Consider the following 144,179-nt stretch of genomic DNA (forward strand, 5'->3'; position numbering starts at 1 on the left):
TAGACAGTTGTTAACTTGGTGTCCTTGTATAAAGGATGATTGATGGGGTTTTCTATTCTTCATTCTTACCATCTTGCTCTGCCTCCCAATCTGTAACCTTTATTTTTTTAACAGACCATTGCAATAGTTTTCTTATTGGCTTTCTAGTTTTTATTTATTTGTCTTACCTATTTCTGTATTGATTATGGGACTCTCTTGTTCAACATTCTTCTGTAGATCTCCCATTGCATCCTAAATTAAGTGTAGATACCGGTCACTCAAATTCACATCTTTGCATGATATTGGTCCATTCTAATTCCTCTACCTTGCCTTTTTCTACCCTCATAACTTGCTAACAATCCAGCCAAAATAGAATATATATTACTACTCACTTATACTGCGTACATTTTCACTTCTGAAACTCTCATCACTCTTGTTCTTCCTACCTGGAAATGGCCATAAACCTTTTCATTGCCACCTCTCAGACTTCTCTACATCCCTAAATTCTTATACAAAATTGAACTATACATTTTATATAAGAAATATAAAAAATATTTTTTCTCAAATCTTACAAATGGGCACAACTATTTTTCCTCAAATCTCCTAGACCTTTGTATATTTTTAACAGCACTTATCACATTTTACCTTGTAATGTGTTTGTATTACTTCACTACATAGAATAACAACAATAATAGGTAACATTTATTGAGCAATTAGTGTGTGCCAAGAAGTGGATTGAGAACTTTACATGGATTATTTTACTTATTCTTACCAAATTTCTGTTAGGTAGGCCCTATTATTATTACCAGTTTAAAAATAATGAAATACCAAGAAGTAAAATTGTAAATTAGATCCTGGTGAGGCTGTTTGTGTTCCTCTAGATGAGCACTGCATATTTGACTTATTTCTTGTGGAAATGTGACTACATTGAAAAGACGTATTCTTTGTTATATATTCATGTGTAATCCATTCAAGTGAATTGGAGCCGCATACCTCTGAATTAAAGTTTCTTCATTACGTACTTTGCATTTTATTTTTAATATTTCTTTTATAATTGGCCTTTATGTCATTCTTGTTAATTGATAAAGCAAACTACCTCTGTTTTTTATATGTGAACATTCTTTTCAATAGGGATATATTCTGAAATTTGATGATTTCTCCATAGATTATTTAATTGACTCTATATAGTGTAAAATACATTTCAAAGCATTGCAGTTTTGGTAAGGCCTAATTAAGTGGGATGCTTGACCTTAGGTAGTGACATAAATAACTAATTCTTTTATGAGTACATCTTTTGTCTTTATTTTGTCAAACACTGGATACTAAATCAATGGCATTCAAATAAAATTATGAAAATAAGTACAAAAGTGTGTATTGTCATTGTTGAATATTCCTCAATGAAAAAGCATCATCCTTGGTAATTACATTCCTGTAATAAAAAAATTGCAGCTATATTTACAGCTAAATAAAATAGGATATTTTATTAGTATTCTTTAGAAGTCATATGTTATTTTCCATATCAACATGTTACATATTCAACAGCATGAGAAATAAGCCGATAGTAGATTTTTTTATGAATATCAAAAAAGTTACAAGCTAGAAGCTGGAATGGAAAAATTTGAGAGCATAATTTTCTTTATTGTTTGCTGAATACTTCTGAAAGCACATTTTACAAATGGGAGAATAGGCACCTTCAGAGGTATAATGAGAGGTCCAGTGTGGTGGGGGTGATCAGGAGTAGACGTGCTTTGAGGAAACTTTTAAAAGTTTCAAGTATTCACTGTAGATGAGGGAAATTTCACGCCCATAAGTGAAGCCAACCTAATCTGTCTTCTGAGCCTGTATTTGATTTATCTTCCTCTCTGCTTTTAGGATCACTTTGACATTTTCAGTTGTTTTAGAGGCTTTGATGCTTTCAAAACAATTATTGAGCAGTAGAAAGAGAAGTCTGGATTCACAGATATCCTCAGTGCCCTTGCAGCACACAAACATTTAAGAAAGATACTTCTTATGGTGAGTTAATCAATTTACTTAATTTAAATAAATGCTTCACTAAGGGTAAATTTCTTTTTATACTAAAAACAAATAATCATTTCCATTTTCTCTGTTTTATCTCTGTGTGCTTACATTTTATCAGTAAAATGGGATTACTCAATCCTTTGAGTACCTACCTCACAGGATTGTTTCAAGGACTGATTCAGGCAAAGCTTTATTGAAGTGCCTGGCACACAGCAAGTCCTCATTATTGTGCCTTTTATAACAATAATAATTTGGGTGGATAGTTTGCTTAGTGCCTCTTTGACAATGCAATATTATTTACCTTATTCCTTTTTAACATGAACTTTGCTTTTACTCAAATCCTGCGATGCCTCAGACCAATGTACTATCCTTCTACACTCATCCCCAAATGATAGAGCATGCTCTAAGTTCATACATACCATACGATATTAGCTTAAAATTTCTTACTCTTTGTCTCCCTGGATTTTGCTTTTTCCCCAAAGCCTTCCATTTCTCAATTGCCTCTGTTTGGGAGCATTTGGCTGTGGATATATGCAGTTAACTGCCCTTGGTTCAGGATGTAGTTTAGTCATTTTCTGACCAGATTTCTAACCTCTTAAACTCCTTTGAGATTCTCTTTTGGCTGATTCAGAACAGCTTTGATTTAAGCTCATCTGCGGATTTCATATGTAGACTGCTGGCATTTTCTGAATTTAAAATGAATTTGTTCATTGAGACTGAACGTTTTGTAGGGCTTAGTTCACTTGGTTTGAGTTTTGTTTCAATGAAATACAAGTGGAGGATTCATTCCCCGGGAGGGCTAGTTAGCTTCGTTGTACTCCTAGCAGAAGCCTGAGTTTCCAGACCCTAGAGGCAAACGGTGTCATAAACTTTGTTGCAGACTGAGCCCCAGAGCCTGGTCATTGACAGAGCTCCTAAATATTTGGTATTAAGCTGTTTCTTTCATTATATAGCATATATACACTTGAGCCATGAAGTGGTGAAGACCAAAGATCAATCTGAACTGGGTGAGACCGTGTCTGCCAACTAGAATCAAGAACACACGCACTGTATCAATATGGAAAATGTAAATTTTTGATGACATATTCTGTTTAACTAAAGAAAACTCCATGTTAAAACATGGATGCATGTAACTGCATATACTTGTCAATTTTTTCTCAATACTTGTTTTACTCTTGTGAAGATAGCACTTTAATCCTAAATGAGCATGTAACGTGTGACAGATCCTATATCAGTTTTAATAATTGAAGCAGATAGTAATAACTAGATTATTGACATTTTTGAGTCATGTGTTCAGCTATTGCTTCAAACTTGCTCAAATTATACTTGGAATTTTATAGTGTTTTATTTATTATATACTCTTCTTGTAATAATGTGGTAATCTAGTTTCCAGAATCATGCAAATAGTTACAGATTTTGATTTTTCAAAATAACAGTTTTAAAGAATTGAGAATTTAAGCTTTTTTTGAGGAACTATTTTTTCAAAATTCTCCATGTATTTTTGTTTCAAATAATATTAACTCATTTTTAAAAGCCAAAATTAGTGTACCACAGACTCCCTATATCTGTTTATAATCTTACTAGAAATAGTGATGTGACTTTTTGCTTTTTAAATATAAAGTGAAGACATTATCTATGAAATATTTAAAATAAATATTAGCCCGTCATTATAAATTTTATCATTTCAATATTCAAATTGAGTTTGTTTAACCGGAAGATTATATAGATTACCTATGTGTGTAATTCTGTCTACTTGATTACTGAACTCCTAAAATGTATGATCTCTTCAGAAAAAAGTCAGCAGCAAAGCATCCATTGTTCTTTCCTTACTATTCATGAATAAAAATCTTTCCTACTGTATTTGCCTGGTGATCTGGTTGAAAGTACCTAGAGGAAAACCTAAATGTCACAACTTATTTCTCTGCACTATGCTGACAGCCTAAAAAAAGTGGTAACTAAGCAACTTCCTGTTTTCTCTTTATACCCCAACCGATCTCCTCTAGGACCTAGCATCTAGGTTATTTGAGTTAAAGGTCTTTAATCTCTTATTTCCCCACAGCAATCTACCAAGCCGCTCTTGTTTTTTTATGACACTACTTTCATTATCCTTTCTTTTTTCTGTCAAAAGTTTCAGCCCCACTTTACCACCCTCCCAACTTGTGATATGGGAACTTGGGACAAGGTTAAAGTTGATGGAACCTGGCAGTGAAGAATAAGGTGAGCCTCAGATCTTTTTCACACTGAGAAAATCATGTTGATTTTTTTCCTTACAAACCAGGGGTAGCCAAAATAGGTAGCATTTTGTTGAGCATTTTTGGTAATATTTGGTGGTATATTTAAGACAATTATTTTCTTAATTTTAGTGTTTTATTTGCTTTATTTTGACTTCATTTTCATATGTTACAGTGCCTGCAAGTAAAACAAATAAAAAGACCTGGTATCTCTAAGAAAGAAAAGACTACAATGTCCTTTTGTAATACCAGCTCATAATGATCCTCAGTCAAGGAAGATGGAGTGATCACCTTCATTGCTTGGAGAGTCCCTGCTGTTCATAGTATGAAAGTATATGAATGTTTAGTGTGGGGAATCTTTGATGGCTTGGGTTTCTTTAAGATTGGTTTTGTAATGATTAAAATGATATACTAAGTATTCTCTTTACAACTTATGAAGATGAAAATCAAAATGTATAAACTATAGAAGCAATAATTAAAAGCATGGTGTTAGGAAATTTAAGCCCACATATGACTTAGCTATGATGTGCTCTAGTTTCTTCAATATTGTGAACAGACAGAACCAGTTTTTACCTTGCATCCATTACCCTTTACCTTGTGTCTGTTATCCTGCCTTCCCCTGAAAGCCAGTAAGCTAGAAAGAATACTATACAACCTGCTGTCTATACTTTTTTTTTTTACCAGCCATTATTTAACCCAATGCAGTCTAGCTCTTGCTCCTGTGAAACTGCTCTCACTATAAAGCTATAAAGGTCACCAGTGACCACTTAATTGATAGCTGAAATGACATCTGGTTTTAAGCGCTGCTCCATCATGCATTAGGTTTATGATCTTTGGCAATTTAGCTTTTTGTGCCTTAGTTTTATTTTCTGTAAAATGGGAATAATAATGGTACGTACTCATAGTTGTTTTTGTTGTTGTTGTTGTTTGTTTGTTTTTAGATACAGGGTCTCACTTTGTTGCCCAGGCTGGCATGTGCAATAATAGTGGTGCAATTATTCAAGGCACTGTTAGTGGTGTAATCATAGCTCACTGCTGCCTCAAATTCCTGGGCTCAAGAGATGCATCCACATCAGCTTCCCAAGCAGCGAAGACTACAGGCACATGCCACCTTGCCCAGCTAACTTTTAAATTTTTTGTAGAGGTAGGGTCTCATTGCCATCTTGCCCAGGCTGGTCTCAAACTCCTGGGCTCAAGCGAACCACCTGTCTCAGTCTCCCAAAGTACAAGTGTGATCACAGTCTTAATGTAAGATTAAATATGATAATGTATGTCTAGGACTTCACACAGTTTCTGGCATAATTTATGTTAGCTATTATTGTTCCTCCCCTTTCTTGACATTGCTCTGATGCTCCAAACTATTAATCCCTTTTCTTTTTGAAACTCCTCTAGTTCTCTTTTCTTGGTTTATGTTAAACTACTCTTTTCTGACACATTTTCTGTTGTGCTGGTTATTATCCATTTTTCTTGAAGGCTTCTGTTTCTCCAACCGTTTTGACATTAATATCAAGATAAATCTGCATTAATATCTTGGCTCTACCACTTAAAAGTTTGATAAACTTAGGCAAGTTACTTGACCTGCCTGAACCTTAGTTTCTGCAACTGTAAAATTGGAATTTAATGGTGCCCTCCTTCAAAATTTGTTAGATAGATTATTAATCTATTAATAAATTTAACAAGTATTTATTGAGGGCTTACTCTGCAGCATACATTGCTCCGGGTACAGTGGATACAATCAAGTAGAATTGACCTTTTTGTTTCTTTAAGGAACTTATATTCTAGTGTAGGGAAGATAATATAAGCAAATGTGTAAGATAAATTAAGCTTGACATAAGGACTAAAAAGAAAGGAAACTGGTAATATGCTAGAGAGTTGCTGGCACTCAATGCCAGCTGGTGAAAGCAGCCACAGGGTCTGTACCCTGCAGAATCACAGAAGTGGAGCTGCCCAAGACCTTGGGAGCCCACCCTTTTCATCACCATGCCCTGGATATGAGACATGGAGTCAAAAATGATTCTTTTGGAGATTTATGATTTAATGAGTGCCCTGTCAAGTTTCAGACTTGCATGGGGCCTGTGGCCCCTTCGTTTTGTCCAATTTCTCCAGGTTGGAATGGGAACATTTACCCAATGCCTGTACCCCCTTTGTATCTTGAAAGTAACTAACTTTTTTTTTTTTTTTTAAACAGACTCGTAGGTGGAAGGGTTTTGACCTTGTATCAAATGAGACTTCAGGCTTAAACTTCTGAGTTAGTGCTGGAATGAGTTAAGACTTTGGAGGACTTTTGGGAAGGCATGATTGTTTTTGAAATGTCAGAAGGACATGAGATTTGGGACGGGCCAAGGGTGGAATGATATGGTTAGATTCCGTGTTCCCACACAAATCTCATCTCAAGTTGTAATCCCCATGCGTCAAGGGAGGGAACTGGTGGGAGGTGATTGCATCTTGGGGGCTGTTTCCCCCATGCTATGCTTATGATAGTGAGGGATTTCTCACAATATCTGATTGTTTAAAAGTGGCACTTCCCCCTTCACTCTTTCTCTCTTCTGCCACCAAGTAAAAACATGCCTTGTTTCTTCTTTGCCTTCTGCCATGATTGTAAGTTTCCAGAGGCCTCCCAAGCCATATGGAACTATGAGTTAATTAAACCTCTTTTCTTTGTAAATTATCCAGTATTGGGTAGTACTTTATAGCAGTGTGAAACATACTAATACACTCCACTATCTGTTTTTGTTTCCTTTGTCAAAGATCAGCTGGCTGTAAGTATTTGGCTTTATTTTTGGAATATCTATTCTATTCCGTTGGACTACATGCCTATTTTTATACCAGCACCATGCTGTTTTGGTAACTATAGCCTTGTAGTATAGTTTTAAGTTGGGTAATGTGATGCTTTCAGGTTTGTTCTTTTTGCTTAGTCTTGCTTTGGCTATGTAGGCTCTTTTTTGTTTCTATATAAATTTTAGAATTTCTTTTCTAGCTCTGTGAGGAATAATGATAGTATTTTGATGGAAATTGCATAGAATTTATAGACTGCTTTTGGCAGTATGGTCATTTTCACACTATTGAATCTACCCATCAGTGAGTGTAGGATGTGTTTCTATTTGTTTATGTCATCTATTATTTCTTTCAGCAGTGTTTTGCAGTTTTTCCTGTAGGGATCTTTTACCTCCTTAGTTAGGTATATTCTTAAGTATTTTTTTGCAGCCTTTGTAAAAGAAATTGAGTTATTGATTTGATTCTCAGCTTGGTCACTGCTGATGTATAGAAGTGCTACTGATTTGTGTACATTGATTTTGTAACCTGAGACATTACTAAATTTATTTTTCAGATCTAGGAGCTTTTTGAACATGTCTTTAGGGTTTTCTAGGTGTACAATCATATCTTTGGCAAACAGCAACAGTTTGACTGCCTTTTTAACTATTTGGATGTCCTTTATTTATTTCTTTTGTCTGATTGCTGTAACTAGAGCTTCCAGTACTATTTTGAATAGAAGTGGTGAGAATGGGCCTCTTGTCTTGTTGTAGTTTTCAGGAGGAATGCTTTCAACTTTTCCCTGTTCAATATAATGTTGACTTTGGATTCATCAAAGATGACATACCTTAAGGTATGTCACGTCTATGCTGATTTGCTGAGGGCTTTAATAATAAAGGGATGGTGGATTTTGTCAAATGCTTTTTCTGCATCTATTGAGATGATCACATGATATTTGTTTTTAATTTTGTTTATGTGATGTATCACAACAATTGACTCATGTATGTTAAATCAATCCTGCATCCCTGGTATAAAACCCACTTGATCATGGTCGATTATCCTTTTGATATGCTGTTGGACTTGGTTAGGTTGTATTTTGTTGAGAATTTTTGCATCTGTGTTCATTAGGAATATTGGTTTGTATTTTTTTGTTGTTTTTGTTATGTTTTTTCCTGGTTTCAGTATTAGGGTGATCCTGGCTTCACAGAATAATTTAGGGATAATTCTGTATTTCCCTGTCTTTTGCAATAATTTCAGTAGAACTGCTACTTAGTACCAATTATTTAAATGTCTGATATAATTCAGCTGTGAGTCCATCTAGTCCTGGACTTTTTTTTTGTTGGCAAGTTCTTTTTTATTACTGTTTCAGTATTACAGCTTGTTATTTGTCTGTTCAGAGTTTCTATTTCTTCCTGGTTTAATTTAGGAAGGTTGTACATTTCCAGGAATTTATTAATCTCTTTTAGGTTTTCTAGTTTGTGCACATAAATGTCTTCATAGTAGTCTTGAATAATCTATTGTATTTCTGTGGTATTGGCTGTAATATCACCCTTTTTATTTCTAATTGAGCTTATTTGGATCTTCTCTCTTCTCTTCATGGTTTATCTTGCTAATGGTCTATTGATTTTGTTTATTCTTTCAAAGAACCAATATTTTGTTTTATTTATTTTGTGTATTTTTGTTTTAATTTTATTTAGTTCTGCTCTGATCTTTGTTATTTCCCATTTTTTTCTGCAGTGTTTGGGTTTGGTTTGTTCTTCTTTCTCTAGTTCATTGATGTGTGAGCTTAGATTGTCTATTTGTGCTCTCTCAGACTTTTTGATGTAAACATTTAATGCTATGAACTCTCCTTTTAGCACCACTTTTGCTGTATCTCAGAAGTTTTGATAGGTTGTGTCACTATTATCATTCAATTCAAAGAATTTTTTAATGCCCATCTTGATTTTATTGTTGACTCAAAGATCATTCTGGAGCAGGTTATTTAATTTCCATGTATTTGCATAGTTTTGAGGGTTCCTTTTTGAGTTAATTTCCAGTTTTATTCCAACATGGTCTGAGAGAGTACTTGATATAATTTATATTTTCTTACATTTATTGAGACTTGTTTTGTGGCCTATTATATGGTCTATCTTGGAGAATGTTCCATGTACAGATGAAGATAATGTATATTCTGCAGTTGTTGGGTAGAATGTTCTGCAAATGTATGTCAAGTCTATTTGTTCTAGGGTATAGTTTAAGTCTATTGTTTCTTTATTGATTTTTGGTCTTAATGATCTATCTAGTATTGTCAGTGGAGTACTGAAGTTCCTCACTATTATTGTGTCATTGTCTATCTGATTCCTTAGGTCTAGTAGTAATTGCTTTATAAATTTGTGAGCTACAGTGTTAAGTGCATATATATTTAGCATTGTGACATTTTCCTATTGAACTAATCCTTTTATCATTATATAATGTTACTCCTTTGTTAAGTGTTGTTGCTTTAAAGTCTGTTTTTTCTGATACAAGAATAGCTACTCCTACCAGGTTTTGTTTTATATTTGCATGGATTATCTCTTTCTACCCCTTAACCTTGTTTATGTGAGTTCTGATATATTAGTTGAGTCTCTTGAAGACAGAAGATACTTGGTTTGTGGGTTTTTATCCATTCTGCTATTCTGTGTTTTATAAATGGAGATTTAGGCCATTTACATTCAAAGTTAGTATTGAGATGTGAGGTACTGATCTATTCACCATGCTAGTTTCTACCTGAATTCTTTTTGTTGTTGTTGTTGTGTTTTTAGGTCTTGTGCTATTCATGCTTTAAGGAGGTTCTATTCTGAGGTTTTGTTTCAAGATTTAAAACTCGTTTCAGCATTTCTTGCAGTGCTGGCTTGGTAGTGGTAAGTTGTCTCAACATTTATTTGTCTGAAAAAGACTTAATCTCTTCTTTATTTACGAAGCTTAGTTCCAATGGATACAAAATTCTTGGCTAATAATTATTTTGTTTAAGGAGACTAAAGATGGGACCCTAATTCCTTCTGGCTTGTAAGTTTTCTGCTGAAACATCTGCTGTTAATCTGATAGGTTTTCCTTTATAGCTTACCTGATGCTTTTGCCCCACAGCTCTTAAAATTCTTTTTTTCATCTTGACTTTAGATAACCTGATGAGTACATGCCTAGGTGATGATCTTTTTATGATGAATTTCCCGGGTATTATTTGAGCTTCTTGTATTTGGATGTCTAGATCCCCAGCAATGCCAGGGTAGCTTTCCTTGATTTTTCCCTAAAATAAGTTTTTCAAACTTTTAGATTTCTCTTCTTTTTCAGGAACACCAGTTATTCTTAGGTTTGGTCATATAATCCCAAACTTCTTGGAGGCTTTGTTAATTTTTAAATTATTTTTTCTATGTCTTTGTTGATTGGATTGATTTGGAAGCCTTGTCTTTAAGCTCTGAAGTTTTATCTTCTACTGGTTAGATTCTATTGCTAAAACTCTTCAGTGTATTTTGCATTTTTCTAAGTGTGTCTTTTGTTTCCAGAAGTTGTGATGGTCTTTTCTTGATGATATATACTTCTCTGGATACTTTTTATCCATATCCTATAATTAAAAGAAATTATTTCATTTGGTTTTCACCTTTTTCAGGAACCTCCTTCAGTAGCTTAATAATCAACATTCTGATAATTTTTTATCTGGCAATTCAGAAATATTTTTGGTTTGGATCCATCACTGAAGAGCTAGTGTAATATTTTGGGGGTGCTATAAAAACTTGTCTTGTCATATTACCAGAATTACTTTAGTTCTAATTTAGGTAGACTATTTCAGTGGAAAGATCTGAAACTCAAGAGCTGCTGTTCAGAATTTTGTCCCTTGATTTGGTGCTACCCAACTCACCCTAGGGATGGGGCTTCTTGACAGCCAGAATGCCAGTGATTTTTAGTGCCCTTCTGGGTCCAGCCACCCAGCGAGGCTACAAGGCTCTGGGCAGGTACCAAAGAATGTCTTCAAAGAGTCCTTTGATGTAATCCATCTTCACATCTCCCAGCTGTGGATACCAGCACCTGATCTGGTGGAGGTGGCAGGGGAGTGAAGTGGACTCTGTGGGACTCCTTGGTTATAGTTTTGTTCAGTGTGCTGGTTTTCTTGAATACTGGTTATACTAGCAGTGAAGTTGTCCTGTGGACAGACTCAGGACCTCTGTTGCAGGAGGCGGAATTAGTTGTTGTTGTTTTTTTTCTTTGGAGCAGGTCGTTCTATTATGTATTGCTGTAATCACTTGAATGGGTTGGCTTCCAGCCAGGAGGTGGTGCTTTCAAGGGGGATTAAAATTATTTTATTTTTTCTTTCCAATTTTGATGCCATTTATTTCTTTCTCTTGTCTGATTGCTCTAGCTTGGACTCCAGTACTATGTTGAATAGCAGTAGTAAAAGTGGGCATCCTTGTCTTGTTCCAGATCTTAAAGTCTTTAAGTTTTTCCATACTTAGTATGAAAGTAGCTGCCAGTCTGTCATTTATGGCTTTTATTGTGTTGAGGTATGTTCATTCTATACCCAATTTTTTGAATAGTTTGTCCGTGAATGGATGTTGAATTATATCAAATGCTTTTTTTTTTTTAAACATCAGTTGAAATGATCATATAGTTTTGTCCTTCTTTCTGTTTACATAATGTATCACATTGACTGAACCATACTTTTATCCCTGGGATAAATCCAACTTGGTCAAGATGAATAATCTTTTTAATATGTTGTTGAATTCACATTACTAGCATTTTGGTGAGGATTTTTGCATCAATGTTCATTAGGGATATTGGCCTGTAGTTTCCTTTTTTGATTTGTCTTTTTCTGATTTTGGTATCAGGGTAATACTGGTCTCAGAATGAGTTTTGAAGTATTCCCTCTCCACCTATTTTTTAGAATAGTTTGAGTAAGATTTGTATTGGTTCTTCTTTAAAAGTTTGGTAAAATGCAGCAGTGAAGCCATAGAGTCTTCAGCTTTTCTTTACTGGGATACTTTTTATTCTGGTTTTTCTCTCATTGCTTGTTATTAGTCTCTTCAGGTTTTGAATTTCTTCATGGTTCAATCTTGATAGGTTGTATGTTCCCAGGAATTTATTTCTTCTAGGTTTTCTAATTTATTGGCATATAATTGTTTATATTAGTCTCAAATAATCTTTTGAATTTGTGGAGTATTAGTTGTAATGTATCCTTTTAATCTCTGACTTTGAGTTTTCTATTTTTTTTCTTAGTCTAGATAAAGGTTTGTCATTTTGGTTATCTTTTCAAAAAGTGAACTTTTTGTCTCAATAATTTTTTGTACTATTGTTTTGTTTTAATATCAATAATTTTTTATATGATAGTTATTAGTTGTTTTCTTCTACTTATATTGATTTGGCTTGCTCGTTCTTTTCTAGTTCTTTAAGATGAATCAGTAGGTTGTTTATTTGAAGTATTTCTACTTTTTAAATGTAGTCACTTATTGCTATAAACTTTTATCTTAGTACTGCTTTTACTGTATCCCTTTCGCTTTAGTATGTTTTGTTCTAACTTTTATTTGTTTCAAGAAATTATTCTCTTTTCTCCCTTGGCCCACTGATCATTCAAGAACATATTGTTCAACTTCCTTGTGTTTGTATACTTTGCAAAGTTTCTGTTATTATTGATTTCCAGTTTTATTTCATTGTGGTCAGAGAAGATGCTTGATATTATTTCAATTTTTTGAACGTTTTAAGACTTGTTTTGTGACCTAACATGTGGTCTCTTTTTGAGAATGATTCATGTGCTGTGGAAAATAATGTGTATTTTGCAGCTAATGGATAAAATGTTCTGTAAATATCTATTAGGTCCATTTGGTCTATAGTGCAGATTAAATCCCATGTTTCTTTATTGATTTCCTGTCCGGATGTTCTGTGTAATGCTGAAAGTGGGATGTCTCTAGCTATTATTGTGTTGAGGTCTATCTCTCTCTTTAGCTCTAGTAAGTGCTTTATATATCAGGATGCTTTCTTATTGAGTGTGTACATATTTACATTTGTTATATTCTTGTGCTGAATTGACTGCTTTATCATTATATACAGACATTCTTTGTCTCTTTTTATAGCTTTTGTCTTGAAATTTATTTTGTCTGACATAAGTATAGCTAATCCTGCTTTTTTTTGGTTTCCATTAGCATGGGATGTCTTTTCCATCCCTTAATTTTCAGCCTGTGTGTGTCTTTACAGGTAACGTGTATTTCTTGTAGGCAACAGATCAATGAGTCTTGCTTTTTTTTTTTAATCCATTCAGCCATTCTATGCCATTTCATTGCAGAGTTTAGTCCATTTACATTCAATGCTATTATTGATAAATAAGGACTTGTTCCTGCCATTATTTTATTTGCCTTCTGGTTGTTTTGTAGTATTCTCTTCCTTCTTTCCTTCCTTCCTGTCTTCTTTTTAATGAAGGTGATATTCTTTATGGTAGTATGTTTTAATTTCTTGCTTTTTATTTTTTCTGCATCCATTGAATGTTTTTTTTTGATATGAAGTTACCATGAGGCTTGCAAATAACATCTTATGACTCATTATTTTAAACTGATCACAATTTAATACTGATTGCAAAAATGAAAAAACTATAATAACTACCCAGGAAGCATAGAGAAAACTAATAAAAACTATACACTTTAACTTCATCCTCTCTGCTTTTTAACTTTTTGTTGTTTTTATTTATGTCTTGTTATACTGTCTATGTCTTGAAAAGTTGTTGTAGTTATTTTTGATAGGCTCATCTTTTTTCTTCCTACTCAAGACACAAGTAGTTTACACACCTCAATTACAGTGTCATAATGTTCTATACTTACCATTACCAGTGAATTTTTTTACCTTTAGACAATTTCTTATTGCTCATTAATATCCTTTTCTTTTATGGTGAAGAACTCTCTTTAGCATTTCTTGTAGTATAATTTTGGTGTTGGTGAAATCCTTTGGCTTTTATTTGTCTGGAAAATTCTTTTTCTCTCCTTAATATTTGAAGGATATATTCACTGAATATACTATTCTGGGATAAAAGATTTTTCTTCAGTACTTTAAATATGTCATGCCACTTTCTCTTGGCTTGTAAGGTTTTCACTGAGAAGTCTGCTGCCAGATATATTGAAGCTCCTTTGTATGTTATTTGTTTCTTTTCTCTTGCTTCTTTAAGGATCCATTTTAAATCTTTGACCTTTGGTAGTTTGATTATTATATATCTTGAGGTAGTCTTATTTGGGTTAAATCTGCTTGGTAGAAAAGTCTCTTATTTTGGAGATGAGGAAACCCAAGCTCATGGAGATCAGTACTTTCTTAACATCATATAGCTTGTTATTATGATTTGAACAGAATCTCTAGATTTTAATTTTTATATCCATTTTGCTCTACTCTACCCTTTATAAATACTGATTGGCTACTTTTTAAAATGTTTTGTGTTTACATAAAAATTAATTTAAAACTACAGAGAGTTGGCTGGACATGGTGGCTCACGCCTGTAATCCCAGCATTTTGGGAGGCCGAGGCAGGCGGATCATGAGGTCAGGAGATCGAGACCATTCTGGCTAACACGGTGAAACCCCATCTCTACTAAAAAAAAAAAAAAAAAAAAAATACAAAAAATTAGCCAGGCCTGGTGGCGGGCACCTGTAGTCCCACCTACTCAGGAGGCTGAGGCAGGAGAATGGCGTGAACCCGGGAGGCAGAGCTTGCAGTGACCGGAGATCACGCCACTGCACTCCAGCCTGGGTGACAGAGCGAGACTCCACCTCAAAAAAAAAAAAAAAAATTACAGAGAGTTGCCACTTACTCCGTTTTTCCTGTGGTTTTCCCTGTGATACACTGTTAGAAAAAGATTGGCATTATTTACATTTTCATTAGTGTGGAATAATTGTTACAATATATGAATCAATATTTATTCATTATTATTAAAGTCCATAATCTACATCAGAGCTCACTCTTTGTTTTGTATATCCTGTGTGTATTGACAAATAAATATGTGTCCACCATTACTGTGACATACAGAATAGTACCACTGCCCTAAAACTCTTCTATGTTCCATCTATTTATTCCTCCCTTTCTCCCCACATATCCCTGCCAACCACTGATCTCCATGGTTTTACCTTTTTGAGACTATTATATGAATATTATGCGGTTGGAATCATATAGTATATAGCTTTTTCGGATTGACTTTTTTTCACTTGGCTATATGCTTTTAAGGTTATTCTAAGTGTTTTCTTGTCTTACTAGTGCATATTTTATCACTAAATAATAGGCCACTGTATGGATATGCCATACCTTGTTTATCAACAAGGTGTGATCTATGGAAGGACATCTTGGTTGCTTCCAAGTTCTGCCAATTATAAATAAAGCTGCTGTAAACATTTGTGTGTGTATTTTTTTCTTGTGTGTGCGGACATAACATTCATTGCAACTCATTTGGGAAAATACCAAGGAGTGTGATTGCTAAATCCGAACTGTCTTCCAAAGTGGCTGTACTGTTCTGTATTCCCACCAACAATGAATGCACATTTCCGTTGTCCCACATCTTAAACAATATTTGGTGTTGCCAGTGATTTGTATTTTAGCCATTCTGATCAGTCTTTAGTTGTATCAAGTTGTTGTTTTAATGTTTAATTCCCTAATAACACATGATTTTGATCACTTTTATATGTTCTTATTTGTTATCCGTATATCTTTAGTAAAGTGTCCAGATCTTTTAAACATTTCTTATTGGGGTTGTTTTCTTATTATTAAATTTTTTTAAAAGTATAGCTTTTACATATAAGTTCATTGTGGTTTTCATATGAATTTCCCTAATGACTTAATTAGGTTTTGAATTTTAGTCTTTTACCTCATTCTCTTTATGTCTATACCCTTTATATACTCTAACAAATGAAAAATCGGCATCAGTTGCTTAAGAAAACATTCTTGAATATCACCATCTTTAAGAACAAACATCAACATAGAACAACCATTTTATGAGTCATAAGTCAAGTGCTATACTAAAGACTCCTATTTTTCCCCCTGTAGTTTGATATAGCCTTAACTATTTAAAAGTTTTCACACGTGAGATATCTTTATTAATAATGTCAAATGGACACATCTAGGGGAACAACACACACTGGAGCCTCTCAAGGTGGGGGAGGAAGAACATCAGAAAGAATACCTAATAGATTTCGGGTTTAATACCTAGATGATCAGTTGATCTGTTCAATGAACCACCATGGCACACATTTACCTTTTGTAACAAACCTGCACCATCCTGCACATGTACCCAGGAACTTAAAATAAAGGTTGAAAAAAAATGTCAATTGGAAATGCTTGGAGTAAAGGTCATGTTATCAGATGGTTATGATGTTTTTACTGTTGCAAGTCACTGAAATTGAATCATGAAGTACTATATTTTGAAAGACTAACAAAGGACTCAAGGGTGGCACCACAAAAAAAAAAAAACTATAACAAATGATTTTGATCACAGCATAGTATTTAAGAACTAGGTACATTTGTGTGGCTTTGGAATAATGTATCTGAAAAAACATATTTAAAAGGTTTTGAGTGACAAAAATCATAACCACTGACATTTGGAAAGCTGCTATTTTATGCCCTTTATTCTTCATAGAATAAAGCTGAGTTGAGAATATGTGTTTATCACCATAGCCATTCTACCATTCATAAAAAATGGACTTATAAAGTACAACACATTGATTATCTTCCAAAGCAAAAGCATCTCTTTTCTGTGGTAGCCTATTATGTTTGTATTCAGGAAAAACAAATCCAAACAATAAAAGAACAGTTTCTCAAGAACAGCGCTATATGAAACTGTCCTTGATGGATCCTCTTTTTCTCTGTGCCCTCTAAAGGAGCACAGAACTACCCCAGATGATACAAATGGAACTTGTCTGCATGGACACAGAGGAAGGCTCTGAAAGCATAAGCATCTCCAGAAGAGGATAAAAAAACGACATATTTTAAAACACATATTTAATGCTATTTCTCAAAGTTGCTTTTTTTTGACTCTTTACATCAGATTTTATTGAGCTAAACTAAGATCAGTTTATATATTTCAGATTGGCCAGAGAAAGTCATATTACTTTTATTAACATTAAATATCAAGAACACACACACAAACACAAGTGGCTTAAATTTATATAAGGTTTGAGTCATAGGGCTCAATTTACGGAGGAAATTGTAGAAATATCCTACATAGTTTCTGAAAAATATTGCATTGAAAAGATAGTTCAGGACATATTTTTCATTGTGGTTCTTAAATCTAAAACTGTAAAACCATTAAAATAGTTTAGATTACTTTAAAATAAGAAGACAAAAACATAAGAAAGTTAGCAAATGTGGCAAAATTTGTCAAAGTATATATAAATAAATATACATTTCAGGAAATGGAATGCATTTAAAAGAACTTAGTAAGTTAAATTATTTTTCTTTTTAAGCTTTTCTTTCCTAACTTTAATGATCTTATTCTGTACATTTCCATATTTTGTAATATAGTTGCAGTGCTGGATATCACTTTACAGTTTTTACGGTATTACGAAAGCTTTTATTCTTGCTTTTTATGGTCAATATTTTGAGGAAGCACATTTCAGACTCTGTTTTCTTCAGTAATGTGTGCCCTGTTAGATTTGAAAAAGTACCAATATTATCTTTGATTTTATGATGTCATATTCTGTTAGAAAAAGATTGGCATTGCAGTTTCTGGCTCATAGTAAGTGATACAGATATTTTGGAATGCATAAAGGAATGCATTCTAAAGTGAATGCATGCATGAATAAATCACTGCAGGTAAGGTCATAAGAGAAACTTAAATGCTATTTTCAGAAATGATTCTTGGGAAAACAATTTAAGCATATGAGATAGTATTGAAGTGAGGCAAAAGCAATATTTTTATTCCAATATGAGTATAAAGTACACCAGTACAAAGTAAATGGTTGTACGAGTCAAATGAATAGTAGAAAAAATTAATCATATTTGAGTCAAACAGCTACTTGAAGCAGTGCTGTTTCATTCTCTCATTACATCTTCTGAATATATTATTATTGTTTTCTTCATTTAAGTGAACTTGACCACTGATTAAGTGCACAAAGTTTTTAGCCAGAAAGGCCTGATTTCAAATTCCAGTTTTTTCTGGTGTTGTGATCTTGGGCAAGTTAGAGAACCTTTGTGAGCCTCTGTTTCTCCACTTGTAAATTAAGGATACTATTAGTCACCACATAGGATTGTCATAAGGAATAAAATGAGATAACATGTGCACTTGTAGTAGGCACTCAAGACATTGTAGCTACTGTTATTTTTGAAGAACTTGATTATTATCCTATAATTTTCCACGTTTTCCTTCTTTACTCACAACATCATTCTGTCCCACACTCCAGTCTGTCTCTATGTAATTGATGTTTCCCTTTTCATCACCACTTAGGCCCTGGCCCTCTTCTCATCTGAGAATCAAATCCTAAATCCTCAACCTGTCTTTCCCTTCCACTTCTCTGGAAACTTTTGAGAAATAAACTGTTTAGGTATCTCTTATTCTTAGCTTTCCATCTTGGAAGACTTCTTGGGCTGGAGTGAAAGCAGTATGGATGCAGATATAAACCCTTCCTAAGTAGTTAGCATTTTGAAATGACCTGTTGCAACTCTTCTCAAATGGAGGTGCAGAGAGGGCTGCATCAAGATCAACTAAAACTTATAAGTACATTCATGGGCTCCACACTCACATATTTTAATTTGGTGGATCTATAGTTGAATCAGGGAACATTGTTTTAAAAGAAAGAGAAATGTACTTAGTGTAATGGTGTGCGCCCGTAGTCCCAGCTACTTGGGAGGCTAAGATAGAAGGATTGCTTGAGCTCAGGAGTTTGAGTACAGCCTGGACAAGTAAAAAGAGAGAGAGAAAGAGACAAATAAAAATCCACTTCAGGTGATTTTCATGTATAGCAAAGTTTGGGAACCAATTGTCTATTCTATTTATTCAGCCTAGAAAAACACATCTAATAAATACCCTTCAATACAAGTGTCCATGCACCTAATAACACTTCCAAGCAATTGAATTCACGTGTTTAGTACTATTACTGTGTTGGGTATTACAAAAGCAGCGTGGTAGAGAAGAACTTGTGTGGGTTTTGGCGCCAGACAGACCTGGATTCAACTCCCAATATAAAATAGATATAATAATATCTATCCTGCATGTTCTTGTGAAAGGAGCTGAACATTTAGTATTAGTGTAAAGTGTTAAAAATTAATAGTTACCCCAGAACTGGTAGCTATTATGTATTATTATTTGTTTCTAAATCATTTTTTGGCTTGTCAGATATGAGATGCTGCAGTTGAATTGAAATATTGGGTCCAGGAAGTCTTAGCCAGAGCAATCAGGAAAGAGAAATAAATAAAAGGCATCCAAATAAAACAAGAAGTCCCACTACTTCTCTTTGCTGATGATAATATTCTATACCTACAAAATCTTAAAACCTCAGCCAAACAACTACTGGAACTGATAAACAATTTTAGGAAAGTTTTAGGATAAAAAAGCAATGTACAAATATCAGTAGATTCCTATACACCAATAACTTCCAGGCTGAGAGTCAAATCAAGAACACAAATCCATTTACAATAGCCACAAAGAAAATGAATTACCTAGGAATACAGAAAACCAAGGAGGTGAAAGACCTCTCCAAGGAGAACTACAAAACACTGCTGAAAGACATCAGAGACAACACAAATAAATGGAAAAATATTCCCTGTTCGTGGATTGGAATAATCAATATCATTAAAATTGCCTTACTGCTCAAAGAAATTTATAGACTCAACCCTATATCTATCAAACTATCAATGCCATTCTTCACAGAATTAGAAAAAAAAAGCTATTGTAAAATTCACATGAATCCAACAAAAAACCTCAAATAGCCAAAGCAATCCCAAGCAAAAAGAGCAAAAGTGGAGGCATCACACTTCCTGACTTCAGACTATACTAAGGCTATAATAACCAAAACAGCATGATACTGGTACAAAACCAGACATGTAGACCAATAGAACATAATAGAAAACTCAGAAATAAAGCCACACACTTAACAATCATCTGATCTTCAACAAGGCTGACAAAAAGAAGCAACAAGGAAGAACTTTGTATTCAATAAATGGTGCTGAGCTAACTGGCTAGTCATAGGCAGAAGAATGAAACTGGACCCTTTACCATATACAAAAAGTAACTCAAGATGAAATATAGATTTAAATGTAAAACATCAAACTATAAAAACCTTAGAAGGAAACATAAGAAATAATCTTCTCAACATCAGCTTTGACAAAGAATTTTTGCCTAAGTCCCCAAAAGCAATTGCAGCAAAAACACAGTTTAACAAGTGAGACCTAAATAAAAAGGTTCTGCACAGAAAAAAAAAAAAGTCCACAGAGTAAACAGACAGCCTACAGAATGGGAGAAAATATTTGCAACCTATGCATCTAACAAAGGTCTAATATGAAGATTCTGTAAGAAACTGAAAGAAATCAACAAGAGAAAAACAAATAACCCAATTAAAAAATGAGCAAAGGACATGAACAGACATTTTTCAAAAGAAGACATACAAGCCGCCAACAAACATATGAAACAGTTCGCAGCATCACTAATCATCAGAGAAATGCAAATCAAAACCACAAAGTGATACTATCTCACAACACTTAGAAAGAATGGACTTAGAAAGAATTGATATTATTGTTAAATTAAAAAAAAAAAAACAGATGCTGGCAAGGCTGTGGAGAAAAGGGAAAGTTTATACACTGTTGATGGGAATGTAAATTAGTTCAGCCCCTAATCTCAAAGATCTTCATAGAGGGCTACCATTCAACGCAGCAATCCCATTACTTGATATATACCTCAAAGAAAAGAGGTTATTCTACTGAAAAGACACATTCACTTATATGCTCATTTCTATGTTGTTTATAATAACAAAGACACGGAATCAACTTAGGTATCAATCTATTGTGGATTGGATACAGCAAATGTGGTACATACACATAATGGAACACTATGTAGCCATAAAAAAGAATAAAATAATGTCCTTTCTAGCAACATGGATGCAGATGGAGGCCATTATCCTAAGAGAATTTACACAGGAACTGAAAACCAAGAACCACATGTTCTCACTTATAAGTAAGAGCTAAACATTGAACACATATGAACATAAACATAGGAACAATATACACTGCAGACTCCTGGGGGAGGGAGGGATGGGTGTGCAGGTTGACAAACTCCTATTGGGTACTCTTGCTCACTATCTAGGTGCAATATAACCATGCAAATAATGTGCACATGTACCCCCTAGATCTAAAATAATAGTTGAAAATTTTAAAAAAAGGAATACAAATAAAAAAGAAATATTTGGTCCAAGTCTTCACGTGCTTCTGCATCTTCAACTTGGCTATCATTTTATTGTATTTCCCCAACCCCGGATTGGAGCTTGGCTTTGTAACTTGCTTTGACCAATAGGGTGCTATAAGGCACAATGCAAAACAAGGGCTTGGAATTGCTTGCATGATTCAGCATACATTCTTATATCTGTTAACACCATGAAGAGAACATTCCTCACTTAATCTATTTATCCAAGGAAGATGAGGGACACTTGGATTAGAGTTTCCCAAGGGACTTGGTAAACTGCAGCTTGAAGAACAGCCACATAGCTTCAACAGCCAATCCAAGCCTAGTAACTCCCAGCTGAACCCCAGCCACGTGTAAGTCTATCTGAGATCAGCAGAACTGTCTCAGTCATTGCAGCCTGAAGCAAAGCCACCTATGATGACTTGCAGAACCATAGAAATAATATTTTTTTCTAAAATACTGAGTTTGGAGATGGTTTTTAAAGCAACTTTATTGTGGTAAATAGCCAGCCTGTGCAGATGATTTTGTCTCTTTCCAGTGATAATCTGAGTTTAGCAATCTGTCAAAAACAACAACAAAAATACACACACACACACACACACACACACGAAAGAGAGAGAGAGAGAGAGAGAAACAAGCAAAAAACAAAGTTCTTACTTTTTAGCAAGAGTACCTGCCATTTCTGTTGATTTAGTAAGAGTGGTAATTGTGTATTAGTATAGAGTTATGCTGTTGTAAAGCACTCTTTGAACACTGCATAGGCATAATTTTATGCCTATGTCTGAGTACATTTTTTAGTTTTGAAGTGTATAGATATTGCAGAAAATACTGGGGCTGTGCCTCAAGCTGCCTGATTCCATTGTGTATTTTTGTCCAAGACATGGACAAATAAAGGAGACTGCTCATGAAAATAGTGTACAGAAAAAAGAGGGCCCAGAGAGCCAAAAGGATATTATTTAGAATTGATTGTGAGAAATGAGCAGTAAAAGAAAAAGGAAAATATAACTGAAGGCCATAAATCAGGAGAAATTGTATCAAACGTGTTCCACATTTTATTGTCAGTTGATAAGCAATTCAGTTGTTTCAAACTCTTTGTTATTGTAAGTATAGCTATGATAAACATTCTCATTGTTGCCTCTCTCTACATGTAAGAGTTTTTCTTGGCTATATATGCAAAAATGATATGTTCATGCTTAGTTTTTCTAAATGCTTACAAATTGCTCCCAAGAATGGCTTTATCAATATATACTTCCACCATGAGTTGGTAAAAGATTCCCACCACTCACATATTCACCAACACTAAATACTACCCGAATTTTTATTTTTTATATGATGGTTAGAGAGTGATGTCTCATTGTTTTAGGTTGCATTTCTTTGATTACCTCTGAAGTTTAGCAACTCTTCTTTTACTTTCAATTTTTATTTTAGATATGAGAGTACACGTGCCTGTTTGTTACATTGGAATATTGTGTGATATTGAGGATTGGGGTATGGATCCCATCACACAGGTAGGGAGCATAGTACCTGATAGGTAGTTTTTAAATCTTTGTCTCCCTCCTTCCCTCCCCATTCTACTAAACTAGTGTCTATTGTTTCCATGTTTATGACAATGTGTGCTCAATGTTTAGCAATCTCAATCAAAATCCCAGGAAATTCTGAAGTTTAAATGGAGAGGCAGAAGACCCATAATAGCCAACACAATATTGAAGGACAGCACAACAAAGTTGGTGGACTGACATTATCTGACGTCAAGACATACTGTAAAGCTATAGTAATTAAAACAGTGTAGTATTAGTAAAAGAACAGACTTAGATCAATGGACCAGAATAGAGAGCCCAGAAACTGACCTCTTTGACAAAGGAAGAAACGCAATACAATGGAGAAAATATAGTCTTTCCAAAAAATCATGCTGGAACAACTGGAAATTTACATGTAAAATAGTGGATCTAAACATAGTCCTAGGCTAGGCGCAGTGGCTCACACCTGTAATCCCAGCACTTTGGGAGGCTGAGGCGGGCAGATCACGAGGTCAGGAGATCGAGACCACGGTGAAACCTCATCTCTACTAAAAATACAAAAAATTAGCCGGGCATGGTGGCGGGTGCCTGTAGTCCCAGCTACTCAGAGAGGCTGAGGCAGGAGAATGGCGTGAACCCAGGAGGTGGAGCTTGCAGTGAGCCAAGATCACGCCATTGCACTCCAGCCTGGGTGACAGAGAGAGACTCCGTCTCAAAAAATAAATAAATAAATAAATAAATAAATAAATAAACATAGTCCTAACATCCTTTACAAAATTGACTCAAAATGGATCACAGACCTAACGTAAAACAGAAAACTACAAAAATCCTAGAAGATAACATATGAGAAATATCTACCTGACCTTGGATATGGCAATGACTTTAGATATATCACCAAAGACAGAACCCATGAAAGAAAAAAAATCATCAACTAGACTTTATTAAAATTAAACATCCAGTTTTGTGAAGACACTGTCAACAGTTTAAAAAGGCAAGTCAAAGAATGGGAGAAAGCATTTGCAAAAGATATAACTGAATAAAGGATTGTTATCCAAAGTATAAGAAGATCTCTTAAAAATCTCAACAATAAAAAAACCAAACAAACTGATTTAAAAATGTGCCAAATTATTAACAGACACTTCACCAAGAAGATGACAAATAAGCATACAAATAGATGTTTTACATCATATGTCATTAGGGAAATGCAAATTAAAACAGCAATGAGATACCGCTACACACCTATTAGAATGGCCAAAAACCAGAACACTGACAACATCCAAAGCTGGTGAGGATGTGGAGTAACAGAAACTCTCATTTTTTGCTGGAGAGAATGCAAAATGGTATAGCCACTTCGTAAGACAGTATGACAGTTTCTCACAAAGCTAAACATACTCTTAACATATGACCTAGCAATTATGGTCCTTGGTATTTACCCAAAAAAAGATGAAATGTTGTACGTTTCAATGTAGCTAGAAGAGAGGGCATGAAATGTTACACATAGAAATTATCAAATCTCAAGTTGATGGGTACCCCAACACCCTAACTTTATTATTACACATTCCATGCATGTAACAAAAGCTCACATGCACTTCATAAATATGCAAAATATTTTGTGTAAATATAAAAATAAAAACTCCTGCACATGAATGTTTATAGAAGCTTTATTCACAACGAATAGACCTTGGGAAAATATGGCCTATGATAAGTAGGATACTAAATATGTGAATGAATAATGGAATATTATTCAGTGCTAAAAGGAAGTTAGTTAATAAGTCATGAAAAGACATAATAGGAAATTTAAATGCATATTGTTAAATAAAAGAAGCCAGTTAGAGAAAGGCTACATACTGTGTGATTCCAACTATACGACATACTGGAAAAAGCAAAACTATGGAGATAATAAGAAGATTATTGGCTGCCAAGGGTTGAGGAATGGAAGAGATAAAGACACAGAACAGGGGATTTTTAAGGCGGTGAAAATACTCTCTATGATACTATAATGGTGGATGCATGTCATTATTTGTCCAAACCCATAGAATACCGTTTTGAATGAAGCTCTTCAAGTTTTTTTCTATTAACTTAGCTTGTAGGTACTGTTCCTAGTAGCCATCAGAGGTTCACACAGAAGAGAACGGTAAGGGATCCACCAGCAAGGGTCCCTTTGGGGTGGCCTCACCATCAGGGGTTGAATTCCAGATGCAGCTTCAATTACATACCCATAACGTGAAAGTTTGAGTGGGTTTCTTTGTTTTAATTACTTACCAATCATCAAACTCAGCCCAGCAGGACGACCAGATAGGGACAAACAGTAGCTCTCCATTTCAGGTCTTGTGTAGCCAAAGCAACCTCACAGATGTAGGATGGAGTTTCTCTTATTTACGGGTCATCTGTGGTGAGGTGTACTTATTTCACAGGGTGACATTTTACTGGTGGAAAGGGCAGTTGAACAGTTTGGCACAAAGCTGGAGTTAAAAGAGGGCTCTGCAGAGGGATTTCTTATCGCTCTTGGTCATCCTGGTCCAGGCCTAGGCAGCAATTACCTATGGTTTCTCCGTTATTCCTAAGACAAATGTTCAACGCCAAGACTGAACCCAAATGTAAACTATGAACTTTGAGTGATAATTGTTTGTCAATGTAGGTTCATTAACTGTAACAAATGTATCACTTTGGTGGGGGATTTGATAATTGGGGCGCTTATTGATGCATGGGGGCATGTGGTATATGGGATGTCTATGTACCTTCCTCTCAATTTTTCTGTGAAACTAAAACTGCTTTAAAAAATAAAATATTTTGGCCAGGTATGGGGGCTCACACCTGTAATCCCAGCACTTTGGGACACCGAGGCAGGTGGATCACCTGAGGTCAGGAGTTTGAGACTAGCCTGGCCAACACTGTGAAACCGTCTCTACTAAAAATACAAAATTAGCCAGGTGTGGTGGCGTGTGCCTGTAGTCCCAGCTACTCAGGAGGCTGAGACAGGAGAATTGCTTGAACCCGGAAGGTGGAGGTTGTAGTGAACTGGGATCGTGCCATTGCACTCCAGCCTGGGCAACAAAAGTGAAACTCCATCTCAAAAATAAATAAATAAATAAATAAATAAATAAATAAATAAATAAAATATAATTAAAAAAATAAAAATGAGAAAAGCCCAGTGCCATAGAGGTCAAGTGAATGACTTTAAGGAGGAAGAGGTTGTTAAACACTGTCAAATACTGTAATTAAGTCAAAGAGAATAAAATCTGAGACAGACCCAGTGCAAAACTGTAGAAGTACAAAAATAATAAAGATCACTTGAACTCAAAAAATACCATTTCCAAAGTATCTACTGTGTTGTGTAATCCTATGAGAGATATACATTGCATTATATATATATAAAGGAGGTTTTCCTTCTTCACACTGCTTCTCTATGTCACTATAAAAATGTGGCCTGTGTTCTGGTTCCTGAGAGTATTAAGAGTGACCATCTTATGTCTTTTTTTCTCAACTATAGGAATAAAAATCTTACTCCTTATTCTTCTCTATTGTAGGATGAAAAATGAATACATAGATTATCTCTTCCTTATAAAAGACATCACTGGTCCACAAGTTACAACAGCCCAAACTGGGGACTAATCACTTTGCATTTAGCATCAACATGTTGCTTCTGTGGAGTATTTAAAAAGCAAACATTGAATTAATTTCCTAAAGGATATCTAATCTCTTAGTTTTTGCCTCAATTGGCTTCTAAATTATATGACTAGTTTGTAACAGTACAAAATTAAGTTGTTTGGTTCTGAAGATAGACTGTCTAATAAGTTTGCCAGTAGTCACAGGTGAATATTTAAATTTAAATTAATTAAAATTTAGCTGGACACAGTGGATCATGCCTGTAATCCCAGAACTTTGGGAGGCTAAGGCAGGTGGATTGCTTGAACCTAGGAGTTTGAGAACAACCTGGGCAACATGGCAAAAACCTGTCTCTGAAAAAAAAAAAAAAAGTTAGCCAGGAATCTTGGAGTGCCCCTATGGTCCCAGCTACTTGGGAGGCTAAGATGGGAAGTTCGCTTGAGCCTGAGAGGCGGAGATCGCAATGAGCTGAGATCATCCCACAGTACTCCAGCCTGGACAGCAGAGAGACCCTGTCTCAAAATAATAATAAGAAAAAAAATTAAATAAAATTTAAATATTTTTTTCTTAATAACATTATCTACATTTCAAATGCTCAATAAACACATGTATCTGTTGATTACTTAAACAGCACATATACAATATCAATCAATGCAAACATTTTTATTGTACAGCACTGCCAGGAATATTTGTCTTTGTTCTTTACAAGGATGAGTGATGAATGCTATCTTAGTGCACAAGAGTCTAGAAAATTCAGTATGCATGGGAATATCTAAACTGGGAATTATTTAATTATTTGCCAAAGATGTCCAAAGATTGCAAATTTTTATATTTTTATAAGTTGAAATTTGAGCAAAAACTTAAGTATCAGAATGTTTTATTTTTATTGTACATACATTACCAGAAACTGTAAGCAGGCTTTCATAATTTACAGCCATTTTCATTAAAATCTGTTCATCAATTTCAACAAATTTTCTGTTAATTTTCCAATAATTAAAAAAAACTGTGGCACCTAAAATAATCTCAGCTACTTGTATGATCTTGATGATAGTAATGCCCAATTTATTCATTATTTATTTTCAAGGCAATTAAAAGTGTCCTACAAATACATCTAGTTGGAAAGTGAGATCATTTCAAATGTCCAAATGAAATATGAACAATTTTGGTGACTGAGGATCATCAGAGGCATGCAATTTGACAAGGTCAAATATCTTTGAACTTTCATAGTTCACAGCAGCTTTACTCATAGCTCTATTTATTATGTGATCATGTGCATGTGCCAAACTTATGTAACAATTTCTTCTCCTAAAGATATTGTAATACTTTTCTTTGGAATCAGTTTTTTGGGTATTTTAACAGATGAGTTTGTTCTGGAGGCACTAATTAAGTAATCAGATTGGCTGAGTAAGGATTTGATAATTGGATATAACCATGTAAATTTCAAATCTCAGAATTTCTATTTTAAATTGCAGAAATTTAGTAGACATGGATATACAGTCATATGTCACTTCACAACAGGGATACATTCTGAGAAACGCATTGTTAGGCGATTTTGATATTGTGCAACCATCATAGAGTGTATTAGGTTGGTACAAAAGTCATCAAGGTTTTTGCCGTTATTGCACTAACCTAAATTCTTACATAAACCTAAAAGCTATAGCCTACTGCACACCTAGGCTATATGGTATAACCTTTATTCCTACCCTATAAGCCTGTAAAGCATGTGACCGTACTGAATACTATAGGCAATTGTAACACAACGTATCTGTGTATCTAAATATATCTAAACCTAGAGAGGGTGCAGCAAAAGTATGGTATAAGAGGTAAAAATATGGTACGTCTGTATAAGGTATGAATGGATTTTTCAGGACAGGAAGTCACTCTGGGTGAATAAGTGAGTGGGTGAGTGAATGTGAAAACCGAGGACATTATTCTAAACTACTGTGGGCTTAAACATTGTACACATAGGCTGCTGTGAATTTATTTTAAAAATCTTGCTTCAATAATAAATTCACCTTTGATTAGTGTAAGTTTTATACTTTATAAAGTTTTTAATTTTAAGAAACCTTTTGACAGTTTTGTAATAACACTCAGCTTAAAACACAAACACATTGTACAACTGAACAAAAATATTTTCTTTATGTCCTTATTTAATATTTTTTCAGTTTAAAAAAATTGTTTTACTTACTTTAAAAACTTTTTTCTTAAAAACTAAGTCACAAACACAAACATTAGCCTAAGCCTACCCAGCGTCTGGATCATCAGTATCACTGTCACCCACCTCCACATCTTGTCCCATTGGAAGGTCTCTAGGGGCAGTAACATTCATGGAGCTGTCATCTCCTATAATAACAATTCCTTCTTAGGAAATGTCTCCTGAAGGACAGGCAAAGGCTGTTTTACAGTTAACTTTCTGTGAGTAGAAGGAGGATACTCTAAAATAATGATGAAAATATAGTATAGTAAATACATAAACCAGGAACATTGTTACTTATTATCAAGTATTATGTACTGTACATAATCATATGTCCTATACTTGTGTATGACTGGCAGCACAGAAGTTTTGTTTACACCAACATCACCACCAACATGTGAGTAATGTGTTGTACTATGAAGTTAGGACAACTATGATGTCACTAGGTGATTCAGAGTTTCATTTCCATTATAATCTCATGGGACAATAATTTATATGCAGTCTTTCCTTGACCAAAATGTCTTTATGCATCACATGACTGTATCTGAAATGATAGTTATTTTAAATATTTATAAATGATATCTTGGACTGGACGTGGTGGCTCACGCCTGTAATCCCAGCACTTTGGGAGGCCGAGGCGGGCGGATCACGAGGTCAGGAGATCGAGACCATCCTGTCTAACACAGTGAAACCCCGTCTCTACTAAAAATACACATAAAAAAAAATTAGCCGGGCATGGTGGTGGGCACCTGTAGTCCCAGCTACTCTGGAGGCTGAGGCTGGAGAATGGCGTGAACCCGGGAGGCGGAGCTTGCAGTGAGCTGAGATCGTGCCACTGCACTCCAGCTTGGGCGACAGAGTGGGACTACGTCTCAAAAAAAAAAAAAAAAAAAAAAAAAAAGATATCCTAAGATTATACAGTGAATTATTTTCTAGTGATGATTCACTGGAAAGCAGATATGTTATTTTCAAGATTTCCAGAGAAAGCAATGCATATTAATGTTTCTCAAAGTATAGTTTGTGGAACAGTCGTTTCTTTCCAGGTTAGTTAGTAGGTGAGATACGTTTAGTTAGATTTAGAAAAAGAAAGGGGGTTAAAGGTCCGTGACCAAATTTATTTGAGAGAAGCTGGGTTAGATAGTTTTTTTGATTTTTTCTTTTTTTAACTGTAGGGCATTCTAGAGCTTTTCAAGTGCTCATGTGCATTGTGAATCTCCAAAAAGGGTAGGGTAGCATTGCTCAGGAGCATCTCACAGAACTAATATGTCACCGAATACATTTTGAGAAATTTTAGTACACGTGCTAAAATTATCTGAAAATAAAAAAAGCAATCATATGTATTAATTGTGTCTAAATTTAATGCTATAGTTTGAATTTTTAAAATTGTATTTAAAAATAAAAAGAACAACAAAATATCATCTAAGAAATTGCTAGTACTCTCTCACAGAAGAAAGGAAGGAAGGATGGAGGAAAAGAGAGAGTGAAAAAAGGAGTTGTATTATCTACCAGTGAAAGAAGGAGTTGTACTATCTACTAATTTAGCAGATTATTTTCTACTTTGGTTTTAGAATGTGTACAGCAAGTTCTTCTTATAATAATTCATTTTTTGAATTAACCATTTTATTAAAACCTCACAGTTTTGTGGGTCAGGAATTTGGACAGGGCTCGGCTGGGTGATTCTTTTATTGCACATGGTGTTAATGGGAATCACTTAGTGCCATTCAGCAGGTAGATGAACTGAAATGGAGGGTTTGAGATGGCTTCACTCACATGTCTGGTGTTTGGTGAGGGTGGCTGGAATCTAGGACTGTTGACCAGAGCACCCACACATGGATTCTCTGGCAAGAATACAAATTCTTGTACATACTTATTCTTAGAATACACTTAACAGCATTTATTAATGGCTCCCAATAGTCTAAATAAGAGAAGCTACCATGTAAGACAGAGAAACAATCACAGGCCCAGGAGCCCAGACCAAAAAAGAAATTAGATCAGGCCTAATGAGATTGAGAATAGCTCCAGAATAAACTGTACAATTTATTTTTTTGTTGTTTTTGTTTGAATTTCATGTTTATATGTGTTCCTGAAGAGCTCTGTGAATCATCCATTTACTATATCATCAAAAGGTCTCCAAATATTTGAAGCCAAAATGGGCTTTTAAAACATCATGAAATAAATACAGACTTTGCCATTTATTTTTTGAAACTGCACCGTGGTTATATCTTTTTTTCATCTTCCAAGATATGATCTAAATGGAGATTTAATGTTCCAAAGAGGTTATGCTCATCTTCTCAAAATAAACATATTATCTATTGCTTCATGTTTGGATTATTGTTCTTAATTCTCTGTGAATCATCAAAATGCTTTAGGGAAATGCCACTAGTAGAAGGAAGTTCACTTTCCTCGTTTAACAAGTTTTTTTTTTTAAGCCATTATTTATTTTAAATGAAGAGATTGTTTGAAAATATGCATTATAGAGATGCAGTCAAGGTACATGTACTGTAGATAGGAGCTTGAATCATTAGCCAAATGCCATGTTTCTCAAAATACATTTCATATAAAATGAATTTGTAGGACTACTGATGTTTTTCAGGGGCATGGTACACTGTTAAAAGTTTACGGAACTGAGTACTAGCATCAAGCAAGCTTTTGTTTCTTTTTTAACTGCAGGACTTCTGAGTAACTTTAATAGGCAGTGGTTGGTAAACAATCATTTAGTAATATGGGAAAGGATTAGATCTGACAGAAGTGACTTGTGGGTAGCTGTGTTAGTGTGTGCAGAAGAGTAAACATCATACTTTTTGCAAAATAGAATGAGTTTCTTACGTATTCAGTGTAATACCTACACTTTAAAATAATTGAGTGTGAGAAAAGGAGGTTCCTTTGGGAAGTATGCTTTGTTTCAGTCTAATATATCCTTTCATTGAGAATGTGCTGTAGAGGGCTGAAACTTTGTTGATGAGTACAATGAGGATATTTTGGTACTTTCTTTACTTCAGTTGTGTAGTACTATCATATCACTCTCTACTGATTAACAGCAGTAAAAATATTTTTTTCAGAGAGAACTTACAACATAATGAACCTGAAAGACTTTTTTAGCTCACGTGTGTACTTGTGCAAAATCTCATTGTAATATCTACTCATCATATCATATTTGGAAAAGACAGCAAACTTTGAAACAAAAAGAAAGAAAACTTTTTTATTTCCTATTACTGATATAATTATGAACATATTTTATCCTAGATGTTTTAGATAACCCTTGATTACATCTTTACATTTTCCAGAAATTGAGTCAAATAATATGAATATTATTAAGACAACATATTTTGACAAATTACATTCCAGGAAGATTATCCAATTTTCCAATTTGCCAGCAGTAAATTAGAGTTACGGCCTTCTCACATCTCACCATTAGGCAGTTTTTCTTTAGAAAGTATAGGAATTTGACAGGTGTAGTAAAGTTAGGCTTTTTTTTTTTTCATTTTTCATGTCTTTAAATTATTTTTGAGCCAGAGAAACATAGCTTTCCTGGAAGTAGATCATTGATGGGTCAAGCTTTGGCTTTCTTCATCTCCTCCAACTACTTTAGGGACACTGCAGTTGGAAACCAGTAAAACCAGGCAGTCATCCACCTACTATTTAGGTCTCTTTTCTAAGGTAGCAGAGAAACAATGAAAAAAAAAAAAACTGTTAAATCCTGGGTCTTTTTAAATCTCATACCCAAACGGAATAGATTTTTTTGTCCATTCACTAAAAAATGGACATTTTATAAATTATATCCATGACTCTTCATGTAGGAAATTAGAATGCTTGTACAATTGGCAAAAAGTAATCGCACAACAGAATCCCAAGTACTGCATTATCTACTGTCCCCATCACTTTGAGGGCTCATTTACTTTTTATCCTTTGACATCATACAAAACTAGTGTGAGCCGATACTGGACAACCAATACTTCATAGATAATGGTTTGGAATTCTAAATTTTTTGGGAGCCCAAAGAAGCCAATTAGATATCAGTATTAATGATCTAATATTGATGGTACATTTTCTTCCATGTGCTTTCTTCTGATGTGCTTGATTCTATTTTAAATTCCCCAAATCATTAATCTTTTTTCATGAGTTATCATAAAAAGCTAGAGTTAGCCAATAGGTGAAAACAATTCTAATCCTAACCATTGGTGAAGAATAATTAGTGAGAGCCAGTTATCACTGACAATTTGTACCCAGCTTATTCTTAATGACATTGAAAAAGTTAAATGTTAATATGGAGTAGAAAACTATACTTATTTAATGTGATAGGTTCTACTGAACATTTGCATAATATTTAGTAAAAAAAGTGATTGCTTGAGTGGGAGAAAATAATATGGTATTCAGTGGGATGGTTTTAGAATGTGGCAAAATTGAAGTAACATTGATATTCTCAATTTATTTCCATTCATAAATATAGTATACTTCGGTTTAGTTTTTCAAGGTCACTATACAATGATGAATCTGGGAATTCAATTTTTATGTTGTAAGTGCTGAGAAACAAGTAAGCATAAATCAGTACATCTGTTAGTGTCTTTCAATTTTCCCATTCAACATGAATAACAATTATTAGGAAGAAAATGTTCATATACATGGCCTCTGAAATTGTGTGGCATCTACCTAAATGATTTTTATTTTAAGAAATACATTAATAAATCCCCTTTACTTTCAGCTATTGTGAGTTACTTTAGTTATATATTGTTATTTATGTTTTTTCTTTGTAATATATTGCTATAGAAATCTTTAATCTTGAACAATTGCTTGTATAATTTAATAAAATATTTTTGGAAAAGGTAATACTTATTGGGGGAACCCGCCCCCAATATTTCAACATAGGTTCTTTCTATTTTCCGTAATAGTCGGCTGGCTGAGAAATAAAGAGAAAGAGTACAGAGAGGAATTTTACAGCTGGGCCTCCAGGGGTGACATCACATATCGGTAGGACCATGATGCCCACCTGAGCCACAAAACCAGCAGGTTTTTGTTGAGGATTTCAAAAAGGGAGGGGGGTGCAAGAACAAGGAGTAGGTCACAAGATCACATGCTTCAAAGGGCAAAAAGGAGAACAAAGATCACATGCTTCTGAGGCCAATAAACATCACAAGGCAAAGGGCAAAGCAAAGATTACAAGGCAAAGGGCAAATTCAAAAACTCCTGATAAGGGTCTATGTTCAGCTGTGCACGTATTGTCTTGATAAACATCTTAAACAACAGAAAGCAGGGTTCGAGAGCAGAGAACCAGTCTGGCCTCAAATCTACCAGGGTGGGGTTTCTTCCCCACCCTAATAAGCCTGAGGGTACTGCAGGAGACCAGGGCGTATTTCAGCCCTTATCTCAACCACATAAGACAGACACTCCCAGAGCAGACGTTTATAGAGCTCCCTGCAGGAATGCATTCCTTTCCCAGGGACTTAATTATTAATATTTCTTGCTAGGAAAATAATTCAGTGATATCTTCCCTACTTGCATGTCCATTTATAGGCTCTCTGCAAGAAGAAAAATATGGCTCTATTCTGCCTGACCCCACAGGCAGTCAGACCTTATGGTTGTCTTCCCTTGTTCCCTGAAAATCGCTGTTATTCTGTTCTTTTTCAAGATGTTCTGATTTCATATTCTTCAAACACACGTTTTACAATCAATTTGTACAGTTTAACACAATAGTGGTCCTGAGGTGACGTACATTCTCAGCTTATGAAGATAACAGGATTAAGAGATTAAAGACAGACATAAGAAATTATAAGAGTATTATTAGGGAAGTGATGAATGCCCATGAAATCTTCACAATTTATGTTTCCTCTGCCACGGCTCCAGCTGGTCCCTCCGTTCGGGGTCCCTGACTTCCCACAACAAATACTTACTTGTGGTCAAAGGAGACAAAAGATTTTTAACTGAAATATTTCCCTCTCATCGCTAATGTCCAGTCATTTAGGTCCTCCCCTTAGGAGAGCAGATGGAGTCATGGTTGCATCCAGAGATCTGTAAATATTTTTGTGATTATTTTTAAAAGAGAAGCAGAATTATACTGTGACTATATGTTGCACATAACATGCAGTATGATTTTTGGTTTACTTCTTTGTTTTTTAATTTATGCCCTGGCTTCTGAAGGAAAGAACTATGCTTATTTATATTTTCAGCAAAATTGCTATTAAATGCCTACTCTGTTCCAAGTACCATTATAGGTATTGGGGACAAAACAAACCAATAGTCCTGCCTTTGTGAAAGTCATATTTTTATTTGTCGCTATATTCCAGGAATATAGCACAGTATCTGGTACATAGTCATATTCGGTCAAGTTTTTTGAATGAAATTAAGATGCTGACTATGTATTAGTTAGAGTTTATTGTCTGTCTCTCTTTCCCTCCCTTTATATGTAGATAGATAGATAGATAGATAGACAGATAAACATGGATTCATCTTCACCAGTCTATCTACTCCCTGCCTATCTATCTATATATCTATCTATCTATCTATCTATCATCTATCTATCTATCTATCTATCTATCTATCTATCTATCTATCATCTATTAAGAGAGAGATTTTAAGGGTGGTCCACACGATTGTGAGAGCAGGCAAGTTTTAGATTCATAGGACAACTGGAAGGCTGGAGATTCAGGTAAGAGTTGATGTGGTGGTCTAAAACTCAACAGTTCAAAACTCAGACAGAATTTCTATGTTGCAGTTTGGAGGCAGAATTCTTTTTTCAGGAAACTGTTGCTCTTAAGGCATTCAACTGATTGTCTGAGGCCCATTCACATTATAGGGAGTAAATCTGCTCTACCTAAAGTCAACTGATTGTAAATGTTAATCACATCTACTAAATACTTTTATAACAACTAAACTAGTCTTTGACCAAACAACTGTTCATCATAGCCTAGGTAAGTAGACACATAAAATTAAGCATCATAGATGCCTACCTGTTACAATAATGTTCTAGGATGCCTGGATAATGTGGATAATTTAGTAAAAGCTCTATTTCAAAATAGGTTTATTGCAAAACATCAGTTACACTCTTCACAGATGTGTTCTCTAAGTACATGTTCTAATTTACTCATGTTTCTAATTTCACTGTCTCTTTGCATTCAGTAAAATACCTTATTGAGGTGTTATGGCTAAATTTTCAGCAGTATAGAAAAAGCTACAAGCTGGTTTTCTTCTTATTTAAAACAGAATAGTAAGTGGATATTCTTCATAATATTGCTTGTTTTGCCCAGATTACACCATTGAGATTTGATTATTGCCCTTCCATTTGCTCTTTCTGGTTTGACCTAGATAATTTTTTTTTACCAGTTTACAGTTCTTTACCATTTTCTGAAATCATACACATTTGAATTAGATGCAATTTAGAAAAAAGGTAATATCTGAAGTATATTAAACTACTTAAAGTAATGACAATATCTTTAAGAATCCAAAATGGGCTTGCCAATAATTGTACTTATAAAATATGGTTTTCTTTTAATTAGTCTCCTGTACTTCTGGTTTAACATTATAGCATAATATCAGTGTCTGTATGCCCCCGTCCTACTCTCCAATAAAATATTGAGGAAGAGACTCTGAAACCAAAACATGAGATTCAGAGATCAAAGCACTGAATGAAATAATGATGAGGAAAAATTATGGTGGATACACGGCAAATGGGATTGAACCGGAAAAAAAAAAGCCTTTCCCCTTTTGGAAACACTATGACCCATTAAGGTAGAAAGAAGACAAGAAAAGGCTTTGTCTGTCATTGTCAGCCTAGATTAGAAATCCAGGGTTGTTCCACTGGCCAGAAAACTAGAAAACCACTTCCCTGAGGCACAGGGACCATTTATGAGATGGTCAGGGTCCTGCTCACCATTTCCTCCTTCCTAGCCACAGTTTAGGCTCCTATATTTCTACCTCCACTGGGAAAGTGGTTCCTACACTTTCCTGATTTATGTATTTAACAAATATTTATTGAGAATCTACTATAGCTAGGAACTATTCTAGGTGTGGAGAATATAGCAGTGAAAAAAGTGCCTTCTTAGTACTTAAGTACTAGTGGGAAAAGAAAGACAATAGACTAAAAACAATAAATGGATAAACTACGTAGGATGTTAGAACATGATAAATACTATGGAAAAAATAAAATAAGAGGACAAGAGGAGTTGGGACTGTGGTGGATGAGCAATATAGTCAAGGTAGGCCTTATTAAGTCATCAGAATCTTGTAGAAATGTATATATAAATATATGTATATGTATATATGCGTACGTAATATGTAATACAAATATGTAGATAGATATAGATAGATAGATGAATTTTACCCATGTTCAGAATTTCAAATTCAGTATCTGTGAGTGGGACCTCAGAATCTGCACTCCTTCCAATGAATTATTCACCTCGGTTTATAAACATGTTTATGTCTCCTATCTTGAAATAAAATCAAATAATATATAAATAAGTAATTCCTGTGTTCCCCCTTTCCCCTACCCATGCAAACACTAACTCTCTTCTTTTCCCCCTAGCTAAATTTCCAGAAGTAATAATCTGTACTTAAGATATCCATTAAGTATATTTTAAATTTATCACACACATACATAGTGCTTATTAAGTGCAGGGATTCTTCTAAACACAACATAGGTAGTATTACTGTAGTCATTATTTTATCTCTATACTACATTGCCTCAGTCTTTTGAGTCATCCAGTTCTTCCCCGTTTCAATGTGTACCAGGGTAATTTAAGATAAACACAGTTTGCCTGAAAGAACATGAGGAAATTTTATTTGCACTAGGCAAACCATAAGTCATGGGAATCCAGCAATGCTCTGTTTCATGACAGCTGCAGAGAGAGGCACGTTGACAAACATTATAGAAAGCTCTAAATATACATACCTTGTTTAATTTTATCCCAGTTCCTCCCACTCACAGTAATATAGCTTAACCACTTGCAGAGGAAGCAATAGAGGAAAATATAGAATAGACAAAATATAACAAATGAGTTTGTTGCTGCAACCTATGCCTTCTGTCCTGGGAGATTCCACAGCGCATATCTTCTCAGTCTTGCCTCATTCTCGGATTCTTCAAATTGTTTATTATAAGACTCCTTGGCGCCTTGAGCCAAATCCCAGATTTTCTGTATTTATATACTCTCTGTGTGTGTGTGTGTGTGTGTGTGTATTGCATTGGGGCATATAACTGGAAGTTTTAATATAATGTTTCTTTTTTATTAAGAATTTCACAAGAGGTAACTTTGCTTACTGAAATAAAAGAAATGAAGGACATCCATTATACAGATGTCTGTCTATTTAAGAGTCCTTCTATCATAAATGTCAACAAACATTTAATACTCTAAGTACTGGTAATATTTTTACTCCAACCCCTTATTATCTTATATTGCTTATGTTTCTCATAGTAGATAATCCCTTTCCCTCATCTTTATTAACAGACAGCCTCACTGAAATCCAAGTATTTTCCTGTGTTAGTTGTTCCCCCTATCCTACTCCATGCTTCCGTGAAGACTAATGTATTAGCGTGCTTTATAATCAAGAGTAGTTCATAGGTAAGGCAGAACTCAGACAGTGTGGTAACTTCACACTATTTTTTCTTGACTGTTGGTCAAGATTTTCTGGAATTGGGTCTAGTTGCATCATGTGCATCATCTCAGCACAGTACTGAATATCTGAAAGAAACAAAAAACCAACATTGCTGTAGGGCAATATCAGAAGTTCAAAGTCATTAAAAAATAGTTTAAGCCCACATAATTTGAGCCCCTCATAAACTTTGACTCCATTTGGTTCTTGAAGTTTTGTATAAAATTCCAGGACTCTTTCCTCTTAACTAGATTCTGGACCTAAGCTCCTGTATCTGAACCCTAATCTTAGAACTTATTTCCTTCTTTTACATATTTTAGGTTTTGAATCTCTGCTCATTTCAAATCAGTTCTTGTGCTGTGTCTTGTTAATTACAAGGAATCAAAGTTTAAATCCATAGTCATCCTTATCTCCATATCTTTGTAATTTATTTCCAATCATTTTGGTTCAACCTCAGTTTTTTCAAATAAAAATAACACTGGAAATTCAGAAAATTTTAGGCATTTCTGACTCAATGCAAATATCTAAATTTTGTATGAATTAAAGAATATATCAGAGATTGACATCCAGCTACCTTTAAAGATTTTAAGCTTGCCAAATTAAAATACCAATAATTCAAATAACCCAATAAAAGTTTCTCCCCATTCTAATTAAGATTGCAAAGTTTAAAAAAGCTCCCACTACTGAAAAATATTAAATTTAGTATTATACAACATATTCATCTTCACTACCTTTTGCATTTGTTCACAAATGAAAAATTTAACTCACAGTCTCCAAAGTGTCAGCCAAATATTGGTGCTTTAATTTAGACTTAAAAATCTAAACATTACAATTGTGAATCGTGCTGCAATAAACATGGGAGAGGATATCTCTTTGACATACTGATTTTCTTTCCTTTGAATAAACACCCAGCAGTAAGATTGCTGGATGTTATGGTAGGTCTATTTTTAGTTTTTAGGGGAACCCCCATAGCATTTCCTATAGTGGTGGTAATAGTTTACATTTGAATAAACAGTTTTTAAAAATTCCATTTTTTCCACATTCTTGCCAGCATCTATTATTTTCTGCCTTTTTGATCATAGCCATTTTAACTGAAGTAAGGTGTTATCTTCTTGTGATTTTGATTTGCATTTCTCTGATGATTAGTGATGTTAAGCATTGTTTCATATACCCGTTGGTCATTTGCATGTCTCCTTTTGAAAAATGCCTGTTTAGATTTTTTGTCCATATTTAAATCAAATTAATTGCCTTTTATTACTATTGAGTTGTTTGAGTTCCTTACACATTCTGACTATTAATCCCTTGTCAGATGGATAGTTTGCAAATATTTTCTGATATTCTGCAGGTTGTCTTTTCACTCTGTTTATTGTTTCCTTTGTTTGTGTGGAAGCCTTTTAGCTCAATGTAATCTTGTCTATTTTTGCTTTTGTTGCCTGTGCTTTTAAGGTCATGACCATAAAACTTTGCTGAGACCAATGTCCTGAAGGATTTCTCCAATATTTTCTTCTAGTTTTACAGTTTTCATTGCTACATTTAAGTCTTTAATCCCATTTTCAGTTGATGTTTGTATATGGTGAGAGATAGGGGTCTAATTTTTTTCTTCTGCATATGGATAACCAGTTTTCCCAGCACCATTTATTGAGGAAGCTGTCCTTTCCTCAATGTACATTGTTGGCACCTTTGTCAAAAATGAGTTGACTGTAAATGTGTGGATTTATTTCTGTATTCTCTATTCTGTTCCATTAGTCTATGTGTCTGGTTTTATGTCATCAACAGATGAATGGAAAATGTGGTACAGGTACACAAGGGAATATTATTTAGCCATAAAAAATAAAATCCTGTTATTTGCAGCAACATGGATGAAATTGAAGAATGGAATTGAAGTGAAATAATCCAGGGAAAGAATGACAAATATCACATATTCTCATTCATATGTGAGAGCTAAAAAATAATCTCATGGAGGTAGAGAGTAAAATTGTGGTCACCAGAGGCTGGAAATTGCAGTAGGGAGGGCGGGATAAAAAGAGATGGTTAATGGGTGCAAAGATACAGTTAAATAGAAGGAATAAGTTCTAAGTTTTGACCACAGTAGGGGAAATATAGCTAGCAATAATTTATCGTATATTTCAAAATACCTGGAAAAGAAACTTCAGATTGTTCTTAATACAAATGATAAAATTTTTAGGTGATGGGTATCCCAAACACCCTGACTTCATGGTTACACATTGCATGCATGTATCAACACATCATATCAAGCCCATAAATATGTATAACTATTATTTATTATTTAAAAACTAAATATTGCTTTTCTCATCTTAGTCTTTAGGCGGCTTTTAGTAGCTTCTTCATAACCTTAAACATTAGGCTACAAGCTGGCAGCTAGATTAGTAAATATGGCCAGAAAATACATTTTGTTTGGCCTTTAAGTTCTTTCTTTGACAAGTGAATTAGTAGCCACAGTTCAAAAATTGGGCAGAGACACACAAGAAAATTCATACTTTAGGTGTGGGCTCTCTCTTGCTTCACAGTCCCCGTTAGACTATTGACATCTATTTCTGTAGTTTGCCTCAATCATGCATCTAATTACATTTTTGATGCATACAAACACATTTGGAGAAAAAATAATTTTCAAGAAGAATTCCTCAAAGTACAACTAAATCTTTTAAAGAGATTTTCCGACACAGGTATCACATTGTTCTCACCCTTGTTGAAGGGTAGACAGTCTCATGAAATAGATTTTGAAGCAATTATTCTCTAGAAAGTACAGATCAGCAGGCACTTAAAGGCCATTTAGCCTTTCTGAGCTTAAAAGCCATTTAGCCCTTCTGCAGATTCCCTGGCAGCAGTTTCAATTCAACATCCCTTTCATCAGTTAGTAAAAAGTTAGTGGGTGTGACCCTCTCTCTGAGAACTGGTGAGAGGGAAGACATTTTTTTGCTTTTGAGTGAAAGAAAAATAGCCCATTTAAACACAAAATAAACTTTAAAAGTAACAATGTTTCTTTAGAAATGATTTAAGGCAAATCTACATGGGACTGAATATTTCCCATTCAAGCCTATGTCTTTTTCACATTCATATGTACAACATAAAAAAAAAGTAGTAATAGCCTTTCAGCCTGATAGAGACATACTCCACAATATTCAAAACGCACACATCATAATCTTAAAATATTAAGAAGATGGGTATTGATTAAAGAAAATTTTAGAATTAATTTCACCTTTGAAATAAACATATGTGTTTCTGGAGGTTTACAAATTAGAACAGCTTTGTCCAATTTAAAGATATTTGTATAAGGGAGGGATTAATTCTGCAAATAAACCCTTTTAAATGCCCAAAGATAGAATATATCTTTACCTTTTAGCCAAATACAAATGGAAGTTTATACTATCTCTCCCTCTCCCGCCTCCTGGGAAGATTTTTCAAGGTTCCTCTACAATTCATAAAGAAAACAAGTTTGACATATATTTATCGACTCAGTCTAAAGCCTGGGACCAGCCAGATTCACAAGGCCCAGGCCCAGGGCATTGTTTCTACACTTTAGTGATCCCAGCAGTTCTTCAAAATCCAGATCCAAAAACAATACTCACTTTGGTGTATCTCCACCCCTGTGTCAATCAGCTTGCCAGTCTTTCAGCCAAACTGAGGTTCCCAGAACCCCCCAAAGCTCTGTCCCTTTAATTAATGCACTTGTACACAGAGTCTGTTTTCTTTTATTCCCCAAGGTAAAAGATTGCCCTATTAACTTATTACAAGTGATAATACAGTTGGTGTAATTGTTTCATAACCTATTCCGGTCCACTTGTTTTGTTTGGAATGGGACTCCTCTCCACACTGATCTTAAAAGACAATTCACCATAATTGGGGCAAGTGAAGAATAAGAATTTTTGCTTATTCTTACATGCAAAAAATGAACACAACATTTCCCCAACAAAAACACACCTACACAAGCACAGGCACACACATGAACAGACGCTTCAAGGCTGGTCTGACTCATCAACACCTTTTTGGTTGTGAGCATTTGGAATTTAGAGTCAAAATCCTTCAGATTCTCCCTATCCATCCTGGGAAACCTGACAGAACCCTTTCTGCAGCAATTAAAATTACTCTTCAATGGGGAAATTCCAAAACAGACCAGAGCAAAGGGAAGCATTCTGCAGGTACTATCTATGGGTGTTCAAGACACATTAAGGCCACTCACTGACACCACAGATTTATAAAGCACAGCTTCTCAGCCCATTCTGTAATACTGGTGCATTACTATCTGCCCACTGACCTCCACTAGATGTTGACCACTGCCAGGATCCATTCTCTCTTCTTCACATGGCTCCTAGGGGCCTCAAGCAATGCATAATAAAACAGTGATTGTTTGGCAGGTAGAATTTTCTGTCTTATTTGACATACAGCATAGACCTATGCCATGGGAGTTACATAATGTACTAAGGCAGATCTGACTCAGAGAGAAGCATTCTTATAGGTTATACATGCTGCAATAAATTCTTATAATTTTCTTTCCATATCTCACACTTTCAATACGACCTCTTAGACCAGCCGTGAGAAGATAGGAGCAGAGGATGAAACATTTTAGATGGAAAATTTAGATCCTTGTAACAAACAACGTCTGCCTTTAGTCCCTAGGAGTCTCTGATTTTATCTTTGTCTTGTCTCATTCTTCCCTAATGCAAGTTGACTATAACCAAACTCCTTAGTGCTTGAGGCCAAAGCAAACAACAACAACTTATATGTATCATATAAGCAAAAATTCTTATTATTCACTTTCCCCAATGATGTCCTCTCTCTCTCTCTCTCTGTCTATCCCTGTGTGTGTGTGTGTTTGTGTATGTGTGTGTTGTATTGGTTGGGTGGAAGGTGTTATAACGTACTCTAAGCAAATATTTTTTCCAATGCCTACTGTAGACATTTTACATCAATTGATAGGAACAAAAGAAAGCCATGAAGGAATTATGAAACTATCACACAATTGAAATACTGAGGGTGAGTTTACCAAAGTTCCAAGACCCCCTTAAATTTACTATCAGGCCACTATAGAATTATTAATATTAGAACAGACACTTCTCAAAAGAAGACATAAAAGTGTCCAGCAAGCATATAAAAAATGCTCAACATCATTCATCATCAGACAAATGCAAATCAAATGCATAAAATCCTGGACAGGTACACCCTCCCAAGATTAAACCAGGAAGAAATTTAATCACTGAACAGATCAAAACGAGCTCCAAAATTGGATAAATAATAAATAGCCTACAAACCAAAATAAGTTCCAGACCACTCAGATTCATAGCTGAATAAACATAGGGAGTAAACAGCCAACCTACAGAATGGGAGAAAATAGCTGCAAAATATACATCTGACTAAAGTCTAACATCCATCATCTATAAGGAGCTTAAACAAATTTACAAGACAGAAACAAACAATTACATTAAAAAGTAGGTTGGGCATGGTGGCTCACACCTGTAATCCTAGCACTTTGGGAGGCTGAGGTGGGCGGATCACCTGAGGTCAGGAGTTCGAGATCAGCCTGACCAACATGGAGAAACCCTGTCTCTACTAAAAATACAAAATTAGCCAGGCATGGTAGTGAATGCCTGTAATCCCAGCTACTTGGGAGGCTGAGGCAGGAGAATCACTTGAACCCAGGAGGTGGAGGTTGTGGTGAGCCAAGATCACACCATTGCACTCCAGCCTGGGCAACAAGAGTGAAACTCCATCTCAAAAAAAAAAAAAAAAAAAAGTGGCCAAAGGAAATGAAAAGACACTTTTCGAAAGAAGACATACATGCGGCCAATAAGCACATAAAAAAAAAAAAAAACCTCGATTATCACTGATTATTAGAGGAAAGCAAATCAGAGCGACAATAAGACACTATTTCATACCAGCCAGAATGATTATTATACAAGGTGAAAAAATATATAACAGATGCTAGCAAGGTTGTGGAGAAAAGGGAATGCTTATACACTGTTGGTGGGAGTGTAAATTAGTTCAACTATTTTGGAAAGCATTGTGGTGATTCCTCAAAGAGCTAAAAACAGAACTACCAATTGACCCAACAGTCCCAATACTGTGTCTATATCCAACAGAATATGAATTGTTCTATCATAAAGACATATGCAGGTGTATGTTCATTGCAGCACTATTCACAATAGCCAAGACATGGAATCAACCTAAATGCCTGTCATGGTAGACTGCATAAAGAAAATCTGGTCGGCAGAGGAGCCAAGATGGCCGGATAGGAACAGCTCCGGTCTACAGCTCCCAGCGTGAGCGACGCAGAAGATGGGTGATTTCTGCATTTCCATCTGAGGTACGGGGTTCATCTCACTGGGGAGTGCCAGACAGTGGGCACAGGTCAGTGGGTGCGCGCACCGTGCGTGAGCCAAAGCAGGGCGAGGCATTGCCTCACTCGGGAAGCACAAGGGGTCAGGGAGTTCCCTTTCTGAGTCAAAGAAAGGGGTGACGGACGGCACCTGGAAAATCGGGTCACTCCCACCCGAATACTGCGCTTTTCCGACGGGCTTAAAAAACGGTGCACCACGAGATTATATCCGGCACCTGGCTCCGAGGGTCCTACGCCCATGGAGTCTCGCTGATTGCTAGCACAGCAGTCTGAGATCAAACTGCAAGGCGGCAGCTAGGCTGGGGGAGGGGCGCCCGCCATTGCCTAGGCTTGATTAGGTAAACAAAGCAGCCGGGAAGCTCGAACTGGGTGGAGCCCACCACAGCTCAAGGAGGCCTGCCTGCATCTGTAGGCTCCACCTCTGGGGGCAGGGCACAGACAAACAAAAAGACAGCAGTAACCTCTGCAGACTTAAATGTCCCTGTCTGACAGCTTTGAAAAGAGCAGTGGTTCTCCCAGCAGGCAGCTGGAGATCTGAGAACGGGCAGACTGCCTCCTCAAGTGGGTCCCTGACCCCTGACCCCCGAGCAGCCTAACTGGGAGGCACCCCCCAGCAGGGGCATACTGACACCTCACACGGCCGGGTACTCCTCTGAGACAAAACTTCCAGAGGAACGATCAGACAGCAGCATTCGCAGTTCACGATAATCCTCTGTTCTGCAGCCACTGCTGCTGGTACCCAGGGAAACAGGGTCTGGAGTGGACCTCTAGCAAACTCCAACAGACCTGCAGCTGAGGGTCCTGTCTGTTAGAAGGAAAACTAACAAACAGAAAGGACATCCACACCAAAAACCCATCTGTACATCACCATCATCAAAGACCAAAAGTAGATAAAACCACAAAGATGGGGAAAAAACACAACAGAAAAACTGGAAACTCTAAAAAGCAGAGCACCTCTCCTCCTCCAAAGGAACGCAGTTCCTCACCAGCAATGGAACAAAGCTGGATGGAGAATGACTTTGGCGAGCTGAGAGAAGAAGGCTTCAGACGATCAAATTACTCTGAGCTACGGGAGGACATTCAAACCAAAGGCAAAGAAGTTGAAAACTTTGAAAAAAATTTAGAAGAATGTATAACTAGAATAACCAATACAGAGAAGTGCTTAAAGGAGCTGATGGAGCTGAAAACCAAGGCTCAAGAACTACGTGAAGAGTGCAGAAGCCTCAGGAGCCAATGCGATCAACTGGAAGAAAGGGTATCAGCAATGGAAGATGAAATGAATGAAATGAAGTGAGAAGGGAAGTTTAGAGAAAAAAGAATAAAAAGAAATGAGCAAAGCCTCCAAGAAATATGGGACTATGTGAAAAGACCAAATCTACGTCTGATTGGTGTAGCTGAAAGTGATGGGGAGAATGGAACCAAGTTGGAAAACACTCTGCAGGATATTATCCAGGAGAACTTCCCCAATCTAGCAAGGCAGATCAACATTCAGATTCAGGAAATACAGAGAACGCCACAAAGATACTCCTCGAGAAGAGCAACTCCAAGACACATAATCGTCAGATTCACCAAAGTTGAAATGAAGGTAAAAATATTAAGGGCAGCCAGAGAGAAAGGTCGGGTTACCCTCAAAGGGAAGCCCATCAGAATAACAGCTGATCTCTCGGCAGAAACCCTACAAGCGAGAAGAGAGTGGGGGCCAATATTCAACATTCTTAAAGAAAAGAATTTTCAACCCAGAATTTCATATCCAGCCAAACTAAGCTTCATAAGTGAAGGAGAAATAAAATACTTTACAGACAAGCAAATGCTGAGAGATTTTGTCACCACCAGGCCTGCCTTACAAGAGCTCCTGAAGGAAGCACTAAACATGGAAAGGAACAACCGGTACCAGCCGCTGCAAAATCATGCCAAAATATAAAGACCATCGAGACTAGGAAGAAACTGCATCAACTAACGAGCAAAATAACCAGCTAACATCATAATGACAGGATCAAATTCACACATAACAATATTAACTTTAAATGTAAATGGACTAAATCCTCCAATTAAAAGACACAGACTGGCAAATTGGATAAAGAGTCAAGACCCATCAGTGTGCTGTATTCAGGAAACCCATCTCACATGCAGAGACACACACAGGCTGAAAATAAAAGAATGGAGGAAGATCTACCAAGCCAATGGAAAACAAAAAAAGGCAGGGGTTGCAATCCTAGTCTCTGATAAAACAGACTTTAAACCAACAAAGATCAAAAGAGACAAAGAAGGCCATTACATAATGGTAAAGGGATCAATTCAACAAGAAGAGCTAACTATCCTAAATATATATGCACCCAATACAGGAGCACCCAGATTCATAAAGCAAGTCCTGAGTGACCTACAAAGAGACTTAGACTCCCACACATTAATAATGCAAGACTTTAACACCCCACTGTCAACATTAGACAGATCAACGAGACAGAAAGTCAACAAGGATACCCAGGAATTGAACTCAGCTCTGCACCAAGCGGACCTAATAGACATCTACAGAACTCTCCACCCCAAATCAACAGAATATACATTTTTTTCAGCACCACACCACACCTATTCCAAAATTGACCACATACTTGGAAGTAAAGCTCTCCTCAGCAAATGTAAAAGAACAGAAATTATAACAAACTATCTCTCAGACCACGGTGCAATCAAACTAAAACTCAGGATTAAGAATCTCACTCAAAACTGCTCAACTACATGGAAACTGAACAACCTGCTCCTGAATGACTACTGGGTACATAACAAAATGAAGGCAGAAATAAAGATGTTCTTTGAAACCAACGAGAACAAAGACACAACATACCAGAATCTTTGGGACGCATTCAAAGCAGGGTGCAGAGGGAAATTTATAGCACTAAGTGCCCACAAGAGAAAGCAGGAAAGATCCAAAATTGACACCCTAACATCACAATTAAAAGAACTAGAAAAGCAAGAGCAAACACATTCAAAAGCTAGCAGAAGGCAAGAAATAACTAAAATCAGAGCAGAACTGAAGGAAATAGAGACACAAAAAACACTTCAAAAAATTAACGAATCCAGGAGCTGGTTTTTTTAAAGGATCAACAAAATTGATAGACCGCTAGCAAGACTGATAAAGAAAAAAAGAGAGAAGAATCAAATAGATGTAATAAAAAATGATAAAGGGGATATCACCACCGATCCCACAGAAATACAAACTACCATCAGAGAATACTACAAACACCTCTACGCAAATAAACTAGAAAATCTAGAAGAAATGGATAAATTCCTCGACCCATACACTCTCCCAAGACTAAACCAGGAAGAAGTTGAATCTCTCAATAGAACAATAACAGGAGCTGAAATTGTGGCAATAATCAATAGCTTACCAACAAAAAAGAGTCCAGGACCAGATGGATTCACAGCCGAATTCTACCAGAGGTACAAGGAGGAACTGGTACCATTCCTTCTGAAACTATTCCAATCAATAGAAAAAGAGGAAATCCTCCCTAACTCATTTTATGAGGCCAGCATCATTCTGATACCAAAGCCAGGCAGAGACACAACAAAAAAAGAGAATTTTAGACCAATATCCTTGATGAATATTGATGCAAAAATTCTCAATAAAATACTGGCAAAACGAATCCAGCAGCACATCAAAAAGCTTATCCACCATGATCAAGTGGGCTTCATCCCTGGGATGCAAGGCTGGTTCAATATATGCAAATCAATAAATGTAATCCAGCATATAAACAGAGCCAAAGACAAAAACCACATGATTATCTCAATAGATGCAGAAAAAGCCTTTGACAAAATTCAACAACCCTTCATGCTAAAAACTCTCAATAAATTAGGTATTGATGGGACATATTTCAAAATAATAAGAGCTATCTATGACAAACCCACAGCCAATATCATACTGAATGGGCAAAAACTGGAAGCATTCCCTTTGAAAACTGGCACAAGACAGGGATGCCCTCTCTCCCCACTCCTATTCAACATAGTGTTGGAAGTTCTGGCCAGGGAAATTAGGCAGGAGAAGGAAATAAAGGGTATTCAATTAGGAAAAGAGGAAGTCAAATTGTCCCTGTTTGCAGACGACATGATTGTATATCTAGAAAACCCCATTGTCTCAGCCCAAAATCTCCTTAAGCTGATAAGCAACTTCAGCAACGTCTCAGGATACAAAATCAATGTACAAAAATCACAAGCATTCTTATACACCAACAACAGACAAACGGAGAGCCAAATCATGAGTGAACTCCCATTCACAGTTGCTTCAAAGAGAATAAAATACCTAGGAATCCAACTTACAAGGGATGTGAAGGACCTCTTCAAGGAGAACTACAAACCACTGCTCAAGAAAATAAAAGAGGATACAAACAAATGGAAGAACATTCCATGCTCATGGGTAGGAAGAATCAATATCGTGAAAATGGCCATACTGCCCAAGGTAATTTACAGATTCAATGCCATCCCCATCAAGCTACCAATGCCTTTCTTCACAGAATTGGAAAAAACTACTTTAAAGTTCATATGGAACCAAAAAAGAGCCCACATCGCCAAGTCAATCCTAAGCCGAAAGAACAAAGCTGGAGGCATCACACTACCTGACTTCAAACTATACTACAAGGCTACGGTAACCAAAACAGCATGGTACTGGTACCAAAACAGAGATATAGATCAATGGAACAGAACAGAGCCCTCAGAAATAACGCCACATATCTACAACTATCTGATCTTTGACAAACCTGAGAAAAACAAGCAATGGGGAAAGGATTCTCTATTTAATAAATGGTGCTGGGAAAACTGGCTAGCCATATGTAGAAAGCTGAAACTGGATCCCTTCCTTACACCTTATACAAAACTCAATTCAAGATGGATTAAAGACTTAAATGTTAGACCTAAAACCATAAAAACCCTACAAGAAAACCTAGGCATTACCATTGAGGACATAGGCATGGGCAAGGACTTCATGTCTAAAACACCAAAAGCAATGGCAACAAAAGCCAAAATTGACAAAATGGGATCTAATTAAACTAAAGAGCTTCTGCACAGCAAAAGACACTACCATCAGAGTGAACAGGCAAGCTACGAAATGGGAGAAAATTTTCGCAACCTACTCATCTGACAAAGGGCTAATATCCAGAATCTACAATGAACTCAAACAAATTTACAAGAAAAAAACAAACAACCCCATCAAAAAGTGGGCAAAGGACATGAACAGACACTTCTCAAAAGAAGACATTTATGCAGCCAAAAAACACATGAAAAAATGCTCATCATCACTGGCCATCAGAGAAATGCAAATCAAAACCACAATGAGATACCATCTCACACCAGTTAGAATGGCAATCATTAAAAAGTCAGGAAACAACAGGTGCTGGAGAGGATGTGGAGAAATAGGAACACTTTTACACTGTTGGTGGGACTGTAAACTAGTTCAACCATTGTGGGAGTCAGTGTGGCAATTCCTCAGGGATCTAGAACTGGAAATACCATTTGAGCCAGCCATCCCATTACTGGGTATATACCCAAAGGACTATAAATCATGCTGCTATAAAGACACATGCACACGTATGTTTATTGCGGCATTATTCACAATAGCAAAGACTTGGAACCAAGCCAAATGTCCAACAATGATAGACTGGATTAAGAAAATGTGGCACATATACACCATGGAATACTATGCAGCCATAAAAAATGATGAGTTCATGTCCTTTGTAGGGACATGGATGAAATTGGAAATCATCATTCTCAGTAAACTATCGCAAGAACAAAAAACCAAACACCGCATATTCTCACTCATAGGTGGGAATTGAACAATGAGATCACATGGACACAGGAAGGGGAACATCACACTCTGGGGACTGTTGTGGGGTGGGGGGAGCGGGGAGGGATAGCATTGGGAGATATACCTAATGCTAGATGATGCGTTAGTGGGTGCAGCGCACCAGCATGGCACATGTATACGTATGTAACTAACCTGCACAATGTGCACATGTACCCTAAAACTTAAAGTATAATAAAAAAAAAAGTTGTTTTAACCATTCTAAAAAAAAAAAAAAAAAAGAAAATGTAGTCCATATATACTGAGGAATACTGTGCAGCCATGAAAAAATGAAACCATGTCGTTTGTGGCAACATGAGCTGGAGTTCATCATCCTAAGCAAACCAATGCAGGAACAGAAAATCAAACACTGAATATTTTCACTTATTAGTGGGAGCAAAATAAGGGGAATACATGGATACATAGGGGGGAACAATGGACACTGGGGCCTCCAAGAAGGTAGAGGGTTGGAGGAGGGAGAGGAGCACACACACACACACACACAAAAATATTGGGTATGAAGTTAAAAACCAGGGTGATAAAATTATCTGTACAACAAACCACTTTGACACAAATTTATCTATATAACAAACCTGTAAATGTACACCTGAACCTAAAATTAAAGCTTAAAAAATCCCACAATAAATGACGAGTTAGTGGGTGCAGCACACCAGCATGGCACATGTATACATATGTAACTAACCTGCACATTGTGCACATGTACCCTAAAATTTAAAGTATAATAATGATAAAAAAAAATCCCACAATAAGGCCGGGCGCGGTGGCTCACGCCTGTAATCCCAGCACTTTGGGAGGTTGAGGCGGGTGGATCACGAGGTCAAGAAATCGAGACCATCCTGGCCAACTTAGTTAAACCCAGTCTCTACTAAAAATACAAAAAACTAGCCGGGCGTGGTGGCAAGCACCTGTAATCCCAGTTACATGGGAGGCTGAGGCAGAAGAATCGCTTGAACCCGGGAGGTGGAGGTTGCAGTGAGCCGAGATCGCACCATTGCATTCCAGCCTGGGCAAAAAGAGCGAAACTCGTCTCAAAAAAAAAAAAAAAAAAAATCCCACAATAAGATACCATCTCAACTCCAGTCAGAATGGCTATTTTTTAAAAAAATCAAAAAATGACAGATGCTTGTGAAGCTGTGGAGAAAAGGGGATGCTTATACACTGTTGGTGGAAATGTAAATTAGTTTAGCAACTATGGAAAGCAATTTAGAGATGTCGCAAATAACTTAAAACAAAGCTACCATTTGACTCAGCAATCCCATAACTGGGCAACTATCCAAGAAAAATTGTTCTGTTAAAAGCAGATATGTACTCATATGTTCATCACAGCACTATTCACAATAGCAAAGACATGAAATCAACCAAAGATGCCCATCAACGGTGGATTGAATAAAGAAAATGTGTTACACATACAACATGGAATACTATGCAGCCATAAAAGCACTGAATCGTGTATTTTGGGGGCATCATAAAAAAGCTGGAGGCCATTTTCCTAAGTGAATTAACACAGAAACAAAACAACAAATACTTCATGTTCTCACTTATATTTATGAACTAAACAATGAGTACTAATGGACATAAAAGATGACAAAAAAGACACTGGGGACGACTAGATGGGGTGGGGAGTGAGGGCAGAAAAACTGTTGGGTACTATGCTCAGTACCTGCATGATGGGGTCAATTATACCTCAAACCTCAACATCATGCACTCAGGTAACAAACATGGATGTGTACCTCTTGAATCTAAAATGAAAGTTGAAATGATTTGAAAATAAAAGACTCATCTGTCTCCACTTCTTTATCTATTCTCTCCAAAAGTTAGCACAGTGTGGCTTCTGCCTTTCTCACTCAACAAAAACTGTTCTTTCTTGAGTTACCTATGATTCCTGGATTCTGAATCAAAACCAAGAGCTTTTTACTCTTTGATTTACTTGAATCAATACAGCATTTTGCCTGCATAACTACTCACAGCTCCTTGAAACTTTCTCTTCATCAGTTAATTTTCACAACTTTGCTCTTTCCTGGTTCTCCTTCTACCTCTCTGAATCCTCCATTTTGGGTTCTTCTGCACTGCCCATAAATATTAGCATTCCTCAGGAAAGCAACAAATATAGAAAAATCTCTTCTGGTTGAAAGATGAACTACAAAATAACAAACTAACTACTTTCTAATTACTGATTTACATGGGGGAAGATCAATTTAGATATATTAATCCGAATAAAATTAGATTAAACTGAGTCATACCAAAATGTGGTCCGTACATCCCATGAAATACTGTGCAGCTACAAAAAGAAAGGAGAGATCATTTCCTTTGCAGGAACATAGATGGGGCTGGAAGTCATTATTCTTAGCAAACTAACACAGGAACAGAAAACCAAATACCACATGTTCTCACTTGTAAGTGGGAGCTAATTGATGAGGAAAAAATGGACACATCCGGGAGAATAAAACACATTGGGGCTTATCAGAGGGTCGGGGAGTGGGAGGAGAGAGAGGACTGGGAATAATAGCTAGTGGATGCTAAGCCTAATACCTAGGTGATGGGATAATCTGTGAGGGTAACACGATGGCACACGTTTACCTATGTAACAAACCTGCACATACTGCACATTTACCTGTGAACTTAAAATAAAAGTTGGAAATGGCCGGGCGCGGTGGCTCACGCCTGTATTCCCAGCATTTTGAGAGGCCAAAGCAGGCGGATCACCTGAGGTCGAGAGCTCGAGACCAGCCTGACCAACATGGAGAAACCCTGTCTCTACTAAAAATACAAAAAAATTAGCGGGATGTGGTGGCACATGCTTGTAATCCCAGCTACTCGGGAGGCTGAGGCAGGAGTATCCCTTGAAGCTGCCAGGCAGAGATTGTGATGAGCCAAGATCGCGCCATTGCGTTCCAGCCTGGGCAACAGGAGAGAAACTCCATCTCAAAAATAAATAAATAAATAAATAAATAAATAACCAATGAATATTAAAAAATAAGTAATTATAGATAGAATTACTTAAAATTACTTTACATAGAGCAAGAAACTCAGTATTTGGCTATTTCCATTATACTGTAAATTGCTATCCTTGGGTAAGACAGTTAATTTTTTTGAGTCATAATTTTCCCTGTGTAAAATGCAGATAAATCCCAACTTTTTAAGTTTGCTAGTTGGAGTCTATCAGATTGTAGCTCATATTTTTTTTTCTTTTTATACTCAACAAAATTAAAAAATAAACCACAATTTAGTAATTTTTAAATTTTTAAATTTTTCATTAGCATCTTCAAATTATAGTAGAATTAAATATAAATTCAGAAATGATTTTCTATTTTGTTTTCTTTTAAATATTCAAGCTTTATGTTGGTTAAACTTAAATGTTTAGTATGGCTGTATGTTTTAGATGTTCCAATAAGTTGTGAATTTATATAACTAAGAACTTTTCTAAATAACAGAAAAAAATAAAATATTCAAAATCTAGTGTCTTAAGAATTTCAGATTGAAAAATTACTATCACACTAATTGGAAATTTTACTGACAAGTAACTTTTTAATATTATTATTTTCTTAAGCTACAGAAGTACATGTCAGAGATCAGCAGTTTAAGGCTATTTACTGTGAGTTTATTGATTAATTGATTTTTCATATGTTGTTTACTGACTCCTTTTTTGCTCTCTTTAAAAAGAAATTATATTTATCTATAAAGAGTTTGAGAGACTTCTTATCAGAAGAATTGTTAAAAGAGATCCCTTCTAATTTTATAATTTCAAACAGTGTGCATGTGGAATGTAATCCCGTACAATATTGTTGTAGCCTATTTATTTTCTCTAACTGCTGGGTCATATTATCTTCTATTCATTCATTATATAGGAAGAAATTACTGCCTACATATTTAGGTTTTAAATGATTTGCATGTGTATCATTATACAGTAAAATCATTAAAAGTCAAAAAAACCTGGGTCATATCAGATAAAGCAAATCAAATAAATACAACACTATTAAAGTATTACAAGTAATCATCCACTCATAAATGAGAGGGACAACCTCAAATCCTTGCTCTCCCTTATTGTCATATCCAGGGGGTCATAAAACCCTATTAAATCTACCTTCTAAATATTTCTCAAATTGATTGCCTACTTGAAGCAAGTAAAACTCCAAAAAGAGAGAAGTTGGACAGCAAAATAAACTTTTGATCTCAACCAAATTTTGGGAGATCAGGGATTCTCTGGAGAGGGTGCTCTCAGATGTCAGCAAATTGTCCTGTTGGTTTGAACCTTAAAGCTAGCCCATGCTGGTACTAAGCACTGATAGGATTTGTCAAAGGTCAGGAGTATATCCATTCAGAATCCCTCAGTGGTTATCACATGTGAACCCCCTCCAAAATTGAGACAGGTCTCAGTTAATTTAGAAAGTTTATTTTGCCAAAGTTTAGGACACATGCTTGTGACACAGCCAGAAAGTCCTGATGACATGTGTCCAAGCTGGTAAAGGCACAGCTTAGTTTTATACATTTCAGAGAGACATGAGACATCAATGAATATATGTAAGAAGTACATTGGTTCCATCAAGAAAGGCAGGGACAACTCAAAGCAGGGAGGGGGCTTTCAGGTCACTGGTAGGTAATAGAAAAATGATTGTATGATTTTGAGTTTCTGATAATCCTTTCCAAAGGAGGCATTCAGAATATACATCTATCTCAGTGAGCAGAGGGATGACTGAATAAAATGGGAGGCAGATTTTGCCCTGAGCAGTTCCCAGCTTGACTTTTCTTTCTAGCTTAGTAATTTTGGGGCCCCAGGATTTTCCCACCATAGTACCCAATTAGTAATTTTTCCACTCTTTCTCTACTCCCTTACTTCTGATTTGGGGTCCCCAGTGTCTATCGTTGCCATCTTTATGTCCACAAGTACCCAAAGTTTAGCTCCAATGTGTAAGTGAGAATGTGGGGTATTTGGTTTTCCGCTTCTGCATAAATTCACTTAGAATAATGGCCTCCAGCTGCATCTATATTGCTTCAAATAACATGTCATTCTTTTTATGGTTTTGTAGTATTCCATGGTGTATATGTATCATATTTTCTTTATCCAATCCAATGTTGGGGGGCATATGAGGGGACATTGGGTAATGTGATGCCTCCAGCTTTGTTGTTTTCTTTTAGGATTGGTTTGGCTATTCAGGTGCTTTTTCTGGTTCCATATGAATTTGAGAATAAAAAAAGAAAAAGTTTAATTTTTCTTTTATAAATAGTGCTGTGATAAATCTAAAACTGCAGATGTCTTTTTGGTAGAATAATTTATTTTACTCTGGGTATATACAAGTAATAGACTTGCTAGGTCAATTGGTTATTTCATATTTTGTTCTTTAAGAAATATCCAATATGCTTTACACAGTGACTGAACTAATTTGCACTCCCAGCAAAAGTGTCTAAGTGTTCCCTTTTCTCCACAGCCTCACCAACCTCTGGTTTTTTGTTGTTGTTGTTGTAGTTTTACTTTTTAATAATAGCCATTCTAACTGGTGTAAGATGGTATCTCACTGAGGTTTTAATTGGTGTTTCTCTGATGATTAGTAATGTTGAAGAATTTTTTCATGTTTGTTCACTGCTTGAATGTCTTCTTTTGAGAAGTGTCTGTTCATACATTTGTCCACTTTTTAGTATGGTTATTTGGTTTTTCTTGTTGATTTGTTTCAGTATCTGGATATTAGTCCTTTATCAAATGCATAGTATGCAAATATATTTTTCCATTTTATAGATTGTCTGTTTAAGCTGTTGATAGTTTCTTTTGCAGTGCAGAAACTCTTTAGTTCAATTAAGTACCAATTGTCAATTTTTGTTTTTTGTTGTAATTGCTTTTGAAGACTTAGTCATTGATTTTTTGTGTAGTCCAATATTCAGAAGAGTATTTATTTGGTTTTCTTCTAGGATTTTTATAGTTTGAGGTTTTCCATTTAAGTGTTTGTTGTTGTTATTTTGTTATTATTTATTTATTTTTTTTGAGATGCAGTCTTACTCCATCACCCAGGCTGGAGTACAGTGGCTGCTATCTTGGCTCACTACCAACTCCACCTCCCAGGTTCAAGTGATTCTCCTGCCTCAGCCTCCCTACTAGCTGAGATTACAGGCACATGCCATCACGGCTGGCTAATTTTTGTGTTTTTAATAGAGACCGGGTTTTGCTGTGTTGGCCAGGCTGGTCTCGAACTCCTGACCTCAGGTGATCTGCCCACCTTGGCCTCCCAAAGTGCTGGGATTACAGGCATGAGCTACCATGCCTGTCTTCCATTTAAGTCTTTAATCCATTTTTAGTTAATTTTTGTATGTGGTGAGAAGTGTCCAGTTTCATTCTTCTACATATAGGAAGCCTGTTTTCACAAAACAATTAACTGAATAGGGAGTCATTCCCTCATTATTTTTGTTGCCTTGTTGAATATCAGTTGGTTGTAGGTGTGGAGATTTATTCCTGGGCTCTCTATTATGTTCCATTGGTTTGTGTTCCATTTTTGTACTATTATCATGCTGTGGCCACATGGTATAGTTTTATGTTAGGTATTGCAATGTATTCAGCTTTGTTTGTTTGCTTAGGCTTGCTTTGCCTATTTTTTTTTTCTTGTTCCATATTAATTTTAGAGAAGTTTTTTCTAATTCTGTAAAAAACAACCTTGGTAATTTGATTAAGATAGTATTTAATCTGTGGATTGCTTTGGGCAGTATTGACATTTTGATGATTTTGATTCTTCCAATCCATGAGGATGGAAAGTTTTTCTATTTGTTTGTGTCATTTCCAATTTCTTTCAACAGTATTTTGTAGTTCTCCTTGTAGAGATCTTTTACCTCTCTGTTTAAATGTATTCCTAGAATTTTTTTTTTTGCTATTTTAAATGGCAGGGCATTCTCCATTTGTTTCTCAGCTTGAATTTTATTCGTGTATAAAGAAATGCTACTCATTTCTGTCTATTACTTTTGTATTCTGAAACTTTACTGAAGTTGTTTATTAGGCCTAAGGCTCTTTTGACATGATCTTTTTGGTTTTCTAGGTATAGGATCATATTGTCAGTGAAAAGAACTAATTTGGCTTATTGTTTCTTATTTGGATGCATTTTCCTTCTTTCTCTTGCCTGATTGATCTGGCTAGGACTTCCAGTACTATGTTGACTAAGAGTGATGTGAGTGGACATCTTTGATTGTTCCAATTCTAAGGCAGAATGCTTGCAAATTTTGCCCATTCAGCATGATGTTGGCTGTGGGTTTGTCATAGATAGGTCTTATTATTTTGAGGTATGTTGCTTCAATGCCAAGTTTGTTGAGGGTTTTTATCATGAAGGGATTTTGAATTTTACTGAATTCTTTCTTTGCTTCTACTGAGGTGATCATATGGTTTTTGCTTTTTATTCTGTTTATGTGGTGACCCTTGTGTATGGTGAAACTTCCTTGCATCCAAGGCATAAATCCCACTTGATCATAGTAAATTACCTTCTTGATGTTCTGCTGAACTTCTTTTGGTAGTATTTTTTGAGGATTTTTGCATGTTTATGCATCCAGGATATTGGCCTGGAGTTTTTTTTTCTGTGTTATATCTTTGACAGACTTTAATATCAGAATAATACTGGTTTAATAGAGTGAGTTAGGAAGGACTCTCTCCTCCTTGATTTGTTGAAATACTTTCTTAAGGAGTAGTAACAGCTCTTTGTACATCTTGTTGAATTTAGCTGTAAGTTTATCTGGTTCTTGGGTTTTTTTTAGGATTGGTAGATTTTTTTAAATTACTGACCCAATGTTGTGACTCAATATTGGTCTATTCAGGGTTTCAATTTTGTTCTGGTTCAATCTTGAAAGGCTGTGTGTTTTCAAGTGATGTGGTTTTGTTGTGTCCCCACCCAAATCTCATCTTGAATTGTAGCTCCCATAATACCCATGTGTCATGGGAGGGACCCAGTGGAAGATAATTGAATCATGAGGGTGGGTCTTTCTTGTGCTGTTCTCATGATAGTGAATAAGTCTCATGAAATCTGTTAATTTTATGAAGGGAGGTTTCCTACACAAGGTTTTTTTTTTTTTTTTCGCCATACAAAACGTGACTTTGATTCTTATTTGTCTTCCACCATGATTGTAAGGCCTCTGCAGCCATGTGGAACAGTGAGTCAATTAAACCTCTTTTCTTTATAAATTACACAGTCTGAGGTATGTCATTATCAGCAGCATTAGAACAGACTAATACAATAAATTGGTACTGGTAGAGTGGGGTACTACTGTAAAAATACCCAAAAATGTGGAAACAACTTTGGAACTGGGTAACAGGCAGAAGTTGAAACAGTTTGCAGGGCTCAGAAGAAGAAAGATGTTGGAAAGTTTGGAACTTCCTAGATACTTTTTGAATGGCTTTGACCAAAATGCTGAAAGTGATATGGACAATGAAGTCCAGGCTAATGTGGTCTCAGATAAAGATGAGGAACTTGTTTGGAAATGGAGCAAAGGTGACATTTGCTATGTTTTAGCAGAGAGACTGGCGGCATTTAGCCCCTGCCCTAAAGATCTGTGGAGCTTTGAACTTAAGAGAGATAATTTAGGGCATCTAGCACAAGAAATCTCTAAGCACCAAAGCATTCAAGAGGTGACTTGGGTACTGTTGAAAGCATTTAGCTTTGTATATTTACAAATACATGGTTTGGAATTGTAACTAATGTTTTAAAGGGAAGCAGAGCATAAAAGTTTAAAATATTACAAAAAATTAGCTGGGCGTGGTGACGGGCACCTTTAGTCCCAGCTACTCGGGAGGGTGAGGCAGGAGAATGGGGTGAACCCAGGAGGCGGAGCTTTCAGTGAGCCGAGATCGCGCCACTACACTCAAGCCTCGGTGACAGAGTGAGACTTCGTCTCAAAAAAAAAAAAAAAAAAAAAAAAGTTTAAAATATTTCCAGGCTGGTGATATCATAGAAAATAAAAACCCATTTTCTGAGGAGAAACTCAAGCCAGCTGCAGAAATTTGCGTAAGTAATGAAGAGCCAATGTTAATCACCAAGACAATGGGAAAAATGTCTCCAGGGCTTGTCTGAGGTCTTCACGGCAGCCCCTCTCATCGTGAGCCAGAAAGCCTATGAGAAAAAAAATATGGTTTCATGGGCCTGGTCCAGGGCCTTGCTGCTTTCTGCAGTCTCAAGACTTGGTGCCCTGTGTTCCAGCCATGGCTAAAAGAGACTAACATAGAGCTCAGGCCATTGCTTCACAGGATGCAAGCCTTAAGCATTGTTGGCTTGCATGTGGTGTTGGGCCTGTGAGTGCACAGAAGTCAAGAATTGAAGTTTGGGAGCATCTGCTTAGATTTCAGAGGATGTCCTTCTGGATGTCCAGGCAGAGGTCTACTGCAGGGGTGGAGCGCTCATAGATTACCTCTGCTAGGGCAGTGCAGAAAAGAAATATGGGGTGCAAGCTCCCACACAGAGTCCCCACTGGGGCACTGTCTAGTGGAGCTGTGAGAAGTGGGACAGCGTCCTTTAGACCCCAGAATGGTAGATCCACCAACAGCTTTCACTGTGTGCCTGGAAAAGCCACAGACATTCAGTGCCAACCCATGAAAGCAGCAGGGAGGGGAGTTGTACCCTGCAAAGCCACAGGGACAGAGCTGCCCAAGACCATGGGAACCACGTCTTGCATCAGCATGACCTGGATGCGAGACACGGAGTCAAAGGAGATCATTTTGGAGCTTTAAGATTTGACTGCCCCACTGGATTTCAGACTTGCGTGGGGCCTTCAGCCCCTTCATTTTGGCAAATTTATCCCATTTGGAATGGATATATTTACCCAATGCCTGTACCCCCATTGTATCTAGGAAGTAACTAACTTGCTTTTGATTTTATGGGCTCATAGGTGGAAGAAACTTGACTTGTCTCAGATAAGACTTTGGACTGTGGACTCTTGAGTTAATGATGAAATAAGTTAAGACTTTGTGGGACTGTTGGAAAGGCATTATTGGTTTTGAAATGTGAGGACATGAGATTTGGGAGGGGCCAGGTGCGGTATGATATGGTTTGGCTCTATCCCCACCCAAATCTCACCTTGAATTTTAGCTCCCATAATTCCCATGTGTCATGGAAGAGAACTGGTGGGAGGTAATTGATCATGGGGGTGGGTCTTTTCCATGCTGTTCTCATGATAGTGAGTAAGTCTCATGAGATCTGACAGTTTTATAAATGGAAGTTTCCCTACACAAGCTCTCTTTCCTGCCACCTTGTTAGATGTGACTTTGCTCCTCATTTGCCTTTCATCATGATTATGAGGCCTGCCAGCCATGTAAAACTGTAAGTCAATTGACCCTCTTTCCTTTTTAAATTACCCAGTCTCAGGTATGTCTTTATTAGCAGCATGAGAACAAACTAATATACTAGAAATTTATCCATTTCATCTAGTTTTTTTTAGTGTACATAGAGTTGTTAAAAGTAGTCTCTGAGGATCTTTTGTATTCCTGTGGGATCAGTTGTAATGTCATCTTTGTCATTTCCAATTGTGCTTATTTGAATCTTCTCTCTTTTTCTTTATTAACCTAGCAAGCACTTTATAAATCTTGTTTAACCTTCAAAAAACCAATTTTTAGTTTTATTAAATCTTTGTATGTTTTTGCTGGGTCCAATTTCATGCTGTTCTCTTCTAATTTTAGTTATTTCATTTATTTTTGCTAGCTTTGGTTTTAGCTTGTTCTAGCTTTTCTAGTCCCTTTAGGTGAAATGTTGGATTGTCAGTGTGAGATCTTTCTGCCTTCTTAATGTAGACATTTATTGCAAATAACATTCCTCTTAACACTGCTTTTGCTTAATCCCAGAAGTTTGGTATATTGTGTCTCTATTTCATTTGTTTCAAAAGACTTTTGAAACTTTTGATTCCTGCCTTAATTGACTTGTTTCCCCAAAAGTCATTCAGGAACAAGTTTAGCCTCCATAAATTTGTGTTTTTTTATTGTTTTTTTTTTATTTTTGTGGGTACGTAGTAGATGTATATATTAATGAACTACATGAGATATTTTGCTATAGGTGTGCAATGTGAAGTAATTACATCATAGAAAATAGGTTATCTATCCCCTCAAGTATTTACTATTTGTGTGGTCTGAGAGTTCCTCTTGGTTTTATTTTTATTTTTATTCCACTGTGGTCAGAGAAAACGCTTGGTATAATTTCAATTTCTTTGAAATTTTTGAGACTTGCTTTATGACCAAGCATGTGGTCAATCTTTGAGTATGTTCCATACACAGATGAGAAGAGTGTATATATTGTGATTGTTGGGTGAAGTATTCTGTAGATGTATATTAGGTCCACTTTGTCAAGTGTTGAAATTAAGTCCAAAATTTCTTCATTAGTTTTCTGTCTCAATGATCTAATGCTATCAGTGAGGTGTTGAATTTCCCCATAATAATTGTGTGGCTAAGTCTTTTCTTAGGTCTAGTAGAAATTAATTAGAAATTAATTATTTGTTAATTATAAATTATAAAGTAATTTATAAAACTGGATGCTCCAACATTGGGTGCATATATATTTAGGATAGTTATATCTTCTTGTTGAATTGAACCCTTTATTGTTATGTCATGTCCTTCTCCATCCTTTTTTACTGTTGTTTTAAATTCTTAATTTCTGATACAAGACGTGATGGTTAATACTGAGTGTCAACTTGATTGGATTGAAGGATGAAAAGTATTGATTCTGGGTGTGTCTGTGAGGGTGCTGTCAAAGGAGATTAACATTTGAGTCAGTGGGCTGGGAAAGGCAGACCCACCCTTAATCTAGATGAGAACCATCTAATCACCTGTCAGCACAGCCAGGATATAAAGCAGGCAGGAAAACGCAAAAAGGTTAGACTGGCTTAGCCACCCAAGCTAAATCCTTCTCCCATACTGGATGCTTCCTGCCCTCGAACATCGGACTCCAAGTTCTTCAGTTTTTAGATTTGGATTGGCTTTTCTTGCTCCTCAGCTTGCAGAAGGCCTGTTGTGGGATCTTGTGTTCATTTGAGTTAATACTACTTAATAAACTCATATATATACACACACATATATATACATATATATACAATGTGTGTGTGTGTGTGTGTGTGTGTGTGTGTGTGTATTCTATTAGTTGCGTCCCTCTAGAGAACCCTGACTAATACAGATTTTGGTACCAGGAGTGGTTCTAGAGAAGGAGAATACTAAGGATGGAGTTCTTTTTTTTGGTTTTGGGGTTTCTGGAGTTGGCTGCTTAATGTGATTAGACCCCAAAATGCTGAGGACTCTACTTCTAATAGTATGGAGAACACTGATAGTCCTTGGTGTGAACTGTTTAGAGAGTTATGCAAAGTAAATGCAGTTGACGCTCCTGATTCACCATTTGTTAGAGGCAAGGAGTTAGTGACTCTATACCTATTATCTTTGACCATATGTGGAGAACCAAGGAACATAATGAAGCTGGTTGGTTTCTCCTAAGTTCTGTGTACAAAGTGATGAAAGAAAATGATAAACTCAGGGATTCTAACTTTCAGTTTCAGAAGCAGATACTGAGCCTCAAATCTGCTAAGATTGCCTCGAGAGTTTTATTTCCTGCACAGAAAGAGCTGAAATTGCAGACAAACAGACACAGACTCTTACCATGAGAGTGGCTGACCTGCAATGAAAGGTGCATGCACAGCCTCGCCAGGTGTCTACTGTTAAAGTGAGGGCATTGATTGGAATAGAATGGTACCCTGCAACTTTGAATGGTGACAGGTGGTAGGACCTTGATGAAGCTGGGGACATTGAGTTTGTAAACTCAGATAAACATTTTTTTTTGCCAGAAGAAGCAGCTTCCCCATCTCCAGTAGTGGAAACACCTGCTTGCCGACTCATGCTGCCATCAACCTTTCCACCTTTTTCTGAGGAGATAAACTCTGTGCTTCCTAAGGTAAGAGTGATGGCCTCCCCTGAGCTTGTTGCCAGGCAAAATAATGTTGATTCTTCTCAGTAGCTATTCCCGACACCTCTGTTTGCTTCTAGATCTGTAACTAGACTAAAGTCCCAGTAAGCCCCGAGGTGAGGTTCAGAGTGTGACCCATGAGGAGGTGCACTACACTTGAAAAGAACTGCTTGAATTTTCTAATTTATATGAGAAGAAATCTGGAAAACAGGCATAGGAATGGATATTAAGGGTGTGGAATAATGGTGGAAAAAACATAGAGTTGGATCAGGCTGAATTTATTGATTTGGGCCCGGTAAGTAGGGAATATGCATTTAATGTTTCAGCTCTGGGAGTTAAAAAAAAGATTCCAATAGTTTATTTGCTTGGTTAGCTGAAATATGGATTAAAAGAAAGCCCACTGTGAGTGAGCTGGAAATGCCTGATCTCCCTTGGTTTAATGTGGAGGAAGGGATCCAAAGGTTTATCGAGATTGGGATGGTGGTGGGGATTAGTCACTTTAAACCTACTCATTTCAGCTGGGAAAGTCCAGAAGATATACCCTTGAAAAATGCTTTGTGAAATAGATTTGTGATGGCAGCACCTGCATCTTTGAAGAGCCCTGTAGTTGCTCTTCTTTGTGTGTCAGATCTAATAGTGGGAAGCACAGTCACTCAACTACAAAATTTAAATACAATGGGAATAATTGGATCTCGAGGTTGCAGGGGCCAAGTGGTGGCACTCAATCATCAAAGGCAAGGTGGGCATAGCTACCATAATGGACAGCAGAGGAAAAGCAGCAATTAGAATAGTCTGACTCATTTAGAGATCTGGCATTGGCTAATTAATCATGGTGTTTTCAGAAGTGAAATTTACAGGAAGCATACTGCATTCCTACTTAACATATATAAGAAGAAAACTTCCAGGGTGAAGGGACAAAAGACTAATTTGATTTATAAAAACAGAGATTCATGGCCTTTCATTCAGTTTCCAGACTTGAGCCAGCTTGCAGACCCAGAACCCCTTTAATAGAGGGTAGGCTGGCTCCAGTTGAGTAAGGACCCCACTACACTACTGACAATTTATGCAGTTAATCTTTCTCCCATCATTCCCCAAGGAGACCACTAACCTTTTACCAGGGTAACTGTGCATTGGGGAGAAGAAAATGATCAGACATTTCAGGGATTACTGAACACTAGCGCTGAGCTGATACAGAATCCAGGGGACAAAAAACATTATTGTCATCCTCCATTTAAGGTAAAGGCTTATGGAGGTCAGGTAATCAATGAAGTTGTAGATCATGTCTGACTTACAGTGGATCCAGTGGGTTCCTGGAGCCATCCTGTGGTCATTTTTCCAGTGACAGAATGCATAGTTTGCATTGACATACTTAGCAAGTGGCAGAACCCCCACATTGGCTCTCTGGCTGGTAAGGTGAGGGCTATTATGGTGGGAAAGGCCAAATAAAAGCCGTTAGAGCTACCTCTACTAGAAAAATAGTAAATCAAAACAATATCGCATCTCTGGCGGGATTGTGGAGATTAGTGTTACCATCAAAAACTTGAAAGACACAGGCGTCGTGATTCCCACCACATCCCTGTTCAACTCTCCCATTTGTCCTGTGCAGAAGACTGAGGGATCTTGGAAAATGACAATGGATTATCATAAATTTAACCAAGTGGTGACTCCATTGCAGCTGCTGCCCCAGATGTGGTTTAATTGCTTGAGCAAATTAACACATCTCCTGGTACCTGTTACACAGCCATTGACTTGGCAAATGCTTTTTTCACCATTCCTGTCTCTAAGGCCCACCAGAAGCAATTTGCCTTCAGTTGACAAGGCCAGCAATATACCTTTACTGCCTTACCTCAGGGGTATATCAACTCTCTGGCTTTCTGTTATAATCCTATTCAGAGAGAACTTGATTGCTTTTTGCTTCCACAAAATATCACACTGGTCCATTACATCGATGACATTTTGCTGATTGTTTCCAGTGAGCAAGAAGTAGCAAACACACTGAACTTATTGCTGAGGCACTTGCATGCCAGAGGATAGAAAATAAATCTAACAAAAATTCAAGGACCTTCTACCTCAGTAAAATTCCTAGGGGTCCAGTGGTGTGGAGCCTGTTGAGATATTCCTTCTAAGGTGAAAGATAAGTTGCTGCATTTTGCCCCTCCTTCAACCAAGAAGAGGCTCAATGCCTAGTGGGCCTATTTGGATTTTGGAGGCAACACCTTCCTCATTTGGGTGTGTTACTTCAGCCTATTTTACAAGTGACCTGAAAGGCTGCCAGTTTTGAGTGGGTTCCAGAACAGGAGAAGCTCTGCAACAGGTCCAGGTTGCTGCGGAAGCTGCCCTGCCACTTGGGCCATATGGCCCAGCAGATCCAATGGTGCTTGTGGTGTTAGTGGCAGAGAGGAATGCTGTTTGGAGCCTTTGGCAGGCCTCCATAGGTGAATCACAGCAAAGTCCTCTAGGATTTTAGAGCAAGGCCCTTCCATCTTCTGCAGATAACTACTCTCCTTTTGAGAGACAGCTCTTGGCCTGTTACTGGGCTTGGGTGAAAACTGAACATTTGACTATGGGTCATCAAGTCACCATGTGACCTGAGCTGCCTATCATGAACTGGGTGCTTTCTGACCCATCTAGCTATAAAATTGGTCATGGACAGCAGCATTCTATCATCAAATGGAAGTGGTATATATATGATAGGGCTCAACTAGGTCCTGAAAGCACAAGTAAGTTACATGAGGAAGTGGCTCAAATGCTCATAGTCTCCACTCCTGCTACTTTGCCTTCTCTTCCCCAGCCTGCTCCAATGGCCTCATGGGGAGTTCCATATGATCAGTTGACAGAGGAAGAGAATACTAGGGCCTAGTTCACAAATAATTCTGCAAGGTATGCAGGCCCCACTTGAAAGTGGACAGCTGCAGTACTACAGACCCTTTCTAGGACATCACTGAAGGACAGCACTGAAGGAAAATCTTTCAAGTGGGCAGAACTTCAAGCAGTGTACCTGATTGTGCACTTTGCATGGAAGGAGAAATGGCCAGATGTGTCATTATATACTGATTCATGGGCTGTAGCCAATGGTTTGACTGTATGGTCAGGGACTTAGAAGAAGCATGATTGAAAAATTGGTGACAAAGACATTTGGGGAAGAAATATGGGGATGGAGCTCTCTGAGAGGTCAAAAAATATGAAGATGTTTGTATCCCATGTGAGTGCTCACCAATGGGTGACCTCAGCAGAGGAGGATTTTAATTATCAATTGGATAGGATGACTCGTTCTGAAGATACCACTTAGCCTTTCTCCTCAGCAACCCGTCATTGCCCAGTGGGCCCATGAACAAAGTGGACAGGATGGCAGGGATGGAGGTTATGCATGGGCTAAGCAACATGGACTTCCACTCACCAAGGCTAACCTGGCTACGGCCACTGCTGAGTGCCCAATTTTCCAGCAGCAGAGATCTAACACTGAGCCCTTGATATGACACCATTCCTTGGGTGATCAGCCAGCCACCTGGTGGCGAGTTGATTATATTTGACCTCATTCATCATGGAAAAGGCAGAAGTTTGGAATAGACACTTACTCTGGATACGGTTTGCCTCTCCTGTGCACAATGCTTCTGCCAAGACTACCATCCATGGACTCATGAAATGCCTTATCCACAGTCATGGTATTACACAGCATTGCCTCTTACCAAGGCACTTACTTTACAGCTAAATAAGTGTGGCAGTGGGTTCATGCTCATGGAATTCACTGGTCTTACCATGTTCCCCATCAGCCTGAAGCAGCTGGATTGAGAGAACAGTGGAACGGCCTTTTGAAGTAACAATTACAATGACAACTAGGCAACAATAATTTCTAGGGCTGGGGCAAAGTTCTCCAGAAGGCCATGTATGCTCTGAATCAGTGTCCAATATATGATACTGTTCCTCCCATAGCCAGGATTCATGGGTCCAGGGATCAAGAGGTGGAAGTGGAAGTGGCACCACTCATCATCAACCTTAGTTATCCACTAGCAAAATTTTTGCTTTCTGTTCTCACGATATTACGTTCTGCTTGCCTAGAGGTCTTAGTTCCAGAGGGAACTGCTGCCACCAGGAGATAAAACAACAATTCCATTAAACTGGAAGTTAAGATTGCCAACCAGACACTGTGCTCCTCCTACCTTTAAGTCAACAGGTTAAGAAGGCAGTTACAGTTCTGGCTGCAGTGATGGACCCAGACTATCAAGAGAAAATCAGTCTACTACTCCACTACTAAGGTAAGAAGGAGTATGCATGGAAAACAGGAGATCCATTAGGGCATCTCTTAGTATTACATGCCCTGTGATTAAGATCAATGGGAAACTACAACAGTCCAACCCAGGCAGGACTACAAATGACCCAGACCCTTTGGGAATGAAGGTTTTGGTCACTCCACCAGGAAAAATACCGTGACCTGCTGAGGTGTTTGCTGAAGGCAAAGAAAACACAGAATGTGTGGTAAAAGAATGTAGTCATCAATACCAGCTACAACCACATTACCAGCTGCAGAAATGAGGGCTGTAATTGTGATTAGTATTTCCTCCTTCTTTTGATAAAAACATGTTTGTGCATGTATACCCTTATACTAAGAAAATATCTTCAAATATCTTCATTTTATTTCCTCTTTTCTTTATAATGTAACATAATATTTGTTGACTTCATATCAGCATTTAAGTATTGTTAACTTTATGTAATAGCATTTGGATTGGGGATTGGTGTGTTTCCAGTTGTACAAAGGATAGTTGTCTTATGTTAGGTGTAACTATGACCTTACTACTGTCTTTATTAGAAGATTACTTATGATCTCAGGAGATATGTATGGGTTCAAGTTGACAAGAGGTGGACTTGTGATGGTTAATACTGAGTGTCAACTTAATTGAGTTAAAGGATGCAAAGGATTGATCCTGGATGTGTCTGTGTGGGTGTTGCCAAAGGAGATTAGCATTTGAATCAGTGGGCTGGGAAACACAGACCCACCCTTAATCTGGGTGGGCACAAACTAATCAGCTGACAGCACAGCCAGGATATAAAGCAGCCAGAAAAATGTGAAAAGGATAGACTGGCTTATCTTCCCAGTTTACATCTTTTTCCCATGCTGGATGCTTCCTGCCCTCGAACATCAGACTCCAAGTTCTTCAGTTTTAAAATTTGGATTGGCTTTCCTTGTTCCTCAGCTTGCAGGTGGCCTATTGTCGAACCTTGTGATCATGTGAGTTAATACTACTTAATAAACATATTTATATATCCTGTTAGTTCTGTCCCACTACAGAACCCTAATACACAATAATGGTAACTTCTGCACTTTTTTGTTTTCCATGTGTGCATTAGATCTTTCTCCATCCCTTTACTTTGAGTCTGTGGGTATCATTACATGTGAGACAGGTCTCTTGAAGATAGAAGAATGGGTCTTGTATTTTATCCAATTTGCCACTCTGTCTTTAAGTAGAGTACTTAGGCTGTTTATGTTCAAGGTTAATATTGATATGTGAGGGTTTGTTGCTGCCCCAGTGTTGTTAGGTGGTTGCTTTGTAGTCTCGATTCTGTAGTTTCTTTATAGGGTCTGTCGGGTATGTGCTTACATGTGCTTTTCTTGAATTAAGTATTTTTCTTTCATTTCCATGTTTAGAACTTCCTTAAGCATCTCGTGTAGGCCCAGTCTGCTGCTGGTAAATTTCCTTAGTGAACGCCGATCTAGTGAAGACTTTATTTCTTCTTTTTTATTAAGCTTAGTTTGGCAGGAGATAAAATTCTTGGATGGCATTTCTTTTAAGAATGCTAAAAATGAGTCCCCCAATCTCATCTGCCTTGTAAAGCTTCTGCTGATAAGTATTAGTCAGATAGCTTTCCCTTTATAGGCTATATGGCCCTTTTCTATAGCTGTCTTTAAGACTTTTTCTATCACATTGACCTTGGATAGTCTGATGACTGTGTGCCTTGGAGATGGTCATCTTGTATAGTATCTCACAGGATTTATCTGGATTTCTTGTGTTTGTGTATCAACCTCTAGCAAGATTGGAAGTAATTTTGCTGAATTATATCCTCAAATATATTTTCAAAGTTGTTTCTATCTCAGGAATGCCAATAAGTTGTAAATTTGGTAACTGATGCAAAGAACTTGTCTTCAAACTCTGAAATTCTTTCTTCTGTTTGGTCTAGTCTGTTGTTAAGACATCCAACTACATTTTGAAATTCATGTAGTGAACTTTTCAATGCCCAAAGATCTGTTTGTTTTTTTCTTAATATAGCTATGTTGTCTTTCAAATCTTAGATCATTTTTCTTTTTTTGTGTTAAATTTCAACTTCTTTTTGGATCTTGTTGAGTTTCCTTGTCATGCATATTCTGTTTAAGATCTAAGGCTAGAGAGCTAGTGAGCTTTGGTGGTGACAAAATACTCTGGCTTTTTGTCTTGCTGGAATTCTTGCACTGGGTCTTTCTTATCTAAGGGAGCTGATGCTTTTTTAAAATAAATTGCTATTATTTGGATAGGGCTTTTTGATTTTTTATTTTTATTCTTGAGAGTATGACTGTGGTGTATGTTGTGTGTAATTGATTGCCTTCATTTTTGGGTGCTTTCAGAGGGACAAGGCTCTGTATGGGTTCCTTGCTTGCAGATAAGGTTATTGTGGTGGTTTTCTCAAATGTTACTAGTTGTAACAATGTATTATTTGTTCAGTCAGGTAATTCAGGCTATAGTTCCATAGATAATCTTTAAGGGTAAGAGCCAGCCCTTAGGCTCTTACTCTGCATGTGCTAGCCCTTTGTGGGGGCAGAGTCTACAGAGATATGTGAAAAACACCTTCCTCTATTGAGGCTTGCTTTGGCAGGAATGGAGCCACTGGAGAAGCCTGAGAAGTGGCTTCCTTCAGCCCATGTTCCCTGGACCTCAATGGGAAAAGGGATTGCTGTGTCTTCAACAGTGCACCGGGGAGGGGAGCAGAGGGTGAGAAAAGACCCCCACTCCAAGTTCATTCGCTGTCTTTAATGATGCTCCCATCAGAAGCTGTTTCCCTGTTAGCATCTCCCTTGACCCAAGGGAGGCATTGGTGGGCTGTGTTACCCCCTCCACTAGGGACAGTCTGTGCTTAGAGCTAGTTCTCCAGAGGAATGAAGTCCACTTCCCTCCTACTCCTCAGAACTGGTGGAACGTCCCCCAGTGACCAAGGGAGCTCTCTGAGTCACTGAGGATTGTTGGGAGAAAAGCTGAGTGTTGGGAGAGAAGCTGAAGCAGGGTTGGGATGTCTGCTGGACTAGCTGGCTCCTTGCTTCTAGCACTCCCATTATCTCAAGCAGCAATATGTTTTTCATTCACTTGATACAGTGTTTCCTTTCAACCCCCACATCCTCACCACTTGTTTGTTTTTTTGAGCACCAATAAATAGCATAGGTTCCCAGAGCTCGGGGCCTTCACAGCCTCCACACTCACAGAGGCCCCCTGGTCCCACTTTCTCTCTCAAACTGTCTTTTTCTCATTCCTTTGACTCTGCCAGACTTCGTCACCCCCATGACCTGGTGTTTGGTCTGATCACCCCAACAGAGGATGACACACACAGATTGCTTCCAGGTTACAAAACTGTCCCTGGCTGCAAGTCTCACCACCCAGGAGAAACCTCAGCTTCAGCAAGTCTTCTCCCACTCCAGTCCTGTGATGGGGGACAGCATAATTCTAGTGGCTAATTATAGGTGCTCTTCACACTCACCGCTAAATTCTGGCTGTGGAATCCCGTCCTTCACCTCAAAGCAAATGGTCCAGTTTCTGAATTAAAGCTACAATGACTTCAGTGGCTGCCATTGTAAGGTTGCCAAAGAAATGACCAACTTCGTGTGAGCCTTGTTTAAAAATGCTGTTCTCCTCTCAGTCCAAGGCCTGGGAAATTTTCCTAGTGTCTTTTCTCAGCCTCTCCCCAAGTTAGCTCCAGAGCTTGGGAGAAACAGGGTGCTCTTCCTTGGCCTGAGTTGCACAGATCCCTATTGGAAAGGTGAGCTACAGAGGGAACTGAGTGGCTCTTTCATGTACTGGAGCTTCACTCACTTTTATCAGTTGAATTCTGCTATGAGAGCTGCCTCATTACCTTTTCCTCTCCAAGGTCTGGGGTGTTCTCACTATTCCAATAAATTATTATTTTCCTTCTTGTATTAAGGTTCATAGAGTTGATCTTTTTGTTTTTATTTTTGAGATGGAGTCTCACTCTGTCGCCCAGGCTGGAATTCAGTGGCACAATCTCGGCTCACTGCCAGCTCCGCCTCCCAGGTTCACACCATTCTCTGGCTTAGCCTCCCAAGTAGCTGGGACTACAGGCACCCACCACCACGCCCGGCTACATTTTTTTTGTATTTTAGTAGAGACGGGGTTTCACTATGTTAGCCAGGATAGTCTCTATCTCCTGACCTTGATCCACCTGCCTCAGCCTCCCAAAGTGCTGGGATTACAGGCGTGAGCCACCACGCCCAGCCTATAGAGTTGAACTTTATGTGCTATTTTGCTATTTCCAAATGGTGGAGACATGATAAAAGTCTCTAATCCACAGTTTATGAAAAAAATAATTTGTAAAAATCTGATGAGTTTCTTGGTATCAGAATCTGTGTTGCATTTATCTTTGTTTTCCCAGGATATATCACATTATTTAGTGCATAGTAGACCACACTTGTTGGTCAGTGTTATTTATACTTTATTTTATCAATTCATGATTGTAACATGATCATAATCCAAGAGGAAAGATGTTGAGAGACTAAAAGCTGATGTCAGAGTAGGTTGTGATACTCTGCCTGTACTAAAACAAAACAAAAACCAGCAACAACAATGAAAGACATGCAAAAGAGGGAAGAGCTAGCAACAGTAAGAATGTGTAATGTTCTACATGGAATCTAAGGATGTTTGGGGAATGGTCAGCATACTATATAAAATTATTATTTTTAAATACAACACTATATCCCAGAGATTGCTTTATAAGAATATATAGAGATCTACTTAACTGCTTTTTACAACTTCATTATACTCCGTTGTGTTGACTTACCACGCCCTGTCTTTAACCTCCATCCTGTTGACAAACATTTGAGTCATTTTCAGTGTTTCACTGGTACAAATTATGATTTAATGAACACCCTTCACATGGAAATTCAATTTTAGGTGTTTCTGAAAACAAACCTACTAACTGAGAAACAAATAATAACAAGATATATTGTATCTACATTTGACCAAATTAAATACTCACATCTTGGAAAATATTTAACAATTGTTTAAGGCTATCTAAAGTACTTATTTCAGTTGTTAACTCCATCATCCTATGCCTAGACTGAGAGATAAAGCTGGAGGATTTTTCCAAACCTGAATTAATGTGGAATGAACTTTTTTGAAATATTTACATCAAAACAATCTTTCAAAATACATAAATACTAGGTAATTTAACGTTAGAGCCCAATAACTTCTTACAAAGCATCTTGAATGAGAAAAATCTAAAATAAGCTAAAACAGGCTTTAACTATAATAGAACAGAAAAAAAAGAACAATTTCATTACTTAAAACTCTGAAAATATGTCTCTCTTACAGAAACATAGTAGTTCCATCAGGAAAATGGGACAATAGGTAGGTTTCCAGCTTCATTATAAAATCAATTTTTAAAGAGTAGATCAATGAAAGACCTCAAAAATGCAAATAATTGGTCCAGGTAGCTTTAGAGACTCTCCATACTAATTGGCCTATGCATTTGGCTGGAGATTCTCTTCTGACATGATGGATCTTGCCTCAGTATTGGAAGTGTCCTTCTGAGTATTGTAAAATCTAGATGAAGGAGGTTATGCCAAGAAGGGAGCAGTAATAAATATATTTAAGAAAACTAAAAATAGAACTATCATTCTATTCAACAATCTCACTACTGGATATCTACCTCAAGGAAATCAATATGTCAAAGAAATACCTGAATTCACATATTTATTGCAGCACAATTTACAATAGCAAATATATGGAATTAATTTAAGTGCCTATCAGTGGATGAATAGATAAAGAAAATGTGGCATATATATACAATGAATGCTATTCAGCCATGAAAAAGAATGAAACCATGTAACTTGCTACAACATGGATAGAACTGAAGGTCAATATCTTAAGTAAAATAAGCCAGGCATAAAAAGACAAATATCACGTATTCTCACTGGAGATAGAGGGTGAAAAGATAGTGAACAGAGACTGGAAAGAATGTGTGGGGAGAAAGTGAGAGCATGAATAGAAATGAATTAAAGGGCAAAAATATACAGTTAGATAGAAAAAACAAATTCAATGTTTGATAGCAGTGTAGGGTGACTATAGTTAAAAAGGCATCATACTCAGAAGATGGACACCTTAAATGTCCTGACTTGATCACGATGCGTTATGTACATGTAACAAAATTTCACATGCACCACATAAATGTGAACAAATTTTTAAAAGTTGGGCTGGTTGTGGTGGGCCATGCTTGCAATCCCAGAGCTTTGGGAGGCTGAGTTGGGAGGGTTGTTCAAGGCCAAAATTTGATAACAGCCTGGGCAAAATAGCAAGACCCCATTTCAACAAAAAAATAAAAAAAATACATTTAAAAATTAGCTGGATGTGGGGGTGTGCACCTTCAGGTAGTCCTAACTACTTGGGAGGCTGAGGCTGGAGAATCACATGAGACCAGTTCAAGGCTGCGGTGAGCTTTGATCAGGACAGATCATGTCTCTACAAAAAAAAAAAAAAAAAAAAAAAAAAGGAAAACAGAGAAATAGATTTGTGACCTAAGGCATTAAAAAGAAAAGCCTCATTTGTAGGTGCTAGAAAAGAATGAATATAAGTTAATCTAGCATTTTTATACTTATTTCACAAATCTTGGTAAATCACTACACTTATAGCTAAATATTTGCCTTATCAGGAATAATTTTGTGCTTCTAATATTCTCTAGTTTATTAATGTTTCTGAATTCTTGACTGCTTGATTTCTTATGAGCCCTTTCACTAAAAAACATAGTTTGTTGTTTGTTTCCCCCTTAACCCATATATATATATAGCTTTACAATGTTTCCTGGGGAAGAAAGGAAAACAATTTGCTGAAAGAATGCTTTCAGTATTGCCAGCATTGTCAGAGAATTTTACCTTTTGATAAGACGCAGGAAAGGAAGAGAAAGCCTAGAAGAGTGAAGGAGTGGCAGAGAGAACTGAAGAAATAAGAAGGGAAAAGATGGCGTTCAAAGTAATGATGACATAAAAATTGAATTAGTCAGGCTGTCAGACCATAACAAAAGAAGCTACATAGACTTTTGCTATATAAAAATTTAAAAAAATATGGACACCCTTCAATGCTTCTTTCCTTCCCCAATAAACATGAATAGCTCTGGAACTTTCATTTAAAATATACTAGCTCAGCCATGGTTACACATTAGAAAGGTTACTTCTTCTAAGTCAGGTGTTCAGTAAAGGAAATGTCACTTAAGGCCTCTTTGCATTTAAATGTGGCATAGCTTTAATGCTAATTCCATAATGGAATGTTTAAACATTATCTGAATAATGTAAAGACGATCTCTGGGGAAAAAAAATTTACACCTAGTTGCAACTAAAAATCATAAAAAATTGTCAATATTCAACCATCCAGAAAACCTCTTTCCACCTAGTTTCCTCTACCCCAGCTATACTGATTTTGCTCTTTCTCCAACATGCCAAATTTCTTGTTTCTTATAAACCCAAATTTGCACTTACTCTTCTTTGTAGGTGACACACTCTGTCCCGAGGTCACCCATGACTTGCTCCTTCATTTCATTCAGGTATTTGCTCAAATATCCACTACTACTAAGATTTCTTTTCTGACTACCCTTTCGAAAAATGGCATTTGTAACACTCTTTACTCCTATTTTGCTTTATTTTTCCTCATAACACATAACACTGCCTGTTATATTAAATTTATTTATATACAGTCTTTCTTCACTATACTATATAATCCACTGGAAAGGGATTATATCTTTTTTTCTTCACTTCTATCTTATCATTTTTCCAAACAGTGTTTAGCACATATTAAAATAAAATTTATCATTTATTCAGTGCTTACTATGTGTCAGGTACTTTGCTAAATAGTTTGCATTAACTTATTTAATTCCTAAAACAGCTATTATTATTGCCACTTTAGAGGAAAAAGAAAGCAAAGTGAGTTAATTAACATGACAAAATTTACATCTAGTAAATAAGCCAAAATTCAAACACAGAGCACAATATTATATGGCTTTTCACTGGTAATAGATGTTCGATACTTGTTAAACGAAGACCCTTTGGCTTAAAGTGATACGCTAACGTTAATATCTCAAATAGTATCTTAGCTTCCAGTGGACATCAATGTAATTCATAATTTTGTATTTATATTTAGAGCACCAAATGAAATATATGAAAACAACTTTCAAGGCAACAAGTTATTTGCCATGTTAAAGTGAGCTCTTACTTGTTGGCAGGCATTTTTCCATATATTATATGATTTAATCCTCATGACAACCCCAAAAGGTTAAGTACTACCTGCTCTATTTTACAAATGATGAAACTGAGGCCAAGTTCAGGGACGCATAAGGCCACATAGCAAAAACTGTTTCCATTGGTTCTAAGGCCTTAAAAAAAAAAAAAACATTTTAACATCTTTGCAGTTGGGGTGCATCTTTAAAGTCTTTGGCTTCTAACAAATAAAATTGCCCACTTTATTTTTTTATCTCTTAGTAGTACATAAAGAAATGATGAATCTGAAAATTAATTGGCATCTTATAATTATGGCATATGATAAGGGGCAATGATAGTATGCAAATGCATGCAGAAGTGACCAAACTTTTAACCATTATGCTATGCTGCTGACTGTTGTCTTGCTTGATTTCTAATTCTGATATCAGTTACCCTTCTCTTGTGGCAGGCAATATAATTAACCACTGTGGAGCTTCAGTAGTAGACAAACGCAGAAATACTCAAAGTCTGTCTACCTCCTAAGGCCTACTATTGAGGATATGTGGTCTTAGTAACCTAGGATTCTTATACTTTTGGGTTTTACATTTAAGTCTTTAATCCATCTTGAGTTAATTTTTGTGTAAGGTGTAAAAAGGGGGTTCAGTTTTCATTTTCAGCATATGGCTAGCCAGTTCTCCCAGCACCATTCATTAAATAGGGAATCCTTTCCCCATTACTTGTTTTTGTCAGGTTTGTTGAAGATCAGATGGGTGTACATGTGCAGTCTAATTTCTGAATTATTTATTCTGTTCCATTGGTCTATGTGTCTATTTTTATATCAATATCATGCTGTTTTGGTTACTGTAGCCTTGTAATATAATTTGAAGCCTGATGCCTCCAGCTTTGTTCTTTTTTGCTATGCAAAAAGAACAAAGCTGTTCTTTGATTTTGGCTATACAGGCTCTTTCTTGGTTCCATATGAATTTTAAAATAGTTTCTTCTAATTTTGTGATGAATGCCAATGGTAGTTTAATGGGAATAGCATTGAATCGATAATTACTTTGTGCAGTATGGCCATTTTCTTTCTTTCTTTCTTTCTTTTTTTTTTTTTTTTTTTGAGACGGAGTTTCACTCTTGTTGCCCAGGCTGGAGTGCAATGGCATGATCTCGGCTCACTGCAACCTCCGCCTCCCAGGTTCAAGGAATTCTCCTGCTTCAGCCTCCCTAATAGCTGGGATTACAGGCACCCACCACCCCACCCAGCTAATTTTTTGTATTTTTAGTAGAGATGGGGTTTCACTATGTTGGCCAGGCTGGTCTCGAACTGCCGACTTCAAGTAATTTGCCTGCCTTGGCCTCCCAAAGTGCTGGGATTACAGGCATCAGCCACCACATCCAAGTATGGCCATTTTCACAACATTGATTTTTTTCTGTCCATGAGCGTAGAATGTCTTTCCATTTGTTTGTGTCCTCTCTTATTTCCTTGAGAAGTGATTTGTAGTTCTCCTTGAAGAGGCTCTTCACTTCCCTTGTTAGCTGTATTCCTAGATATTTTATTTTCTTTGTTATCAATTGTGAATGGTTCATTAATGATTTGGCTCTCTACTTGCCTGTTGTTGGTGTATAGGAATGCTTGTGACTTCTCTACATTGATTTTGTATCTTGAGACTTTGCTGGAGTTGCTTATCAGCTGGAGAAGCTTTTGGGCTGAGACAATAGGGTTTTCTTGATACAGGATTATGTCATCTGCAAACAAAGACAATTTGACTTCCTCTCTTCCTATTTGAATACCTTTATTTCTATCTCTTGCCTAATTGCCCTGCCCAGAACTTGCAATACTACATTGAATGGGAGTGGTGAGATTAGGTATCTTTGTCTTGTGCCCCTTTTCAAGGAGAATGCCTCCAGCTTTGCCCATTCAGTATGATATTTGCTGTGGGTTTGCCATAAATGACTGTTATTATTTTGAGATATGTTCCTTCAATAGCTAGTTTATTGAGAGTTTTTAACAAGAAGGAATGTTGAATTTTATTGAAGACCTTTTCTACGTCTATTAAGATAATCATGTGGTTTTTTTGTCTTCTGTTCTGTTTATGTGATGAATTATGTTTATTGATTTGTGTATGCTGAACTAGCCTTGCATCCCAAAAATGAAGACAACTTGATCGTGGTGAATAAGTATTTTGATGTGCTGCTGTATTTAGTCTGCCAGTATTTTATTGAGAATTTTTGCATCAATGCTTATCAGGGATATTGGCCTGAGGTTTTTTTTTTTCTTTTCCAAGTTTTGGTATCAGGATGATGCTGGACTCATAGAATGTGTTACGGAGGAGTCCCTTCTTTGTAATTGTTTATAATAATTTCAGAAGTAAGGGAGTCATACTTCTGTTAGAATTCAGTGGTAAATCCATCTTGTCCTGGGCATTTATTACTGCGTCAATTTCAGAACTTCTTATTGATCTATCCAGAGATTCAATTGTTTTCTGGTTCAGTTTTGGGAAGGTGTGCGTGTCCAGAAATTTATCCATTTCTCCTAGATTTTCCAGTTTATTTGCATAGAGGTGTTTATAGTATTCTCTGATGGTTGTTTGTATTTCTGTGGGGTCAGTGGTAATGAGATGTGACAACGTACTAGCAGCCCTCGCCCGCTCTTGGTGCCACCTCAGCCTCAGCATCCACTCTAGCCATGCTTGAGGAGCCCTTCTGCCCACTGCTGCATTGTGGGAGCCCCTCTCTGGGCTGGCCAAGGCTGGAGCCAACTCCCTCTGCTTGCGGGGAGGTATGGAGGGAGAGGCGTGGGTGGGAACCAGGTATCTGTGTATTCCTGTATTGGCTGCATATATACCTATGAAAGTTAGCTCCTCTTCTTGAATTGACCTCTATACCATTATGTAATGCCCTTTTTTGTCTTATTGATCTTTTATTTGTTTAAAGTCTGTTTTGTCAGAAACTAAGATTGAAACCCCTGCTTTTTTCTGTTTTCCATTTGCTTGGTGACTTTTTCTCTTTTTATTTTGACTCCTTGTGTGTTTTTGCATGTGAGATGGGTCTCTTGAATACAGCACATCAATGGGTATTGACTCTTCAGCTTCCCATTCTGTGTCTTTTAACAGGGCATTGAGACCATTTACATTTAAGGTTAATATTGTTCTGCATGAATTTGATTCTGTAATCATAATGTTAACTGGTTATTCAGCAGACTTGTTTATGTATTTGCTTCATAGTGTCACTGGCCTGTGTACATCAGTATGTTTTTATAGTTGCTGGTAATGATTTTTCCTTTCCATATTTAGCTCTTCCTTCTGGAGCTCTTGCAAGGTAGGCCTGGTAATGACAAATTTCCTCAGCATTTCCTTGTCTGAAATAGACTTGAATTTTCCTTCACTTATGAAGCTTAGTTTGGCAAGATATAAAATTCTAAGTTGGAAATACTCTTTTTTAAGAATGTTGAATATTGACCCCCAATCTCTTCTGGCTTATAGGGTTTCCACTGAGAGGTTACTGTTAGTTTTCTGGGCTTCCCTTTGTAGGTGGCCTGGCCTTTCTCTTTGGATGCTCCTAATATTTTTTCCTTCATTTTGACCTTGGAGAATCTGATCATTGTGTCTTTGGGTTGATCTTCTCATGGAGTGTCTTACTGAAGTTTTCTGATTTTCTGAGTTTGAATGTTGTCCTTTCTTGCTAGGTTGGGGAACTTCTCCTGGATGATATCCTGAAATGTGTTTTCCAACTTGGTCCTGTTCTCCCCATCTCTTTCAGGTACCCCTATCAGTCATATGTTTGGTCTTCTTACATAATCCCATAGTTCTCAGAGGTTTTGTTTGTTTCTTTTTATTCTTTTTTCTCTAGTCTTTTCTGCCTGTCTTATTTCAGCAAGATAGTGTTCCAAACTCTAATATCCTTTCTTCAAGTGTATCCAAATACACTTGATGTATTTGGCTATTGATACTTGTATTTGCATTATGAAGTTATCGTGTTGTGTTTTTCAGCTCCATCAGGTCATCTGGGTTCTTCTGTAAACTGGTTGTTCTGGTTAACAGCTCCCATAATGTTTTATAAAGATATTTAGCTTTCTTGCAATGAGTTAGAAAATACTCCTTTAGCTGAGCAAAGTTTATTATTATCCATCTTCTCAAGTCTATTTCTGTCAATTCATGCATCTCAGCCTCAGCCCAGTTCTGTGCCCTTGCTGGAGCCATGTTGCCATCATTTGGAGGGGGAGGCATTCTGTTTTTTTGAGTTTTCAGCATTTTTGCATTGATTATTTCTTGTATTCATGGGTTTATCTAGCTTTGATCTTTGAGGCTGCTGACATTTGGATAGGGTTTTTGTGGGATCTTTTTTGTTGATGTTGTTGTTGCTGTCTGTTTGTTTTTCTTTTAGTAATCAGGCCCCTCTTCCACAGGGCTGCTGCAGTTTGCTGGGGGTCCACTCCAAACCCTATTTTCCTGGGTCCCTCCCACCCCTGAAGGTATCACCAGTACAGGCTGCAGAACAGCAAAGATGGCAGCCTGCTCCTTCCTTTGGGAGTTCTGTCCCAGAGGGACACTGACGTGATGCTGACTGGAACACTCATCTATGAGATGTTTAAAGACTCCTGTGGGAGGTCTCACCCAGTCAGGAGGAGTGGGATAAGATACCCACTTAAATAAGCAATCTGGCTGCCTCTTGGTGGAGCAGGTGTGCTGCACTTGGGGGAATCCCCCTTGTCTGGGCTGCCCTGACTCTTCAGAGCCAGCAGGCGGAAAAGACTAAGACCACTTATCCATGATATCACAGCCACCCCTCCTCCTAGGGGCTCCTCTCAGGGATATCAGAGTTCTGTTCATAAACCCCAGGCTAAGAATGCTGAAATTCCTGATGTCAGGCCAGTGAGGAGGAGTGAATTGGAGTCCTGCTTAAAGAAGCAGTCTGGCCATGAACTGTCCCAGCTTCAGTGCTGCATTGTTGGTAATTGCTCCTAATCCAAACTGCCCAGTTTCACTGCCACCAGTGGCAGGGGAAAATGGCCAACTGGAGCTGCAGTGATGGCCACTGCCCCTCCCCACCCAGAACTCCATCTTCTTAGGCAGTCTCCAGCTTGCTGTACTGGCCAGCAGGGATTCCAAGCCAGTGGGTTTTTGTTTGTAAAGTTCCATGGAAATGGGGCCTGCTGAGCGAGGCTGCTTGGCTCTCTGGCTTCAGCCCCCTTCCCACAGCAATGGATGGATCTCCTGCCTCACTAAAGTTCCCAGAGCCAAAGTATGCAAAAACTCCTGTGTCTCAGTGCCTGCTTGACAGGCCACCCACCCTAGCAGCTGTCATTAGTTTGCCCAGCTCTGTGCTTGGGACGCAAGGCCCTGATGGTGTGGGCTCATAAGAGGACCTCCTGATCTAAGGGTTTCAGGGAGCCATGGTAAAGTGTGGTTTACAGGGAGGGGTAGCACAATCTCTCACCACCTCCCTTGGCTGGGGGAGAGGGCTACCTTTGCCTTGTACAGTTCCCGGGAGGTCCCTCACTCCACCCTGCTTTTCTTCACTCTCCGTGGGTGACACCAACCGCCTAGTCAGTCCCAATTAGAAAACCTTAGTACCTCAATTTAAGATGTAGAATTCACTTGCTATTTTCATACTTCTCAGTGGGAGCCACAGAGCAGAGCTGTTTCTATTTGGTCATCTTGGCTCCTCCTTACTTTCTTTTTCTTAAACTAGAATATATCTTCACTTTTCAATTATTCCCATTATGTCAGTAAATGGTACACATTTATGCAATTAACTTTTGGCTAATAAAGTGCAGAATATTTTCATTAACCTTACTTTGCAAGAGTGGTCAATTAATACTTCTGGTAGAATTTGTGGTATATTTGGAGGTTGGCATTTGTCAAAGGAAATACATTGATGTTTTTATGTAAATATAAAGCATGATTAGAATATATTATTCAAAAAATACATGATTGTGATAAATAGTGTTTAAAATTATCCATGTAAAACAATTTTTTAATAGAATTAAGTAGATGATAGATACTATTGCTACATTTCTGGTGCTCTGTATTCTAACAAGTAGTGTGCTGGCAAATGATTAACAACTACCTCTTTGGGGGATGGGGAAACAAAGTACTGGTTGTAGTGTTTGTTGATTCCCTCTGTTTAAGTATTCTCAACATGGACAATTTTAGAATACCAACATGGCATGAACTGACTCACAAAATTCCTCAAAATTTAAGTTATATCAAGCTGGTATAAGTTGATTCCAGCACATCAGTGATCCTAACAAACTCAGGCACTACTAGATCTTAAATTCATCTGGGTCTTTCTAATTAATTAGCTTAATACTGGAGCTACCAAACAACACTCTACACTGCAGCTTCCTCTTCATTTCTGCACTTTGATCTATAATCTGTAAATATCTAGATAAAGCTCATTAATTAGTTTTAAGTAACTAGCTCCTCAGCTAATATTCTTTGTTAGCTGAGGAGGAGTCTGCCGTGTACATTGTAGAATGTTTGGCAACATCCCTGGTCTCTACTCACTCAATGCCAGTAGCACCTCTTAGCTATGATGATCAAAAATGTCTCCAGACATAGCTAAGTGTCACCTGAGAGGGGTCACTTTCTGCTTTTCTGTGATAGATAGATAGATAGATATAGAGATATATGAATAATATTAGTGAATTATAGGAAATGATCAAAGGAAGGCTCACAGGCTGTTTATATGGCACAAACCAATTGCAAGGAAACTAAAGAATATAGTTAATCTTTTGGATATTTCCAAATATCTAGATATGAATCACCAAATAGGCAAAACATCTGTGAGTCAGACTGAATTTTTCCAGTTTTCATCTGGAAGATTATCATTCTGTAAATATGTTTCATATCTCATTGGTCAAATGACTATGTCTGTGTAATAGATAACACTGGTTCAGAAATCTGTTGATATGGTATTTTGAGCTGTCTTACAGTCTAATTTGAATCAAAGCTCAGCTGCTCTGACTTAGTATGCAAATTGAAATGATGTACAAGAAAAAATTATGTATTGATTTTTTAGTCACACTTTGATGCTATAGCTCAAGATCAGTACTCTCACCAATTGTGTATTTTTTATCTTTCATTATTTGCCATAAATAGTTTTAAAAATATAGGGAAGTTCATATTAATTTAATGAGAAAAAGCTAAAAGTTGTAAATCTTAGACATTAAACTAATTTCTCTCTCTCTCTCTCTCTCTCTAATTTATTCCTTTATGGCAAGCTTATCTCATCTCTTTTCACTGGCTTACACACTTTCAAAAGTAGAAACTTTCTTCCCTAGACATTTCCATTTTGGATATCATCACTGAAGCATATACCTTAACCTGGGGATATGAACATTATATGGCTCCCTATAAGAACATCACTTTCATAATGGCGCAGTGGGGAACCTTCCCAAAGCTTTTGTGTGTATCTCTACATGGAGACAAATTTCAAAATATAGGAAGCCAATTCTAAGTAAGCATAAAGCTCACCTTAGCAGCAACGGAAGGATCAACCTCAATTTACTTTTCTACTTTATGTACTGGTAGTGGTAGTTATACTAGTTGCTACTATTTTGGTACAAGGGAATGGAAAAAAGAACTCCTTATTTTTTTACTCTTACCTCATGTGAACAAACGTTTTCTTTGCCTGAGGAAAGTTTGACTCAAAATTAGCCTTATTTTCCTCACAGAATTGTTGAGTGGCTTTATATTATTTTAATCTTTGACGCTTAATGATATCAGAAATAAACTGAGATCTAGAAAAAAAAAAGATCCTCTCTAACATATTCAATTTCTTAAGCACATTTACATCTTTGATCATTAATGAACTCAGCACAACCAAGTGAACCTGGATTTTGAGGGGAATATCCTATATTAATATAGGAAGAACTAAACAAATAATACAACTTAAATATACAGAGCTGTTTTCTTAATGTGACTATTAGATTTGATTTCAATAGAATTTATCTTATTTCAAATTATTATTTATTCGACAAAAGTTACTTAATCGTGGAGTGACAGAAAAACATTTTGAAACCCTAATTTCTACATTTTTTTATTTTGAAATTAACATATGCGACATATTCTTTAGAATAAAGCACAATCTATTGTATACTTATATTTGTTTTTGCACTTTCGACATTTTCCCATCAATTATCTCACAGAACTTGGCAGAGCACCAAATTAATCATAATCTGTGTTGTGGGCTCTTGTATCTATTTTGGGGGCATCCTGTTTTATTATTTTCCATGGGAGATTGCATTTTCTTGAATTCAGAAGACTATTAGAGATTTATATTCAACTTGATGCTTCACAGTGACTCATTGTGTATACCATCTGAAATGCATGGCCAGAGATTTAATAAATAAAGAACAGAAATGTCAAGCTTAATTCTAAATCATCATGTCTGACAAACATTTAGCAAACTTTGCAAGATTTTTATGCTTCATTGTGTTCTACGGAAACAGATGAATTTATGATTTAGTCTCTTTTGCATTTTAGATGCTTCTATAATAAACTTGGCAGACAAGTAATTACTACCTTTTGACAATGGATGTAATGCACAGTTGAGTTGCAGTATAAGAATAATAAGTACATAAAATAAACTCACCAGCTAAATAGTGTATTACTGAGTCCGATATAAGTATGCCTCCTAGAAGAAAATCTTTTTTGGCATGAATATTCCTAAAGAGTATGGTCAATCACAGAAATTAAATGAGAATACTGAATTTCCAGATGTATAATTGAGTAATTTTCTCCTCAAATTACTCTGTGCATCTTAACAAGATGCAATTAGTATATTCTCAACTCATATTTTCAGATAAATGTACTGTTACATTCCCTAAAAGTATAAGACAATTAACTATTTACTAGTCAATATTAAATGTCCTTTTATTAATGACACATTTTATAGGAAGAGAGAAATTCATTCATGCCTTTAACATACTTTAAAAATTATTTTTATATAGCAACTTTTATTAGTTTAATATAAAAGTAGAAATATAAGATATAAATTATAGCTGCTGCAAAATAGTTTTGAAAATTATACACAATTACATCTTGAAAAGAGAAAGTTTTTAAAACTCATCCTTTTGAGGGAATAAGCAGGGTGCCAGTTTATGGATAATTACACCTCAAAAAGAGAAAGTTTTAAAAAATCATCCTTTTGAGGGTATAAGCAGGGTGCCAACTTTATAGATAATTGATTCATCTGTGCAAAAGAATGTACCTTGAAGAGACTAGCCATCAGCCACAGTCAGCAGTCACTCATAAGAAAGAACTCCTAACAGATGTCTCTTCTCTTTCTTTTCAAATAGGAAGACAATCCTTCCAATCTTCCTTTTTCAACTCATATTTCTTCAACACCATGCTATCTGCCAGATACTATAGTAGGCACTGAAAAACTTTTTTCTCTTCCTATTCTTTCTCCATGTCAAGTCCTACAGAGTGTGGCCATAAATATACTATTTACTGTTTACCACTGCATTGCAAGTTAAAACTGTTTCTTTGAATTCATGTTGTGTTATTTGGTAGAATTATAGACAAGTATATATGAAGGGAATACATAGCACTATATTTCATTATGTGGTGTTAGACTTCTTATTGTTGTCATTGCTCTCTGTATAATAATGCTTAAGGAAAGTATAAAACAAAAGCTCATCTTACATTCCTAGACTTGCAAAACATTTCTCTAAAACAGAAAATATTTCTATTTGTTTTGTTCTCACCTCTGACATCATCCATGATTTTCTACTTGGTTGAAGAAATCTCTTAATTTTGTTTCTTACAACAGCACTGTCTTAGTCCTTTCAGGTGGCAATAACAGAATATCACAGACTGGGTGACTTATAAACAGTAGTAATATATTTCTCACTGTTGTGAAGGCTAGGAAGTCCAAGAAAAAGATGCTACCATCATCGGTGTCTGGTGAAGGTCTGCTTCTCAGTTGATAGCCATCTTTTTTACTGTGTCCTCAGATGGTGGAATGGGTGAGGAGGCTCCCTGGAGTCTCATTTATAACAGCACTAATCCAATTCATTAGCGAGAGTGGTCCAATATTACTCACCGCTTTGGATGTCCCTTTGTGGTTGCCAAAATGTTACTGGGGGTCCTTGCTCCCAGAGCTCCCAAGATGGTGGTGGGCCACTTCCAAAATGGCGGCGGGCCACTTCCAAGATGGTGGCAAGTCTCGTGTTCTCTGACCTGGGGTTCTTGGCCTCACAGATACCAAGGAATGGAATCTTGGGCCATGTGGTGAGTGTTATAGCTCTATTAGAAGTCGTGGGTCATGGAAGAGAACCATGGAACCCAGTGACTAGTGTTCAGCTCGATTAGGACCAACCCAGGCACTTAGCCGGGCAGGTACAATGGCAAGCCTTTAGCCCGATCGGGAGTGGCAATGGGCGCCTTGCTGGATCAGGAGCACAGCAGACACCCTACCGGATCCGGAGTGATGGAAGTCAGCGGCGGGTCTGCGATGGTGGCAAAACAGCAGTGGTGGACAGTGAGCGAAAGCTCAGCTCCAGCCATAACAAACACGCACCAGAAGAGTGCAGTTGCAAGATTTAATAGAGTGAAAACAAAGCTCCCATACCAGGGGAGGGGACCCAAAGGGGGTTAGGTTGCAGGCTCCAATGCCTGGGTTTATATCCCGATCCTTGTCCCTCCCACTGTGCTCTCAGGCAATAGATGCTTGGCTATTTCTTTACCTCCTGTTTTTGCCTAATTAGCATTTTAGTGAGCTCTCTGATTGGTTGGGTGCGAGCTAAGTTGCAAACCCCATGTTTAAAGGTGGATGTGGTCACCTTCCCAGCTAGGCTTAGGGATTCTTAGTTGGCCTAGGAAATCCAGCTAGTCCTGTCTCTCAATATGAGAATAGCTACTCCTCCTTGCTTTTGGTGTCCATTTGCATGGAATATTTTTCCCCTTCTTTACCTTGTTTATGCGAGTTCTTATGTGTTAGGTGAGTCTCTTCAAGACAAAAAAATACTTGGTGGATTCTTTTCCATTCTGCCATTCTGTATCTTTTAAGTGGACCATTTAGGACATTTACATTCAACGATAGTATTGAGACATGAGGTACTATTTTATTCATTGTGATATTTGTTTCCTGAATATCTTGTGTTTTTTAATTATGCTGTTGTTTTTTAGGTCCTGTGAAATTTATGTTATAAGAAGGTTCTATTTTGTTTTATTTTGATTGTTTCAAGATTTAGAGCTCCTTTTAGCAGTTCTTGTAGTGCTGGCTTGGTAGTAGCAAATTCTCTCATTGTTTGTCTGATATAGACTTTGTATTTCCTTCATTTATGAAGCTTAGTTTCACTGGATAAACATTTCTTGGCTGATAATTATTTTGCTTGAGGAAGCTGAAGATAGGATCCCAATCCCTTCTGGTTTGTAGGGTTTCTGCTGAGAAATCTGCTGTTAATCTGATAGGTTTTTCTTTATAGGTTGCCTGGTGCTTTTGCCTCACAGCTCTTAAGATTCTTTCTTTTGTCTTTACATTAAATAACCCGATGACTATATGTCTAGGTGACAATCTTTTTGTGATAGATTTCTGGCTTCTTCTATTTGGATGTCTAGATCTCTAGCAAGGTGGAAAATGTTTTCCTCAATGATTGCCTCAAATATGTTTTCCAAACTTTCAGATTCCTCTTCCTCTTCAGGAACACCAATTATTTGGGAGTTTAGACATTTAACATAGTCTCAAACTTCTTGGAGGCTTGGTTCATAATTTAATTATTTTTTCTTTGTCTTTGATGGATTGGATTAATTCAAAAGCCTTGTCTTCAAGCTCTGAACTTTTTTCTTCTACTTGTTCAATTCTATTGCTGAGACTTTCCAGTGTATTTTGCATATCTCTGAGTGTGTCCTTCATTTACTGAAGTTGTGATTGTTTTTTATTTATTTTATCTATTTCTCTGGAAATGTTTTATTTATATCCCGTAATATTTTAAAATTTCTTCAGGTTGGTATTCACCTTTCTCTGGTGCCACCTTAAGTAGCTTAATAATCAACCTTCTGAACTGTTTTTATGGCAATTCAGAGATTTCTTTTTTATTTGGCTCCATTGGTCTGAAATCCACAACCCCATCCCACAAAGCAGCAGCAGCAAACCCTGCCCAAGGAAAGTCTGAGCTCAGACATGCCTTACCCTGCCCCCACCTCATAATCTTTCTCTACCTGCCCTAGTAGCAGAAGACAAAGAACATAATCTCCTGGAAGCCCTATGGTCCTGCCCACCACCTGAGAAACTTATCCAGGTGACCCTAGGGCAAGCCTGTGCCCTTCTTATACCACTGCAGCTGATGCTCTCTTGAAAGTACCATCTCCTGGCTGGAGGAAAACAAACACAAAACCAGTGAACTAAATAAAAATACAACAAAAATTCATGGATGAAAGACCTACAGACTGATCACATCACAGGACTCTTTGCAGACATTCCCCAGTACCAGCCCAGAGTTCGATAGCTGTTCTGGGTGGCTATATCCAGAAGAGAAATAACAATCAGTGCAGTTTGGCTCTCAGAATGTCCCATCCCTAGGGGAATGGGGAGAACACCACATCAAGGAAGCACTCCGTGGGACAAAAGAATCTGAACAGCAACCTTAAGCTTCAGATCTTCCCTCTGACATAGTCTACCCAAATGAGAAAAAAACAGAAAAAGAGTTCTGGTAATATAACAAAACAATGTTCTTTAACACCCTAAAACATCACACTGAGAATAGTAGCACTATTATTTATTTATTTTCACAGAACTTTATTTTTATCTCTTGCTTTACTGCTAATGAACATATGAAACATGCAATAAGAGATTCAGTAGAATGGATGTGTTAACAATGAGCATCTTTATCTCATTTTCAATCTGAGAGAGAAATTTTTACTAATTCAATATTAAATATAATACCTGCTGAAGAATTTTTATGGATTATTATTGAGTTAAAAACATTACCTTTTATTCCTTGTTTGCTAAGAGTTTTGTGTATAAATGATGCATGAGTTTTAATGATTTTTATGCTTATATTGAAAATTGTCTCAACATAAATGTGTGTAGAAAAAGATGACTCTAAAAATGGAATACAGTATGTTAAAAATAACTGTTCTTATTTTATTCAATTATGTTGTTTCACAATATTGATCCTGAGTCACAAATGATATAAAAACTGAAAGAATAGATTACTTAAATGAAAATCATGGTCTAACTGAAAGATTTGTGGATACTAAAATATTATTAATTATTTTCTGAGGTTTAACCATTCAGGAGAGATGGTTATCTCTTTGTATTCAATAAAACTATTCCCGGAAGATTTCTGGTCTTCCTTTGGTAACCTACAGTTGTAGAAATTTGTATAAAAATGGCTGAAATTATTTCCTTCCCTGCAACCATGCCCATTTGCAATGTGACTTTGTGACTCTTTCCATCAAGATGAGGAGTTTATTTCCCTGTCCCTTGAATATTAACAACTCTTAGACTTTGATCAATAGAATGTGGCTGAAATTATAATGTGTCATTTTCCAGCCTCGATCTTGAGAGGACTTGCACAATCTTGCACTCTTTTAGAACTCTGCTCAGCTATCTGGTGAATAGTTTGACAGCTTTCCGGATGATGACAGGCATATAACCCAGTTGCTTGTTTTCTTCCCTGAGAGCCAGCCAAACGCAAAAAGTAAAACTACCTACCTGATTTATAGTTGACTGCCAAGGACAGAAGTACAGTCTAGTTTGAATTCAGCCAAAATTGCTAATCCGTAAAATCATAAACTAAATAAATAGTTGTTATTTTAAACCACTAAGTTTGGGGGTGGTTTAATATGCAGAATAAGCTATATGCTACATCTGTATGAAATATCAGTTTGTTTTTATCCCAGAATTTATTCACCCAGCCAGTTACTTATTTGACTAATGGAAAAAACACCTCTTATGTACTAGCCACATTTTTATGTACTGGGATTGAGCACTAAACAAAACAGAAACCGTACCTTCATCATTCTGAGACTTGTGAACAGAGGCAGAAAATAAAGAACATAAAAAGTAAAATATCTAATATCCTAGATGGTTGTAGATGCAATTATTATATTAGGTGGTGAGGATTTTTTTGTGTAAAATTAAAGAGAAAAAATAAAAATAGAGTAAGAAGTGGGATTAGGAAAATGTTTTCTTCCTTTGAGAGAAATAGCAGCATGTTTAAATATTGGTTAGGAAGCTCTAGCAGAGAGACAAAAAATTGGTGACACAAAAAATATGACACTAATTTATCCCCGCTGTAGTAAGAATGCAAGAGGAGCCTGTTTTCCACAGAATACTAATAGGAGAAATGCACTTCTGGCCTGGTCAAAATGGCCAACAGCTATTTGGTTTGTATTTCAACTGTGCTCATGTAGAAAGAGAGAATAAAGTTTTTAAAAAAGAGGTGAAAAAGAGTAGAAGAAAATCCCTCACACACTTGCTTTTCATACTACTTGGCAGTTGCACAATATGTGCTCAGTCCATATGCTGCATTCAGAGACTGTGTGCTCAAAGGGGCTCTAATGACATGGCAAATAATTATATGACTATGCAGCTGTCTGACTTCATCCCTACTCTCCCTTCAGCTAGCTTTCAATCTTACTAATCTGTGATTATAATCAGCAAATACTTTGAGACACAATGGGCGCACTGGAGCTTCAGAGTAATACTATAATAGTAACAATATCACCTTACCCAAGCTGCCTCAACAGTGCCAGGGACACAAGATAAACCCATAAGCTTGGGAAATAAGATGTCAGCCTACTAATTAGGAAGACAGGAATTGGTTTCTGACTCATCCACTGACTCACTCTGCCCTCAGCAAGTCACATTGTCTCCCTTGGCATTATCATCATTACAAAGAATAAGATGACTTCTGCCTTCTTAGATATATTGACAATTTACACATATTCAGAAGCTCTAAAAATGTGAGAGAAAAATGCCTTATACTTTAAGGTAATAAAGTTAGTTTGTTTTTTGTTTGTTTGTTTGTTTTGTTATAGCAGTTTGTTTTCATGTTAGGCAGATGACAAGTGGATAAAATTCCCCCTTTTTTCTGGAATGACATCAAGCCATTGAAATATAAAACTCTCAGGGGCGGGGCCAAGATAGCCAACTAGAAACAGCAGCAATCAGAGGCTCCCATTGAAAAGAACCATAACAGCATGCAAATCCTGCACTGGCAACCAAGGTATCCAGGTTCTGTCATCAGAACTTACTAGGTGATTGGCATGAACCATGGACAGGAAGGAAGAGCAGTGTGGCACAATGACCCACCTGAGAGCCACATGGGGAAGAGGAGCCCCCATACCCCATCCAAGAGAGATGGTGAGTGAACGTGCTACCCAGCCTGAGAAAATGTGCTTTTTTCACGGAACTGTGCAACCCATGCATTGGAAGATTCTGCTCTTGAGCCCATACCACCAGGGCCTAGGGTCCCAACTATGAAGCCATGCAGATTCTCAACAGCCACTAAGCTAGAATCTGCTAAAGTCTGCCGAGATCCCAGGGGGAGGAATGGCCAGCACCACAGCTGTGGCTGTCTGCTGTCTAAGTTGTTTGAGCTTCTTGGGGGAGAGATGAAAGCCAACCCTGGGACTGATAGCCACCTAACACACTAATCTCCCAGGGCAGGGGCAGGGCAGCAGCCATCTGCATAGCTCCAGGCTGCGCTTTTCCTCTGCTGGAGCAGGGGATGCTGGATGGCTTGGTCCCAAGAGGTATCCCCCACAGTCCAAAATACCAGCTGTGGCAGACTGCAGACAGAGTACCTCTTCAGGCCTGACGACCCATCCCTCCTCACTGGGTGGGGCCTCTTTGCAGGAACTCCAACACCTCCAGCCAGTGGATCAGGGACAGAACTCTGATCTCCATGGGTCTGAGCCTGTAGGAGGAGAGGTGGCCGCAGTCTCCACAAACCAGCAGACTTAGCCTTTCCTCCTGCTAGTTCTGAGGAATCCAGGCAGCCCAGAGAAGTGGTTTTCCCCCAGTGAAGCACACCCCCCTCCACCAAGGGACAGTCAAAGTACTTTGTTAAATGTGTCCTGCTCCCCGTGCCACCCAATTGGGTGAGACCCTCCAACAGGGGTTGCCAGACACCCTATACAGAAGCATTCCTACTGGCATCATGTCAGTGCCCCTTGACGTCAGAGATCCCAGTGGAAAGAGCAGTGCTCATCTTGGCTGTTCCCCAGCCCCCTTGAATGACATCTCCTGGCACAGGAGTGAACCAGATGAATACGCCTGAAGTAAACCCCCGGCAAACTGCAGCAGCCCTACAGAAGAGGGACCCGACCATTGCAAAAATAAATAAATAAATAAATAAATAAATAAATAAATAAATAGGCCAGGTGCGGTGGCTCACGCCTGTAATCCCAGCACTTTGGGAGGTCGAGGCCAGCGGATCACAAGGTCAGGAGATAGAGACAGTCCTGGCTAACATGATGAAACCCCATCTCTACTAAAAATACAAAAAATTAGCCGGGCATGGTTGCAGGTGCCTGTAGTCCCAGCTACTTGGGAGGCTGAGGCAGGAGAATGGCCTGAACTTGGGAGGTGGAGCTTGCAGTGAACTGAGATGGTGCCACTGCACTCCAGCCTGGGTGACAGAGCGAGACTCCATCTCAAAAAAATAAATAAATAAATAAAACAAAAATAAATAAATAAATAAATAACAGAAAGCAACAAAATAGCATCAACAACAACAAAAAAGTCCCCACAAAAACCCAATCCACGGGTCAGCAGCCTCAAAGATTGATACTAGACAAACTCATGAAGATGAGAAAGTATCAATGAAAAAATGCTGAAAACTCGAAAGTCCAGAGTCCCTCTTCTCTTGCAAATGATTGCAATGCCTCTCCAGCAAGGGGGCAGAACTGGACAAAGGATGAGATGGATGAGTTGACAAAAGTAGGCTTCAGAAGGTAGGTGATAACAAACTCCGCTGAGCTAAAGGAGCATGTTCTAACCCAATGCAAAGAAGCTAAGAACCTTGATAAAAGGTTACAGGAGCTGCTAACTAGAATAACTAGTTTAGAAAGAAACATAAATGACCTGATGAAGCTGAAAAACACAGCAAGAAAACTTTGTGAAGCATACACAAGTATCGAGAGATGAATCAACCAAGTGGAAGAAAGGATACCAGAGCTTGAAGATCATATTGCTGAAATAAGGCATGCAGAAAAGATTAGAGAAAATAGAATAAAAAGGAATAAGCAAAACCCCTGAGAAATATGGGACTATGTAAACAGACAAAACCTATAATTGATTGGATTACCTGAAAGAGATGGGGAAAATGGAAGCAAGTTGGAAAACACACTTCAGGATATTATCCAGGAGAACTTCCCCAACCTAGCAAGACAGGCCAACATTTAAACTCACGAAATAAAGAGAAAACTACTAAGATACTGCACAAACAGAATAACCCCAAGACACATAATCATCAGATTCTCCGAGGTCGAAATAAAGGATAAAAACGTTAAGGGCAGCCAGAGAGAAAGGCCAGTTCATCTACAAAGGGAAGCCCATCAGACTAACAGCAGACCTCTCAGAAGAAACCCTACAAGCCAGAAGAGAGTGGAGGCCAATATTCAATATTTTTAAAGAAAATAATTTTCAAAGCAGAATTTCATATCCAGCCAAACTAAGCTTCATAAGTGAAAGAGAAATATAACCTTTTCCAGACAATCAAATACTGTTGGATTTTGTGACCACCAGGCCTGCCTTGCAAGAGCTCCTGAAGAAAGCACTAAATATAGAAAGGAAAAAATGGTACTGGCAACTGCAAAAATATACCAAAATATAAAGACCAATGACACCATGAAAAAACTGCATTAACTAGTGTGTAAAATAACCAGATAGCATCATAATGACAGGATCAAATTCACACATAACAATACTAACTTTAATGCAAATGGGCTAAATGACCCAATTAAAAGACTTAGACTGGCAAATTGGATAAAGGGTCAAGAACCATTGGTGTACTATATTCAGGAGACCCATCTCAAGTGCAAAGACACACATAGGCTCAAAATGAAAGGAAGGAGGAAAACTTACCAAGCAAGTAGAAAGCAAAATCACAAAATGCCAGGGTTGCAATTCTAGTCTGTGACAAAACAGACTTTAAACCAACAAAGATAAAAAAAGACAAAGAAAGGCACTACATAGTGGTAAAGGTATCAATTCAACAAGAAGAGCTAACTATCTTAAATATGTATGCACCCAATACAGGAGCACACAGACACATAAAACAGATACTTAGAGACCTATAAAGAGACTTAGTCTCCCACACAGTAATAGTGGGATACTTTAATGCTCCACTGTCAATATTAGACAGATCAACAAGGCAGAAAATTAACAAGGATATTCAGGATTTGAATTCAGCTCTGGATCAAGTGGACCTAATAGACATCTAGAGAACTCTCTAACCCAAATCAACAGATTATACATTATTCTCATTGCTACATGGCACTTATTGTAAAATTGACCAAATAATTGAAAGTAAAACACTTCTCAGCAAATGCAAAAGAACTGAAATCATAACACTCACTCAGACCACAGTGCAATCGAATTAGAACTCAGGATTAAGAAATTCACTCAAAACTATACAACTACATGGAAATTGAATAGCCTTCTCCTGAATCACTCCTGGGTAAATAATAAAATTAATGCAACTATCAAGAAATTCTTTGAAACCAATAAGAACAAAGAGAAAATGTACCAGAATCTCTGGGACGCAGCTAAAGTGGTGTTAAGAGTCTCAGAATACAAAATAAATGTGCAAAAAATCACAAGCATTTATATACACCAACAATAGACAAGCAGAGAGCCAAATCATGAATGAATTCAAATTCACAATTGCTTCAAGAGAAGAAAATAACTAGGAATATAGCTAACAAGGGATGCGAAAGACCTCTTCAAGGAGAACTACAAATCACTGCTCAAGGAAATAAGAGAGGACACAAACAAATGGAAAACCTTTTCATCCTAATGGATAGCAAAAATCAATATCATAAAAATGGCCATACTGGTCAAAGTAATTTATAGATTCAATGCTATTCCCATCAAACTACCATTGACATTCTGTACAGAATTATAAAAAACTACTTTAAATTTCATATGGGACCCAAAAAGAGCCTGTATAGCAAAGACAATCTGAGGCAAAAAGAAGAAAGCTGGAGGCATCATGCTACCTGACTTCAAACTATACTACAATGCTACAGTAAACAAAACAGCATGGTACTGGTACCAAAACAGAGATATAGACCAATGGAACAGAACAGAGACCTCAGAAATAATACCACACATCTACAACCAGCTGATGTGTAACAAACTGGACAAAAACAAGCAATGGGGAAATAATTCCCTATTTAATAAATGATGCTGGACAAAGTAGCTAGCCATATGCAGAAAACTGAAGCTGGACCCCTTCCTTACACCTTATACAAAAATTAACTCAAGATGGATTAAAGACTTAAATGTAAAACCCCAAATCATAAAAGCCTAGAAGAAAATCTAGGCAAAACCATTCAGGACATAAGCATGGGCAAAGACTTCATGATGAAAATGCCAAAAGCAATTGCAACAAAAGCAAAAATTGACGAATAGGATCTAATTAAACTAAAGAGCTTTGGCACAACAAAAAAAACTGTCATCAAAGTGAACAGGCAACCTGCAGAATGGGGGAAAAGTTTTGCAATATACCCATCTGACAAAGATCTAATATCCCAAATCTACAAAGAACTTAAACAAATTTACAAGAAAAAAGAAACATGAAAAAGTGGGCAAAGAATATAAACAGACACTTCTCAAAAAAAGACATGTATGTGGCCAAAAAACATATGAAAAAAGCTCAGCATCACTGATCATTAGAGAAATGCAAATCAAAACTACAATGAAGTATCATCTTACACCAGTTAGAATGGCGATTATTAAAAATTCAAGAAACAATAGATGCTGTCAAGACTGTGGGGAAATAGGAATGCTTTTACACTGTTCGTGGGAATGCAAATTTGTTCAGCCACTGTGAAAGACAGTGTGGCAATTCCTCAAAATTCTAGAACCAGAAATACCATTTGACCTAGCAATGCTATTACTGGATATATACAGAAAGGAATGTAAACCATTCTACTATAAAGACACATGCACATGTATATTTATTGCAGCACTATTTACAATAGCAAAAACATGGAACCAATGCAAATGCCCATCAATGATAGACTGGATAAAAAAGATGTGATACATATATACCATGGAATACTATGCAGTCATAAAAAGGAATGAGATCATGTCCTTTGCAGGGACATGGATGAAGCTGGAAGCCATCATCCTCAGCAAACTAACACAGAAACAGAAGAGCAAACACTGCATGTTCTCATTCATAAGTGGGAGTTGAACAGTGAGAGCACATGGACACAGGGAGAGGAACGACACACACCAGAACCAGTCGGGGGGTGGGGGATGAGAGAAGGGAGAGCATTAGGACAAATAGCTAATGCATGTGGGGCTTAAAACCTGGAGGATGGGTTGATGGGTGCAGCAAACCACCATGGCACATGTATACCTATGTAACAAACCTAAATGTTCTGAACTTGTACCCCAGAACTTAAAGTAAAATAAATTAAACAAAAATACGTTGCTTCCTTAAAAAGATAATTGTAAGGTATGGAGGAAATACACAGAGGAGGAACTAGAAATGAGGAAAGAGGCTAGAAAATATAGATAAGGATAGAGTATCAATGGATAAATGGAAAAGCAGAGTAATTTTTATATTTAAGTTCATTGATGTTCTATCAGGAATATAGTTATAGTTCTCAGACTGTTTATCAATAGACTCATATAGCAACATTTTATTTCCATTAAAATATAATTACAAGTGTTTATAAGTTTAAAAAAAGAAATATAAAACTCTCAAGTGTTACCTTCAAAATTTTCTCTTTTGGTGGGTTGGTACTAAAGTATAACGTGGGAGGCGTTGGCCTAGAAAGCTTTTCCCTCCTGGTTCTGCCATCTCCATCAACTCTAAATACTACTAGAAACAATAATTTTTATTTTAATCTAATTGATTTCTCCTCAGTTCTACAGAACACAGCCATGTCAACTCAAAGCAAAAGCAACCACTTACCAGGAAGCTCAGGTCGTTAAATTTACTTCTGGGCCTTGCTATAGCTTTATAGAGCCTTCTATCAATTCAAAGTTCCGCTCTTTATACCCTTCCAAACAAAAAGGAAATATGCTATGCATGTAGCGTATTTCTGTTTATTTCTTCATTCATTAATTAAACAATATTTCTGAGAAGCTACTATGTTTAAAGCATGATGCCAAGGACAAAATAGTAAGACACACCTTGTCTTATCCTCTTAGAGCACACTAAGCTAGCAAAGTGAAGACATGAACTAGATTTATTAGTATATTTTGCATGTGGAAGAAAGGAAAATAAACATTTAGAGGAGTGTATATGCCCTCTCATTTCCATATGACTTTCAATACCTTTCTGTGGAGAAGGTATACTTCCTTGCCCCATTGACATCACTTTCGGCTATGTGTGTGGCTGAAGAAATATGTGCAGTACTGACAGTTTGCCAAATTTTAAAGAAAAGCTCTAAAAGCCAGCATGTGGTTTCATGTGGTTTCATCAGTTCTCTTGCCTTTCCCTTCCACCATGAGAGTAGTAGGTCCTGGTTGGGGGTCGCTCCTTAGCCTGGATCCAGAAAGGAAGAAATCATGTGGAACAGAAGCAGAATTGCAGTCAACCTGCAGCCAACATGTAAAGCAAGTGAGAAGTAAATGCCTGTCATCTCCATGTGTCTATAAAAGATATTTGTTTTCATATTCAAGAATTTTTTTACGCTTTTGAAGTGAAATAACCTAATTTACAATAAAGAGAAAAAGACATTGAACTTTGAGTGGTGAAGTTTGATACATGTCTCTTTATGATACAAATTGCCATAAGACAAAATTTATCATGGTTTGTAACCAATGAGAAATTTCAAAAGGGTGGTATAATCTGTAATGAGAATAAAGATATTAAGGGTCAATATAATATAAGCAATAGATTTTATGGGTGCCATAATAACTTTTTTTTTCACAGTACTCCTTATTAGGTAAAATATAATTTTGGCCTAGAATTTAAAACTATTGTATTAATAATATTTTTCTGAATTTGCCCTTATTGTGGAATATTGTAGACATTATTCAACGTTACAGCTGAAAGAAACACTAGAGATTACTTAGTTCCAGCCTTTCATTTGATGATTAAAGGAACTGGTGGAGGGTAGTAGAATAAGTTACTTAACTAAAATTGCGTAGTCATTTATGACAAAGCTATGATTCTAGACCTTCTGACTCCGAGTCTAATTTTCTTCTAAATACACTGTACTGCCTTCATCACAGAGTGTCATAGTTGGGAGCATATGAAAATAAGAGTACTATATGCCAGTATTGTACTAAACATTTTACATACACAATCCCATTGAATCCTTAAAATAACTCATTTTACCAAGGAGTGGACAGATTAATGAGGTTAACTAACAAGCCCAATAACTGATAATTAGTCAGTGTCTGAGTAGAGATAGAAATCTGGGCAATCTAGCTCTTGAATCAGTTTTCTAAACTACAGGGAAAGAAAAGAATATAATAATATTGAGATGAGGGAAAGACTGGGTACATAATTGGCAATCAAAAAAGTTATTATTTTTTTAAAATTAGTGCTTGTATCAAAGCATCCACAGTCCTAAGTTCATCTGTAAAATATCACACATAATATATTCGACTCCTTTGAGGCCCTTGGACTCAGTTTACAAGAGCCAAGCCTATTTTAGTCCCATGAGGTACTGAGCAGACAATGGCAAATTATGTGAAACTCTGAAAGGCAAATTTGTCTAGAGCCCTCAGCTCCCTATCCCAGGAAGAGCTGTACTATGAGCATATTCTGAGTGCTGCGATCCTCTCAATACTTTTACTAAATGAAACAAACATCTAGCAAGGATTTATAGGAAAGCAGAATTACTAGGTCACAGTAATTTTGTGGAAATTTTGTGAATATTTTCAGTATATTCTCTTCCCCTTAGGCTGCGATAGAAGGTGGAGCCCAGCTGAAGGGCGTGCTGAAGGCTTAGTCTCAGTTGATATTATTATCACAGTTTCCACTTCTCAGGGCTCTTTTGCCCAGAGGACTCTGCCTAAACACTCTCATCATGGCTTGGCATGAAACTTCAATAAGTATTTATTAATGAAATGACTGTGTAACTTAGGCAGTTGGAAATGTTTTATTTCACTTGGCCTAAGTATCATTAGCACAATTGTGCAGAGTAAGTGAAGAAGAAAATGTAGGTTGACAGTAAAACCCCTCAAGGATGTCTTTCTCCCATTATCCAGGGAAGGCCATGTGAGAAACTGACAATCTGAATGGCACAATTTTGTCACCCAGGTGCTTTTCCCATTTGCTTGCCTTATTCTAAGGAGAGCTGTATTCAAGTTCCATGACAGTTACTGATCTTGCTTGACAATTACCCTTGTGCCTAAGAGATATATACACAGGTTAGCATGGCCTGTACTATGTTACGAATGCCATGAAGTCATTTAGTGTCTAAAGCCTAGATCATAAGCTTTAGAGTCTGCCAGACCTAGGTTTAATTCCTATCTCTATCCCCTATTTACTTTATTACCATGAGGAAAATTATTTAACATGCCTGAAACTTTGTTCCTTTTGTGTACAATGGGGGAAGAAGTAATGCCTACATCTCGAAAAACTGTTCATTCATTCAACAAAAATTTGAGACTCTGCCCAGTACCAGATACACAGAAGAACAGAAAGATAAATAAATTGTATAGTGTATTAAGAGATGAAAAATGCTATGGAAAAATAAATTATAAAACAGTGTAAGAGATGGGTAGTGTTAGGGTGGGAGTTGGAAATACAGAGTTCTTTAAAATAAGAAAGTCAGGGTGGGCCTTTGGTGAATAAAGACAGAAACTATGTTCTTTACTTTTAATGAAAAAAGTGAGCCAGTGTTGGGTACTGAGCAGGGGAGTGACATGATCAACCTTACCTTAAAAAATTAATTCTGGCTCTTATGTTGAGTATAGATTGTAAGAGGGAAGAGTAATAAGGAAATCAGTGAAGAAGCTATTGACCTAACACACGTAAGAGATGATAGTGGCTCTAACATTGGAACAGGTTGGTAGTAGTGGATGTTATAGGTGGTCAGATGATAGATAATTTTATAGGCAGAGGAAGACACTGAGTGTTTTCATCTGAGCAACTGGAAGGATGAAATTTCTATCAAATGAGATAGGGAAGGTTATGGGTGGAACGGGTGTATGTGTGGAAAGAAAGATCAAGGGTTCAGTTTGGAGGCATTGAGTCTGAGATGCCTACTGAACATCGAAGGGGAAAGTACAGTAGGCAGCCAGCTGAATGGATCTGGAGTTCAGATAAGAAAATTTTGCTGAAGATATAAATTTGGAATGTTATGAGGATTAAATGAGACAGTGTAAGTAAAGCACTAAAAGCAACATGTGATTCATAATAAACATTCAATATATATTAGATTAAAAGTGTGTCATTATAACATCAAAAATTATAATTCCCACTACCTGTCTAGCACAGTGACTGGTACTTAGTTGGTGTCATATATGTACATGAAGTAACCAAAGAGTAATATTTCAAGCTATGGTATATATGGGTGATTTTGGGGAGTGCCACACAGGAAGTAACCATAATGTATTTTTTCACTTCAATGCAAATTTATTAATTGGTCATTTATATTTTTAATTTTTATTATTTTTTCATCTTCGTGGCTACATAGTAGCTGTATATATTTATGGGATACATGAGATATTTTGGTATAGAGATGCAATGTGTAATAATCACATCATGGAAAAATGGGTATCCATCTCCTCCAGCATTTATCCTTTGTGCTACAAACAACTCAATTATAATATTTTAGTTATATTAAAATGTACAGTTTAATTATTATTGATGATAATCCTCCTGGTGTGCTATGAAATACTAGGTTTCATTCATTTTAACTATTCTTTTGTACCCATTAACCATTTGCACCTTTTTCCCACTCCACCTCCATTTACTACCCTTCCCTTCCTCTGGTAACTATCCTTCTATTCTCTATCTTTATGAGTTCAATTGTTTTAATTTTAGATTCCATAAATCAGTGAGAATATGTGATGTTTGTCTTTCTGTGCCTAGCTTACTTCACTTAACATAGTGAACTTTAGTTTCATCCATGCTGTTGCAAATAACTGTTTATCATTCCTTTTTAGGGCAGAATAGTACTCCATTGTATATATGTACCATATTTTCTTTATCTATTCATCCATTGATGGACACTTGTGTTGTTTTCAAACCTTAGCTATTGTAAACAGTGCTCAACAAACATAGGAGTGTAGATATCTCTTTGATATACTGATTTCCTTTTTTTTAAGGTATAGACACAGCAGTGGGGTTGCTGGATCATATGGTACCTTTATTTTTGTTTCTTTTTGAGCAATCTCTAAACTGTTCTCCATAGTAGTTGTACTAATGAACATTTCCTCTGACATTTCATCACCCAGGTATTAAGCCTAGTACCCACTGATTATTTTTTTGTGATCCTCTCCCTCCTCCCACTCTCCACCATCCAACAGACCCTAGTGTGTATTGTTCCTCTTTATGTGCCCGTGTGTTCTCACCTTTTAGCTCCCACTTATAAATGAGACCATGCGGTATTTGGTTTTTTGTTCCTGTGTTAGTTGCTAAGGATAATGGCCTCCAGTTCCATCCATATCCCTGCAAAAAATATGATCTTGTTCTTTTCTTATGGCTGTGCAGTATTCCATGGTGTATATGCACCACATTTCCTTTATTTAGTCTATCATTGATGAGCATTTAGGTTGTTTCCATGTCTTTGCTATTGTGAATAGTGCTGCAGTGAACATGTGTGTGCATGTGTCTCTATAATAAAACAATTTATATTTCTTTGGTTACATACCCAGTCATATAAATAGTTGGTTGAATGGTATTTCTACCTTTAGGTCTTTGAGGAATTGCCGTGCTGTCTTCCACAATGGTTGAATTTTACACTACCACCAACAGTGTATAGACATTCTTTTTTCTCCACAACCTCGCCAGTATCTCTTATTTTTTGACTTTTTGATAATAGCCATTCTGACTGGCATGAGATAGTGTCTCATTGTGGTTTTGATTTGTATTTCCCTAATGATCAGTGCTGTTGAGCTTTTTTCATATGCTTGTTGGCTGCATGTATGTCTTCTTTTGAAGTGTCTGTTCATATCCTTTGCCCACTTTATTTTTTATTTTTATTTTTTGTGAATTGGTTAAGTTCATTATAGATGCTGGATACTAGACCTCTGTTGAATGCATAGATTGCAAAAGTTTCTCTCATTTTGTAGTTTGTCTGTTTACTCTGTTAGGAGTTTCTTTCACTGTGCAGAAGCTTTTTAGCTTAATTAAATTACATATGTCAATTTTTGCTTTTGTTGCAATTGTTTTTGGCATCTTTATTATAAAACCTATTCTTGTGTCTATGTCCTGAATTGTATTGCCTAGGTTGTCTTCCAGGGTTTTTATAGTTTGGGGTTTTACACTTAAGTCTTTAATCAATCTTGAGTTAATTTTTGTATATAGTGCAAGGAAGGGGTCTAATTTTAATCTTCTGCATATTGCTAGCTAGTTTTCTCAGCACCCTACTGAAAATGAAATCCTTTCCCAATTGCTTGCTTTCATTAGGTTTGTCAAAGATCAGATAGTGATTGGTGTGCAGCCTTATTTCTGGGTTCTCTATTCTGTTCCATTGGTCTATGTGTTTGTTTTTGTACCACTACCAATTTGGTTTTGTTTACTGTAGTTCTGTAGTATAGTTTGAAGTTGGGTAGTGTGATTCTTCCAGATGTGTTCTTTTTAATTATGATTACTTTGGCTATTCTGGCTCTTTTTTATTCCATATGAATTTTAAAATTGTCTTTTTCTAGTACTGTGAAGAATGTCAATTATGGTTTAATAGGCATAGCATTGGATCTATAAATTGCTTTCGACAGTATGGCCATTTTAATGATATTGATTCTTCGTATTAGTGAGCATGAAACGTTTTCTATTTGTTTATGTCTTCTCTGATTTCTTTGAGCAGTGGTTTGTAGTTCTTGTAACAATCTTTCACCTCTCCAGTTGATTTTTGTATCAACATTGATTTTGTATCCTGAGACTTTGCTGGTGTTGTTGATCAGCTTAAGAAGCTTTTGGGCTGACAGTATGGTGTTTTCCAGGTATAGAATTATATCATCTTCACACAGGGATAGTTTGAATTTCTCTCTCCCTATTTGGATGTGCTTTAGTTCTTTCCCTTGCCTGATTGCATTGGCTAGAACTTCTAGTACTATGTTGAATAAAAGTGGTGAGAGAAGGCATCCTTGTCTTGCACTGGTTTTCAATGGGAATGCTTTTAGCATTTGCCCATTCAGTATGATGTTTACTGTAGGTTTGTCATTTATGGGTCTTATTATTTTTAGGTATGTTTCTTCAATACCTAGCTTTTCACATAAATGCATGTTGAATTATCTTGAAAATCTTTTCTGCCTCTATTGAAATAATCATCCTTTTATTTGTCCTGAGTTCGTTTTATGTGATGCATCACATTTATTGATTTGCATATGTTGAATTTACCTTGCATCCCAGGAATAAAGCCTAATTTATCTTGGTGGATACGTTTTTTGTTGTGCTTTTGGATTTGGTTTGCCATTATTTTGTTGAGAATTTTGGCATCGATGTTCATCACAAGTATGAAGCTAAAGTTTCCTGTTTGTTTTTCATTGTTTTGTTTTTGTTTTTGTTTTTGTTGTTGTTGTAGTTTTTTATCTCTTCCAGGTTTTGGTACTAAGATGACACTGGCCTCATAGAATGAATTAGGAAAGAGTCTCTCCTTGTCAATTTTTGGAATAGTTTCAGCAGAAATGGTACCAACTGTTCTTCGTACCTCTGATAGACTTCAACTGTGAATCTGTCTGTTCCTGGGCTTTTTTTGTTTGGTAGGCCATTTATTACTGCCTCAATTTTAGAGTTTGTTATTGGTCTGTTTAAGGATTCAATTTCTTTCTGGTTCAGTCTTGGGAGGGTTTGTGTGTCCAGGAATTTACCCATTTCTCCTAGATTTTCTAGTTTAGGTGCATAGAGTTGTTCATAATATTCTCTGATGGTTGTTTGTATTTCTATAATGTCAGTGGTAATATTCCTCTTGTTGTTTCAGATTGTATTTATTTTAATCTACTCTTTTTTTTTCATTAGTCTAGCTAGTGATTTATCTATTTTATTCATTTTTCTCAAAAAACAGCTCCTGGATTCATTGATCTTTTAAAGGGTTTTTAGTGTCTCTATCTCCTTCAGTTAAGCTTTTATTTTGGCTATTTCTTGTCTTTTGCTAGCTTTGGGATTTGTTTGCTCTTAATTCTTTAGTTATTTTTGTTGTGATGCTAAGTTGTTAATTTGAAGTCTTTCAAACTTTTTTGATGTGGGGATTTAGTGCTATAAATTTCTCTGTTAACACTTCTTTAGCAGTGTCCCAAAGATTCTGCTGTGTTGTATCTTTGTCCTCATTAGTTTCAAAGAATTTCTTAATTTCTTTTTAAATTTCATTATTTTTCCAAAAGTCACTCAGGAGCATGTTATTTAATTTCCATGTATTTCTGTGGTTTTGAGGAAATTTCTTAGTCTTGATTTCTAATTTTATTACCCCCTGATCTGTGAGACTGTTGGTTATGATTTCAGTTCCACTGCATTTGTTGAGGAGTGTTTTACTTCTGATTATGTCATTGATTATAGAGTAAGTGCCATGTGGCAATGAGAAGAATGTATATTTTGTTGTTTTTGGATGGAGAACTCTATAGTTATCTATCAGGTTCATTTGATTTAGTGCTGAGTTCAGATCCTGGTTATTTTTGTTAATTTTCCATCTCAATAATTCATCTAATACAGTCAGTGGTGTGTTAAAGTCCCCCACTATTATTGTGTGGGAGCCTAAGTCTCTTTGAAGGTCTCTAACTTGCTTTATGAATCTGGTTTCTCCTGTGTTGGCTTCATATACATTTAGGATTGTTAGATCTCCTTGTTGAATTGAACACTTTACCATTATGCAACATTCTTTTTGTCTTTTTAGATCTTTGTTGGTTTAAAGTCTATTTTGTCAGAAAGTAGAATTGCAACTCCTGCTTTTTTCTGTTTTTTATTTGCTTTGTAGGTATTTCTTCATCCTTTTATTTTGAGCCTGTGTGTGTCATTGCATGTGAGACGGGTCTCTTAAAGATAGCATAGCAATTGTTCTTGTTTCTTTATCCAGTTTGCCATTCTGTGTCTTTTAATTGAGGTATTTAGCCCATTTACATTCAAAGTTACTGATATGTGTGGATTTTATTCTGTCATCATGGTGTTAGATAGTTATTTGCAGACTTCATGTGGTCGCTTTGTATTGTTAATAATCTGTGTACTTCAGTGTGTTTTTGTAGTGGCTGGTAAAGGTTATTTTTTCCCATATTTATTGCTTCCTTCAGAAGCCCTTATAAGGCAGGTCTGGTGGTAACAAATTTACTCAGCATTTGTTTGTCTGAAAAGAATCATTTTTCTCTTTTACTTATGAAGCTTAGTTTGGCCAGATATAAAATTCTGGGTTGGAATTTTTTTTTTGTTTAAGAATGTTTAATATTGGCCCCCAATCTATTCTGATTTGTAGAGTTTCTGCTGAGAAGTCCACTGTTAAACTGGTGGCTTTCCTTTTTAGGTGACCTGGCCTTTCTCTCTCCTGCTTTTAGCATTTTTTTCTTTCATTTCAGCCTTGGAGTACCTGATAATTACGGATCTTGAATATGATCTCATGGAGTATCTTACTGGGGTTCTCTGCAATTTCTGAATTTTAATGTTGGCCTCTACAGCTAGCTCGGGGAAGTTCTCATGGATGGTATCCTGAAATATGTTTTCCAAGTTGGTTTCATTCTCCCTTCTTTCCAAGTTGGTTTCATATTATGACTTTGAATAATCTTTCTACCTCTCTTTCTCTACTTCCTCTTTAAGGCCAATAACTCTTACATTTGCATTTTGAGGCTATTTTCTAGACCTTGGAAACATGCTTCCATGCTTTTTTTTCCTTTTTTTTTTTTCTGACTGTGTATTTTCAAATAGCCTGTCTTCAGGCTCACTAATTGTTTTTTCTAATTTATTAATTCTGCTAGTAAGAGGTTCTGATGCATTTTTCAGTATGACAGTTGCAATTTTTAAGTAAAAAAATTCTGCTTGGTTTTTAGAAGTTATTTTAGTCTCTTAGTTAAAGTTATCTGATGGAATTGGGAATTCTTTCTCTATGTTCTATTCAATTTATTTGAATTTCCTCAACATAGTTTTATTTTATTTTCTGTCTGAAAGGTCACACATCTCTGTCTCTCCAGGACTGATCTTTTGTGCCTTATTTAGTTCATTTGGTGAGGCCATATTTTCCTGGATGATGTTGATGCCTGTAGGTGTTCATCAATGTCCAGGAATTGAAGAGTTAGGTATTTATTGTAGTCTTTATAATCTGGGCTTCTTTATGCCAGTCATTTTTGGGAAGGCTCTCCAAGTATTTGAAGGGACTTGGGCCCCAAGCTCAACAATACTGTGGTTTCTGCAGACGTGTAGAGTAACTGCCTTCATGACTTTGTATAAGATGTATAAGTCTCTGCATTACCAGGCAGAGACTCTTGTCCTTTATCATTACTTTCTCCCAAAAATATGGAGTCTCTCTCTTTGCTGACCTACCTGAAAATGGGGGTGTGGTGATGCGAACGTGCTTTTGGCCACCACCCTGGGATTTTGCTGGGTGAGATCTGAAGCCATCACAACACTGGGCCTTGCCCAAGGATGTTTCCTTCAGGCTGTCAAGTTTTCCGAGGCCCTGGGCATGTCCAGAGATGCTGCCGTGGAGTCAAAATACTTAACAATTTACCTCATGTTCTAGTCTACTTCATCTAAGCTGGCACACAAATCACAATACAAAGTCCTTCCCACTCTTTCTTTCAATTACCACAGGCGAAGGTGCCTCTCCCTGTGGCCACGACCAACACTGGTCCTCGGGGGGTTCTGCCAGGCCACCACAGATGTTCACTTAAAGCTCAAGTGCTGTTTTGATACCTTATGGTGCATGCTGCCAGGCCTGGAACTCACCTTTCAAGGCAGTGGGCTCCCCTTTGGCCTAGAGCAGGTCAAGAAATGCCATCCTAGAGTTAAGTCATAGAATTGGACACCCCAGGAGCATTCTTGCTGCTCTGCCCCTCTGTGGTTGAGCTGTTACCTGATTTTTGTTTTTCGTGATGGTGCTTTTTTTGTGTGCAGATAGTTGCTAAAAGTTGGTGTTCCATCAGGGGGATGAACGGTGAAGGCTTCTCTTCCACTATTTTGCTCCAGCCCATCTAGTTGATTATTTTTAATTTCACAAATAACTTTTAACAAATAAATAGGACTACTCTAAGCTCACACACAAATCCCTGCTGTAGGTTTATGAGTGTTTCTTACACAGAAGATTAAAACTTGATTTTATTGGTTTTATTTTGATTTTAATTTTGCAAACAGGCAGTACTTCTCTATTTATAAGTTCAAAAACCAAATTATGTAAAAGAGTAGCCACATAAAGAAGTCTTGCTTTCACTGTGTTCCTATCCATTCTCCCCACATTATAGCTCAGGTGTTGGCAAAATATTCCTATATAGGGCAAGAAGTAAATATATTAGGCTTTCAGGTCATATGTTCTCTATTGTGGTTATTCAGTTTTGCTGTTGTAGTGAAAAAGCAGCCATAGACAATACAAAATCAAATGGATATGGCTGTGTTCCAATCAAACTTTATAAAAATAGGCATTAGAGTCAAGAATGTGGAAAAATAAAAAAGAAAACAAACAACAGGCCTGCTGGCCATAGTTTTCTATCTTTGATGTTGGTAATAGATTTTATTAGTTTATGTCTTATTTCAGGCTGATATAGTAAATTACTATAGACTGGGTGGCTCAAACAACAAATATTTATTTCTCATAGTTCTGGAGGCTGAAATTTCAAGATCAGAGTGCCAGCATAATTGGGTTCTGATGAGGGCCCTCTTCCAGGTGGTGGGCAGCTGATTTTTCTTTCTACTATATCCTCCCATGAGGAAAAGAGAGCCAGATATTTCTCTGGTCTTGTATAAAGGCACTAATCCCATTTATGAGGACTCTACCATCATGATCTAATTACCTCCCAAAGGCCCCATTTGCAGTTACCATCTAGGATTAGATCTCAACATATGATTTTTTGCAAGACACAAACATTCAGTACATAACAGCTTATTTATATGCAAATACAAGAATATGACTATACATTCTCACGCCACATTTCTTATTCAAAAGTTAAGATATACCACTGTTCTATACCCTTAAACAGTATATATTGTATTGCATATTTTGGATATCTTTCTATGCAATACATAGAGAGCATTCTCTTTTTTTTTCAGTCTGTATTCTATTCCATTATATGAATATAAAACAGTTGATTTAACCACTCTTCTGTTGATAGATTTTTAAATTTTCCTAATACTTTACAATTAAAAACAACACCTGGTGAAAACCTTGGAAATACATTATTCATATGTGTGTAGGTGTATCTGATGGACGGAATTCTGAACTTGAGATTGCTGAATCAAGGGGTAAACACATTTGCAATTTTGGAAGCTATTGCTAGATTAAACTTTATGGAGTTTTACCATTTTCACTTTCAGTACAATGTATGAAAGTACCTGTTTCTAATTTATAGAATATAACCATGAATTAATGTGTCATCTTTGTGCAGAGGCCATGGTAATCTTCTCTAAATTATTCCAATTATAGTATATATGCTGCTGAAGTGAGCACCATGAAGTAATTTTTAATTTAATAATGGATGAATGCTTTTGAGTGGCATGCAGCCAAAGACAGCACATACTATAAAACTCCTTTTTTCCATTAAATCTGGAGCAGGCATAGAGAAATGGTTTTGCTGGAGAGCTGCAGCCTTTTTTTTTTTTTTTTCAGAGTGTTAATTGGAGGGGAGCCACTTCACCTTAAGTTCCAGCAACACATGTATCTGTGCACTATCTAACAGGGACACACGTGGTCAGAGGGTTGTAAAAATTTCATGAAGGTCTAACATTTGAGCAATTGTGCATAAAGATAGAGTTCTCTGCTGATTGTATATCAGCCTTAACATAAGAAAGTGGCTTGTCCACTATGAACCAACATGGACTGTGGTAAAATTCAGCAAAGGACAAGCAATGATGCAGAGCTAATTGATAAAAGAGAAAAATTTGATGGAACAAAAATAATAATAATAATAATAAAGAAAATGTTTATTTAGCAAATTTACATGAGCTAAGCATTTTATCAATGTGTGTGTTTGTGTGTGTGTATAGTATATACAGATGCTCCTTAACTTATGATGAGGTTACATCCAAATAAATCAATTGTAAATTGAAAATATCATAAGTCAAAAATGTATTTGATAGACCTAACCTACCAAAAATCACAGCTTAGCTTAGTCTGTGGAATAGCTAGGCTTTGTGTCCCCACTCAGTTCTCATCTTGAATTGTAATCCCCATGATCCCCAGGTGTCATGGGAGAGACCAGGTGACAGTAATTGAATCATGGGGGCAGTTTCCCCTATGCTGTTCTCATGATAGTGAGTTCTCATGAAAGCTAATGGTTTAATAAGGGACTCTTTTCCCATTCACTCAGCACTGTTCCTTCCTGCCACCTTGTGAAGAAGGTGCCTTGCTTCCTCTTCACCTTCCGCCATGATTGTAAATTTCCTGAGGCCTCCCTAGCCATGTTGAACTGTGAGTCAATTAAACCTTTTTCCTTTATAAATTACAGAATCTTGGGCAGTTCTTTATAACAGTATGAAAAAAGGGACTAATACAGTCTCCTTACTTGTATTTTGATCAGAATATTTACATTAGCCTATAGCTGAGCTACATCATATAACACAAAGGGTATTTTATAATGAAGTATTGGATATATCAGGTAATTTATTGAATGCTGGACTGAAAATAAAAAACAGAATAGTTTTATACTGTTGTAAATTTGAAAATCACAAATTGAGCTACTGTAAGTCAAGCACTATCTGTATATATATTTCCTCACTGAAATTGTCACAAGAAACCTACAAAGTAGTTGCTGTTATTGTACTTACTTTAAGGATTACTAAACCAAGCCCATTTGGCCAATGCTATGTAACATTCAGATAACACAATGCAAAACAGAACAGAGCCTTAGATTTTCAGAGGTATCTAAACATTTATAATTCATGGGGTTTCATGAGGAAAACAGAGGGTTTTTTTTTTCTTTCTTGTTTTTTTTTTTTTCCAAAATGAGGTCTGTGGTGCCTCCTCTGTTTTTCCCAAGGAGTCCCAGGCTACCAGAAGTTATCTCAGGGCCTCTCATATTTGCATTAAGAGTGGCAAGACAAAATGGAGAAAAATAATTTAGTCGACTGGGAAGAAAACAAACCTTTTTCCAGAAAAACAGAATTCAAAAAGAGAAAAAATAAAGGCCTTTTAAATATATCTATAGCTTGTTTATCCACTTTTAATTAAGTTATTTTAACCATAGTACTCTTTTAAAAAATTCTTTTAAATCTCTTATTACCAGACTGTAGCCAAGACAGCTGATATTTTTGGCTTTTGATTTCTACCACAGGTAACTTTCCACATAAATTAATAAGTTTTAACTAAGGTTATAACTTAACCACGGACGCATAAGGTGTCTCAAAGTGATGGTAAGCAGTTTCCATTTTTTTTTTACTTTCTTTCTTTTTTTACAAGATTTAGAATCTCCCCAAGGGTAGTTTAGAGAAAGGAAAATCCAAGGCAGCAAATCAGAAGCTATCCATGGGGGAAAACAAACCCTTAATAAATGACAAAGTTACACAAATAACAAACCAGAAAGGAATTATTCCAGAAGCCAAGAATTAAATGCAGGCCACCACTGTCAAAAGACAAAGCCTTAGCAACTGACCTATATACCATTTAGCAGTTTCTACTGCTTTTCCCAGAAAAAGTCTAGAGCAACCAATTTCAAGCTTGCAAAAGCTCTTTACTGCTCAAAATAATTTTTAGGGCTAAGTCTGACATGAACCCCAAATTTTCTGTCCTCTGGGTGGTAGGAACCAAGAAAAAGTATTCTTGCATGGTCACAAGGTTAAGCTCTTAAGGACACAAAACAAGACAGATAAATTTAATCCCATATTGGTTTCAGGGACCCATAGCAAAGGTTGTAACTGACCAGCCTGCTGAGCTGGCTTGTAAAGCAGGCTTATAGGGGTCCTTAACCCAAGTTCTATCCTGTGATGCCTCTCTCTCCATTACAGAACAACACAGAAATTCAAATTCTTAGCACAAAGTACACCAGATTTGCTACAGCCTAAGATTAGTATCATATATCCTTTTTTTCTACTAATTAAACCCTTGCAGAGAAGACAGTGATGTTTCTCATTTACACACGTGCGTGCACGTGCACACACACACACATACAGATTGAGAGAGAGAGAGAGAGACCAGAAACTTGGCTTGTAAAAATTTGGACCCTTCTGGCTAGCATACCAGTTTTCTGGGCTCTCTTTCTCTTCAGCTGCCAGAAGAATCAAGCAGATTTTGATGACCCTCCTTGCTGTGCCAAAGCTGTGCAGTTCAAGCCACTTTACAAAAGAAAATCAATCTTTTCTGTTGTATGGAACCATAGGCAAGAGATTCTCAATTTTGCAAGATGTTGCCCAATGGGCTGCATGAGGAACAGAATTAACATTTTCCATCCCAGCAAAATACACATAACCAAACAGACACTAGTCACCTCGATCAGCACCCAATATCAACCCAGCAAGGCTCACACTTTCTCCTGTTAGTTCATGTTGTATTTGATCCACTCCAGGTTGGGAGGAAAGACCTTCAGGTGGTGATTCACACTGGGGTCTCTAGGCAAGGCGAAGAGAAGATAATCACCCCAAGACAGGCCTGCTGAACCTTCTTTAGGACTCACTGAATGTTACCAGACAAATAAAGAGGGTTCTCTGAGTTAGGCCTGCTTGACTTTTATCAGCAATTCTTTCTGAGATCCCCTCCACATTTGCAAACACACTCAAAGATAAGACGGACAGAAGGCCTTCCAAATTAGATTCCTAACCAAGAACTCCAGGAATATCCCTTCCAAACTATCCTCCTATTCTCTGAGAAATCTCCCCAAAATCTTCCTGAGTGAAAAATCTCCTGCACCAAGACTCTTTCTATTAGTTAGGGAGAGCCATCCAAGACCCCCCAGGACCTGAACCTAGAGAGACACCCCACAATGGGGCTACAGACAAACTGAGGTTTCCAAAGGAGCTGAACCAAGACAGACACCCCATTGTGGAACTACAAATACCCCACAGTGGGGCCACAGACACACCCTACCATGGGACTACAGACAGACTCCCTACCACGGGGCTATAGAACCAGTCTGGAGAAGGAAGGAGGTGTTGCCAATGCCTAGGATACCCATCAGTCCAGACAGCCTGCAACTGGGCTACAGACAGACACCCACCCCGCAATGCGGCTACAGACAGACACCCTGTGATACGGTTACAGTTATGGGACATCTCCCCAGGACTGTTTCTCTATTGCAATTAAATCCCGGCACATTGGGTCAGCAGCACCCCGTTAGTAGAGAGTACCAGGGTCAGCCCCTAGTCCAAGAAAACTAGGCAGCCACCTGGGCTGGCCTCTGGATTTATCACTGGAGGGGGTCTAATGAACCATGGACAGGTAGCCACAAGGGCAATCCTGGATGAGACCCCAAATTTGTAACTGACCAATGGGTTCACTTTGCCCACTGCCTAGACAGAGCTGATTTCTCAAGATAGGGGAATTGCAATAGAGAAAGAATAATTCACACAGAGATGGCTGTGTGGGAGACCAGAGCTTTACTATGACTCAAATCAAGTCTCCTCGAGCATTTAGGGATCAGAGTTCTTAAGAATAACTTGGTGGGGGGCGGGGGAAGCTAGTGAGCCAGGAGTGCTTATTGATTAGGTAGGAAATGAAATCATACAGAATTGAAGCTGTCCTCTTGCACTGAGTTCATTCCTGGGTAGGGGCCACAAGATCAGATAAGCCAGTTAATCAATCTGGGTGGTTCCAGCTGATCCATCAAGTGCAAGGTCTGCAAAATATTTCAAGCAGTGATCTTAGGAGCAGTTTACGGAGGGTCAGAATCTTGTAACCAACAGTTGAATGGCTTCTAAACCATAATTTCCAATTTTTTGGCTAATTTGTTAGTCCTACAAAGGCAGTCTAGTCCCCAGGCAAGAAGGAGGGTTGCTTTGGGAAAGGGCTGTTATCATCTCTCTCTCTCTTTTTTTTTTTCTCTTTAAGGTGGATTCTCACTCTGTCACCCAGGCTGGAGTGCAGTGGCACAATCTCAACTCACTGCAACCTCCACCTCCTGTTTTCAAGCAATTCTCCTGCCTCAGCTTCCTGAGTAGCTGGGATTACAGGCACACGCCACAAAACCCAGCTAATTTTTGTGTTTTTAGTACAGACAAGGTTTCACCATGTTGGCCAGGTTGCTCTCAAACTCCTGTCCTTAAGTGATCTGCCTGCCTCGGCCTCCCAAAGTGCTGGGATTACAGGTGTGAGCCACCACGCCTGAGCATGGCGTTATCTTTGTTTTAACAGGTTATAGGGATGATTACCCTTATCTTGTCTCCTGCTAAGTCATGGAATTTTGGTGAGTTCCTTTAGACCCCCCAATAAAACTTGTTGTAGAGGTCCTGGGAGTTTCTCCAGACCTCCAAAAAAATTTGTTCAATCCCGGTCCTGCACAGTGGCTCACGCTTGTAATCCCAGCACTTTGGGAGGCCGAAGCAGGTGGATCACCTGAGGTCAGGAGTTCGAGACCAGCCTGACTAACATGGAGAAACCCCACCTCTACTAAAAATACAAAATTAGCCATGCATAGTGGTGCATTCCAGTAATCCCAGCTACTCGGGAGGCTGAGGCAGGAGAATTGCTTGAACCAGGGAGGCAGAGGTTGCAGTGGGCCAAGATCGCGCCATTGCACTCTCTAGCCTGGGCAACAAGAGTGAAACTCCACCTCAAACAACAAAAACAAAACAAAACAAAACAAAACAAAACTTGTTCAATCCTAAACGGGTCCTGTTAAGAATTCCTTTGTTATCTTCATGGTCCAGGAAATGCCTAGGGAAGACTCTTGGTGGGCTTTTGTTATATTCCAGCCTTTGTATAAGGGCACTGGCTCTTTCAGGTGTTTGTTTTTTGGTTTTTTGTTTCGTTTTGTTTTTAAGACGTAGTTTCACTCTTGTTGCCCAGGCTGGAGTGTAATGGCGCGATCTGGGCTCATCGCAACCTCTGCCTCCCGGGTTCAAGAGATTCTCCTGCCTCAGCCTCCCGAGTAACTGGGATTATAGGCATGCACCACCTGCCCCCCCAGCTAATTTTGTATTTTTAGTAGATATGGGGTTTCTCCGTGTTGGTCAGGCTGGTCTCGAACTCCCCACCTCAGGTGATCCGCCCACCTCAGCCTCTCAGACTACTGGAATTACAGGTGTGAGCCACTGAGCCCAGTCTCTGGTTTTAATATTTAATCTAACCACTCAGTGCTTAAACAGTTGTCATGGAGTCCTGCCTGTTCAGTTGTTAGTGGAACCTGGCCTGCCACAATCCCCATTATCAATTTATGAATGGTTTTCGTTATGCTTGTATATTTATTTATCATGAGAATTATAGGGAGATGGGGTGTCATAATCTTTCTGGTTACTTCCTGCTGTGAGGGGTCATCATTATGGGGCACAAAATGCAGCACTGTAGTGGAAGAGGTCAATTTGTTCTGGGTAGTACTCTCTGTTTTGGGGGTTTAGAGGCAGTGCCTGCTGAAACATAATAGTATGAGCTCGAGGGATGTTTTGAAACAATATGCAACAGCAATACATTCCACAACATAACATTATGCCCATGCCTACAAGGATGGCCAGGACTGCGAGGATTTTCTGCCACCAGGAAAGCCCTCCACTAAACCATGATGAGATCCAGTCATTAAGTGATAACCTAAGGCTGGAGATTGCCTGAATCTGTTGGTGCATATCCTTTAATGCCAGAGTTATTCCCAGAATGTTCAGGTATATACACACAACATTGGGTTTTGACCAGGATGCAGGATCCCCCTGGGTCTCTGTTAGAATGTCTAGGGTCATTTGATTTAGCAAGATACCTTTCTGCATATGAGACATTTTAGCGTAAGGCAAATACTTTGGAGACTGTTATTCAATGCTCAGTGCATGAAATTAACTAGTGTCTCTGTGTGTCATATGGCAGTTTCTAAGCCTATTGAGGGAATAAAGATTATGGCCAGATGATGATACCAGTGAAAGACTGACCTGGTCCACCTGTTAAGCGTATGCATGAGGTTGGCTGGGTTTTGGATGGTTTTTATCCAGTGTCCCTGTGCTCACGAGAGACCTAGAGTGCAGTGCAGCGTCCTAACCAACTCCAGGCAGCGATGTTTATGGGCCAATCTGAGACATTTGCCCTGGTTACTCCTGTCATGTGTGACCCAGTCCAAAAGTTTGCTAGTAAATCCAGCAAAAAGTCTAGAGCAACCAATTTCAAGCTTGCCAGTCATCCCATGACTTGAATTACATTAGACCAATGGTCAAGGCAGTGGTTGCATTGCTTCCAGCATAAAGGGACTACTTTATTGACGTGGAGGCAGTTAGCCAAACAAATCTATCCTAAATTTGAAGAAAGCCCTTTTTATACTGGACATTTTGTAGTATAGTCTAGGTGTACACCTTCACATTCAGCAAGGGAGTAGCTAAAGCTTTTATGTCATCCTTTGTTTTGTTTACTTAGAATGGCTTTTTGTGCCCTGGGCCTTCTAAAGTTTTGTTTATGGGCCAATCTGAGACATTTGCCCTGGTTACTCCTGTCATGTGTGACCCAGTCCAAAATTTGAGATTTCCCAGAAAAGTTTGCTAGTAAATCCAGTCATTCCCTTGGATGGGTGACAACCACCAAGGCAATACTGTGGTTCTACAAAGGGGTTATAGGCCACAGACCCAGCAGGAGCCATGTTGCAGGTTATCTGCATAGTTCTGTGCTCATTGTAAAAAATGATTAGAGGTAAGAGCAGAAACAATGAGAGGCACAGCAAGAAGGAGCATTCATTATAAGAGAAAGTCTTATTGTTTTCTGAATAGAAACTCCAGGTCTTCTAAGGGTTCTATCTCCCATCTTCTGGCCTGGAACTCCTCTGCCACAGGGTTCTCAGCTGGCAGGAATCTTTTTGCTCACATGTTATGGACCTAAGGCTTGATGGCTGCCAATTTCAGTTCTGTGCTTGTGGTAATTAGCACATCGTAAGGCCCCTTTCATTTCTCCTGTAGTTGTTGGGCAGGACTGGCTTCCTTCCATTCCTTCAGCGGCACTTGATTATCAGTTTGGAAAGGTTGGGGGGCTTCTACAGAATTCACAGTGCTCTTGTTGGAAGCAAACTTACACAAAATGTTAAGAGTTTGTCCTAAGTGAGCAACATAATTCTTAATATCTGACTCCCTATCTAGGGGCACTTCAGTACCAGAGACAGATTAGCTACAAAGGATCCTCCAAAGACAATTTCATAGGGACTTATTTTAATTCCATTTCTGGGGGCTATTCTGACCCAGAGCAGTGCGATAATAAGTACCTGCATCCGCTTCAATTGAGTATCTTGATACAGCTTGGTAATTATTGTTTTTAGGGTGTGGTTCATTCTCTCAGTTTGTCTAGGAGATTGAGATCTCCATGCTGAGTGAAGTCTCCATTTTATTCCCAATGCTTTGTTTACTTGTTGAGTTATTTCAGAGGTGAATGAAGGCCAATTATTACTTTGGATTACATCAGAGAGCCCATATTGTAGTATGTTGTTTTTTTTTCTGTAAAACTTTAACTATATTGGTTGCTTATTGGATGTGACCTGAGTATGCTTCAGAGAAAGTGTCCACTAGAACTAGGAGGTATTTGTATCTCCCAGGGGCTGGTGGCCTTTGTGTAAAGTCTATTTGCCAGTTTTCTAGGGGGTGCCTTCCTCTTCTTTGTTGCCCAGGCTGCCTTTGGCTGTGATTATTAGGCTCATTTCCGGCACACAGATGACAATGCTGAATTATATCCTTTAAGTGGGCTTTTAGTCCTTTCCCTTTCAAATAATTTTGTACAAAGGACAGTGAAGTGTCTCACCCAAAATGCATACTATTGTGATTGCGCTTTAACAGTGGGTAGACAAGATGCACTGGTTCCTGGACTGGGCCTGCTCTGCTTACTCTCTACTCTTCCTCGTTTAGTTTGAATCCCTTACGGCTTTCTTATCTTCAGAAGTGTACTGGGGCTTGGAGGCTAAGTTTATTTGTGGAATTAAGGGCACCCGGATTTCAATGCTGGCACTAGCTAAATGCCTTGTGGTGAGGTCTGCAAAAGCGTTGCTCCTTGCCATTTCAGAATTATTGCATTGATGGCCAGGGAAATGCATTACAGCTATTTCCCATGCGGCCTTTATCTCTTCTAACAATTCTAACACTTGTTTAGCGTATTCAACTTTGATGTTATCCACCTTTAGCAGCCCTCTTTCCCTCCAGATAGCTCCATGTGCATGAAGTATCATGAATGCTTGGTACTTGGAGTCAGTGTGTATGTTGGCACTCTTACCTTGGGACAGTTGCAAGGTTCTCCTGAGGGCGTTTAACTCTGCCTTCTTTGCCAAGGTTCCTGCCAGCAAAGTTATTGCCTCTGTTACTTCTGAGGAGGTCACCACAGCATATGTAGGATTTCTCTTCCTGTCAGGGACCAGGCTGCTCCCGTCTACAAACAAGGTCCAGTCTGAGCATGGGAGCTACCTCCTTTAGGTCCAGGTGGCTGAAAAACACTTGGTCTATGACCTCTAGACAGTTATATATGGGTTCTTCCAGCTCCTCAGTGGTAGGTAATAGTGTAGCAAGGTTTCAAGTTCCTGTAGTTTGCAGCTTTACTGTGGGGTCATCTAAAACCATGGCTTGATAATCTGCTCAATTGGCATGCTGTCTGCCAGTAGCCTCTTTTTTGTTGCAGTAACACCAACACTTGATTGGGCACGTATATTGCGAAAGGCTGCCCCAAGGTCAGCTTTTCACCTTCTTTGAGTAGCAGTCAAGTAGTAGCAGACTTCTCTAAGACAAGGGGGCCAGCCCTCGGCTACCATGTCAAGCTGCTTTGAAACGTATGCTATGAGTTGTAATACTTCGCCTAATCTTTGCATTAGGACTCCAATGCTAAACCCAGTCTCTAGTGCACATTACGTTGGAAAGGCTTATGAGAATTTGGAAGCTCTAAGGCAGGGGAGGAGATTAACTTACACTTCAGTTGCTCCAATGAATGTTGGTGCCTTGCTTCCCACTCAAAAAAATTATAGTTGGCTCTTTTTAACAGTTCATATAAGGGCTTTCCTATTAGTCTGTAGATAGGGATCCAAATCTAACAAAATCTGGCCATACCTAGGAAGACCCTTATGTGCTCTCTGGTGGTGGACATGGCAATAGAAGCAATTGCATTTCACCTTCCCATGGTCAGGGCTCTGGTTTCTTTCTGTAGAAGAACCCCTAAATATTTCATAGTTTGTTTACATCCTTGAGCTTTTTTGCTTGAGAGCTTGCACCCACAAGCTGCCAGATGGTTTAAGGTTTTAATGGTGTTATCCTGGTACTCTTGCTCAGGGGGGTTAGAGATTAGCAAATTATCCACATATTGCAACAATACCCCATTTTTTAATTGTAGGTTTTTTAAGTTCTGAGCCAAAGCCTCTCCAAATATAGTTGGTGAGTTCTTAAACCCTTGAGAGTACAGCCCAGCAATACTGAAACTGTGCAGTGGTCTCAGGGTCTGTCCATTCAAAAGCAAACAATAGCTGGCTCTCTACATTCACTTGTATCTAAAAGAAGGCATTTTTTCAAGTCTAGCACCATAAACCATTCATGATTCCCAGGCAGTGAGGAAAACGGAAAACCTGGTGTATGGGTTAGCCACAGTGGGGTGAATGTCTTCCACAATATCATTAATTGTTGTTAGATCTTCCACAAATCTATACTCATGTGAGTGAGGCTTCTTTACCAGCAAGATGGGAGTATTGTAAGAAGACTGAAAAGGCTTTATGAGGCCATACAGTAAGAACTAGACTAAATCCAGCTGGATGCCTTCCAAGGCTTTCCTCTTTAAGGAGTATTGTTTTTTTTTTTCAGATAGATTGAACCCCTTCCTTCAATTTGACTTTTACCAAACTCATATTAATTGCCCTCCCATTCCCTCCCATGTTAATTGCCCTCCTCAGACCTCTGGTTTTACCTTGCCAAAGACTTCCTGAGGGACTGCTTCTACCTTAGGGCATGAGGTCTTAACATTCATCAGAAGTGCTTGCAGTTGCAGTCCATGTTCTGGAGGCACTTGGAGACACATTTGATGTTTCTCATGGATGAAAATGATTTGAGCCTGTAACTTGCATAGCAGATGTCTGCCAAGTAAAGAAATTGAGCAGCCTGGCACATTAAGGTGAGTTGTTACATTATTGCCCACTTTACATGAGAGGGGGCACAGAAACTGCTCTGATCTGTTTCCTGCTCACTTTGACTATATTGACAGCTGTGTCAGAAAGTTCAGTGATCAGTGTATTAACTACCAAATAAGTAGCACCAGTGTCGATTAAGAAGTCCAATTGCTGTTTCCCCACTGCTAACTTTACCTGAGGCTTCTGTGGGGAAATTTTGATGTTACATAGAATTGGAGCTGCTGGAAGTCTTGGGCACCCTCAGTCTTCCTCAGATTCATCCCCAGGCTTAATTGCCATAATTGGCCTTGGTTCTTTTTGGTTTAACTTTGGGCAATCCTTTTTCCAATGCCCCGTTTCTCAGCATTATGCACACTGATTCTTTTCTATTTTTCCTTTCCTCTTTTCAGGTCCCTTCCCTCTTGGATATTTTCTTGCTGTGGCCATGAGTATTGTTGCCTGCCACAGGGCTTTAGTTTTCTTCACCTCCCTACTCCGGTAAACTTTAAATGCAATGTCTCAGTTGAGAGGCATTTATCCTAATGGCCCCTTCTACTTTCTGCAGCTTCTTCCCAGTGTCAGGGAAACTTTGCCTTATAAAAGTCAGGTTCACCATCCTGACATTTTCAGGGTCCTATGGGTCCATATCTGTATACTTCCCAGAGGTATGTCAAATACATTCCATAAACTCGGATGGATCTTCATTAGGCCTTTGCTGGAGCTCCTACATTTAGTTTAAGTTTTTACATTTGGGTACCCCTGACTTAATGCCCTTCAAGCTGCACCTCCTGTAATGCTCCAGGTGGGTCATTTAACCCACATTAGCCTCATTTGGATCCCAATTAGGGTCAGTATAGAGTACTGCTCCATCAGGGTCTGGAGTATTGTCTGGGTTTTCATTATGAAGGTGTTCTGCATCGCTTCTCTGGCTTTTGGGTAAGATCAAGTGAAGGTGTTCTGCCTCTTCCTTTCCCTTATCCAATACTAGGCAGCTCTCATCTGCAGTGAGCATAATGTTTAGGAGGGCTTGTATATCTGCCCATGTAGGGTGATGAGTAGCAAACATTGTGCTAAACAGCTCATTCATTTTCTGGGTGTCTTCCCTACAGGGCAAGTTAGAATTCTTCCAGTTTAACAGGTCAGATATAATAAAAGGGCTGTAGGCTCAATAATATCCTGCCATAGCCTCCTGCTGTTTAACTCCTACAGAGTATTATCAAAGTGGAAATTGCCCTGCTCCTGGTTCCATAGTTCTCCGGCCCAAACTAGTGCCTTGTCTGGTCCAAGAGGGAAAGACCAGCTTTGCTGCTTCCCGGTACTCTGGGGGCACCACTTCCCTGTACTCTGAGGGTGGTGATTCTCCCCTTTCCTGGCTGGATGGTTGGGTATTAGCTCTCACTGTATTATGTGTGCTGCTAGCTCCCACCAAGTTAAGTATATTTATCAATTATTGGCTTCCTAAGTCCCTATCTTCTCTCTTAGAGTCAGGTCAAACTTTGACTGAGCACTGCACCATTAGCTTATCTCCCTTCTCATTGACATCCTTATTATGTAATAACATACATTTCTTAAGATAGGGTATTTATTCCCATCTTCCCAAACACTTACAAAACAACTCTAACTTATAAATAATGGAATAGTTCAGAGTCCCCAAAATCGGCTATCTCCCCTCAGATTCTAAAATGTGCATTTGCCAAATCCTATTACAATAGTAAACTAATTTCCTTTTAGTCATGGAAGGATACCCAAACCATTTTCAATCCAACAGGATTCTTCCCAGAGGGCTCCCAGCGGGAATGGACTCAACACCTCCGATTTTCAAGCTTATGTGGTATGAAAACAGACCAAGACAGATACACAAACAAGTGGAGACAGATTTTGGACAAACACAAAGGGGCATGCACTCAGGCAGGGAAGACCCAAAACCAACTCAAAACCTGATTTTAACCGAAGGCAAAGCGGGTGTATAAGCGAGCCCTATCGTTGCCCTGGTGGTACCAGGCAAATGGCTTAAAAAATCCAGATAGAAAAAGAATAGGCTTCCTGCATATCATACAATTTTATCTACCCCTTGAGCATGTCTGATCCTTATCTCTGTTCTTCCCCAGTAGTGAGGGGGACATGTGGTTTCATGCAAGGGACAGCCCTCAGGAGATTCCCCTGGAAAATTTCACCCTGTAGCTGCTGGGAATTTCCTGAAGACTGTCTCATTACAAGCCACTGGCCACTGAATGCAGCACCATCCTAGCGGCTCTTAGCTGGCTCACCGAATCTGTTCCTGGGCTTAACTGAGGGTCAGGCTGATTACTCTTGCTGCCCAATAATGAGATGCAGATGAACTGGGAAATAAGAGAGTTTATTTCTGTAACCAGGTACAGGGAGAAAACCAGGGAAATACTGCCAGACCAACTAAAAATTACAAAGTTTTACAGAGCTTATATACCTTCTAAGCTATATGTCTACGTGTAAATGTGCATTCATCTAAAGACATAAGTGATTAACTTTTTCTTATCTTTAACAAAGGTCTGAGTCCTGAAGACCTTCCTCTGGAGTTTCAGTAAATGTACTTAATCCAGATGGGTCCACGTGCTGGGGATAATTACCCTTATTTTGTCTCCTACTAAGTCATGGAAGTTTGGGGAGTTTCCTTAAACCCCCCTAATAAAACATGTTTGTAGAGGTCTGGGGAGTCTTTTCAGACTGTCCAATATACTTGTTCAATCCTAAATGGGTCTTGTTAAGAATTCTTTCATTATCTTGTCAAGCTTTAAGGCCCAGGAAAGGCCTAAGCAAGACTCTTGGTGGGCTTTTGTTACATTCCAGCCTTTGCATAAGGGCACTGGCTCTATCAGCTTTCAATAATTAACCTAACTACTCAGTCAGTGCTAAACAGTTGTCATGGATGTCTGCCTGTTCAGCTGTTAGTGATATCTAGCCTGCCACAGTTAGCCTTTGTGTCCCCACCCAAGTCTCATCTTAAATTATAATCCCCATTATCGCCATAATCTCCACAAGTCAAGGGAGGGGCCAGGTGGAGGTAACTGAATCATGGAGGCAGTTTCCCCCATGCAGTTTTCATGGTAGTGAGTGAATTTTCACGAGATCTGATGTATTTATAAGGGACTCTTCCCCCCTTCCCTTGGGACTTCTCCTTCCTGCTGCCTTTTGAAGAAGGTGTCTTTCTTCCACTTCACCTTCTGCCATGATTGTAAGTTTCCCAAGGCCTCCCCAGACATGGTGAACAGTGAGTCAATTAAACCTCTTCCCTTTATAAATTACCCAATCTTGGGCAGTTCTTTATAGCAGTATGAAAATGGACTAGTAGAGTCTGCCTACTTAAATCATGCTCAAAACATTTACATTAGCCTATAGTTTGGCAAAATTATATTATGCAAACCATATTTCATAATAAAGTATAGAATATCTCATGTAATTAATTAAATACTGTACTGAAAGTGAAAAACAGAATGGTTTCATACTATTGTAAAGTTAAAAATTATAAATTGAGCTATTGTGATTCAAGCACTATCTGTATATACATTCACTCATTTAAATTGTCAAAAGAAACCTATAAAGTAGTTGGTGTTATTATATTCACTTTAAGGATTACTAAACCAAGCCCATTTGGCCACTGTTGTGTAAGTACAGAGTTAGGAATCTGATGTTTGCAGCATGGAAACTTTTCCACTGGTCTATACTGACTTCTTATCTGAGTAGGGAGATAATTCCAGAATTGAGTGCAAAAAGTGGATCTTAACAAAATCCAAACCCAGGCAAATACAATTTTACTTATCTTTATGAAGAAGTTGTTCAGATATTAATAAACACTTTTCTAAAATAATAATTGCAGTCAATATCCTGACACCCAATGTGTTTAGTAGGCCTTTGTCATTCCTTGAATGAAGCCATTGTCAACTTCATGTGCCTCGGGCCAAGCCTGCCCTAAAAATTCTAGAAATTTTTTTAAGGCAAACTTCCCAGAGCTCAAAGGGTTTTTAACTGAGCTGGCTTAGAGATTGACAACCTGGACTGCTATGCAGAAAACTTCATGTTTTTTCCTAGATTTCCCATATTGGTTTGCTTTCATTTGGCTGCTGAGCAATTGGCTTAGACAGGATCCTAGAATCTGCTCCACTTTTGCTGAAGATGACACATTGCTGAAATTCTGACCCTTACCATTCTGCAGCTACTTGAGCAGCTGGACAAGAAACATTGGTTTTAGCTATGGCAGGTCCAAGTGAAGAGGCTTCAGCTATAGTTTTATCCATTTTATATTTTCAAGGCCAATTGGAGGGGGTGCATTTTTAAAAATCTTACAAAGTCAATTTAAAAACGGTGATATATAATCCATTAAGACTTATGCTAAATTTTTTTCCTCTGCACAGAGAAAATATTGTTCCCTGAATGTAATTTGAGGGTGCAATGACTCTCCTCTGTCCTATCATTCACTGACTACCTAAATTGACTGTATAACCACTGGGACTAAAGGCTTCCCAATTAGTTGGCATGTAGAAGTGTTAGCAAATGCAGATTCACTGAGCCTCTTCATAGGGAATTTAAAGTAAGGCATTTTCTCTGCTTTTTCCCATTCCAAATTTGAGGGCTTCCTATTTTGAGGTCCTGGTGTCCAGGTTCTATATCATGATTAGGCAATTATGCTAAAAGAATAAAAATGCTTCCTTTAAGAGGCTTTAATTTTACTTTAAATTTACTGTTAATTGAGTATTTATTACATGCCTGTGTGTACTAAACGTATTTTACATGCATTATCTCATTTAATCATCCTAATAATTCCATGAGGTAGGTTCAGTTCTTACCCGTGCTTTGCAGATGAGAACACTGTGACTCAGAAATTTCTTCAAAATTTGGACCTGTCAGACTTCAAAGTTTGTAGTGATAGTGGCTAAGCTGTATAATATTTATGGAGACCACAGTCTCCATAAATATTACAATTTATACAATAAAGCTGAGGAACAATTTATATTTTCTAGAATAAAGCAGAGATCATGGAAAATATATCCTAAACTCACAAAGTTAAGGTTTTGTAATATTCCCCCCAAAATGACTAAAAGAAATAATTTTTCTGGCATAATATAAAATTGAATACCCTTTCCTCCCATTCTTTTACCTTGCTTGATGCCTACATAGATAAGTGATTAGTGAAAGCAAAGTGTAGAATTCCTGCATGTTATTTTCAATGTCATACTTTGGAAGAAGATATAAAAGTGACATATTAGGGTTGTACATGGAGTTCATTCATGATGTCAATTCATGTCTCATTTGCAACACCCGCAATATGGGTAGTTGAAGGACAAGGCACTTGTCTCGGTGAATCAAAAAAGTATTTCAGTATATAAACATGGAAGAACAGGGGATTTTCTAAAATAGCAGGTTGAGCAATGTGAAATTATTATTTTCATTCAACAAAAATGATTGAATATCAGCAATTTCATTTGGTTTAATATAATAGAAAGGAATGAGATGAAAGTGATCAGAGATCAATATAGAGGGAGAGACAAGGTGAGAAGTCTGAATAGGTGGTCAAGGGTTTTTGTCCAGAGAACTGTACTAGAGCAGAATTTACATGGTTTAAAAATCATGGCGATGTCTCTGTTGATTACAGGATAGAGACTTTGAATCCTCTGCCTTTTTGAAAACACACTTTGTGATTGTCATGTGTGCTCTGCTCTCTAGCCTCTAAGAGAGACCATAGGAGCTTGGGATTGATTGACTATAGAATATATTATGCACTTCTTGAAACAAATTTGAATATTCCATGTAGTTGAATCCTTGACATAGTCTTACTTCAGAGAAATTAAGCCCTACACATAAATAAATACGGATCTAGGTCATCCTGTTAACCTCTCCCAGCTACTTATTTCCATCAAGTTGTTATTGTGAGTTACATTTATTTGTCTGTTTTTTGTTTAATTTCCTTTCTATATAGAATGTGGTCATATGAGATTGAATATATAGTTCGTTGTGTACACAACTGTATGCCCAGCAACTAGTAAAATGCCTGCCATTCAATAAGTATATGATAAATGAATGATCAAATAAACTAATTACTTTCAATAGCTATATAGTATTGCATTGCAAGGATGTGCCATAATTTGTTTAACTAATCCCAATGGACAGATAGTAGGTCATCTGAAGTTATATGGTCTTATAAACAGTGCTGGAATGAATAATACATTGTTGTATATGTATTTTCAAATATTAATCTGATTATTTTCTAATGATAGATTATTGAATGGGGAATTTTTTTTGCATGAAAAGCTATGCATTTTAAGGCCTTTGATTCATATTGTCAAAATAGGTTCTTATAGTGTACTGTTTTGCACTTCCATCCACCATGTATATATGAGGTAAGCCATTTTCCCCATAATGATCAACGCTTGGCATTATTATTTGTTTTTAATCTTTGTCAGTCTGCTTCAAATAAATAGCATTTTGTTTTATTTTGCATAATGTCACTATTAAAAGTATAATAATTTATTCGTATATATTTGGCCATTTGTACTTTTTTTGTACACATAATTTTATAGCTTTATTTATAATAGCCCAAATCTGGAAATAACTCAACTGTCCATCAACAGGTGATTGAATAAATAAATGTTGTTATATAGTATACAAGAGATATGAGTAAAACGGCAATGCAATAAAAAACGAATGACTTAAAGTTTAATAAGCTTTTTTATTTTCCATTTTTCATTCATACATAATACTTGTACATATTTACGCCATACATATGATATTTTCATACACGTGTGTGTTATCAAACAGTAGAACTTATTCCTTCTGTCTAACTGTATTTTTTTTAACCTATTAACTAACCTCTCTTCATCCCCAACCACCACACTTCCCAGACTCTGGTAACCACCATCTTATTTACTGCCTATATGAGATCAGCTTTTTAAGGTCCCACGTATGAGTGAAAATATGAAATATTTCTCTTTCTGCACCTGGCTTATTTAACTTAGTACTTCTATTATAAAGTAGTTATTAATAGCCTGTGTTTATTTTTCTATTATGGAGTTAGATATTTCCTAGTAATGTTTGAGGTTTTTTACGTATTTAGGTCATTAATTGTTTCATTAAAATTTTAGTTTTAATTTGTTCAGTTGTAGATAAGTTGTTTCTAATGCAGTCATATTTATTTATATTTTCATTTATGGTTTCTAGTTTTGTTTAGGATGTTCATCTCTACTCCAAAGTTACATACGTGTTCACTTACGTTTTTATGCAATGTTTACATTTAAGTTGTTTATTCAACAATAATTTATTCTAGAGTAAAGGGTGAGTATTGATCTCACTTTTTTTCCCATGGTTAGCCAGTTGTTCCAGAAGGTTTTCCCCCCATCATTTGAATTGACAAATTGATCAATTACATAAGCACTCCAAGCTTCAGTTCTAGGGTGACCAATCATCCTAGTTTGCCAGGAGTATCCAGGGATTCTTTACAGTTTGGACATTAAGTGTCAAAACTGGGACAGTCATGAACAAACTAGGATGGTTGGTCATGATACATTTCTCCTTTGTAAAAATTGAAATAATAGTAGTATCTATCTGAAGTAGTTGTGATAATTAAAAAATAATGAATATAAAGGAGTTAGTACAGTATCTGGTTGATAGCAAGTGCATACAAAAAGTGAAATGTTATCAATGCATTATAGATTCTCAGTCTCTTCTGATACTTGCGTTGCATTGTATTAATAATTGTAGCTTTTCAATAGTCTTTAATCCTCATGCACTGTTGATGGGAATGTAAATTAATACTGCCATTACAGAGAGCCGTTATAGAGGTTCCTCAAATCTAAAAATAGAATTATCATTGGATACATAAATTCCACTACCGAGTATATATCCAAAAGACAGAAAATCAATATATAAAAGAGATATCTGCATTTCCATCTTTACTGCAACACTGTTTACAATAACCAAAATATGGAATGAACCTAGGTGCCCATTGATAGATGGATGAATAAAGAAAATGTGATATATAACACAGTGGAATATTATTCAGCCATGAAAGTGTGAAATACTGTCATTTGCAGCAACGTGAATGGAACTGGAGGCATTATGTGAAAGGAAATAAGACAAGCACAGAAAGACAAATACTGCATGGCCACACACATATGTGGGACCTAAAAAGTATCTCATGAAGATAGAAAGTAAATTGGTGGTTAGCAGAGTCCTGGAAGGAGAGTGGGGAGGGCAGGGAAAATAAACAATATACGTGTCTTTATTACCACTGAACTGTACAGTTAAAATGGTAAAGATGGTAAACTATATATATACATATATAGACCTCAATAAAAATATTTTTAAATAACCAATAAAAATATCTATATTGTGAGACAAGAGTCTCTTCATTACTAATTTTTCCAAGATTTCAATAGTAGGCAAATTTAATAATCATTCCTCGAAAAAAGTTTAGAGTAATTTTTGTTTAGTTCAAAAATTGTGTTGAAATCGTAATTGAGATTGCATTAAATTTGTAGAGTAATTTGAAGAGCATGCTATATCTTTTCATTAATGCAATATTTTTAAAAACTTCACTTAGGAGAGCATACAAATTTCTTCATATAGTTGACATAGTTTCTCTATATATGTATATATCTCATTAAGTTTATTTCCAAGAATGTCATATACTAGTTACCATTATTAATATAATGATTTTAATTCATACTTTTCTCATGAATGGTGTTATGAAGATAAGGTATCAATTTGTAAAATTTTAGTTAGTTTTGTACATTAAAATTTTTATGAAAATATTTCAGGTTTCAGAAATATACAACTAAACAGAATAATATTAATGATACCTAATAAACTTACGTACATGGTATTAAAGATATTAGTATTTATAACAGAAAGTAATAATAAAATATTAATAACGTTAATAATAAAGACATCCATATTCTACTCCTATAGTTCTGGGAGTAGGACATTATCAATAACTTTGGAATTCCCATTGTGTCCATTGTGGATTGCATCTAGTTCTTATCTCTGGGGAAATCATTTTCCTTGGGGTCAGTTTTTTTTAAATATATTTAGCAAATATATGTATATCACTGAACAATGTATCATTTTTTGAACTTTTTGTAAGTGAGCTTGTACTGTATGTATTCTGTGGCTTGCTCTTTTTGCTCAACATTTTATTTCTGATGTTGGAACATTATAATAGAAAAAGTGGCAACCTTTCAAAGAGTCTTTAAAGCCTCTTTCCCAAAAAACTGGTTGATATAAAAAAAAGATGATTTATTTTAAGTTCACCTGCAAGAAAAAAGGTGTATAAATAATGAGGAAAAACATCTCGAAAATCAAAGGTAATGGGAGAAGTTGCTCTTCAACATGATAAAATATACTATAGCATTACAGTAACTAAATGATATAGTCCTAGCACTGGAAAAATTTACTAGAAAAGGGAAACCAGGCAAATAACTGAGAGCTTTAAGAATTTACACATGATAAAGAAGACATTTTAAGCTAATGAGAGAGCAAGAATTATTTTATAAGTAGGCATTGAGATTGTATAATTTTGGAAAAATAAATGGAACCCTACTTCACACCACTTACGAAAACAAATTCCAAATACATTAACTAATTAGTTGCAATAAATTAAACTATAAAGATAGCTGGAAATAAGAAAGAATATTTATCTGATGGCAGGTTAAACTGAAGAACAAAAGAAAAAACATAAAGGAAAATACTAACACATTTAACATAATGAAAGCTAAAACTCCTATAATTTTTTTTAAGTTTGAACAGAATTAAAAGTGAAATGAAAAAAGTGGTAAAATAATTGACAAATTTTTAAATGACAGAACAATGGTTAATAGCTTAATATATTTTAACATATAAATATGTATAAAGAGTTCTTATAAATTATTCATAATAAGAAGCATGGAAATATGGAAAATAGAAATGAACACAGAAAAAAGATTAACAACAATAACTAATAATAAAATTGAACAATTATAACAATATGCTCTAATGAAAAGTGAATGAGGTCCCCCTCTCTCTCTCAAAATATCTTATTGTACTATATTCTTCATTCTTCATGTCCTGGGCGGGTTGGAGTGGGATCGTGCGAGATTTCATCACACTACTCAGAAACGCACACAATTTAAAATTTTGCCATTAAAGGTAATGGCAAAAATTGCAATTACTTTTGCAACAACCTAAAAAAATTGTTTTTCTTTTTTTCAGGAATTTTCGAGGAATTTTTTTCAGAAAATTTTTAAAAATTTTCTGGCCACAATTGACAGCAGGTAACTGAAATTGCAGAAAGCAAAATCTCAGAAGAGGTGACTTCTGAATTCATCAAATGATGGGAAAAATATACACAAAATATTAACATCGACTATCTCTGGGTTGTGGTAACACAGGTGGCTTTTCCTCAGTGTGTTTTTCTGTATTAAAAAATATAGCACAGTCAGAAAATAGTATTCAAAATATATTAAAACCTATGTTGTTTCTTTGTCTTAGAACGAATCAGAATTTTCAAACTATGTGCAAACCTTCATATTTTACTACACATCATATTTTATTGCAATTGTTTCTTTTCTTGACTTGTCCTGCCTCACTGGATTTTGGATTTCTTAAAACTTCATTTAGTAGAGCATACAAATATTGTTGTATGAATATTAAGGTCAATTTTAATATTGAGCTCTATTTTTATATAAGATTACAATGAATCTCCAAATAACATTTTTTTCCTCTTTTAACATATAATGCAGGGCTGATATAGGAAACTATGCCTGGTTTTACTGATGAGTTTAATTTTCTATAATTGTTTCACAGCATTTTAACCTAACATTAAAGCTACCAATAAATATTTTCTCTCTAAGATCTTATTTTTTTTAGGTTAAAACTGGCTGACTTAACATTTGCTGGAAGAGTCATTAAATCATTCCAATAAGTTTCAGTATCTTATTTTTCTATGGGCCATTGTTTTTTTCTCTTTATGTTCATGTATATGATGGAAAGCAAATTTGTACTTTTTTGTATTAAAGATGCATTCCAGTTTAGTAGAGTTTTTATGTCTAGATGATTTCCTTCAAAAGGGTTTATTTCAGGTTAGTTTGGTAAACTGCTCTAAAAAATATGTGTGCATGCATGTGTGTGTGTGTAGGTAGGTAGGAAGAGAAGAAATAGGGGAAAATCCTCTAGGTAATTATTTAAACCATGTGATACACAATTAAATCAACAATGGAGTGAGGTTCTTATTCAAATGCTAACTAATCATTATTAAATGACAATTTCTTTATCTTTTTGATACTGGGTCTGATATTTCTTCATTGTGAAATATGTGTGTAAATCAAAATGGCCACATCTTATTTTTATAACTTGAAGGTGTCCTTTAAGATTTTGTTCCTAAGGGAGATACTATTATTTCAAAATATATTGCTAATTACAAGACATGTATCTTTATAAAATGCGTTAAAAAGCTGGTGTTTTCTGGCAAGAAATGTGGTATAAAAACAAGCAAATTTTATTGCAGCAACTAATTACCTTTTCTTTTTTGTACTTTGAAGTTTAAACTATTTAATTTATTTTATTATTATTATTGATTGATTGATTGATTGATTGATTCTGAGACAAGTCTTGCTCTGTCGCCAGGCTGGAGTGCAGTGGCACCATCTCGGCTCACTGCAACCTCTGCCTCCTGGGTTCAAGCGATTCTCGTGCCTCAGCCTCCCCAGTAGCTGGTATTACAGGCACGTGCCACCACACCCAGCTAATTTTTGTATTTTTAGTAGAGACGGGGTTTCATCATGTTGACCAGGATGGTCTCGGTTTCCTGACCTTGTGATCCACCCGGCTCAGCCTCCCAAAGTGCTGGGATTACAGGTGTGAGCCACCGCGCCTGGCCTAAACTATTTATTTTTAATCTGTAATAAGAGTGAGTGTTTCATTTTTATTTTGTTATGAATGTAGGTCATAAAAGATATGACTTAAAATAGCAACATTATTAAAAATAGCAATAGCCTCCAAAATACATGTATTTTGTGTTGATTCTTAAAATTATTTTGTTTTTTTTCAAAGCACTTTACTAATTCTGATTTTGATATTTTACTTTTAACCTGAGCCTTTATAGTCTATGTTTGGAATCCTATAAATAAATTTGACAGTATTTTACCTATATAATCTGTACTTGATGAAAAGTTACTTGTTAATTGGAACTAAAACAAAACAAGCAAAACAAAACAAAATAAAATACAGGCTGAGCATCACTTATCTCAAATACCTGGGACCAGAAGTGTTTTGGATTTTGGATGTTTCTGGATTTTGGAACATTTACATTTTAACTACCAGATAAACATCCCAAATCTGGACATCTGAAATCTGAAATCTGAAATGCTCCGAAGAGCATTTCCTTTGAGTGTCATCTTGGCACTCAGAAAGTTCTGCATTTTGGGTTTCAGATTTTCAAGTTTGCTATGCTCAACCTGTATAACAAGTGAATATTTAAAAATGCTTTCTTCAACAACCCTACCTCCTGTTGATTAGCATCTAGGTTAGAAAATACACACTGAGGCTTCCAAATCTGACTCGGTCAGTACCTCTCTTATCTTTGGTAACTGCCAAGATCTGGCCCTACAATTCCTGTTTCTTTTCTGGTGAGATTTTCCAACATTACACTTTAGCAGTAGGGTTACAATCTGAACATTGCCATTTTCTAAATTTCTTTCAACTTAAAAAAATCCTTTTTTAAGGCTGGGCTCAGTGGCTCACACTTGTAATCCCAGCACTTTGGGAGGCCGAGGCGGGCAGATCACGAGGTCAGGGATTTGAGACCAGCCCAGCCAACACAATGAAACCCTGTCTCTACTGAAAATACAAAAATTAGCCAGGTGTGGTAGCGGGCAGCTGTAATCCCAGCTACTCGGGAGGCAGAGGCAGGAGAATCACTTGAAACCGGGAGGCGGAGGTTGCAGTGAGCCGAGAGCGCACCACTGCACTCCAGCCTGGGTGACAGAGCTAGACTCCATCTCCAAAAAAAAAATCCTTTTTTGTATCAACCATATCGAGGAATAACTTATGTATAGTAAACTGCATCCATTTAAAATGTACAATTTAATAACTTTTGAAAATTATATAAAGTTATGAAACCACCACCAAAATCAAGATAGAGAGCATTTCTAATATCCCCTCCCCACATTCCTGCTACATCTCTTTAATCTATCCCTCCTTCATCTCACATTTGTTTCCTTTTTTAAACTCTAAATTCCAACTCTTGGGCCACAACATACTGTCTTTGCAATCCTTTACTTGCAGCATACCATCTCACAATTCTCCTGATTGTGAACTTCCTCCTTGCTCTATTTCTTTTACTAACTAGTGAAAATGGTCGAACACTTCAACTCTATTGCTTCCAGCTGTCTTAATCTTCTGCTGAACTTGCCCTCCCAATCACCATCTCCGCAATACTCATTTTTTTTTCTCCACTTCCGCTTCAGGGAAGTAGAGTTCTACTGGAGAAAAAGCACATATCCTTTTAGATTGGATCTACTACAAATTTGTGATCTCCAACCTCAGCTGTCAGCACAGCTCAGCAATTTTTTACTGATCCCTAATTGTATCCCTTTCTTGTACCCCACAGTAGCTGTTCTAAACTTAAAAATCTCATTAAAATCTCTCTCCTTCCAGGCTTTCCTTTCAGCAGTGTTTAACCTCCTACCTCAGTGATATTCTTCAAATGTGCCTTCCCTCAGCCTTCAGGTACATCTATATTTTTACTTATTCTTGCCTTATTTAATTATGCCTCAGAGGAAAATGTGTCCCTGCTCCCTCCCAAAGATAACCTCTCCATGGTGCTCCTGAGCTCATGCCCTCCCATTCCCATCAAGACTTTATTTCATCAACTGTCCTCTTCTCCCCTATATTTGATCTTGATCTCTGTCTTTTTTTCTTTCTCTTTCTTTATTCATTTTTTACAAATAAACCTGTGTATGCACTCATCTGCAATGACAGTAACAATCACAACTTATAAATAAAACCTTCTTTAATCCTAACTTCTCTAATTAGCTGTTAGTCATTCTTTTTCAGCCCAAACATTTATTGAAAAAGAGCTCTACACCCAGGACTCTACTTCCTTACCCCCCTCCACTCCTCATCTTATTATGTTATAGTTTCTGATCATGTCATTCCATCAAAAATGCTCTTGAAGTAAGGCATTTCTTTAAAAATTGTTTATACTTTTAGGCACTATAGAGACACTGGGGGTAGAACTATGAATAAGACAAAGTCCTTATTCTCATTCAGTTTACATTCTGGAGGAGGGAGACCAACAATAAAGAAGTAAACAAATGCATGACAATATAAGGAAAATAATATACGATGTGACAGAGAATGACTGAGAAAGGGCTAGTTAGATGGAGTGACAGAGAAGGTTTCTTGGAGAAGGTGGAATTTGAGTTGAACCCTGATTGACGAAAAGGAGCTAGCCATCTGAAATCTTGGAAAAAAGTATTCTGAAAGGAGAAACAGCACGGGGAAAAGACAGTGTGATCATGGTATAAAAAGCCAGGGTGTAATCCCAACACTTTGGGAAGCCAAGGCAGGAGGATCGCTTGAGCCTGGGAGTTTGAGACCAGCGTAGGCAAATAGGGCAACCCTGTATTTATAGAAAATACAAATAAATCTTTTAAAAAATTAGCTGGGCATAGTGGCACATGCCTGTGGTTCCATCTGCTCAGGAGGCTGAGGTGGAAAGATCGCTTGAGCTAGGAGATTGAGGCTGAAGTGAGCTGTGATTTTGCCACTGCACTCCAGCCTGAATCTGTATGACAGAATGAAAGTGTCAAAAAGAAAAAAAAAAGAAAGAAAAGAAGGAAAGAAAAGAGAAGAAAAAAAGAAAAGAAAAGAAAAGAAAAGAAAAAAGCCAGAGTGAGAAAGACAGGAAATGATGGTTAAAACATAGTGAGAGGTTAGATCAAGTAGGACTTGTGGGTCTGGTAAATGCTTTGGAATTTTCTAAATATGATGAGAAGCTTTTGGAAGATTGAGAACAACAAAAATTTATGACCCGACTTACCTTTTTGAAAAAGATTATTCTGGCTGCTGATGGATATTTGGCCATAGGAGAGTAAGGAAGAAAGCAAGGAGACCAGTCTGCAGACTGTTGCAATAGTATGGATGAGAGGTGGTGGTATACCAGGTACCTTTTTGCTTCTGTGCCTTTGCTCATGCAGTTCTTTCTTTCTGGTGAACTCTGATTCATAATTTAAAACTCAACACAACCACTACATCTTTGGAAAGCCTTCTTCAATTCCCAACCACTGTGTACCAGACAGAATTAATTCCTCCTTTTTCTGGGTTCATATAGTGTTTTTCATGAAATGTATTACAGTACATACCTAGCAGAATGGTTAAATGTACAAACCCTGGAGCTAGATTGTTTGAAATAAAATCTTGTCTTTAGCCCTGCTGTGGGTTGAATTGTGTCTCCCCAAAATTCATATGTTGAAACTCTCACTCTCAGTACCTGATAATGTGACCTTATTTGGAAACAGGGTCATTGCAGATATAATTACTTAAAATGAGGTCATACTAAAGTTGGGTAGACCTCTAATCCAATATGATCGATGTCCTTATAGAAAAGAGAAATTTGGACACAGGCATGCATGCAGGAAGAACACTACTTACAGAGATCGAGGTGATCTTTTGTAAGCCAAGTACTGCCAAAGACTCCCACCAAACCACCAGAAGCTAAAAGCAAGGCAGTGGATCAGTTTTCTTCCTCACATTCCTCAGAAGAAACCAAGCCTGAAAACTCCTTAATCTTGGACTTCTAGCCTCCAGAACTGTGAAAGACTAGATTTCTGTGGTAAGCCATCTTATTTTTAGTACTGTATTATAGCAGCTCTACAAACTAATATAAATCCATACTAGCTGCACAGCTTCAGGAAGATTGCATAACCCCTCTGTGCCTAAGTTGCTTCATCTGAAAAAAGAGAATGATTTGTTCCTGCCACATAAGGTTGTTATTATTATTTCATGAGTTAATACACTTAAGGGTTTTTAAATAGTGTCTGGGACATAGAAAGCATTCATTGAGTATCAGCTATTATTCTTCAACCAATCATGAGTGTTCCGAGGGCAGGGATTATCTTTTATTTATCTTTGTAAACTAAGGGTTTAGCAACATGCCAGGCACAGACTAGGAGCTCAATATTTGTTTCTTTAATGAATTCAGAATTCCCAGACATTTTTTTTTCTAGAAATGAATCATTTTACAATTCTGTGGTTTAGAGATTCTGAACACTTCCTTCAAGCTCCTTGTCAAAAATCATTATCAGTACTAATAAGATTGTTTTGAATAATTTGGTATCTTGTCTGCAGTTTAGCTAGCACTTTGTCTCTCCAAATCTTAGTTTGTTCATCTATTAGATTAGATCATTGAGCCAGATAATCTTTAAGGTCCCTTCTAATTTCAAAATTGTGCAACCTTTGTCCCTGAGTATAGTTGAGAAGGGCAGTGCATTTGAAGAATAAATTATATTTGATCATTGAAGAAACAACAAAGTATCTCACAAATCAACAAGAAAGCACTCTCAGGCAATGAGAACTCTATTTGGCAGGGCTCATAGTGCACTTTTTCTAGGCCGTTAAAATGAATGAAACCTTATGTGCACATCTCAGTAATTTAATGGTTCCACTTTTCCAAAAACCATTCAAAGAATTGTAAGTCTCTCCCTCTGTAACGAGCTTCCCAAAACTGTTCCTTTTTCCATCTCTCAAGTGAGTATTAACTATTTCAAGCCTCACACTTTCTATCTATAAGCAGAACTCTCTGCTTTACATTTTGTATGCTGCTTCAGTTGTGAAAATGTTTTCTAGCCAAAACAACTGCAACTGCATGCCACTTAGGTTGAAGTCAGGAAAGAGCTGGATTCATTAATACTGATCTGAACAATAAAAGGAAAATTAAAATAGTGATTTTCAAACTCTAGTTTACATAAAAAATGTTGGACGCTTTCTAAAAAAGGTAGCTTTCTCACGCCTGTAATCCCAGCACTTTGGAAGGCCGAGGTGGGCAGATCATGAGGTCAGGAGATCAAGACCACCCTGGCTAACACGGTGAAACCACGTCTCTACTAAAAATACAAAAAATTAGCCTGGTGTGGTGGCAGGTACCTGTAGTCCCAGCTACTCGGGAGGCTGAGGCAGGAGAATGGTGTGAACCCGGGAGGCGGAGCTTGCAATGAGCGGAGATTCCGCCACTGCACTACAGCCTGGGCAACAGAGCAAAACTCCGTCTCAAAAAAAAAAAGGGTAGCTTTCTTCCACTCACTGCCAGATTCGGATTCAACAAGTCTAAGGGGAGGGATAGGTGTAAAGTTGCATTTCTAATAATAAGAATCTCAAATAATTCCTATCTAGGTGGTCCTAGACATACATGTATTTATGAGCCTTTATAACGAAAATAAAATTCTTTTTAAAAAATGAAATATAAATTTTAAATTAGCAAAATTAAACTTTTAAAACTGGATCTATATCACCTATAGCAAACTATCTACATACCAAACTTTTATTTTTTTACTGTATATATTTAAGATGTACAGCATGAGGTTTTGATATACTTATTAAACCTTTAAAGAAAACAGATGAGGCCAGGCACGGTGGCTCACGCCCGTAATCCCAGCACTTTGGGAGACCAAGGAGGGTGGGATCATGAGGTCAGGAGATCGAGACCATCCTGGCTAACACGGTGAAATCCCATCTCTACTAAACATACAAAAAAAAAATAGTTGTGCATGGTTGCATGTGACTGTAGTCCCAGCTACTCGGGAAGCTGAGGCAGGAGAATAGCTTGAACCCAGGAGGTAGAGGTTGCAGTGAGCCGAGATCGTGCCACTGCACTCCAGCCTGGGCGACAGAGTGAGACTCCGTCTCAAAAAAAAAAAAAAAAAAAAAAGGAAAAAAAAGAAAAAGAAAAAAGAAGAAAATAGATGGATTGATATAATTTGGAAAACTATCAAATCATTAAGTAATGGTTTATTTTCATTAATAATCTCATTCACAGACCTTGATCAGCATGGTTCACATAGCCATTTTAAATATCGATTTTCTTGTCTGTTGTTTCTTTTGGAAGAATAATGAGCTTTCAACCCTCTTTACCTCTGCTTCAGTGTGTTGATTTCTGAAAATACTGATTTATGTCAAGTGAAATTTGGTAAGAGTCAAGTATAAGCTTTACCATGGTAATAAGCAGCCTTCAAATCACAGTGCTCATTTATTTCTTGCTCGTGTCGTATAGTGGCTGTAGATCAGGTTTGGCTCTGCTCCAATCTGCAGCTCTGCTTCACTCTGCTGCATATGTTTCTAATTTTCAGACCTTGTTTAAATGAGGAGCCCTTACCTGATACAGGTTGCTCTCATGACAAGGGGAGTGGCAAGAGACAGAGCCAAATGCACCATCACATTTAAAGCCTCTTCTAGGACATGGCCTAAATCACGTCTGCACACATTCCACTGACCAAAGCAATTCATATGGCCGGTACTGAATGAGGAAGTGTATTTCATTTACGAGGAGGCATTGCAAATTGCATGGCTAGTGTAGGCATGTACAACTCTATTACACAAGAGGAAATAATTTTGAACAATTTGATTATCTAATAGCTGGTGCAATTAACACTTCTGATTTCAGCTACAAAGTGTTTCTCTTTAGATAAATCATCCATTTCCATAGAAGACACCTCAAACAAAATCTATTCAGTTGATAATATAATAAGGTTTTAAAGCTGAAATGTAAAGTTTTATGGTCAATGGTTACCATTTGGTATATGCATATAAATGATGCCTTAGGCTTGACATGCTGCCATCGGCTTTTTGCTCTTCTTTTGATTACAAGCTCCATTAGGTTCTTCATTAGGTTCTCTCAGTGTCCAGCACAATGGCTGACCATGCAGCTGAAGCTCAACAGATTTCTGAGTGAATAAATGAATACTAAAGGTAGCTTGAATTAACAGGGTACATAGTAAAGAATGTCTCATCATTGTTGTTTGGATATCTTTTTCAAAGATGTTAATAAGTAGGATTTTTCCTTAAGTGCCAAGGGCTTAGTATGATAGAAAGATTTAAGGGACTTGATACTTTATGGCTATCTTTATTCAATTTATCTTAAGGAAAGTAATGTTAAATCTGTTCCATGTGATAAATTTAGAAGTTGTTGATCAGAAAATTGTTGATCTTGGTATATAGAGCACCTTTCTAGATATCTGGTAAACAGTAGGTAAACAATTGTGCTATTAAGTTAAAGTATTTCTTATATTATTAGGCCACAAATGGTCAATACTTTTTTGTCTATTTTTTTTAATTGCCTCTTCACATCTTCTAGTCTGACAACAAGCTCCTATATGAACTGAAGAACTCAAGCTCTGATATGCTTCAAGTCAAATTTCCCCACTGTCCAGAAAACATTGTTTTTGTTTTTGTTTTTGTTGTGTTTGTTTTTTAGAGTTGGGGTCTCACTCTATTGCCAAGGCTGGAGTGCAGTGACACAAATCATAGTTCACTGTAACCTTGAACACCTGGGTATAAGGAATAAAAACCATTGTTTTTGAATGAAGCTTGTGTATTCTAATGCTCTCTCCCCTCAGTGAAAATTCCTTTCACCATCAGATGTCCTGTAATGGAGACAAGATGGGGAACAAGTGACAGTTTTTATTCCCCCAAAAGCTTAAAGATCACAGTTCTGAGGTACAGACTTTCTGCTTCAACATGTTCTGGTATTCCCTTCTGCAAAGAAAGAACAATGACAGGTTGATCTTCCAGCTAGAGACTCAGAATATATCTGAATTTGTAGTGAAGACACAATTTAGATCGCTATGCGGGAATTCTAATATTCAGTTTACTGGTTTTATAAACACATAAGACTTTGAGGAGAGTTATAAGTGATTTCTCACTCTAACATCACTTTCTCTCTTATCCCAATTTAGTAATTTCTATTTTTAAAAAATCCTTGCAGAGTTAGGCATAGCAACTTTGCATTCAATTTAAAAGCTTGTTAAATATTTGTTTCAAACCAGATTTTCTTATATGTTTACTTAGTTAAGGGGCTTAAGGCTTTGGTTAGAATTTTTACTAATTTCAAATTTAATAATTGATAGGAATATGTGATTTGCTAATAAATTTGCTATTTATCAATTTGTAAGGGATAGTGTCTGAGTAAGAAATAATATAAAAGAGATGAGATCTCTGTACCTGGAATTATATAATTTTTTTAATGTTCTTTATATTGCTTTCAGAAGAAACAATGCTCTCATTCTCAGAAGGCCTCTGCTCTTTCCTCCCAAATGAAAAGTCTGCAAGACACATGCTTTTAATCTCCAATATCAAAAAGTGAACTATAATCAATAATTATGTACATCTTATATTTATTTACTATCAATATTAGTTTGCTAGGACTGCTAGAACCAAACACCAGTGACTGGGTGGATTAAACAATAGAGGTTTATTTTCTCACACTTCTGAAGCAACTCCAAGTTCAAGGTACTGGCAGAGGGTTGCAGATGTCTGCCTTCTTAATGTCTCTACCAAATGTTGTCCCTCTGTTCATGGGTTCCCCTGATGTCTCTTTCTCTTCTTATAAGAACACCAGTTATATTGGGTTAGGGCCCCTTTCTACTGGTCTCATTTTTAACCTAATCATTGCTTTAATGACCTTATTTACAAATATAGCCACATTCTAACATACTGGGGGTTAGGGCTTCAATACATGATTTTGGCTGGAACACAATTCAGCCCAAAATACTACCAAAGGATATAAGGCAGGCATATAATATTTTCTTTTTCCTCACAACATTCTAGTGATGTAAGTAAGACGGATTATATGATTTCACATGTAAAATCTGTGCTGCTTATTGATACCTCAAAGATTCCAGATACTGATCTTACGTGTTTTAAAAAGAGTTATTTTTAATAATACAAAAGGGATCATTGTAAGCTGTTGCAAAGTGCAGTATAGAGTTGCTATTACCTCCTATGCAGAAATATTGTGTCACATTGTTTTGCCTGCATGCTTCCTATTCTTTTCTGAGTACATCCACCTTTTAAATGTAAAATTAGGATCTCCTTTGTAGTTTACAATATATTACAAATGTTTTTATGACATTAAATATTTTTTAAAAACAGAATATTCTTATTTGCATAAGATAATATTGAATAGGTGTTTAATAATTGTGTAAATCTCATTTCAAGAAATAAAAGTACAATGTCATTGATTTTTTAGTTTTTATTTATTGTTTATTTAATCACTAGAATGAATACTTTTTTTCTTTTTCTTATCTTAATTTTGTGGTAAGGATACATAATATGACATTTACCTCTTAAATGTTTAAGTTCACAATATAGTATTATTAACTGTAGGTATAATGTTGTACAATAGATCTCTAGAACTTACCCATCTTGCATAACTAAAATATTAAACCAATTGAATAGCAACTCTCTGTTTGCCCCCCTTCCAGCCTCTAGCAACTACCATTCTACTCTCTTCTTCTATGAATTTGTCTACTCTAGATACCTAACATAGGTGAAATTGTGCAGTATTTGTCCTTCTGTGATTGGCTTATTTCACCTAGCATAATGTCCTCCAGGTTCATCTATGCTGTAGCATATGGCAGAATTTCTGGGTTTTTTTTTTTTTCTTTTTTAAGGCTGAGTAACATTCCATTGTTTGTATATACCACATTTTTTTTTTCCATTCATTTGTCAATAGACACTTTGGTTGTTTCCATATCTTGGCTATTATGCCTAGTGCTGCAATGAGCATGAGAGTTTATTTCTCTCTTCAAGGTCCCGATTTTAATTTTTTAGGATATATATGCAAAAGTGATTGCTGGGTCTTATGGTAGTTCTATTTTTAATTTTTTGAGAGACCTACATAGTGTTTCCATAGTGGTTGCACCATTTCTCATTCCCACCAATAGTGTAAAAGAGTTCTAAGTTCTCCACATCCTTGACAATAATTGTTATCTTTTTTGATAATGATAAGCATGAGGTGATATTTCATTGTGGTTTGAATTTGTAATTCCTGGATGATTAATGAAATTGAGCATGTTTTCATATACTTGTTTGCCATTTGTATGTCTTCTTTGTTGAAGTCCTTACCCATTTTTCTAATTGAATTATTTGTTTATTTACCCTTGAGTTGTAGTGGTTTCTTGTGTATTGTGGATATTAACCCTTTATCAGTTGTAGGGTTTACAAATATTTTCTCACATTTCTTAGATTGCCATTTCAATCTGTTGTTTCTTTTGCAGTGCTGAAACTGTTTAGTTTGATATAATCCAAATTGTCTAATTTTGCTTTTGTTGATTGTGCTTTTTGTGTCATATCCAAGAAAACATTGTTAAGCCCAATGTCATAATAGTTTTCACTGACATTTTCTGCTAGGAGTTACATAGTTCCAGTTCTTGTTTAAGTCTTTAATCTATTTTGAGTTGTTTTTTTATGTATGATATAAGATAGGGGTCAGATTTAATTTTTTCTTTTTTTGCCATGTGAATATTCAGCTTTCCCAACAACATTTGTTGAAGAGAATATCCTTTCTATATTGTGTATTCTCGATTCTTGGTACTCTCATTGAATATCAGTTGACCATATATATGAGAGTTTAATTCTGGATTCTCTATTCTGTTCCATTGGTCTATACATCTGTTTCTTGGCCAGTACCATACTATTTTAATAACAATAGCATTGTAAGATTTTGAGATGAGGACATGTGATGCCTCCAGCTTTGTTCCTCTTTCTCAAGATTGCTTTGGCTATTTGGAGTTTTTCTGGTTCCACATAAATCTTTAGATTTTTTTTTTCTATTTCTTTAAAAAGCAACATTGGAATCCTGAAGCTGGTCTGGGATACTGCAACTTATTAACTGAAATCTGAACCTCTCATAAAGGTGTTTTTGTTACTTATATCATTGTTAAATCTGTGTTTCTGTAGGAGAATGAGGGCTGGGATTTCTTATTCTTCCATCTTGCTGATATCACCTGGGCTGAGTCCTTTTCAAGTATTTATTGGCTCTTTCTTTTTTTTTCTATCAATTGTTTGTCAATGTTCTTATCTCAGTGTTATATCTGAGTAATCATAGTTTTCTTATTGAATTTTAAGAATTCTTTGTAGAGTAGGGGATATTAACACACTGTCTATAATACATGCTGTACATATTTTCACAGTTGGTTCTATGACTTGTAATCTTATTATGGAAGAAATATATTAATATTTTTTTTTGTGAAGGCTTCAGTCGGGTGCTTCAGCCAAGGAGAATGGGGGAAAAGGCTCAAATTCAACTCCCTTAAAAACAAAATTGGAGGGTTCATATTACAGGGAAAACAGAAATTAGGGAAGGGTAAGGAAGCAATCATGATGGATGGAGGGTCTGGCATTTCACTATCTAGATGTGGTGATCTAAGGAGTTTCAGCTCCTTACCTGAGGATCAGACTCCCGAGGAAGGAACTCACGAGACAAATGTAGGTTTCAAGTTTTAAGACCAAGGAGGGTGAATTTCTATGCTTATTCAAAAAAACATAAATATTAGTTCCATGAAACAGTTGGGCCTGTTTCACTGACATTCAGTTGTATTTAAAAATTTAATTAAAATTTGGGAGGCCGAGGCCGGTGAATCACGAGGTCGGGAGATCGAGACCATCCTGGCTAACACGGTGAAACCCCGTCTCTACTAAAAATACAAAAAAATTAGCCAGGCGTGGTGGCGGGTGCCTGTAGTCTCAGCTACTCAGGAGGCTGAGGCAGGAGGATGGCATGAACCCGGGAGACGGAGCTTGCAGTGAGCCGAGAACGTGCCACTGCACTCCAGCCTGGGCGACAGAGCAAGACTCCATCTCAAAAAAAAAAAAAAAAAAAAAAATTAATTAAAGTAATACATTACCATATTACGTCTATAGCTAGTACATGAAGTTGGCAAGAGTTCTGCACTAGTATTCTTGATTCCTGGTCCTTTAAAACGCCCTCCATTTCACTGACAATAAATAAAAACAAGAGGTGTCTTTCCACTGGGATAGCATCACCTCTGAAGTGTTTCCTCCTGACATTTATTATCTGTCTGTTCTGTTTCATGGATTATCTACTTCTTACCCTTCCGAGATGGATAGTTTATTCAAGAGCTTTCCTTACTTACTCTGCCACCCAGAGATCAGGTGTAGAATACTCAGATATGTTTTTTCATTTTTTTCTAAATAAAAAGGATGTCTTAACTTCTTTATCTCAAGGTTGCCATCTTTCTTCTCTCCTCAAGATGCAATACCTGCCATACTACATTGCTAAAGTTTTTGTTGGAAAGTCACATCTAACTACTTTTGAAGCCTTCAACTTTTCAAGAATCTGTTGACTCTTCTCTATCTCACATTACATTACCTACACTGTGTAATGTCACTGGGTCATTGTAATTTATTGACACGCAGCACCCAATTAAAGAATTGGAGAATAGAAAAGAAGCATAGCTGTATGAAGACACTAATGGACACTTGATTGGAGTCTTTTTCTGTAATAGTACTCTATTGAGGTATAATTTACATAGAGTAAAATGTATAGTTCTTAAATGCACAGGTCAATGAATATTGACAAATATAAATACGTGTTAAATTAAGTTTAGCCTAAAGCTGCCTCCTTACATATTTTAAGATCAGCCTAAAGGATTTTCCATATATAGTGAATTAACTCACTGGATTTGTAAACAGGTTGTAACCTACTCTTATGCCAATCACCAAGTTTTGGCCAATGAAGAGCAGCCACATGTTCAAATCCTATTCAAATAAGGCAAGCACTGAGCTGTAACCAGTATAGATGTTTCTGTACCTCGCTTTCATTTT

The 144,179-nt window shown here is 37.1% G+C and overlaps 1 pseudogene; it reads right to left on the reverse strand.

Annotated features, from left to right (window-relative positions):
* RNU6-332P (RNA, U6 small nuclear 332, pseudogene) lies at positions 108,518-108,625 on the reverse strand (annotated as a pseudogene).

This window comes from Homo sapiens, chromosome X (genome assembly GCF_000001405.40).
Source record: "Homo sapiens chromosome X, GRCh38.p14 Primary Assembly".
In the NCBI taxonomy this organism is placed as follows: Eukaryota; Metazoa; Chordata; class Mammalia; order Primates; family Hominidae; genus Homo; species Homo sapiens.